At 36.0% G+C, this 106,677-nt stretch overlaps 7 protein-coding genes across 10 annotated transcripts; 4 read left to right on the top strand and 3 right to left on the bottom strand.

Moving 5' to 3' along the window:
• The first annotated feature begins 6,064 nt into the window (after positions 1 to 6,064).
• On the top strand, positions 6,065 to 13,328 carry LOC135691441 (uncharacterized). The gene has a single exon (XM_065209683.2). It carries the CDS (start codon positions 6,072 to 6,074, stop codon positions 10,431 to 10,433), a length of 4,362 nt encoding a protein of 1,453 aa, XP_065065755.2. The 5' UTR covers positions 6,065 to 6,071; the 3' UTR covers positions 10,434 to 13,328.
• A 3-nt stretch (positions 13,329 to 13,331) lies between these two features.
• On the top strand, positions 13,332 to 16,618 carry LOC148957210 (uncharacterized). The gene has a single exon (XM_089115735.1). The coding sequence runs from the start codon at positions 14,838 to 14,840 to the stop codon at positions 15,213 to 15,215; it is 378 nt and encodes a 125-aa protein (XP_088971861.1). The 5' UTR covers positions 13,332 to 14,837; the 3' UTR covers positions 15,216 to 16,618.
• An 890-nt stretch (positions 16,619 to 17,508) lies between these two features.
• LOC135687987 (uncharacterized) lies at positions 17,509 to 47,004 on the top strand. Its single transcript, XM_065204652.2, has 3 exons — positions 17,509 to 17,775; positions 35,140 to 35,277; positions 46,745 to 47,004. Exons 1-3 carry the CDS (start codon positions 17,580 to 17,582, stop codon positions 46,906 to 46,908), a joined length of 498 nt encoding a protein of 165 aa, XP_065060724.2. The 5' UTR covers positions 17,509 to 17,579; the 3' UTR covers positions 46,909 to 47,004.
• A 798-nt stretch (positions 47,005 to 47,802) lies between these two features.
• LOC135687985 (uncharacterized) lies at positions 47,803 to 69,585 on the bottom strand. Its single transcript, XM_065204650.2, has 23 exons — positions 69,393 to 69,585; positions 67,507 to 67,583; positions 66,891 to 66,931; positions 66,529 to 66,604; positions 65,854 to 65,907; positions 64,605 to 64,697; positions 63,507 to 63,586; positions 62,835 to 62,905; positions 61,612 to 61,764; positions 60,846 to 60,952; positions 60,094 to 60,495; positions 59,496 to 59,523; positions 59,027 to 59,055; positions 56,061 to 56,105; positions 55,448 to 55,550; positions 55,072 to 55,108; positions 53,633 to 53,718; positions 51,134 to 51,246; positions 50,304 to 50,383; positions 49,925 to 49,976; positions 48,998 to 49,084; positions 48,682 to 48,765; positions 47,803 to 48,261 (listed from the first exon to the last, which is right to left on the bottom strand). Exons 1-23 carry the CDS (start codon positions 69,442 to 69,444, stop codon positions 48,148 to 48,150), a joined length of 2,064 nt encoding a protein of 687 aa, XP_065060722.2. The 5' UTR covers positions 69,445 to 69,585; the 3' UTR covers positions 47,803 to 48,147.
• Positions 69,586 to 70,903: 1,318 nt separating this feature from the next.
• On the top strand, positions 70,904 to 83,408 carry LOC135688106 (phospholipase B1, membrane-associated). The gene is made up of 5 exons (XM_065204815.2): positions 70,904 to 71,636; positions 73,730 to 73,932; positions 79,470 to 79,666; positions 81,482 to 81,682; positions 82,377 to 83,408. The coding sequence occupies exons 1-5, from the start codon at positions 71,048 to 71,050 to the stop codon at positions 82,696 to 82,698; spliced, it is 1,512 nt and encodes a 503-aa protein (XP_065060887.2). The 5' UTR covers positions 70,904 to 71,047; the 3' UTR covers positions 82,699 to 83,408.
• Positions 76,268 to 90,260, bottom strand: LOC135688108 (profilin). 4 transcript variants are annotated; one of them, XM_089115737.1, is made up of 3 exons: positions 89,429 to 90,260; positions 78,311 to 78,411; positions 76,268 to 76,855 (listed from the first exon to the last, which is right to left on the bottom strand). In XM_089115737.1, exons 2-3 carry the CDS (start codon positions 78,408 to 78,410, stop codon positions 76,533 to 76,535), a joined length of 423 nt encoding a protein of 140 aa, XP_088971863.1. In that variant the 5' UTR covers position 78,411; positions 89,429 to 90,260; the 3' UTR covers positions 76,268 to 76,532. The 4 variants fall into 4 exon arrangements, with proteins under 4 accessions (XP_088971863.1, XP_088971862.1, XP_065060889.2 ...); XM_089115736.1 differs by lacking the exon at positions 89,429 to 90,260 and adding an exon at positions 78,913 to 79,437; XM_065204817.2 differs by lacking the exon at positions 89,429 to 90,260 and having other exon boundaries at positions 78,311 to 79,440.
• Positions 90,261 to 91,508: 1,248 nt separating this feature from the next.
• Positions 91,509 to 97,843, bottom strand: LOC135688107 (myeloid leukemia factor 1). The gene is made up of 7 exons (XM_065204816.2): positions 97,683 to 97,843; positions 95,172 to 95,421; positions 94,400 to 94,528; positions 93,864 to 93,936; positions 93,495 to 93,581; positions 91,942 to 92,073; positions 91,509 to 91,765 (listed from the first exon to the last, which is right to left on the bottom strand). The coding sequence occupies exons 1-7, from the start codon at positions 97,730 to 97,732 to the stop codon at positions 91,749 to 91,751; spliced, it is 738 nt and encodes a 245-aa protein (XP_065060888.2). The 5' UTR covers positions 97,733 to 97,843; the 3' UTR covers positions 91,509 to 91,748.
• Between the last annotated feature and the right edge of the window lie 8,834 nt (positions 97,844 to 106,677).

The following is a 106,677-nucleotide window of genomic DNA, read 5'->3' on the forward strand; positions in this document are numbered from 1 at the left end:
TGGTTAAAACTGCACTTTGACATTCCAAGTGTTAGACCGCAGTCATCAAGGCGCTGTAATACTTGCATAAGTGCTCGATCATGTTCTTTCTGAGATTTTCCAAACACGATAATGTCATCATAGATGTTTTCAACATGTTCAATATCCACCAGCGTTTGACGAATTTCCTCATTGAAAATCTCAGCAGCTGAATTGGTGCCAAAATTTAACCTTTTGAAACGCCTCAGGCCTTGATGGGTGTAGAACGTTGTCATGTATCTGCTTTCTGGGCTCAGCTAGAACTGCTCGGGCTAGCCTTGACGCATGTCTAGTTTTGTGAAATGCTTGGCTCCATTTAATTTGTATCGCAGTTCTTCCAATGTGGGGATGACATGACGTGTGCGCCGGATGGCAGTGTTAGCTGTGGTCATATCAAGGCTCATTCGCAACTGGGATGGATCAGCTTTTGGTGTCAACACAACATTTGAAACCCACTCTGTTGGTCCATACACTGGCTCGATGATGTCTGCATCTTCCAATTCTTTGAGAATGGCTTCAAATTGCTCCCTCTTTGCAAAGGGTATTCGGCGCTGTGGTTGAATTTTTGGAGGTACTGACTTGTCCACGGACAACTTCACAACTCTGTATCGATGTTTGCCAATACCTTCAAACACCCCAGGGTACTGATCAACGATGGCCTTAACTCTGTCTGTTGCATCTTGCTTATGTTTGTAGATATTGTCCAGCTGCTGTTCGAAAGACTTTTTAGAAGTGAGATGCTCTGCCATAGCTGAATATGACATGTGTTGAGTGACGTGAGTGGTGGCCTTGGCACTCTTGTTTCCCTGTTTTCTTTCCTGCAGCACATGGTGCATGTCTTGCATGTCTGCGGTTAATTCTTTCACAGTGATGCTAAGCAGACTCAGATCAAAAGCAGTGTACTTTCCAATGAGGGGTTTTTGTCCTGATCCTGGAACAACATACACGGTTGCAATGGCCTGCTTTCCATTGGCTGTTAGCTGTGTCTGGAAGGATCCTTTTACCGGAATGGGTGGAGAGTTGTACGGCTTGAGCTTGACTTGTGTTTTTCTAAGTTTTGGTTTAGGGTGCAGCTGGTAGTAGAGGCTTTCATCAATGATATTTGCATCTGCACCTGTATCAATTTGCATTCTCAATTGTGTGCCCCCATCAAATTTCACCTGCACCATGGTATCCGGATATCGTTTCTTGCTCTGGATAGCATGAACTGGTGTAGTGACTGCATCCAGCTTGAGAACAGTTGGTCCTTCCACAAAATTGTTGTAGATATAACTGTCTTGCTCTGGATTTTCATAAAATTTTTCTTCTGTGTCAACCGTTTTGACTGGCTTTGTTGATTTTCTTGTTTCACAAACACTAGCAAAATGATTTTTCTTATTGCAGCTCTTACAGGTTGCACCCATGGCCTTGCATTTCCCTTTGTGTGGTGTTCGCTCTCCACAATAGCGGCAGATCTCAATGGTTTTCCCTTTAGACTTGTATAGATGTTCTGCCCTAGGGTGCTTTCCTTGTACAGCATAGACAGGTGTTGGTGAGGCTGTAGCCTCCATATTGTGTTACTTCATGAAGGCAATTCCTCTGTTAGTAAGCTCAATAGAGCGAACAGTAGCTAGGACCTTTATTAAGTCCATATCTTGAGCAATTATCTCCCTTTGTAATTTTTCGGAGTGAGTGTGCAGTGTCATCACCAGTGTGATTGCAGAATTTAAATCCATCTCATTAAATTCACAATCAGCACCTTTGATCCTTAAGCGAGTCGCCCAGTGATCATGAGATTCCTCTGGGGAGGTGGGCTTGGTGCAGAAAAGTTTGTAGCGCTCCGCAGCTAAATTTTTTTTCGCAGTGAAATGTGCAGTGAGAGCAGCTGTGGCGGTTGAATATTTTGCATCCGCAACTGTCAATGTTGCAAAAAGCTCCCGTTATTCAGAGCCACCAACAGCAAGCAATGCAGCCCTTCTCTTTGAAGACCCCTCTGCAGCGTCAGTGATGCCCTCAAAATCCATCACCAGTTCTAGGTTTTCCAACCAGAGTTTCCATCGGCGTTCTTGATTGCTACCAGCATCTTGTTGCACATCTGGATTAGACTCCGCTACGCACGCTTTAAGACCCACTAGTGCAGAGGCCATGCTTGCAAGAATTTTTTTTTTAAGAAAAAAAATTTATAGAAAATAACAAAAAACAGAATAGTGGGATATTCCGGCGTTTGGGTGTGGTAAGTAGAATATACCAAAAACTTTGTAGGCACTAGTGCTGTGGTCCACAAAATACACCTTGTCTATGCGGAATAAGCCTCGTGCGGGCAGACGTCAGGCCTAACTCAAAATGAAAAGCAAATTTAAGTCAACTTAGAGCCAACTTGTGCTTGATGTTTATAAACACTTTCCATTCTCGTCGCCATATGAAGAGTCCACAATTAGACAAAGAGCAACACACATATAAAGACGTGCTTTTGTCACTTCGGTGTTACATCATAATAACCTCATAATCAAACAGCCTCGTTTAGAACATTACACATGATTTGCGGCTCCCCCAGAGCCATGCTTTTTAATGCTTTCATGTTGACAGCTTTGGAAGCATTCCGACTTTGGCTCAAACGTTTAACATTGTCATTTGACAATCGTCTGTCTCCTGTCCTTTTATGATTTCCAGGAGGTGAATTTCGCACCGAATTCGCTACGAGTTTGCTTCAAAAGTTCCTTTTGATTTCCACCAGACTGCGAAATTATATTGTGATTTTCCCCAAAACTAAACATTTTTAGGCGCCTATTGCGATATATTTCGCAGCGGTGAAAATAGAACTCTTTTCGAAGTCAAAAATAAAACTGCCCCCCCCCCCCTCGACATCTTCCCCAGCGACTTTGCTGCGAAATTCGCTTCGTGGCAATTAACCAGTGCAGTGTGTGCTGTATGGGCGGAGAAGTTAAAGAAATGCGGAACTTCCGGGAACTTTTTAATGAAGACTTTTGATTTGGGGTTGTGTAAACGCCTTTTGATATTTTGACTACTTTTTTGTCATGAATTCTATTGCTCTGCAGCTGCACCCTGCTCTGCCAACATTGTCCATTTATTTCTTTCTCCCTTCCCTCTCAAGGCCCCCTAAACCCTGGTCTGAGAAACTCTGTTATCGCATGGAGAGTACTTTTTTGAAGGCTAGATGAGATGTTTTTGCTTCTCTTGTCTGGTCAATTACTTAAAGTGATTTTCGATGCTTGCGTCGATGGTGTTTTTTGTCATTAGTCCGTTAGGATTGGTGTGTGCGTCATCAGTTAAAAGGCATGGATCTGGGTGAGCCGCAAATCATGTACAGTATAATCCGGTTATAACGTACTTTAAGGGACCGGCGGATTTAGTACGTTATATCCGAAGTCCGTTGTAACCGGGGTTTAGAAGAATTTGACTAAAAAACTAAGTTACAAATTAAGTATCTATGGAAACTCGTTTCAAGCGTCCTTCCCGAATGGTATTGCCTTCAGTAATCAAACGCTTAGCAGGTCCTACTACTGGGTCAGAATTTTGTTCTGCTTCCAATTTTTCTTTGAAGTCTTTGGCAGTATGGTTGATTGCATACACCTTATCTTCAAAAATCATATCGAAGTGATCTGTATTAGCTGTAGCTCCAGGTGTCCTTGACAGCGCATCTGCTTTCACATTCAATTTCCCCGGTTGGTATTGGACTGTGTAACTGTATTCTTCGAGTTCTGATAACCATCTTGAAAATTTTCCACGAGGGTCCCTCTGGTTGCGCAGGTGAACTAACGGGTTATGGTCGGAGTTCAAAACAAAATCCGTTCCAGCGAGATAGACATGCCAATTTCGTACACCTGTCAGCAGGGCAAAGGCTTCTTTACTGTGGGTAGACCATTTCTGTTGACATTTTGAAAGCGTGGTGGAAAAATAGGCCACAGGATGGATACTGTTATCATTCTGGACTTGAGAAAGTACGCCTCCTACTGCTACGTCACTTGCATCAACTTCTACAATAAATCGTTCACCACATCGTGGAAAGGCTAGCGTGGGCTCTGAGCATAATTCGTTTTTCAGGGAAATGAAAGCTCTTTCGCAACTCGGGTCCCATTGATACACGACTTGTTTACTGGTGAGTTTATTGAGTGGCTTAGAGATTTCAGCAAAATCTTTTATGAAATTTCGATAGAATCCTGCAAGTCCTAGGAAACGCTTTAAGTCTTTCCTGGTTGTTGGGCGTTCAAAATCACGTATCGCATCGGTGAGACGTTTTTGTGATTTGATACCAGCCATGGACAATTCGTATCCTAAAAATTCCACGCTTTCTTTCGCAAATGCACATTTTGATTGCTTCAATGTGATGCCTGTGTTACGCAATCTGCTGAATACTGCTTCAATGTCCTTTAAATGCTCGTCGAAGGTTCTGCTAAAAATGGCAATATCATCCATGTACGCCAACGTTCGCTCGGCGGGTAGCCCTGAGAGACAAATGTCCATTAATCTTTGATATGATGCTCCTGCATTACATAAACCGTACGGCGTTACATTGAACTCAAACTTTCCTCGTGGAACCGAGAAAGCAGTTTTTTCTTTGTCTTCTTCTTTCAACGCCATAGACCAATAGGCTGATGCTGCATCGAGAGGTTTCCAGTAAACTGCGCCAACCATTTTATCAATAACGTCCCTTATGTGAGGCAAAGGGTATGTGTCTTTTTTTATCACATCATTTAACTTTCGGAAATCGCAAACAAAACGTGTTGAATTATCTTTTTTCTTAACCAAAACGATAGGACTATTCCAGGGTGATTCAGAAGGTCTTATGATGTCAGTGTCCAGCATGTCGTTGATCTGGGAATTGATTTCTGGTTCCCATGCGGTTGGTACACGGCGTGGTTTTTGATAAATGGGCATTGAGTCATCTGTAATGATTTTGTACGGTACTTTATTATTATCATTCGTTATGTTGATTAGTAGTGGACATTTTAGGACAGTTTAGGACAGTAGAGAACTGGGACCGAGTTTCAGTTATTTTGAGTTAGATCTTCGAGAGCACGAGACAAGATGGCGAATCTTAGAGTTTAGCGATTTGTGTGCGGCACATTTCCGTACATACGTGGCGACCCTGCCAGGACACATACCGGGAGAATCATGGCAAATCCATCAACAGAAACAGCAACAGGAGATGGGCAAAATTTAGGCCCAGAGATTGATATCGAGAAGGAAATAGCGAAGTTGAATTATTATACAGAGCAGACAGATGAGCTCATAGAAATTGGAGACACAGTAGAAATGGAGATAGCAACAAATAGGGTGAAGGTAATCCACAATAAGATAATTGATTTGACAGGGAGAATTGAAGAGATGAAATTAGAACAAGGGGAATCATCTAGGTCAGTTAGGCAGTGGAAAAAGGATGTGAAAGATAAATATACAGGAATGTTAGAGCAAAATGAGAAAATGTTGAGAGCTTTAACACAAATAGAAACTCAAACAAGAGAGGAAGGTCTGAGAAGGGAATTTGAAAGGAAGCAAATTGAGCAGCTAAGGGAAGATAAGAGAATGCTAGAAAGACAAAAGCAATTAGCAGACCCTGAAGAGAAAATAAGAAGGGAGAGATACTTACAAGAGAAGTCTTTATGGGAGGAAAGAATGCATGCTGAAATTAAACTTGCAGAGAAAAAGCTAGAAATGGAATGTGGGGCTAAGGCAACCTTTTCAAAACTGCCAGAGCTGAGAGTCACACCATTTAAAGGCACAATAGCTGACTGGATAAGATTTGAAAACATGTTCACAAGTCAAGTTTTAAGTAAGGAGTTTAGTGATGAAGTTAAATTTGGATATTTGTTAGAGATGGTGAATCCTAGAGTAAGGGATAAAATTGCAAATCTGAAACCAATAAAGTTGGGCTTGAAACTGCCTGGGAAAGGCTCAAAAAGGAATATGGGCAAAGGAATGCTGTGATAAACACACACATTGATGAAATTGTGAATCTACCTACCATAAAGGGAGTAAATTATGAGAAAATTCAAGAATTTTATGACAAGCTCACAAAGAATTATGATGCCCTGCTGACACTTGATGAAGAAAACATGTTGAGAGGATTTGTGATGACAACATTAAACAAGCTGCCAAATGTCAAGTCTGATTTGGTAAGGCTGGATGATGATTGGGAAAGCTGGGGGATGTCAAAGCTTATTGATAATTTGCAGAAGTGGTTGAAAAGAAACAAAACAGAGGAAATAGGAAAGCCAGTGGAAAAAAGAGAAAAACACTGGTATACAGGTGAAACAAAGGAGAAACACTCAAGAAAATGTATTTATTGTGATCAAGATCATTGGAGTGATAAGTGCAAAACACAGGAAACTATAGAGAGTAGGAGGAGCTTCTTCAGAGAAAATAAGCTATGCTTCAACTGTGGGAAAAAAGGACACAGGGGGGATAAGTGTCTAAGTAGGGGGTGCTACTTTTGTAAGGCTAAACACCACAGCAGCCTATGTGAAAAGCAGAAAGGTGAAAGTGAAAAAGGTTCAATTTTAACAGGATTCACACCTTCTGTGGAGGAAACACTCCCACCAATTTTGCCTGTAAGAATTTATGGAAAGGTTATTTGGGCATTCCTTGACACAGGTTCAGGAAGGAATTTCATTTCTAAGGATGCGTTAATGATGCTCAAATCAAAACCTGAGAGATATGAAACAAAAGATGTAACAACTATCAATGGAACAGCAAGAAAAGCCATGCCAATCTTTCAGATGACCATAGAATCATTAGACAAGAAAGCCAGAGAACATATTGAGGTTGCAGGGGTAGAAATGCATGATTTCACAACAGTCAAAAGGCCAGATTTAAGGAAATTGAAACAGCAGTTTAGACACACCAAAGACAAAGAATTCTACATAACAGCATCAGGGGAACATAAAATTCACATGATTATTGGAGACAAAACATACAGCAAACTGAGAACAGAGACAGTTTTCAAGGGGAATGATGATGAACCAATTGTAGAAGGCACATCATTTGGTTGGATTATTCATGGAGGAGAATTTTCTAGCACAAATTGCATGTTCACCAGAGAGCTTGGAAATGAATATGAGAGATTATACAGCCTTGACATACTTGGGGTTGAAGGCAGGGGAGAAGATGACCAATTAGATGTTTACAAAGAGTTCAAAGAGAACATTTCCAGACAAAATGATGGAAGGTATGAAGTTAATGTTCCATGGATACCAGGAAGCAATTTGGCAGAAACAAATGAGATGCAGAGCAGAAAGAGATTGAAAAATGTTGAGCGCAAACTGAGGCATGATGAAAAACTGCAGAAAGAATACACAGAAATTGTTGAGAATCAGTTAAGAGAGGGAGTTGTGGAGAGAGTTCCAAGTGAACCATCTGGAACAAGAATATTTTACATGCCTCACAAACCAGTTGTAAGAGAGAGCGCTGCTACCACAAAGGTGAGAATGGTATTTGATGCTAGTGCACGCCCAACGCCAACAACAAACAGCATCAATGATTGCATGTACAAGGGACCTGCGTTGCAGCCAAATATTTGGGACATTATGGTCAGAGCAAGAATGACACCATATCTGCTGCTAGGAGACATACAAAAGGCATTTTTACAAATTGGAATTAAATCAGAGGATAGAGATGCATTCAGATTCTTATTCACACTGAGTGGGAAGGAAGAACACCTAAGATTTCTAAGGGTCCCTTTTGGGGGGGAAGCCAGCCCATTTATGTTGGGGGGAACCTTGCAGCACCATTATGAGAAATTTACTAACACAGAGCTAGCCAGTACCCTAGAAATGCTCAGAGAAAATACATATGTAGACAATCTGATGTGTACAGGAATGAGCATTGAAGAGCTTCAAAGATTTAAAGGAGAGGCATCTGAAATACTAGAGGACGCAAAGTTTCAAATTCATAAATGGGAATCCAACATAGAAAGCCTAGAAAGTGAAAATATGGAGAATCCAAGCAAGGTTTTGGGGCATGTTTGGAACAAGGAAGAAGATACTTTGATGGTACCCATAAACAAAGGGGAAGAGGATAAGGTCTCAAAGAACACTGTATTGAGTCAATTAGCCAGAATTTATGACCCCTTGGGAATCATTTCACCAACCCTAGTAGAAGGAAAGAGAATCTTCAGGGAGGCCTGTGATGAGAACAAGGGAGGGGATGCTGAAGTTTCTGAACCCCTTATGAAAGATTATTTGAGATGGATGAGACAGCTGAGAGAATTAAAGATACCAAGAACTTTAGTAAGAGAAATAAGAGCAGTTGATGCAGTGAATTTACACATATTTGCAGATGCAAGTGAAAAGGCATGCTGTGCTGTGACAATGGCAGTAGTGGAACAAGGATCAAGCAAAGTAAAGGGCTTACTCACTTCAAAGTCAAGAATTTCAAAGAGAAACACTTCGATAGCCAGACTTGAGTTGGTTGGGGGGCAAATGGCAGCAAACATGGCCAAGAACATTTGCAAAGCATTGAAGAATTGGCCAATAACATCAATCAATGTGTGGATGGATAGTATGGTGGCCTTATTTTGGATAAACAATCCAGGGAAACAATGGAAAGCATTTGTAGCGAACAGGGTGAGAAAGATTACAGAGATAGGGAATGAAATTGGTATAGAGTGGAAATACCGCCCATCAAGTGAAAATTTAGCAGACCTAGGCAGTCGGGGTGCGAACATAGAGAAAATGGTAGAAAAGAAGTGGTTTGAAGGGCCAGACTGGCTGCTAAATGAAGAAGAATGGCCAGAACAACCAGTGCTGAAGAGTTCAACAAGAAACTTGGAAGAACAAAGACCAATTAAAGAGGCAATCTTATTCACAAACGAGACAGAGAGTGATGAATGGGATAAGCTTTTAGAGCGTCAAAGCTATTGGAGAACACTTAGAACCACATCATGGTGTTTGAGATTTATCAAAAATTGTCTTGCCAAGAAGAGAAAGGAGAAGGTAACAAGAGGACCTCTGACCACAGAGGAAATTATGAGTGCAAGAGATCATTGGGTAGTAAGAGAACAAAGATACATTATAGAGATGAAAGAAACACCTGGATGGAAATTGATAAGAGACGAGAAAACAGGTATGCTTCGATGCCAGGGAAGGATTCAAGGGTATCAACCAATCTATTTGGAGAAGAGTCTCTTTACTGAGAAACTGATTCGACACACACACAGGAAAGTTATGCATATGGGAGTAGCAAATACAATGGGAGCACTGAGAGAGACATGGCGGATACCAAAGATGAGAACATTGGTCAAGAGAGAAATCAGGAATTGCAATGTGTGCAAAGTATTTTCTGCAAAACCATTTGAAGCACCAGCAACAGCTGCGCTCCCAATGTTTCGTACAGTTCAGAGCCTGCCATTCCAGAACACAGGTGTTGACTTTGCCGGGCCTCTCAAGTGCAGGGGGAGTACAAGCAAAGAAGAGATCAAAGTTTACGTGATTATTTTCACTTGTGCTGTGATGAGAGCAGTTCATTTAGAGGTAACAAGGTCACAAACTGCTGAAGATTTTCAGAGGAAGTTAAATGCGTTCATTACAAGGAAAATGAGACCAGAGGTCATAGTCTCTGACAACGCAAGTGTTTTCAAGACAACAGCTGAGTGGATAAAATTGATACGAAAAAGTGAAAAATTGCAAGACCATTTGGCAACTCTAGGCATCACTTGGAGGTTCAACTTGTCGAAAAGTCCCTGGTGGGGGGCGATGTATGAAAGATTAATTAAGGATTCAAAGAAGACATTGTACAAAACCCTTGGAAAAACGCATTTGCAATTTGAACAACTGGAAGCAGTCATCATGGACATAGAGAGGCATTTGAATAACAGGCCATTGACATATGTAGAAAGTGAAAGTGGGGAGGAGCAAGTGCTAACACTTAACATAATCATGTGGTGGAAGGATTCACATACATTTGAAGATGTGGAGGTAGACGAAGAAAGAGTGACCAAGATGTATAAGAGATTGAAGAATGCGAAAGAGCACGTGTGGTCACGTTGGAACAAAGAGTATATCAACAGTTTAATGGAAGTGCATCGTATTAACAGAAAGAAGAGTGCAGGTCTGCCACGGATCGGAGAAGTAGTACTAGTTGTTGGTGATGAAAGAAATAAAGGGCAGTGGAAGAAAGCGAGAGTAGAAGAGCTTGTGAAAGGAAGAGACGACGTAGTCAGGGGAGTGCTTTTGAGACACAAAGGACATCTCATAGAGCGACCGGTTCAAGCTATCTGCCCATTGGAGATTAGTTGTCAAGCGAAGGAGTCACAGACAGTGGAAACAATCAAAGGAGCAACTGATGACAAAGTCAATGTGATAACAGTTGAAACAATCAACGGAGCAATCGATGCCAAGGCCAATGTGACAACAAGAGAGAAGAGAAGAGCTGCGGTGGATGCAGAAGTGAAGACGAGACTTTGTTTGGAAGAAGATTGAAGAGGACAACTGCGTACCGTAAAGGTTTGATAAAATTTGACTCAGGTATGTTACTTTACTCAAATTTTAGGGGAGTTTGTGTACGGTACTTTATTATTATCATTCGTTATGTTGATTAGTAGTGGATATTTTAGGACAGTTTAGGACAGTAGAGAACTGGGACCGAGTTTCAGTTATTTTGAGTTAGATCTTCGAGAGCACGAGACAAGATGGCGAATCTTAGAGTTTAGCGATTTGTGTGCGGCACATTTCCGTACAATTTTATGCTCTAAGATTTTGTTCCTCTGAGGCTTTTTTGGATTCTGCGCAAATATGTCTTTGTAGTCAGAAGTCAAGGATATTAATGTAGTCTTTAACGAGGGATTATCTTTTACTGGGCCTTGTGTGATACTTCCCGTTGCGGCAGCGTGTAAGGCCTGGTTCAAATGTCGCACTTCTCATGTGCCGAATCTAACTCTGTTTGGAGCGACACTTGAGCATGTTTAGCGCGACTCCCGTTTCAAACGTCGAACTTAATCATGTCGCGCCAAATGGGTTTTAGGATTGTTACATGAAGTATCTTGGTTAAGGCGCGCAATCACAAATATTTGTTTCAAACGCATGCGCCCTCCAAGAAAGAAATGAATTCTGGGAAGGAAAATGAATTAAATATAATTATGCATTGAGTTCGGTACATGACAAGTTCGACGCTTGAAACCGTGCCGTGCTGGAGCCGTGCAGCTCAGCAAGCTCTGCCGATCCAAACTAGTCTGCCGCTCCTAACTAAATCTGCCGTACCAAATTGATTCAAACGTCGCGCCCCTCATGTACTTAATTCTCGAGTTAGGTTCGGCACATGAGAAATGCGACGTTTTAACCAGACCTAATGTTCCCACTGGTTTGCGTGCAGTTAAAATCAGATCTTCAGCAGAAACATTCAACAGGCTGATCGTGAAAACACCCACAGAATTTGGAAACACCCGTGTTCTTGATGCGTAGATACCCATCATCCCTGCTATTGTTGCGGGGTCAAAATCTCCTTCTAAAAATGCCGTTTTGGTATCACATTTGACCTGGATAAATTTTTCGGAACGACCAGGAATGGTGGTTTTTTCAGCTACCCGAACACGTATGGGTATTTTTATCTCAGCCCCCCTAATCCAGGCTGGGCCAAGCCTTACACCGTTATTTGCAAAATCAAATGTCACTTGACCAAATTTCTGCAAAAAGTCTCTGCCTAAAAATATGGTGACTGGCGAATGAGAATCGACAATTTGGAACTTCTGTAGAACTAGCTTCGTTAGGCCAAAAATATTCACGTTTAGAGTTACAAAACCGGTTATTTTCATGTTATTACCTGAGGCATCTGTAAGTGTTTCACTTGAAGCATTTATTTTTACTGCGAGTTTCAAATTTTCAAGAGTTTTCGAGTCAATAATTGATACAGCTGCTCCTGAGTCAAGCAAAACGTTGCTAAAAACTCCTTCCAATTTGGCTTTTAAAACGACGGTTGACGCACCAGTGGTATTGTCCTCTAAATTCAAAATGTCGGGGCCGTCTAGTCATTGGAAATTCGAGCAGTTCTTATCCCAAGCATCATGGCCTCGCGCACCACAGGCCTGGCAAAATCTTGTTGGGCATTTTCGGAACAAATGTTCTTTGCTTTGGCATGTTCTGCATCGCATTTGGCGTGGTTCCATTTTCCCATTTGAAGAAACTGAGCGGCCACGTCCTGGGGCTCTGAAATTACGGGCCCTAAAACCGCGGCCGCGGTTTCTATCAGCAAAATTAACTTCGTTGCGCGGTCCCCCGTCGCCAGGGCTTATTGAAATGCCCTGCAATTCCTCTATCACCTTGTCAGCGATTGAACCAACAATTGAATTTTCCTCATAGGGATTAGCTGCACCAAAGATTCCTTTGTTGCTTGAAGCATCAGACAACAATGAACGAATTCCTGCCAATTCTAAGCGCGTTGTTTCGTCTGCGATGGTTCTGATTTCCGCTTTATCAAACTTTTCAAAGGATTTCAAAGCAACTTGCATATCTGGGTGCAGCCCTTTAACAAAATAGTCTTTAGCAATAGCCTCCAAAGTTTTGTAGTCAAATGAAGGGTATGCCAATTTGACTAATTCCAGCAAATTATATGCATAATTTTGCATAGATTCTCCTACCTTTCTTGGCCTATTCGCCAATTCACTCAGTGCTTCTTCGCGGTTTCGTTTTCCCTTCTCAAATTCCTTTTTAAGTTCAGCTTTTAATTTTTCTGGATCCTTTCTATCATCTGCTGAAAGTCGTAGGTAAACATCGAACGCTGGCCCTTCTAGTTTACTTGCCAACGCTTGAGCCAGCTTTTCTCCTGCGTACCCTTTCAGTGCGACATGTATTTCTACCTTGGTTAAAAAGGCTTGAACATCGCCGTTTCCTGTGAAACACAAAATACTGCTTTTCGATGCATCCATGTTAATTCGGTTACAGTAATGTTGCCTAAAGATTGCTGAAAAGAGAGACTTCTTACTTGGCGACTTTATTAGAGAACTGTAACCGAATAAATGAATAACAGAACACGAGTAAATAAGAATATGTAAAGACGGACTATTTACATAGGCAGGGGGTATACTAGTCCAACAATCGCATTGAGCAAAATAAAGAAAGATCTCTAACAAAGTCAAAAAACGATTGAACTGCTATGGAAGAAATCTTGAAGTTTCAATAGAAACTTTTTTAAAAAACTGGGAGGAGGCAAACAAGGGGCAAAGAAAATTTCTGGGGGCCATGTCCCCCTCCCCCCGTAGAAACGCCACTGGTGATATATCTAACAATGCTTATACATTTAATAACTAGCTATAAGAATTATTTTCATGGATGCTGTCAGCTGTAAAGAGTAACGGTGATAGTAAAGAAGGGACGCAAAGCCTCTAGTCCGGTCGCTTGTGTCACAATTATTGCTCCCGCTCGATTTGCGTGCCAAAATCGATTTTTTTGCATGAATGTATTTGAATATCCATCTAGATTACGAAAATCATAGGTGCCATTTTTTTAGGAAAGCGGAAGGGGTTTAACGGGGGCGTTAATGACGTGCGGTCAATGTCAGTTCCTCTGCGGAGGAGCAAACACTATCAATCGTAATAGATGATAAGAACGAACTTTGAACGAACGAACTTCAACAAATTGCTTCAAAATGCTATCTGGGACATGTCTTTAATCACTTTCTTACTTAGAAATGGAAATTTATAGTCACGTGACTTCTTACCTCCTAAATTGATGTAAGGAGATTTCTAATCCAATTGGTTATAAACTTCATCCTGGATGAAGTTTATGAATGAACGTCATTGATATTGACGTCAAACTCATTTCTATAACTTTTAATATCGAAGCGAAACATCAAGAGGCAGGGCTCCTGGAGCATATTGGGGATGGGGGGGGGGGGGGTAGAAAGATTTAGGGGCCACAAGATGCTGAAAGATAAGAGCAGTATTTACTGTATTGTTTTAAGTACATTATGGGATTTATTGTAGACTAAGCCACATCAGCCCTCTCAGCGATAAAGAGGGGCAAAAAAATCAAGGAATGAAATTAAATGAATGATTGAAGTTTAGAGTCCAAGGAAGTTTAGAGTCCTAACGAGGGTCCATGACCGTTAGCATGACCGCTAGTATGAATAACATCTTTAAGCAAAAAAATTATTAAAACAACAGGGATGATATGACGTGTTAATGCAATTTTTGTTTGAAACCATCCTGTAATACCAACCTCAACCAGATCACACTGGGCCCTCTCACAAAATCTTGTGTCGTTAGGAGAACTGGGATCCAGTTTGTTGTTAGAATAGTGTACCTAGTGTACCCAACTAGATAGGGGTGTGTGTCAGTATAGATATACTATACTGCTACATATAACATATATAAACATGTATATAAGTTGTCTTTTATAATTTCTGAGTCCTTGCTAGTTCATCAGCCAATCCACCAGGTAGAGCATTTCGGGTTTATGATCAGTATGCTCCTTTACACCTGGGTGCCCCCTCACCCCTGCGCCCAGGGATGATGCCAGCAAAGGTGTATCATTGAATCGTAGCGTTGTATAGAAAAGAACGGGATATCCACGTCCATGTGTATCCAGGTTATCCATGTAGCCTCACCATAGAGGTATATCTCATGTTTTCAAAAAGAATATACTACGAGCTCGTAGTGCCAATGGAGGGACAATGGTTAGGCAAAGAAAATGTAATAGTGACATAAATATATGTATATAAAAATACTTGCGTACTCATACGTAAGTACAAGAGCGGTGTGCAAATAGGTATTGGGGTTATTCAGACAGTGTGTATAGATATACATTGAATTTGTGACATCGATACATGTATATACAAATAATCGGGTACCAAAATGTGAGTTTAGGAGAAAATGAGAGTTTAGCAGAAAAAACATGGAACCAGAAAAGTTACCTCCAACTTTAGGAGCATTGATTCCCCACATGCAAAGAGCAAGTTTTATTGCTGGAATTTTAAAGGAATATACAACTGCGATTAATGAAATTCAACCTCTTGTGGGAAACGGTTGGCAAATGGATGAGGGTATGGAAGTACCGATAAAGTGCCTTGAGCTGCCAGCCCCGCAATCAGTTCTTGAACTTGTCAAATGCGGATGCAAGGTTCGGTGCAAGGGACGAGGAAGCTCTTCGTGTTTGAAGAATGGGCTGTCATGGACTGAACTATGCAAATGTGTAGATTGGGAAAATATTAAAGACCACGCCGCAGGTGAAGAGACAGACGCCGATTCTGGAGAGGGAGTGGAAATTCATTAACGTGTTTAAACTGTTCGTTGTTTCTTAAAGCCTGGTTTCCATATGATCGCAAAAAAAGCAACAAATACACTGCGATCCTTGCGATTCCCGCGAATAATGATTCGACTTTGGGCGCGCCCAAAATTCAAATGGCTGGAATCAACCAGCAATGTCTGCTGCAATCGAGCTTGTTTATTATTATTGCATTGTTGAAAAGAGTTAGAGAACGTCGTGCAAGAAAAAAACATAGGTTTTGGGTGAGAAAATTTATTCAGAGAAGAGAAAAACACGGTGCGTTTCACACACTCACAAAGGATCTGAGGATTCACGATCGGGAGTACTTTTTCAGGTAGGCCTAATTTTTCAGGTTGGAATGAATGTAACCTCGGTGCCTGTTAGTTTTTACCTCTTCAGGCAGTTTTTTGAACTTTTTCTTAAAGGCCCGGCTTTTCTTATTATAAAGGCAGTCGTACTGTTGTATTTTTTCTATTAAAGCAAGGTCTTCTTCTGTTGCAAAAGCCATCTTGAAATTTCGATAAAAATAAATGGATGCGAGGCTTGGTAGAGCATCCCGGAGGATAAACTGACGCAAGGATCGCCAAGTTGTTCACAAGCGGTTTCCATTAAAAAAACCATCGACGCAAAGATTGCAAGAATCGCAGAGATAGAAAATTTTCTATCTCAAACGCAAGAATCGCAAAAATCGCAACAATTGCAACAGACGGAATAGAGCAGTTTCCATTAATACGCAAGGATCGCAGGATCGCAAGGATCGCAAGTCACAAATTTAAGCGATTCTTGCGTCTCTTGCGTTTTTTGCGATCATATGGAAACCAGGCTTAATACACCTATATTCTCAGCAGCTTTTCCATGTTATCCACTAAAGCTGATGTTTAAAATGTTTTGTAGAAATTTCTGCTTTTAGCAATTTAGGGACACCACCTTCAACGGGCCATTAATGGCATCCCCCTGAAATGAGGCCCCTCTCTTCCGATGTTTAAAAGTTGCAAAAATGACTCTGACGCGATTAAAAATTGTTTTCTTCAGAATATCTCATTGTAGAAACCAAAAAAGTATTAATTTCCATATATGGAAATAGGGGCAGAAAGTCACGTGATTAACCATATTAAGTCCTAAAACCAGGACCCAGTATTTATAGATTTCCCCAGTTAACATTTGAAAACAATTTAAAGTTAATTTAAAGTTAGTTTTAATCATCTATTGTGATTGGGACATTTTTCTCCTCCGCAGAGACACTTGCTTTGACCGGTCGTGATTTGCACCCCAGTAAGACCCACTTCCGCTGACCCAAAAAAATGGCACCTATGATTTTTATATTATTGATAGATATTTGTAGGCATTCATGCAAAAAAATCAATTTTGGCACGCAAATCGAGCGGAATTACACAAGGATCCCGACTACTCAGAAAAATACTAAGATTCGCTGAGATTCGCCCAAAATATAAGAACAACATAAGAAACAGGAAGCCTTCTTATAAAAAGCGTGTAATGTAATGCAATTTCGCTTTGATCTTTTGGAAATGTTATTCATGTTTTGCAAGCCTATCTTAGTTGAAACACCTACAGCGCCCCCCTTTTCCGCATCTGGCACCAATCAAATTTTCGATGCAACGACGTGGAAGTTACCCCCTGGAATGCCGCGTTTGGAAGAAAGTTCGGCGACACCACTCATTGATGTGTCATATTGCTGAGGATGGTGCTGTTGTTGTTTCAGTGACGGGGAACCGCTGAGCTGAGAAACATAAGAGGATTTTTAATTGAATATAGCCCCCCGTGAAGGTAAATTATAACAAACTATAAACCATATTAATGGTCTTATCAAGAGCTATCGTTTGATATATAGTATTAATGTATATAATGTAAGGTTACTGAGAGGCGCGAAACTGCAATAGCGCCGCTTCTGTTCCCAGTTTCTATTCACACAAGAAAAGAGCAAGCCAGACGCAACATTTTCTTCAAACGTCAGTTTTCTGGAAAATGGGAAGAGTTCACTGAGGCCCATCGAGATTTCAAAACATGCTTCTGAGAAAACATTCCTTGCGGAAGTCATGTCAGCCCCCCTGTTCTCGAAGGGCCATTCACTCTTGCAAATAGCGTACGAGATTTTGTCTAAAACAAAAGGATTTCTGGAGATTTTCAGATAAAAGAAAAGGGTTTTCACAAAAGGTGTACGAGATTTTCTTAGAGTGATTTGCCCCTCGCCTGTTCTGGGTACAAAAGAATTTCGTATGAAATCCGTTGACCATATTTGGGCTTTGCACCGTTGTGATGCGTCATAAATTTCGGACATCTCTCCATCAACTCACAATTTTGAAGCATCCGTAGAGGTAACAGCGCTGCCGATCCTTAGAATTCATTAGAATAATGATTTTGCTTGAAATTATTGGTCTTGTTCTTCTTTCAATTACTGCCGTCTTGCAGATTGCAGCATTAGCAACAGTGAAATGGTTGACATTTAGTATTGGCATGCAAACCTGGAGCTACGGACTTTTCAAATTGTGCTTGGAAATAAAGTCTGCCAGCAGATGCGAACATGGCAATTGGTATCCCGACAGACAAGGTAAGCCTATGTAGAAAGTAAGAAACACCCTCAAGCGCCGAGATAAAAAATAATGAACAAAGACAAATCAATAGTGACGTTTTGCAAATAAAACGTCATTTCAAAAGCCAAAGTTTGAGGAGCAATTGTGTACAAGTAAAATTGCTTAAATTTCTTTTTCTAGGTTTTATGCATTCTCAGAACAACCATAATCTTGAATTCCGTCAATATTGCACTTTGAAGATTTTTTCTCGTCAACGAGTATTTGCTGTTCTGCTGTCACTGATTATTTCTTTTTGTGCACTCTAGTTTCGCTATGTACAACGCTCTCCAGTTTTGATTTTCGATTTCGAAAAGAGTTCTAATTTTACCGGCGAAATATTAAAAGAAGCCGATGCGTGGGAGGGGAATGTGCTACCATTTGCACTGCGTTTCTTACTCAACGCACTTGCACTGAGTATTACTTTAAATGTTGAAAACAGTTTTCTTACTCAAAAAAAATTAATTGTGAAATAAGAGAAACATTTTCTCATTTCTAAGATCCTGTTCCAAGTGGTCGTATTCACCAAACGCATATCTTTTTTGGTGGACTTCCCGTACCGAAAACCTTGGCGCAGATCGCAAACGGCACTTCTAGCAAAATAATATTTTCCTTCTAAGTCTTCTCAAAAGCAGAGGTTTAATAAGTTGTTCTTGTAAGACGCCCTCCATAGCTACAAGATTCAAATAAAATGTGATTTCTGACATTTCCATACTTAATTCTATCTCAAGTGGAAACAAAATCGGTACTGGTACGGTCGATGAAAGATATCAATGGTCAAAACCATCTAATCTTTTTGGCCCATTTACAATATTCGCTCGCTGAAGCAACAGACTGAGAATATTCATTTGCGTTACCAACGGAATTCTGAGTCAGCGACAGCAACAGCAATATTGATTTATATAGGCCTGACGATTCGCGAAAACTAAATCTATAGGACCGATTCGATTTTCAAACATCACAAATACCATGGTTTTATTGTTTTTTTTCATATTTTTGTAGTTAAATAAAAATTCCAGGTTTGAAAATTAAATGATGAAAGTCTCCGAAACTTTGGCAAAAATTTGCAATTTGTGAAAACAGCCCTCTGGTTTTCGTTTAATAACTTTTCGCAGAAAAATGGTAAAAATACCATTTAAAATTTCATCGATAGAGCATAGTTTGTTTCACTTTTTCTTTTAATAGTTTGCAAGAGGTAAATGTTGTTTCAAGAACATTTTCAGCCCCAATATGTTGGCAGAGTTCGCACTTCGCGAAAAATTCCCCTACTTTCGACGCAATATAAAAACATAACAGAGTGCAAAACCGACCGCAGATTATGAAAAAACAGCGTAGTAAGTATCAAAAAAGTGATTTAACGTCTGTTTGGACAAAAGATCGGAGATTCATCAAAGGAAAGTTATTAAAGGAAAACTGAAGAGCGGTTATGGGAAAAAAGAGATTTTGCCAACATTCGGGGGCGAAAAATGTTCTTGAAACGACTTTTACTTCTTGCAGTTGCAGACTATAAAAAAACAGTGTAGCAAACTGTGTTCTCTCGATTAAACTTTAAATGGTATTTTTACAATTTTTCTGCGAAAAGTTATTAAATGAAAACCAGAGGGCTGTTTTCACAAATTGGAAATTTTTGTCTAAGTTTCGGTTTCGGAGAATTTTATCAAAGTACGAAAATATGAAAAAACAGCAAAACCATGAGTATTTGTGATGTTTAAAAATTCAATCAGTCCTATAGATTTAGTTAGTCAAAAGTTGTTGAAGGAAAATTGGAGGGAAGTTTGCATGCCTAATATAAATCAATAACAGCAAATGGTGCAATGCTGTTATACAACCAGTTTTGCCTGTTTTGTTTGTAGTAAACTAATCGTGTTGTGTTCCAGTGTTTGCGTCAGTACTGTTTGTCTGTTGCCATGCCATTAACATTCTATCATAGAATAGAAATTATGTTATTGCACCATCCCATCTATTCTGTGATCCCATCGCCATTATTGTTGTCAGCAGTCCCTTTGTTTAATGTCATTATCGTGTTTATGTACTTAGGGTGTCTTTGTCATTTGGTATCCTTGCTGTATCCCGCTGTACCCTTGTTTGAAAATTCAGTCGAGTTAAAAACTCATTGCTAACAATGAGCCATTGCGCCACGCAAGCATCCCATAATGCATTTTCAGACAGTCTGAAATCAATTATGGTTAATCCGTAGAAGTTTACTGCCATTGTTTGGATTGTCGCCTGGATAATTTGCCACCCTCGTAAAGGCTCATTGTTAGCAATGAGTCTTTAAAGTTGTCGTTACGTTGAGTCGTGTTGGTTTTAACAGATTGTCATTTTTGTCACAGTTTATTGCCGTCGTTTTGAAAGATTTTCAAGTATAGTTGTATCACCAGGAAGAAAATATTTAATCACTGAACAAATCAAAGAAGATTGTGACATGTTTGGCTTTTCGTCTGTCCGTCCTACCCTACCCTGTAAAAAACCTCGTAGAAATGAAAAAAAATCATGTAGTTATAACGCGAAAGCTGACTCCATTACAGACCTAAAGGGGCCTGTCTGAAGCCAATAGTGTAGCGAGGGGGGCAAGGCACCCCCCCCCCAATGCTCAGAAAGTTGGTATCTGAGAAAACTGCTAATCAGAGTGGGGTGAGGGTGGTTTATATTTCAGAAAAAAGTAAAATTCTTCAAACAAATGTAAGGAAAATACTGATAGAAATATTCATGATGGTATTTTAAGCTTATCGAAAGGGCGTGCTTGCAAAAATTTTCTAGCTTCCTTTTCTTCTCGGGAGGGGAGCCTCGGATGTTATTAGGAATGTCTTTCAATTTCCTGTTCATTTTTACATAAGGGGTTTTTTAGAAAAGCTCTTCACGTTTTCTAGACATTCCCGTTAAAATAGACACTAAAATTCTAAATTCCTTAAAAACTAGATACTGAATGTCTTTCCAAGAATTTTGCTCCTAGGAGAATGGGCTTAGTTTGAAACTTTTCATTATTGTTTATCATTTTTGGATATTTGCTAACAATTTAAAAAATTAGTTTCTACACGTAGAGCTTCCTCACCCGACAGGATCAGCAACAAAAAGCTACATATAACTGTTATTATGTTTGATTATTCATGGCTTTTTTCAAACACATTTTAAAAATTAAACGTTGTCCGACATTCTTAATATTCATCTTTGCCCCTCCAATCATCCAACCAAGGCTACCAAAGAGCGAGATTCAACTTTTTGTTTGGGGGGCAAGCCCTGATAAATAAGTGTAAAAACAGCCATAATTTACCAAATAAAAGTACTTTACTTATACTACTTTACTTATACTACTATCAAGGCCCCCCGGCCCCCCACGCCCCCGGTATTTCAGTCCTTGCTGACTATGCCATACCCTGGGTACCAGACTCACTATATAAAATAATAGAGAGTCTGGTCTAGTGCGCCCTTTTCTAGTTCTGGTGAACTTACTTAAAAGAACTGAAGTCTATTTAACAGACTAGGCCTGTGAAACAAGACTGTCGGATAAATAACAAAGATACTCAGTAGTCAGAGGAGTTTTGGGAAATCTTAAAGCAAATGTGTTTTATTTTTTTCTTTAACGTCGACATTTTTAATACAGTGGTAATAGACTTTTCTGCCTCAAGATAACAATCAAATCAGGTTTAAAACGCCATTTGGCAGCAAAAAAAATGTGCAAAGCATGAAATTAAAGTTAGCACAATGCAGTTATTAAATGTTAATCATTATTAAACTTCGTGTACAATTTAAAAGAATTCTTTTGTGTTTTTCTCATAAGTAGTGTGTACTTTCAAAGTCTACTCCCTCACTGTGAAGGCAACGCGCTTGGACACAGCGGCGGTTAGAATCATCACGTTGGAAGTTCATCCCACCAAATATGGCCAATACGACAAGCGAAGCCCCGTATGCTGGGCAAAATATTAGCCATAACTGATTTACTTTTATTTGTTGTTGTTTGTTCTCGGCACCTTGCGGTGTTTCTTATTTACTGCATTTCACTACAAGGCCTAATTTCTTTGCAATGAGAGGCACTGCCTGAAATATCAGAGACTTTCCAAAGCCAGTTGGCAATATGGCGAAGGTGTCTCTTCTCTCTACAAACAAGGCTTTCAATGCTGTTCTGTGTTAAGTTCCACAACATGCAGAAATTATTCTTTGAGTACAGTTTTAACAGCATCTTCAAACTCAATCGTTATGGTCGCTAGCATTTATTTATGTTGTGTTCTGTTCAGTGTTTTACACCAGAGCTAAGTTTATTGTTTCGCTGTGACCTTTGAACGTACAGAAATCTGTACACTCACTTCTGATTTGTTAATATCAGCACACCAGAACGAGAATGGGGCGCACTAGACCAGACTCTTTATTTATTTTCATTTATAGTGAGTCTGGTACCCAAGGTAGCTATGCCAGTCCCTGAAGCATGTTTCTTGTTTGCTGCCAAATCATTTGCCTGCGCAATCTGCTTTCACAGACTATGATCACCATATGGTGGATTTTCATTTGACCTTACCATTTCAAAACGAAACAAAACTGATTCAGACCGAGATATTTAATCCCGACCGAGATATTTAATCCCGACCGAGAAATCTAATCCCGACAACGGTTCTCATATCCGAACTGTCCAGGTGGTTTTGACCGTTGATATCTATCACCAGTCACGCTATTTCACACTGTCAAGTTATCTTGAATTTAGACCACGAGTTAATTCTAAATTCAACTCAGAATTATCTCACGTTAGCTCATAGTGGAAACCAAGCTTAATGAGCTTGAAATCAAAAAATTTTGTTTCCAAGCTCATGAGATCACGTGAGTTAAGTGAGTTAACACGAGTTAATTTTCATGAGATTATTTCTAATGACCGTTTCCACTATGATATAATTGTTAAACCATGTCAGATCACGAAATTATCTCAAATTAACTCACGTTAACTCATAGTGGAAATCAAGAGGGTGTAGAAGGGTTTTGACTGGGTGACTAATGGCTAAATTTGAGTAAATCCCAAAACTAATGACCAACCATATTTTTTTATTCGACTTACGACTAAAGCCTGGTTTTCATATATCGTAAATCGTCGGGGATGTCCCCCGATGGCCGGAGATGATCCCCGATGCTAAAACAGTATTTGAGCGCCATAACTATAGTTCCGTAAAAATTTTGGTAATATGGCTGCTGAAAAGGCCAGTTAGAAATCCAAGGTCAACTTTTGATGCTAATCGCTCTTTTGGGAAAGAAAAGCGGTAGCGGCTAAAATTGGTCCTGATGGACTCGTACCTTCTCTTTACCACATCGATACTTTCACCTATGTATTCTGCCACGACCTTCAACTATTGGCCTTTTTGTTTCGATCCTTGAAGTCTTTTGATGCGCGATTGTAAATTGTAGGAAATTCACGTATGATATCCATGAAAACAGCATCGTCTTCTTTAGATTGAAGAGGATTAGGCAAATGTTACGAATCCATGATGCCCAAGTTGTCAAAGCTGTGATTTTTTGTTCCAAAGAGGCAGAAAAGTGCAAACAGCCTTTTCTTAACAAACTACTGTCTAGACAAATGCCGCATGTCAAGCACCAATTCTATAAATCATTACATTGACAATTTCGGGATATTTTCCAAATGGAAATGCTGTTAAAAATAAAATGCGCTTAATGTTTAATCCAAGGTGAAGAACTACTCGATAAACAACTCCGGTGTAGGTTTGTAGGCTCTCATCAGATTTCTTAGGCTCAAATTCCACTCGAAAACAAGCTATATACATGCAATGATTATATTATGTACAAGTAGAGGACTGTATGTATTCTCTCCAACGAAGAATTGTTATAAAGGCTCGAACTTCGTAAGATTTATCGATCAAACTCTCAACTTTAAATAGCGTGTTCCTTCCCTTCTAGGCTCGAAAGGTTCTCCCCAATATCCCACAGAGCTCTACCTACAATCCTCTGCACGAAAGCAAATATTCGTATTTACATAAATAAATGTTAACCCGGGGATCATAACAATTAACAGATTTATCTCACACTCCCTCCTTGATCAATCTGGGTGTGATTGATCAACTACAGTAAGTTTACGTAATAAGTCCGCATTCTGCGCTGCTATTCTTCTAGGAGGCCTATCAGGCTTCTCTACAGTTTTTACTTTATCGTTCTCATCATCAACTGGTAAGGATTGAATGTTCTTATCTTGCTCCTTGCAATTTACCTAAATTGGGAACAATGACTGTATCAGTCTTCTCAGTCTTGTCAGTGTCCCTTTTCTGTTTACAATTCTGACCTTTGCACCTCTGATTTCTCTGTCTTCACTGGGAATCAACTCCTCTACAACTGCTATTTTCCACTCTCCTCTGTGAAGATTTTCATCTTTAACAATAACAATGTATCCGGACACAATGTTTCTTTCTTTTTCATTAGTCTCTCTCGAATGGTGTTCTCTTAAACTCTGCAGATATTCGTGATTCCAGCGGCGCCAGAAATGTCCCAGAAGTGTGCGTAAATAGGGAGCACGCTTCTCCACGGTACTTGAGTCATATTCTTAATCTTCATCAAACTCTTCTTGACTTGGTTGTGTAAGAATGCGTCTCCCCATTATAAGATGAGCCGGAGTTAAGGGTTCCTTAAAATCCTCAGGGTTGAGATATGCTAATAGTCTTGAATTCATTGTCCCTTCCACTTCTGCAATAACTGTGGTCAACTCTTCCAAATCCAATTTTGCCTTTCCAAGAATCTTCCTTAGCAGCCGCTTCATCAACTGTACCATGCGTTCGTAATACCCACCAAACCACGGTGCCTTTTCTAAAATGAACCTCCATGCAATCTTCGTATGTGCAACGAACCTCTGAACTTCTGGTGCTTCTAAAATTTTGCTGATTCCCTTCTTTGCATTTTTGAAGGTCTTTGCGTTATCTGATATAACTCTTCATGGTAAACCAATTCTTGCTATAAATCTTCGTGGACATCGAATGAAGGCTGGTGTTCATAAATTTGGTACCACCTCTAAATGAACTACACGGCTTAATGAGCTGGTAAACAAACAAACGTAAGCTTTTTGCATTCCTGCCGTCATTTTGATAAACAATGGTCCCGCAAAATCAATCCTGATGTCACAGAATGCCTTTGAGCCTTTCACTCTTCCCTCTGGCAAATCAGCAGGCTTTGGTACTCTATAAGACTTCCCTTGCAAGACCTTACAAATCAAACAACCATGAATCAATTTCCGCACTAATTGTCTTCCTTCAGGTACCCAATAATTGGCTCTAAGTTCCGTAAGGGTGTCCTTGTCTCCACTATAAAACACGTTGAGATGACTATGCTTAACAATCAGCTTAGTGATGTAATGATCCCTTGGTAACAGTGCTGGGACCCTCAATGTAAACGGTAGACTAGATCTGCTAATTCTTCCTTTGAATCTAACAATACCACTATCTGCAAACAATCCCAACTGACCTTCTAACTTCTGGTAGTAATCCTTCTTCTCCTTCAAATCTTCCTGCACATCCTTGATTCATAACTCCTCAGCTTGAATAATATCTTCTTCAACAATCATTGAGGTAACAGCCGATTTCTTCAACAGCATAATAAATTTCAGCGTCAATGCAGTAATTCTAAGCAGTCTCTTCCAACTACTAAATCTTGTGCAATCAATAACTCTTGATGTACGACAGTTGCTTTCTTCTGGCACGGTTAGCAGGGATATAACTTTCTTTGACTGCAATCTAACTTCCTTCTGGCATTCTTCCAACATCTCTTCTTCTTCAATCATGTTTTCTGTCAAAGGATAACACTCTGGAGGTCCTCTAAGCCAATTAGGACCATCCCACCACAACAAATTATCCACTATTTGCGATGCAAAACAACCCCTTGAACCAAGGTCTGCAGGCTTCTTGTCCCAGAGCAGTGTCTCCACTAATCCATATTTGTTAATTCCACAATCTCCATTCTTCTATTATATACAAACTGTTTGTACCCTTTATCCGACTTAATCCAATACAGTACACACTTGCTGTCAGTCTAACAATGAACTCCATTTATGCAAAATACAGGCTGCAGTGCTTCTTTAACAGCAGATAACAAACGTGCAGAAATTAAGGCAGCTAATAATTCCAATCTTGGAATAGACATCTCTGGAATAGATAATGGTGCAAGCCTTACTTTTGAAGCTACCTAAACTGATCTTCATCCAGCTTTCAATTTGAAACACAAATATACTGCTGCGCAATAGGCCTTCTTTGAAGCATCTCCAAAAACATGCAAGTAACTTGATTCAATTTCTTCATTGATCGGAACATAACATCTCTTGACTGCAATACTGACATTTTCCAAATCTTTCAACCATTTTACGATGAACTCTTGCTCTCCCTCTGAAAGTGGTGCATCCCAGTCATATTTCCTTCTGCACAACAATGTTGTGTAACTATTTTGTATCAAATCCATCAGTATTTTATTTTACATTTTCGCCGATCACAATCCTTATTTCAACTCTACTCCAACCAACTAACTAACTTATTTCGAGTTACAACATACATATTCACGTTCACTGAGACTTGTCGATTGACATTTTCCATACGTTTGTCCTTATTAGGTATTGAGAATCAAAAAATGTTATTTACCACTGCTTTAAATCAAATATCAAATCAACATTATAACTAGAACTCTACATGCCGCCGTGTATCTCGGCACGTATTACAATACCGAATGTAACTGTGTGGGGTCATACGAAGATACCAAGGAGGGTCTGGGCCCCAACAATCAATAACGGCTTAGTTGCTATAGTTGGTAACGACAATTGTTCTTTGGTGTTCTCGCAAATAAACTTCTTTGACTTCCCGAATCGAATATAACACGTACACGAACTTTTTCCTTTCCATCGCGACTAATAAAAGCTTGAGCTGTTTGTAGCAGGATGTTGTCTTGCGAGCTGACATGGAGAGCACTTGATTCCATTCACCTCGAGTCCGGCTTTTTCTTCAATGCCACTGTTGCAAACGATGACATGTTGTTGTCACAAAGGTTTACATGATGACGTCTGCCACACTAAAAACACTTTCCCTTTGACTCACATTTTACTGCAACATGATTCTTTCGTAAACATACAAAACAACGGCCTTGTTTTTGCAATATATCCTTTCTTGCTCTCTTATCAGTGATGATGTTACATTGAGAAGATGAGTGATCTTGTCGACAATAAGTGCAGTTTGCAACCTTAGATTTTCTTTCCTCTGAATATAAAACAGCAGCTGTACTTGGAGATCTTTTATCAGGCGAATTATTATGAGACTTTGTAACAAACGATGGCAAATCAGCTTGAATATTACCACATCTTTCTCGGTTTTTGATTTCTTCGCGTAACAAGTCAAGTAAGCGATCAAGATCCCAGCTTCCATCCTTTACTTGGCGTCCAATTAACAAACGAACATCGTGTGGAATTTTCTTTAGTAACACTTGAACAAGTAGACTTCCGTATGATTTTGTTGGCACCTTTAAAGATTTTAACCCGCGAACATGTACTTCCACCTTGTTATACAAATTTCTCAGCTCTGTTACGTCTCTTGATGAAAAAACTGGTGGAATATGCAGTAAGGCATCATGATGACCACTTACTATGACTTGATAAGTTCCAAATCTTCGAATAAGCTTCTCAATTGCTTCTTCATAATTCGCTTCCGTTGTCTCCAACCCTGCAATGGCTGCTGCAGCTTTTCCTTCAAGTAAATCTCTCAAATAGCTCAATCCCTGTCAAAAGTCTTGGTACACCAAGCTAAAGTTTCACATAACCTCAGTAGCATCCCCCTCTCCCCTTGAAACAATGTTGAATAACAATAGTTTCAAACTTGAAATTCGTCCAATATCACTTTATCAGCTAGGGTAAGTAATAGGCTTTACAGGCAACATTGTTTTTGAGGGGAGGGGGATATTTCTGTATCTTACAGCCGGAAACCTTTATTTCTTCAAAATCTTCATTGGTCGCAGGGTGTTCCAAGGACTTTTGTCAAGGATTGCAGCTGAATTTAGTGATTGCGTTTAAACCTGGTCGTCGTGGATAATACTCTTTTAGATATCCCAGAATGTCAACCATTGTGTCACCTCTCCATTGAACTTTATCAACTTTGGTGATTTTGACGATGATGAGGTTTCTCAGGCCTAATTTTAACGTTTGAAGGAATTTCTACGATGGCCCACAAGGGACATGCAGCATGTACTAAGTTTTGCACGCACACAAAAGCAAAGGCGGTTGCAAAATGAATTTCACATGCACAAATTCATTACATGATCACAAAATATAACTGCAGCACACTAAGTAAACGTTGCAGCATTCACTAAGGTCTGACATGCAGCATACACTAAGTCTGACATGCAGCATACACTAAGTCTGACCTGCAGCATGCACTAAATCTGACCTGCGGCATACACTAAGTCTGACCTGCAGCATACACTAAGTCTGACCTGCAGCATACACTAAATCTGACCTGCAGCATACACTAAGTCTGACCTGCAGCATACACTAAGTCTGACCTGCAGCATGCACTAAATCTGACCTGCGGCATACACTAAGTCTGACCTGCAGCATACACTAAGTCTGACCTGCAGCATACACTAAGTCTGACCTGCAGCATACACTAAGTCTGACCTGCAGCATGCACTAAATCTGACCTGCGGCATACACTAAGTCTGACCTGCAGCATACACTAAGTCTGACCTGCAGCATACACTAAGTCTGACCTGCAGCATGCACTAAATCTGACCTGCGGCATACACTAAGTCTGACCTGCAGCATACACTAAGTCTGACCTGCAGCATACACTAAATCTGACCTGCAGCATACACTAAGTCTGACCTGCAGCATACACTAAGTCTGACCTGCAGCATGCACTAAATCTGACCTGCGGCATACACTAAGTCTGACCTGCAGCATACACTAAGTCTGACAGGCAGCATACACTAAGTCTGACCTGCAGCATACACTAAGTCTGACCTGCAGCATGCACTAAATCTGACCTGCGGCATACACTAAGTCTGACCTGCAGCATACACTAAGTCTGACCTGCAGCATACACTAAATCTGACCTGCAGCATACACTAAGTCTGACCTGCAGCATACACTAAGTCTGACCTGCAGCATGCACTAAATCTGACCTGCGGCATACACTAGTCTGACCTGCAGCATACACTAAGTCTGACCTGCAGCATACACTAAGTCTGACCTGCAGCATACACTAAGTCTGACCTGCAGCATACACTAAGTCTGACCTGCAGCATGCACTAAATCTGACCTGCGGCATACACTAAGTCTGACCTGCAGCATACACTAAGTCTGACCTGCAGCATACACTAAATCTGACCTGCAGCATACACTAAGTTTGACCTGTTTATATAGGCCTGACGATTCGCTTTGACGATTTGCACGCAAACTACCTTCCAGTTTTCCTTCGATAACTTTTAACTAACTAAATCTGTAGGACTAATTTAATTCTTAATCATCACAAATACCATAGTTTTACTATTTTTTCATATTTCCGTAGTTAAATAAAAATTCCAGTTAATATGAAAGTCTCCGAAACTTTGACAAAAACGTGCAATTTGTGAAAACAGCCCTCTGATTTCCTTTAATAACTTTTCGCAGAAAAATAATAAAAAGACCATTTAAAGTTTAATCGATATTGCTCTGCTTACACCCTATCAATTTAACAACAAATCAAGAACAATTCAGCCTCGTATTTTCGAAAAATTAAGAACAAACAGCCTGAACCTAAAATTACTGGTTCTTATGAATAAAGAGTGTATATGGATAATGCATACAAGTACTCTTTGGGAAATAATTTTTTTTTAAAATCCTACCTCTTGAATGTCATCGTCTTCCTCGTTCCCGGAGGGGGGGGGGGGGGGAATGGGGTGGGCTGAACCTCAAACATGTCTGACGTTTTAGTCAAATAAAATTAAATTCTGGAATATGGTTTTCCCAGCTCATTTTTGTACTTTTTTAAAATGAATTGTCCTGTGCTGCCAGTTAAATTGTTCACCTCCGTTCTATCTGGATAAACAAGAGTTACCATATCATGGGTCACGAATACATTTTGGTTGAAACTGACAATTTTCTGGAGTCCTTTTGCCAGCAGCTCTTCAGCACCTACGCTTGGGCTAATCTTGAGGGGCAAGCCAATGGGCCAAAGTCCATCTTTTTTCTGCATAATTCCGATCTGAGCATTGAATCAGATGGTTGCTGTGACTTGCTTTTTTGTGTTTTCTTGGCTTTGAAACCAGCAGCCCTTCTTTTCCTCTTCGCCTCCATGAACGCCTCAAGTGACACTTCGCAGCCAGCAGTTGTCGAGATCTTTTTGCCTCGATTACTTTTTGATCACTGTAATTGATTCATTTGATTGATTTCTGTGACAATCACACCGACCACTTGAATCCAGTGATCGTTTCCTCGTCGATCCACATTGATGGCAATAATTTGCATCTGATGGGAGATGCGCCCCACAATTTTGGCAGAACAATGTTGCCCAATCGTAGCAGCGATGCAAAAGGCGGGAACAAGGTAGCAACATCAACAACACTTTGTATGCTGCAGGTCAAACTTAGTGTATGCTGCAGGTCAAACTTAGTGTATGCTGCAGGTCAAACTTAGTGTATGCTGCAGGTCAGACTTAGTGTATGCTGCATGTCAGACTTAGTGTATGCTGCAGGTCAGACTTAATGTATGCTGCAGGTCAGACACGAAAGCAAATATCCGTATTTACGTAAATAAATGTATTTACGTAAATAAATGTATCCGGGTTTACATTTAAATAAATTTATTTCGTGACATTGGATTCTCGTCGTCGTATTGCTTTGTTCCTGTATATCTTTAAAATCTCATTGAAAGATTCACAGAATCCGGCGGACAGCCTATCCTGCGGTTCTTCCTTCTCACACAATAAATGTAAACCGGGTGTCATAACAATTAACGAATTTATCTCGCAAATTCATTACAAAAAAACAAGAAACTTCACCCTGCACCCCTCAGAAAAAGATTGCTTTAGAAGAGGTCAGTATTGCCACAATCAAAATAAAGAAAGGGGAGGCAAATGCAAGTCTGATTTTCCTGGGAAAGTTTTGTTTAGTGGATTATATCATGATTATGGCTTAACTGATAATTCACCACAAAAAGTGAGAAACTTAGACTAGGTATTATAGCACCACCCTTTCTGGGCCTTTTTGTTTCCTGTACTGTTGAAAGCATTCCAGTTTTTCCGCGAAACAGTTACCCTCGCTTTAGTAAAAATGACCTCACTTTAGACATAACATTCCTGATCCAATGATACATAAGCGACGAAGTCTAACTCTATTGTTCTCAAGTGAGGCAAAATCACTCATGCGCTAAAAGGGCAAAAAGACGATTCTGCATAAGGGCTCAGTATGGGAAATTCCGAAGCTGGCAAACAAAACCAAAAATTTTAGAAAATCTATTTAATTTAGGAAGGTAACATATATTTTGTCAGCTTACCGTATGCATTTAGAAGGTTTTAAGCCATAATTTTTGTTTGTACACGGGTTTTGAGATTTTGTTTTAAAAATATTTTATAAATATTTTACACAAATAATACACAAATATTTTAAAAATCTTGAAACCCTATTTAACAACACAATTTATGGCTTAAAACTTTTGAAATTAATACGGCAAGCTAGCAAAGTATAACTAACCTTTCAAAATTATGCTAATTTTCGATAACCTTGGTTTTTCTTCGTCAAACTTGCAATGTCCCGTACTGAGCCCTTATGCGGAATCGTCTTTTGCCCTTTTACCGCTGAAGTGATTTTGCCTCACCAGTTCAATGGGCAATTATGCCCAGTTAGACATCTAGCGCCTTCGGCGCTTCTATATCATTGTCCTGATCTATTGTTCTCTTTGCTATCGTTCGTCGAGAAGTGTCGGGAAAGTCAAATTATTTTGACTTTTGCGATGATCGGGGATGATCGCCGATGGTTCCCGATGACCCGGTTTTCATATGTCATAAATCATCGCAGACTGTCATAGACCATCGGGAAGCTGAGTCGGGGATCATCGCCGACGAATTGTGATATATGAAAAGCAGCCTCAATGCGAATTATCTTCGGTGTCACACATATTCAGACTTTCTGAACGCGTGTACTTTAGCTGAGAGAGAATCACTTGGCAAAGAAGTTTATCTTGTGGTGATGTAAAAGAGCGAAAATGAGCTTGTGTTTTTCCAAAATAAAATCCAAGAGCGGAGAAAAATCAACTCCATTTGCTTCCCAATCAGAATGTTTGTAAGGGAGCTGTCATAAAGTATTGAACAGACCGGGCGGAAGGGATTCAGTAGCGTCATCAAAACTTTTGAGTGCGAAACGTTGGGCTAACAAATTATTTCAAACAATAATCATGGCCCGTGAAATTGTATATTTAGAATATCTAAAAAAAGTTAGTCACTATGCATCATCACGGTTACTGCTCTCTTCAGTCTTTACCACTGGGCCACTTTTTCTTTTCTTCTGTTACGGGTGTTAAATTTTCCCTCGGCCCCCCCCCCCACTTTTCAACCTTTGTCGGAGCCCATGTACCATAGTGGTATCTTCTGGCATTTTCATTGCTGCCTTCTGAAAACATTGTGTGATTGTACTGTTTTTTGGCTTCTTCATTCTTCTAGCCTTTTCAATTTGTTGGCTTCTGTTGTTACTGCCAGCTGATCTTGAAGATACTTGCAGAACCTTTCTGCCATCTTGCTGCTACCATCCCAATCTGTAAAAATACCTTTCTCAATTAGATGTTCCAAGCCCCGCAAATGTAACTTTGACTTTAGAGCATCCATGGGATTTGAGTTGATAGAAGCTTCCTCAATCTGAAAATCAAACCTTCCCTAAGCAGCGTATACACAGAATAACTCATCATGTGTTATTACACCCAAAACTGCTCCGCAGCTTTTGTGTAGCCTCGTTTTCTTCCTCTCTTCACTCTTCTTATCATTTTCCAGTTTCCTCTTTCTTTTCATCTTATTCTTCTGTTTCCACAAAACATTTTTTCCCAGGAAATAAAGCTGGCTCAGTTCTGGCACTTCAGAGAGTGATGTATTTTTAATCTTTGTTGTGTAAAGAAAATCAGTGCTGTTTTCTATGATTCTTCATCAGAAAATTTTTTTACGATAGATGAGCATCGATACAGTTATTGAGTAGGTTTTGGCTCCATTTCGACAACCTTATTGGAAAACAGATTATGACTCCTTTAGAAATCTTTCATAACAAGATTTGCAAGAATATCGTATTATTCAACGCGTTTGAGGCCCTTCCTCCGTCTTGCAGGACCCAGTGTGTGGCGAGCCAACATATCATATAATGGTAGCGATAAATATATTGACAGGATTTTTATTTTCTGGAAACCTAAAATACTTTTATTATTTTGTTAAAAACGGCTGCTGTTAGACTAATTTATCAGCACCCCCCCCCCCCCCCCCCAAAGTTAATTTCGGTCTTTGATCCAGGTTAACTTCAAATACGCAGTAAAAATTTCGAATTTAAGTCACTCATTTTCGTTTTTTTTTATTCAATCACATGAAAAATTTTCAGGGGTTAAGAACCTGGTACAATCGAGTCGCTATTTGCAGGAAAACAACTTATAAAAATGCTGCACTCCTATAACTCGGGTGAACCGATGAGTTTGCAAACCCAAAATAAAATAACGTTTATGATTTATATGGATGTAGAAATAATCTATAGAAGTAATAATATATCGAATTTATTCGAAAAAGAAGCTAGATTCATGATAAAATGAAAAGATTCTTACATTCGTCCACATGATCGATTTCAGAATTGAGAATTTCTTCGAGCAGCTAAAAATGCCTATTCCTTCCAAACTTAAATTCCCTCCCAATATAACGCTGTACCAGCCAGCACATATCCTTCGTTCATTTCATTAGCCTCGAATTTTCATGTACCTTGGATCGAAGGCTACGTAGACCTCCTCGAATAGTAACTGAACAAGATGAACTGAACTGTCCAGTCCGTGCGTGATTTCCATTCAAGGAATAAAAACATGGTGTTTGTGACGTCACACGCACTGGGTCACATGAAATGCCGACAATGGTCGAACACTCAACGATAATTTCATGACATTTAGAGCGGAATTGCGTCAAAACGGACAATAATAATTAACCGAAAACCTGAAATTAAGATTCCATGCATTGTTTTCTACATTATATCAAAAAATAGTTTTGCGTGTCAATTCACCTTTAAGAACGCTACGTAATATCCGCCCTTGTATATAATTCTGTTTTGTTGTGTTTTGGTTATTCTGTGATAGATCTCATACAAGTAACCACTAGATGTATTCTCTTATTGAGTTTCGACTCTGGCTACATTTCTATTTCAAAATAACTCTCAGCCATATTCAAAATGGAAAACAAAATAAAAAGCTTCAACGGCCAAGGGAACGGAATTTGTGACAAAGGTGGAGCTACATTCATCCCTGAAAGGATTTACAGGAGAGAAAAAAGCTCAGAATTTGGCAAGCAGATTAGAGGGGCCTGCCTTCGATGTTTACCTTCGTTTATCTGCAGAAGAACGAAAAGATTTCGATCAAATAAAGGGGGAGCTTCTCAAAGAATTTGAGAAAGGCCAATTAAATTGTGAAGAAGCAATCTTTGAACTGTCTAATAGAAATCGTCTACAAGGTGAGTCTGCTCTTACATACTCATACAAAATAATGGAATTGATTAAACTGGCCGCGTAATTCTAGCTAAGGATGATTTTGTTCGTGGTCTTCACCCTGACATGCATTCTGCTTTGAAGGCCATGGAAAAATTCCAATCATGTGATGTTCTAGCAGCGGAAACCGTGCGCTTAGAGTTTAAAAATTAAACAAAACTTTGGTGCAGTTTGATGTAGATTTTTTTCCATACCTAGAACCAAACGACGTGAGATTTATACGAACAACGCGTGGAGTTCGACCTGATTTAAAGACATACCAGTGGAGCCTGCCAGTCCTGCAAGAAGAAACTGATGAAAAGAAAAACTGGGATTATTATTTAATACAAGGGAGGGTGGGCGTAGTATGAAGGAGCTCAACAATTACAATATTCAATTGAATGCTGCTTGAAAAATTTCTCAAAAATGACCGTGACAATGAGAATGTAGGAAATTCTAAACACGTCATCGAGAAGCCTCTGCTTCAGAACTTTTAGGCAATCGGTCACATACGAAGCTGCTTCGGAACGTGACCTACCAATCTCATCCCTTCTTTTCGTTTCTCTCCTGCAAAGCAGCATCTGATTTCAATAGTGACCTTTTGTATCTTGTTATATGTGTATACGCTAAATCAGTCTAAAAATAAAGACTCCACTAATTAACATCTGTTTAAACTCCAGGTGAGCTGTATGCAGTCTGTGCAATGGCTATAATTGCATTCCTCCTGGTGGCGGAAATGATATTGACGTTCCTCATTTGCAAGTTTGCTACGAAGAAGAAACCAACAATCCCCTTAGTTATAAGTGGAGTTGTCGCAGGTAAGAGATTTCTTCATATTGATTGTCATTATTACTATCAGTCGAAATCAATCAATCAACATCAATCAGTCATGATCAATCAGTCATAATCCATTACTCAAAATTAATCAGTTAAAAAAAAATAGTCATAATCATTCAGTCACAATCAATCAGTCACAATCAATCAGTTATAATAAATTAGTCATGATGAACTCATTATGATCAATTCATCAAAATCAATCAATCACAATCAATCAGTCACAATCAATCAGTCAAAATCAATCAGTTATAATAAATTAGTCATGATGAACTAATTATAATCAATCCATCAAAATCAATCAGTCACAATCAATCAGTCATAATCAATCAGTCTTAATCAATCAGTTATAATAAATTAGTCATGATGAACTAATTATAATCAATCCATCAAAATAAATCAGTCACAATCAATCAGTCATAGTCTTAATCAATCAGGCTTAATCAATCAGTTATATAAAATTAGTCATGATGAACTAATTATAATCAATCCATCAAAACAAATCAGTCACAATCAATCAGTCACAATCAATCAGTTATAATAAATTAGTCATAATGAACTAATTATAATCAATGCTTCAAAATCAATCAGTCACAATCAATCAGTCACAATCAATCAGTTATAATAAATTAGTCATGATGAACTAATTATAATCAATCCATCAAAATCAATCAGTCACAATCAATCAGTCATAATCAATCAGTCTTAATCAATCAGTTATAATAAATTAGTCATGATGAACTAATTATAATCAATCCATCAAAATAAATCAGTCACAATAAATCAGTCATAGTCTTAATCAATCAGGCTTAATCAATCAGTTATATAAAATTAGTCATGATGAACTAATTATAATCAATCCATCAAAACAAATCAGTCACAATCAATCAGTCACAATCAATCAGTTATAATAAATTAGTCATAATGAACTAATTATAATCAATGCTTCAAAATCAATCAGTCACAATCAATCAGTCATAATCAATCAGTCTTAATCAATCAGTTATAATAAATTAGTCATGATGAACTAATTATAATCAATCCATCAAAATCAATCAGTCACAATCAATCAGTCACAATCAATCAGTCTTAATCAATCAGTTATAATAAATTAGTCATGATGAACTAATTATAATCAATCAGTCACAATCAATCAGTCATAGTCTTAAACAATCAGTCTTAATCAATCAGTTCTAATAAATTAGTCATGATGAACTAATTATAATCAATCAGTCACAATCAATCAGTCATAGTCTTAAACAATCAGTCTTAATCAATCAGTTCTAATAAATTAGTCATGATGAACTAATTATAATCAATCCATCAAAATCAATCAGTCACAATCAATCAGTCATAATCAATCAGTCTTAATCAATCAGTTCTAATAAATTAGTCATGATGAACTAATTATAATCAATCTTTCAAAATCAATCAGTCACAATCAATCAGTCATAGTCTTAAACAATCAGTCTTAATCAATCAGTTATAATAAATTAGTCATGATGAACTAATTATAATCAATCCATCAAAATAAATCAGTCACAATAAATCAGTCATAGTCTTAATCAATCAGGCTTAATCAATCAGTTATATAAAATTAGTCATGATGAACTAATTATAATCAATCCATCAAAACAAATCAGTCACAATCAATCAGTCACAATCAATCAGTTATAATAAATTAGTCATAATGAACTAATTATAATCAATGCTTCAAAATCAATCAGTCACAATCAATCAGTCATAATCAATCAGTCTTAATCAATCAGTTATAATAAATTAGTCATGATGAACTAATTATAATCAATCCATCAAAATCAATCAGTCACAATCAATCAGTCACAATCAATCAGTCTTAATCAATCAGTTATAATAAATTAGTCATGATGAACTAATTATAATCAATCAGTCACAATCAATCAGTCATAGTCTTAAACAATCAGTCTTAATCAATCAGTTCTAATAAATTAGTCATGATGAACTAATTATAATCAATCAGTCACAATCAATCAGTCATAGTCTTAAACAATCAGTCTTAATCAATCAGTTCTAATAAATTAGTCATGATGAACTAATTATAATCAATCCATCAAAATCAATCAGTCACAATCAATCAGTCATAATCAATCAGTCTTAATCAATCAGTTCTAATAAATTAGTCATGATGAACTAATTATAATCAATCTTTCAAAATCAATCAGTCACAATCAATCAGTCATAGTCTTAAACAATCAGTCTTAATCAATCAGTTCTAATAAATTAGTCATGATGAACTAATTATAATCAATCCATCAAAATCAATCAGTCACAATCAATCAGTCATAATCAATCAGTCTTAATCAATCAGTTATAATAAATTAGTCATGATGAACTAATTATAATCAATCCTTCAAAATCAATCAGTCACAATCAATCAGTCATAGTCTTAAACAATCAGTCTTAATCAATCAGTTCTAATAAATTAGTCATGATGAACTAATTATAATCAATCCATCAAAACAAATCAGTCACAATCAATCAGTCATAGTCTTAATCAATCAGTCTTAATCAATCAGTTCTAATAAATTAGTCATGATGAACTAATTATGATCAATCCATCAAAATCAATCAGTCACAATCAATCAGTCATAATCAATCAATCTTAATCAATCAGTTATAATAAATTAGTCATGATGAACTAATTATAATTAATCCATCAAAATCAATCAGTCACAATCAATCAGTTCTAATAAATTAGTCATGATGAACTCATTATGATCAATCCATCAAAATCAATCAATCACAATCAATCAGTCATAATCAATCAGTCTTAATCAATCAGTTATAATAACTTAGTCATGATGAACTAATTATAATTAATCCATCAAAATCAATCAGTCACAATCAATCAGTTCTAATAAATTAGTCATGATGAACTCATTATGATCAATCCATCAAAATCAATCAATCACAATCAATCAGTCATAATCAATCAGTCTTAATCAATCAGTTATAATAACTTAGTCATGATGAACTAATTATAATCAATCCATCAAAATCAATCAGTCACAATCAATCAGTCAAAATCAATCAGTCACAATCAATCAGTTCTAATAAATTAGTCATGATGAACTCATTATGATCAATCCATCAAAATCAATCAATCACAATCAATCAGTCATAATCAATCAGTCTTAATCAATCAGTTATAATAACTTAGTCATGATGAACTAATTATAATCAATCCATCAAAATCAATCAGTCACAATCAATCAGTCAAAATCAATCAGTCACAATCAATCAGTCATAATCAATCAGTTATAATAAATTAGTCATGATGAACTCATTATGATCAATCCATCAAAATCAATCCATCAAAATCAATCAGTCATAATCAATCAGTCATAGTCTTAAACAATTAGTCTTAATCAATCAGTTCTAATAAATAAGTCATGATGAACTAATTATAATCAATCCATCAAAATCAATCAGTCACAATCAATCAGTCATAATCAATCAGTCTTAATCAATCAGTTATAATAAATTAGTCATGATGAACTAATTATAATCAATCCTTCAAAATCAATCAGTCACAATCAATCAGTCATAGTCTTAAACAATCAGTCTTAATCAATCAGTTCTAATAAATTAGTCATGATGAACTAATTATAATCAATCCATCAAAATCAATCATTCACAATCAATCAGTCATAATCAATCAGTCTTAATCAATCAGTTCTAATAAATTAGTCATGATGAACTAATTATAATCAATCCTTCAAAATCAATCAGTCACAATCAATCAGTCATAGTCTTAAACAATCAGTCTTAATCAATCAGTTCTAATAAATTAGTCATGATGAACTAATTATAATCAATCAGTCACAATCAATCAGTCATATTCTTAAACAATCAGTCTTAATCAATCAGTTATAATAAATTAGTCATGATGAACTAATTATAATCAATCAGTCACAATCAATCAGTCATAGTCTTAAACAATCAGTCTTAATCAATCAGTTATAATAAATTAGTCATGATGAACTAATTATAATCAATCCATCAAAATCAATCAGTCACAATCAATCAGTCATAATCAATCAGTCTTAATCAATCAGTTATAATAAATTAGTCATGATGAACTAATTATAATCAATCCTTCAAAATCAATCAGTCACAATCAATCAGTCATAGTCTTAAACAATCAGTCTTAATCAATCAGTTCTAATAAATTAGTCATGATGAACTAATTATAATCAATCCTTCAAAATCAATCAGTCACAATCAATCAGTCATAGTCTTAATCAATCAGTCTTAATCAATCAGTTCTAATAAATTAGTCATGATGAACTAATTATGATCAATCCATCAAAATCAATCAGTCACAATCAATCAGTCATAATCAATCAATCTTAATCAATCAGTTATAATAAATTAGTCATGATGAACTAATTATAATTAATCCATCAAAATCAATCAGTCACAATCAATCAGTTCTAATAAATTAGTCATGATGAACTCATTATGATCAATCCATCAAAATCAATCAATCACAATCAATCAGTCATAATCAATCAGTCTTAATCAATCAGTTATAATAACTTAGTCATGATGAACTAATTATAATTAATCCATCAAAATCAATCAGTCACAATCAATCAGTTCTAATAAATTAGTCATGATGAACTCATTATGATCAATCCATCAAAATCAATCAATCACAATCAATCAGTCATAATCAATCAGTCTTAATCAATCAGTTATAATAACTTAGTCATGATGAACTAATTATAATTAATCCATCAAAATCAATCAGTCACAATCAATCAGTCATAATCAATCAAGTCACGATCAATAAGTCTTAATCAATCAGTTATAATAAATTAGTCATGATGAACTAATTATAATCAATCTTTCAAAATCAATCAGTCACAATCAATCAGTCATAGTCTTAAACAATCAGTCTTAATCAATCAGTTCTAATAAATTAGTCATGATGAACTAATTATAATCAATCCATCAAAATCAATCAGTCACAATCAATCAGTCATAGTCTTAAACAACCAGTCTTAATCAATCAGTTCTAATAAATAAGTCATGATGAACTAATTATAATCAATCCATCAAAATCAATCAGTCACAATCAATCAGTCATAATCAATCAGTCTTAATCAATCAGTTATAATAAATTAGTCATGATGAACTAATTATAATCAATCCTTCAAAATCAATCAGTCACAATCAATCAGTCATAGTCTTAAACAATCAGTCTTAATCAATCAGTTCTAATAAATTAGTCATGATGAACTAATTATAATCAATCCATCAAAATCAATCAGTCACAATCAATCAGTCATAATCAATCAGTCTTAATCAATCAGTTCTAATAAATTAGTCATGATGAACTAATTATAATCAATCCTTCAAAATCAATCAGTCACAATCAATCAGTCATAGTCTTAAACAATCAGTCTTAATCAATCAGTTCTAATAAATTAGTCATGATGAACTAATTATAATCAATCCATCAAAATCAATCAGTCACAATCAATCAGTCATAATCAATCAGTCTTAATCAATCAGTTATAATAAATTAGTCGTGATGAACTAATTATAATCAATCCATCAAAATCAATCAGTCACAATCAATCAGTCACAATCAATCAGTCTTAATCAATCAGTTATAATAAATTAGTCATGATGAACTAATTATAATCAATCAGTCACAATCAATCAGTCATAGTCTTAAACAATCAGTCTTAATCAATCAGTTCTAATAAATTAGTCATGATGAACTAATTATAATCAATCCATCAAAATCAATCAGTCACAATCAATCAGTCACAATCAATCAGTCATAATCAATCAATCTTAATCAATCAGTTATAATAAATTAGTCATGATGAACTAATTATAATTAATCCATCAAAATCAATCAGTCACAATCAATCAGTTCTAATAAATTAGTCATGATGAACTCATTATGATCAATCCATCAAAATCAATCAATCACAATCAATCAGTCATAATCAATCAGTCTTAATCAATCAGTTATAATAACTTAGTCATGATGAACTAATTATAATTAATCCATCAAAATCAATCAGTCACAATCAATCAGTTCTAATAAATTAGTCATGATGAACTCATTATGATCAATCCATCAAAATCAATCAATCACAATCAATCAGTCATAATCAATCAGTCTTAATCAATCAGTTATAATAACTTAGTCATGATGAACTAATTATAATCAATCCATCAAAATCAATCAGTCACAATCAATCAGTCAAAATCAATCAGTCACAATCAATCAGTTCTAATAAATTAGTCATGATGAACTCATTATGATCAATCCATCAAAATCAATCAATCACAATCAATCAGTCATAATCAATCAGTCTTAATCAATCAGTTATAATAACTTAGTCATGATGAACTAATTATAATCAATCCATCAAAATCAATCAGTCACAATCAATCAGTCAAAATCAATCAGTCACAATCAATCAGTCATAATCAATCAGTTATAATAAATTAGTCATGATGAACTCATTATGATCAATCCATCAAAATCAATCCATCAAAATCAATCAGTCATAATCAATCAGTCATAGTCTTAAACAATCAGTCTTAATCAATCAGTTCTAATAAATAAGTCATGATGAACTAATTATAATCAATCCATCAAAATCAATCAGTCACAATCAATCAGTCATAATCAATCAGTCTTAATCAATCAGTTATAATAAATTAGTCATGATGAACTAATTATAATCAATCCTTCAAAATCAATCAGTCACAATCAATCAGTCATAGTCTTAAACAATCAGTCTTAATCAATCAGTTCTAATAAATTAGTCATGATGAACTAATTATAATCAATCCATCAAAATCAATCAGTCACAATCAATCAGTCATAATCAATCAGTCTTAATCAATCAGTTCTAATAAATTAGTCATGATGAACTAATTATAATCAATCCTTCAAAATCAATCAGTCACAATCAATCAGTCATAGTCTTAAACAATCAGTCTTAATCAATCAGTTCTAATAAATTAGTCATGATGAACTAATTATAATCAATCAGTCACAATCAATCAGTCATATTCTTAAACAATCAGTCTTAATCAATCAGTTATAATAAATTAGTCATGATGAACTAATTATAATCAATCAGTCACAATCAATCAGTCATAGTCTTAAACAATCAGTCTTAATCAATCAGTTATAATAAATTAGTCATGATGAACTAATTATAATCAATCCATCAAAATCAATCAGTCACAATCAATCAGTCATAATCAATCAGTCTTAATCAATCAGTTATAATAAATTAGTCATGATGAACTAATTATAATCAATCCTTCAAAATCAATCAGTCACAATCAATCAGTCATAGTCTTAAACAATCAGTCTTAATCAATCAGTTCTAATAAATTAGTCATGATGAACTAATTATAATCAATCCATCAAAACAAATCAGTCACAATCAATCAGTCATAGTCTTAATCAATCAGTCTTAATCAATCAGTTCTAATAAATTAGTCATGATGAACTAATTATGATCAATCCATCAAAATCAATCAGTCACAATCAATCAGTCATAATCAATCAATCTTAATCAATCAGTTATAATAAATTAGTCATGATGAACTAATTATAATTAATCCATCAAAATCAATCAGTCACAATCAATCAGTTCTAATAAATTAGTCATGATGAACTCATTATGATCAATCCATCAAAATCAATCAATCACAATCAATCAGTCATAATCAATCAGTCTTAATCAATCAGTTATAATAACTTAGTCATGATGAACTAATTATAATTAATCCATCAAAATCAATCAGTCACAATCAATCAGTTCTAATAAATTAGTCATGATGAACTCATTATGATCAATCCATCAAAATCAATCAATCACAATCAATCAGTCATAATCAATCAGTCTTAATCAATCAGTTATAATAACTTAGTCATGATGAACTAATTATAATTAATCCATCAAAATCAATCAGTCACAATCAATCAGTCATAATCAATCAAGTCACGATCAATAAGTCTTAATCAATCAGTTATAATAAATTAGTCATGATGAACTAATTATAATCAATCTTTCAAAATCAATCAGTCACAATCAATCAGTCATAGTCTTAAACAATCAGTCTTAATCAATCAGTTCTAATAAATTAGTCATGATGAACTAATTATAATCAATCCATCAAAATCAATCAGTCACAATCAATCAGTCATAGTCTTAAACAATCAGTCTTAATCAATCAGTTCTAATAAATTAGTCATGATGAACTAATTATAATCAATCCATCAAAATCAATCAATCACAATCAATCAGTCATAATCAATCAGTCTTAATCAATCAGTTATAATAACTTAGTCATGATGAACTAATTATAATTAATCCATCAAAATCAATCAGTCATAATCAATCAAGTCACAATCAATTAGTCTTAATCAATCAGTTATAATAAATTAGTCATGATGAACTAATTATAATCAATCCTTCAAAATCAATCAGTCACAATCAATCAGTCATAGTCTTAATCAATCAGGCTTAATCAATCAGTTATATAAAATTAGTCATGATGAACTAATTATAATCAATCCATCAAAACAAATCAGTCACAATCAATCAGTCACAATCAATCAGTCATAATCAATCAGTTATAATAAATTAGTCATGATGAACTAATTATAATCAATCCATCAAAATCAATCAGTCACAATCAATCAGTCACAATCAATCAGTTTTAATCAATCAGTTATAATAAATTAGTCATGATGAACTAATTATAATCAATCAGTCACAATCAATCAGTCATAGTCTTAAACAATCAGTCTTAATCAATCAGTTCTAATAAATTAGTCATGATGAACTAATTATAATCAATCCATCAAAATCAATCAGTCACAATCAATCAGTCATAATCAATCAGTCTTAATCAATCAGTTCTAATAAATTAGTCATGATGAACTAATTATAATCAATCCTTCAAAATCAATCAGTCACAATCAATCAGTCATAGTCTTAAACAATCAGTCTTAATCAATCAGTTCTAATAAATTAGTCATGATGAACTAATTATAATCAATCCATCAAAATCAATCAGTCACAATCAATCAGTCATAATCAATCAGTCTTAATCAATCAGTTATAATAAATTAGTGATGATGAACTAATTATAATCAATCCATCAAAATCAATCAGTCACAATCAATCAGTCACAATCAATCAGTCTTAATCAATCAGTTCTAATAAATTAGTCATGATGAACTAATTATAATCAATCAGTCACAATCAATCAGTCATATTCTTAAACAATCAGTCTTAATCAATCAGTTATAATAAATTAGTCATGATGAACTAATTATAATCAATCAGTCACAATCAATCAGTCATAGTCTTAAACAATCAGTCTTAATCAATCAGTTATAATAAATTAGTCATGATGAACTAATTATAATCAATCCATCAAAACAAATCAGTCACAATCAATCAGTCATAGTCTTAATCAATCAGTCTTAATCAATCAGTTCTAATAAATTAGTCATGATGAACTAATTATAATCAATCAGTCACAATCAATCAGTCATAGTCTTAAACAATCAGTCTTAATCAATCAGTTCTAATAAATTAGTCATGATGAACTAATTATAATCAATCCATCAAAATCAATCAGTCACAATCAATCAGTCATAATCAATCAGTCTTAATCAATCAGTTCTAATAAATTAGTCATGATGAACTAATTATAATCAATCCTTCAAAATCAATCAGTCACAATCAATCAGTCATAGTCTTAAACAATCAGTCTTAATCAATCAGTTCTAATAAATTAGTCATGATGAACTAATTATAATCAATCCATCAAAATCAATCAGTCACAATCAATCAGTCATAATCAATCAGTCTTAATCAATCAGTTATAATAAATTAGTGATGATGAACTAATTATAATCAATCCATCAAAATCAATCAGTCACAATCAATCAGTCACAATCAATCAGTCTTAATCAATCAGTTCTAATAAATTAGTCATGATGAACTAATTATAATCAATCAGTCACAATCAATCAGTCATATTCTTAAACAATCAGTCTTAATCAATCAGTTATAATAAATTAGTCATGATGAACTAATTATAATCAATCAGTCACAATCAATCAGTCATAGTCTTAAACAATCAGTCTTAATCAATCAGTTATAATAAATTAGTCATGATGAACTAATTATAATCAATCCATCAAAACAAATCAGTCACAATCAATCAGTCATAGTCTTAATCAATCAGTCTTAATCAATCAGTTCTAATAAATTAGTCATGATGAACTAATTATAATCAATCCTTCAAAATCAATCAGTCACAATCAATCAGTCATAGTCTTAAACAATCAGTCTTAATCAATCAGTTCTAATAAATTAGTCATGATGAACTAATTATAATCAATCCTTCAAAATCAATCAGTCACAATCAATCAGTCATAGTCTTAAACAATCAGTCTTAATCAATCAGTTCTAATAAATTAGTCTTGATGAACAAATTATAATCAATCCATCAAAACAAATCAGTCACAATCAATCAGTCATAGTCTTAATCAATCAGTCTTAATCAATCAGTTATAATAAATTAGTCTTGATGAACTAATTATAATCAATCCATCAAAACAAATCAGTCACAATCAATCAGTCATAGTCATAATCAATCAGTCTTAATCAATCAGTTCTAATAAATTAGTCTTGATGAACTAATTATAATCAATCCATCAAAACAAATCAGTCACAATCAATCAGTCATAGTCATAATCAATCAGTCACAATCAATCAGTCACAATCAATCAGTCATAATCAATCAGTCATAATCAATCAGTCTTAATCAATCAGTTATAATAAATTAGTCATGATGAACCATTCATAATCAATCAGTCATAACCAATCAAGTCACAATCAATTAGTCTTAATCAATCAGTTATAATAAATTAGTCATGATGAACCAATCATAATCAATCAGTCAAAATCAGTCTAAATTAATCAGTTACAATCAATTGGTCATAAAAAATTAGTCGTAATTATTCATAATTATCCTCCTACCTAGTCTTCGTGCAGACTCGAATCAGAGACAAATTTATCCAAATGAAAAAATTGGCCTGACTACTGCAATTGCCCTTTCTCCTACCAAATTTGTATTCATTTGAAAACATATTTAATGTTTTAGCAAAACTTCATTTCTTGCACTAGAAAAATTTTCAGCCAAATTGCAAAATTTATACGATTTTCGGGAGTAAGATTTTACAAGATAACCTTATTAAAACGAGAGCCTTATTAAAAAATTTCGTATAATAAAAGCGTTAGAAGAAAGCCCAAAATCTTGTTTGGACTCTACTTCGTCAATAAACACCATCGCTTTCAAATATGCTTCAATAATAATACATATTGCTTGTTTTGGTAGGTCTATTTCAAATCATCGCAGTCGCTGTCTTTGCTGCTAGATTGAAGCCAGAAGGCAATGAGCTTTTAAAATTCGGTGCTTCGTTTTATGTCGCTTGTGTGGCAATTGTCACAATCATAGCAGGCACTGTCTTCGCTGGCATTGGAACAAAGAGAAGTGATTAACTTTATCACCCAGTGGAGACATTTCTATTAAAATTTGACTGAGCATATCTTTTTGTATTTTCTCTTTAATGAGTCATATAATCCGGAATGATCAAATGTGACTATTGATGATTCCTTTCTCGTTAAGTCATTTCCCAAGAACTGGCAGTTTAGGAGATGTATTGGTATTTGAACTGTATTGTTGGGAAGACGAGTCTCGATTCCATTTGTTAAAGGGTATTGTTTTATCCATTTGTACGAACCAATGAGAAAAATGCATCATATGCCAATGCGTGTAGGGTCCAAGGTTTCAGAACCAATTACTTTCTCATAGCGCTTCAAAGCGTTTCATCACAACTTTAATATATCATCATATATAAACCAGAGTTTCATTCTCGCTTTTCTCATGAAACCCTTTTTTATCTTTGATTCAAGACTTGCCTTATCCCATTAGAGCCACGAATGTTCCTGCTACAGAATACATAATGCAGCTTGCTTTAAATTATTTAAATGATATGAATGCGAATGCACATACGATGCAAAAGTTTTAAAGCCAACGGACCTTCGAACAAATGTCTTATCGTCTTTCCAATGTCTATGTAATGCTTGTAGCAAACTGAAATTGATCAAGCCTTTGTTGCACGTTGTGCATCACAATCAACTACACAAATTTAGTATTTCAACTTTGAAAGTTCATTGTCATAAATTTATGAAAGCAATAAGATTACAAGGCTTGTCCCGTAACATTTTTGAATGATGGTCTTTATTGAGATTATTTATTCGGTCAAGTAGTAGCTGGACGATCTAATCAAGTTGCATCTGCAGAAAATACAAAGGAGAATACAAAGGAGAGCAAAGGCAACTAACTTTAGTTGATGTAGCAGATAAAATAGCAGAAAGGGGCACGTGACGATGTACTTTTATTAGATTCAACATATTCAACAAAAGTTACCTCCAAAGATGTGACAACCGTCAAAATTTGAAATCTTTAAGTTTATTAATCTTTAAGTTATTAAACACTGACGCTCCGAAAACAAAGGAACAATCAGTCCTTAGTGCGTTGTCAGCTAAAATCTTAGAACTGTAATCATCCTTTTGCTAGGTGTGGTTGAAATGGTTTGCACGGGAAAAAACATTGCAATTAACAGTAGCAATTACACAAACACATCCTGTTCGGGTGGCACACGTGTAAGAACTGACTTATATGGTGCAGGTTAATTTTTCTTATACACATCGCAGCAAATCAAGCAGCCGTAAATTCTAGACTTCCATGTTCTCCTCCTGGTTCTTTCTTCTGAACTGTAGACGAAGGCACTTTGAGCAGCTCCTATCCTTTCTGCACTTCTTATGATAAACAGACTGACAGCGATGACACTAGAACGACAGAAGGCAGCTTAAACAACGATAGAAAGATTTTATTAAGAAACAATTTCGTCAACGGGTTAAGGGAGGGGGGGGGAGGTGGATTTTTCTGCGCGAATTTTGAATGTTTTCCCAGAAATGTACTCTATTCCAATTCTAATCAAACATTAACATTCAAGAAGAGAGAATTAAACTATTTGACGCTCTAACAGTAAAGTAGATTAACAGATATAACTTAAACTTTCTGACTTATTAAAAAGAAATTAAGGAATTTTTTGAGTGAGAATTGGGCTAAAGATCTACAAACTCCAACAACGTAGAAACATTTTCAAAACTTCCCGACAAATTTGGTGCTTAAGGAGTTAACTAAATTGATAGTCTATGAAAATAGGTTCCAAGGGGAAAAAGTTCAGCAAGAAGAAAAGTACTTACCTGAACAGTTGTAAGAACTTCAAACGGATAAATGATCTTGTCACTACTGCAGAGCTCGCATATGAATCCTTTTTGACTACAAAGCTAGAAAAAACAACATTTTTAACTTTTTTTCTATTATAGGACAGTACAGAACTTCAATAAGTAAAAAGAAAATTTGCAATAGCAACCATTAATTTATTTATCATAAAGGCTGTCACATAAGGGATCTTTTCTGTTGTCTCAACGGGTGGGTGAATCTTTTGCTCTAATGACCAACTGACTGCAAAATACAACCAATATAGAAAAATATCACCAAAAAAAAATTTCTTCTTACCGTGCACTTGTACACATGCTTCGTGAAAAAGGATATAATTTTTCGTAGATGGTTGGTAAGTTGCCCAGTGTGAACTTGAACCAAGTCCTGGAAGAAAACGTTTGAAAAAAATAAAGAAGAAATAGGATTGTGTGTGTTCATGATGGCTAAGAGAGGTGTAAGGAAGGAAAATTAAAGTTGAAGTATAAAATAGCTACAACCTTTAAGTAGCCAAAGCATGGTTTTCAAGCAAATAAACTTGAAGCACATGGCCTCAAAATTTTTACGAAAGAAAGAGAAGGTTATAGAAACAAGGCCTTTGCTTTTCAAAGAAATTGACATCGAAAATGCATCCTTTTCTCTCGCTTTTATTGGGAACAGTTTTCTCTACTACTAAGTCTTACATAAGGCCCACCGAGAGAAGTAGAAGTTACACTCTTTCGATGGTCACAGCGAAATACTAAGCAGGGGGGTAGCAAGTAGGGCGCCAAGGAGCCGGTGCACCCAGTAACAACCTGAGCTATGCCAAAATATTCGGGTTTCACCGTAAAGCCCAATCTCCAGTGAGAAAAAAAACTGCGAAATGCGAAAAAGTTCGCGCGAAATACGTCTTAGGCATGCGCAGTAATCTTTTGCTGGGATTTCTCGCGAAGAATTTCTCTGCGAAAAAAAGTTAAAATGAGTTTAACTTTTTCGCTTTTCGCTTGCGAAATCCTTCAACAGCCAATCATATTCCGTGTTCTTTTGTCACGCTTCCAAACTTTACATTCCAATGTCGTGAGGTCATTAAAAGCATTCAAAGGAATTTTTCGCAGCGAAATTTCGCAAGATTTTTTCTCACTGGAGATTGGGCTTAACAAAAATTTAACTGTACCACTTCCTTCTAATGAAAAATTCAAATGTAAGTCAAGGGTGGTGAGGATGTTTTAATAATTAGTAAGCAATTACCAATGCCGAGTATTGATGAATATCATCGCACAAGTATTCTCTTGGCCATAATCTGAAAAAAGATGAGGTTGAAGCATCAAATGGTTTCTTCTATGATTTATTCCACTGTTATTGTGAGATTACTGGTTGTTGGTTACTGGTTATTGCGACCTCATACGGCAGTGTACCGTGTTTTCTAACATTCTGCAACAGGATTCAAGGTATTGAAAACCTAATCAGTTTTCCTTTGACTTCTTTTACGTACTGCAATTCTGTTATAATATTGACTATTTGAAGAATCTATTAAGAACAACAGATGTATCTTTGAATTGATAAAAGATGCCCTAAGCTCTACATCGATTTATCGATTGTGTTTCACTGTAAAATAAGTTATACCCACCGTTTTCGAAAATCTTCAGCTACATCATTCTTGCATGTTAGGATGAAACCCTTCAAATGCTGCAACTGGATTCTTAAAATCTGCGAAAAAAATTAGCTGCTATCATTTATATTAGATGGCTGTAATTCATAAAAAATACCAATACACAAAAACCAAGACACAACTTTTTGTTTGGGGGGGGGAGGGGCAGCCCTGATAAATAAGTATCACAACAGCAACATATCCAATTTCCATATTTTACTTGCGCAATTTAAGTTTTTCGAGAGTCCCCCACTATCTCGGTCCTTGCATAGAAGGTCTTAACCCAAAGTGAGCATTTAATCCTTCCAAATGTCCTTCCAAATGTTGAAATTTCAAAGATTTAAATTTGAGTCTGTTGTGATTTCTCGTTCTGTAAGTACTGGGCTCTATAAATGCTTTTTCTGAACAATTTCTTGTATTCGCAAAAATCTTGCCCTAAGAGAAGAAATTTTTGGGTAGTAAAAAGAAGGAGAGCAAAAGAACATGCCCTTAGAATAGCTTGGGAAAGACAAATTCTAAAAAAGGGTATTAAAATGTGGCTGTGCAAATTTGTACTTATTGCATTGCAGGGGAGCCAACTTGTGAATACAAGCCTGCAAACTGAATGTTTAATAGCATTAAATGCATAAAATATAGGAATAAAGCACTGTCTTATTTAACGTAGAGGACAGAAGACAACGGTGAAAGAAAATACCTCTTCAGGGAACCTTTCCGCACTCTCTTTCTCCCAACTTCCTAGTAGTTCATTTAGAAGTTACAAACGAAATCATTTGAATCATAGTCTCTAAAAACTACTGCTGCACACAAACCTTGACCTCATTCAGGTTTGGAACAGCATTGTACAGCGTGGGGTTGACTTCATCGATGTGAAACAAAGGTTCTTCTTCAATCTTCATCAAGAATGATTTAGTAACCTTGGTTACTGGAATCAAAGAGATAAGTATTCAACATCTCTATTGAATTCAATGTGTCTTCTAGTGAGGGAAGTTGACCAAATTACTTCCTGTTAGTTATAGGAAATAATTTTGTGGCAGGAAAAAGCTCCTTAGTTTCGTGGGAAAACTAACCAATATGATTCAGGGGGAGATCAATGCGGAAAAGTTGAAGCGCTGCAGGATTGATTTGATATGTTCTTAATTCCCGATAAGAAGAAAGTTGAGAAAAATTATGTTTTTAGTTTAAAAGCATCAATCTTACACTCTTTTCTTTTTATAAGAATAATTTTATCAGAACACGAGCCTCGAAATTGGTCAAAAGTTAAGAATAAATTAAGAACAAGCTGGGGCTGAGCTACTGTAAAATTTTGAACAACGTTTTATCTAAAAAAAAAAGAGTTTTAGCTATGTGTGGGTGTTTTTCCGGTGAATATTCAAACTTTGGCAAATGAAGGTTGTCTCACTCACTTTGTTGGCAAATGAGGCTTGAAAACCTTCCTAAAGCGAAAAAGCTAGCAATCGCACTGCTTACAACCTATCAATTTAAGAAAAAATTAAAAACAATCCAGCCTCGGGTTTTCGAAAGAATTAAGAACAGTCTGCCTGAACTTTAATTCACTGGTTCTTATAAAAAGAAAGAATGAAGTTGAAATAAAATACAATCCAACAAATTCTTTGGTTTGTTGACAAATATCTTTCCAAAGCCTCTCACAATTGTTGACAACAATTTTTGGCAAAAAGGTCACTGTTTTGAAATGCAAATAACACATCAAAAGCTTGACAACATAATATCCAGCTTTTTCCAATATCTTTGACCCAGGCAAGAAAATACTATCTACATCTAAGAAGTAAAAAGGAAGTTGAGTATTGCTTAGCCGCCTATCCAGCGATCTCAATACCCAAAGCGTCAGCTGATACTTTTTCAGATAATTGTAAAATTCAAAATGTAGCTGTAAAATCGTCCATTACGTGCCAAGAAAATAGTAAGTGGCTTGTATCACCCATTATTCTGCAGAGATCGATGTAAAATGGTAGATACATTACACCATTACACCCTTTGCATTTGACAAACCTTTGCAAAAGCTACTAAAGTACTTCTTAGTGAGTTTTATGAAACGAAAATCTGATTTCGCCTAATATGCTGCCCCAGACGCTTACCTTCATCCAGCCATCTTTTAACGAACAGTTAAATAAAACAAACAAATTTGTAGCTCAAACTGAATCCTGAATGCAATCATCAAGAGAAAAAGCAGAACTGGTAGCTATTGGTAAAGAACTTTCGTTGATAAAATTAAACAAAATGAGGAATCCCTTTTTTATGTTACCGCTGCAGAAGTAGGAGAGCAAGAACAACAAAGGTTATACAAGAGGTCAAAAAAGAGCAAATAAGAGGGTAGTTATAAAATCGCATTTTGTAGAACCTCATACAAGAAAACTTTTGAATATCGAGTGATTCGCTGCTTAAAGAATGCTCAGGGATGCCAAATCATATTTTCCAAACGCGGCTGATTGACTTCAAGACCCTGGTATGGCTGGCGAACGCTGCATTTTTAACAGAATCGACAAGTTCTCTGGATGTTTAGTGGGCAGAGTAGGATAATTCAATTTGGCAGGAAGCGAAAGAGAACGGCAGTACTCGTCGTATTTCCATGATATGACAAAATTATATTGCATCTAGTTTGAGGCAACTTACACGATTTTAACATTAAAAGAAACCGAGCTCGACGCCTAGTTGGTGAAGTTTCTTATTTTTGGATCTCATTTGATTGAATTGTGGTGTTAAAAGTTCATTAATAGTTCCTTAATCTAACTGCAAATTTGGTGCCTTGAAAATTGCACAAAGTACAGTGAAATTCTGGATTAGTGTCCCTAGATTCTCTAGCTAGAAAACAAGGTGAAAAGCAAAAAGCTTTTTAGTTTACCTCAATCGTAGTTGAAAACAAAATACCAAAACACCAAATGTTTAACAGCATAACATCAAGCATTTATGTTCTTCGTTTCTTTTTTTCCTGTCTCCTTCTCTCATTTAACCGCTCTATCCTTTCAACTTTTTCTTTTCTTTTTGTCCTTCGTTTTGCTTTTCTCCTTATTTCTTAAAAAGACATTCAATCTACTCCTGGCCAGCACAGCCACCAGCTCAATGACGATACATGGGAAATAACATCAAACCTATATATTATTCGAAAGGAACATCGAGGCTGCAGAAATAAGGTAGAAAATTGGGAGATCACAGTAAGAAATGGGTACACCAAGACAGACACAGAGCAAAAGTTCAGAGAACAAGTCATTAGCCACTGCAAGAATCTACATACGCAGTCAACTATAATGTATTTTATCAGTAAACGATGGAATGAAATTGGAACAAAACCGTACCTTTGTAAGACTTGAAATCCCAGTTGTGTATTATTTTGGCAGGAATAATGTGCTCTTCGTCTCCATGACATTCTATACAATAATAGCTACAAAGTAAACGGGCCTTCGTGACATAATTGAGTGTAAGTAACAGAAAAGCGTTTCGTCAAGACTGATTGCCTGTTTAGATTAGTAAAAACGCAGTTTTACCAAGCTCGGTTTGCTTTAACTTTCTCTGAGTTCAAATTTGGAAAATTTCCGAAATTTCCAAAAATAATCAAGGCAGATTGCTTTGAAGACCAATTTCTGATTAAATTTTAACCTTCATAAAGTTAAAACAGTTTAAAGCATATCAATACCACTAGCACGCAAGCAAAATCTTGGATTCCAATCCATAACAGAGTTCAGATTATAGTTGAATTGACAGAAACACAAGGACGATGAAAGAAACACAAGGCCAGCTTCTTTGAAGCAAAAAATCTTCCACAAGAAGTTAAAGATGGGCGCGGCGAAAATAGCGAACCCAAACAGGGATCATATTTTGCTTAATTCCATATTCTTAGGAGAGCGTTCCTTGACCCCAGGTGACCTTTGATTCTTTTATACAATAAAAAAACTCCTAGGCGTGTATGACACAAGGTTTAATTGGGTTATCCCATCCGGATTCCCTAGTTTTGCCAATGTGCCCTACGGCTTGCCCTCAAAAAATTGATATTTATTTATGCTCTTTTGAAACACTTCGATTTTTGAGACTCGAGGAAAGTTTCCGCTTTCAAATAAAAAAGATAAAATATTTCATCTTGATATAATTTTAGCTCTTTGAGAATATGTTCAGGATATATTGAAGAAACTGTGCATTCAAAAATCGAAATTTAGTATAAATTTTTCCAAGTAATTGTGTATTCGAAATCCTGTTGCCTTAGCAATGAGCATTGAATGTAAAACGATTGCATCGCAGACTACCTTCTCCCAATATAAATTGATATATTCCGAACATCCCGCACATCCCGCGCATCCCGCACATCCCGCGCATCCCGCACATTCCATAGGACTCGCTTCCTCAAATATGGTCAGCAAAGGATCTGAGCTTTGCCACGGGGCAACGGATTACAATTGTTTGGGCCTGGTTGATAAGATTCAGAACCATGGCCAAATTACAATGGTTTGATAAGAAAAAGGTTGATCTTGCACATTAAGAGCCATTTTATCGTTTCCTAAAGGGTTATAGGCTCAATAAGAGTTTTCTGCTAAAATAATCTGAATTGTTTGTAAAGATAGAATCCTTTACCTCGATCAATAAAGGATAAATGAATAGATTAAATTATAAAAAAAACAATATTTCCTAAGAACTGTTGTAACGATAGATATAAATGACTAAATGTCAAAGTCTTTATGACGCTGTAACTATTCAAAATATTTCGCTCAACATTTTCAATTTGGAGTGATTATAAATGACCTACCCGCCATCGTAATAGCAGACTCTGTATGGTCCATAAACTGGAAAGAGATTGATCGAATCAATTGGTTATTTGTTTACAAAAGCTATAAACATGTGAGGAATATGACGAGCAATTAATGAAATATGTCACATTTTAATCTACTGGGCGAAATAAGAATAACTTGCTGCATTTAATCAGTGGTAAATTCGATAAGATGGCTGTTTGGTAAGAAGATATCCCAAAGTCCTTCCCACAACCACCTCAGCAGATAACACAACGTCTTTACAATGTACAATGTTAGCTTCTTGTCCAGTCTAAACGCATAGAGGAGCTGGTATTCCCACAACGCTGAAGTACAACGTCAGTTTCGCAACAGTTTAACGAGCAATAAACTCACTTAGCCCAATTGGTCTTCCACAGCCAGCGCATTGAAAACTCTGTTTGTCAAGCCCTCTTTCTAAACCAATAACAGTAACGTGGTCCAGAAGGCATTGTGTTCTCTGTCAAGGAAAAATAGGTAGTAGTTGTCAATTTGGGATTAGGCATTATTACTGTATTGATTCGAATGCGATTGCGACAATCTCGCAATCAAAAACCGGTGTATTGGCTGAAAACCAGGAGGAGCATGAGAGCTGTGACAATGAACAAGTAAGTTTCAACACGACCAATATGAATGTCATTTTACAATGATCCTCGCAATACATGATCTGTTTCTTTACAATCACCCTTCTCTCGGCAGAGAGCACCTCCCTTTTTGCACACTGGGTGTTAACGTATGCAATCTATATAATAATATGTATGCAATGTGTTAATGTATGCAATCTATATCATATAATGTATGCAATGTGTTAATGACTTTTAAAACCATCCCTGGAGATCTCCCCGTAGCCAGAGCAGTTGTTTTATATGTTTCCAGGTAAACTGGAAAATCAATTTTAACAAACTGCAAATTTTACGTAATCACAACTGCGGTTTTACGTAGACATGATACAAAGTTGATAAAATACTACCTCGTCATTGTGCTCAGATTTGAGTGATGAGCTTGGAGGCACAACCTGGAACGCAAAAGTGAGAGTGGACAAGACTTTAATAACTCAAAAAGCAACTCTTAAAGAAGAACACCAAAAACATATTGCTATTGAAAAAGGATAAAAAGACTGAAAATTGTGAAATTTAACAGAGATTTTCTGCACATTGTCTACTAGTAGAAATCAGCAACCTTTCAATAATTGTTTGTTAAAGAAAAATAAATTGATACCCTGACTTGAAAATCACCTTGCACTTAAAAATTCAACAGCATGTAACTATTTTAATAGTTATTTAATCATTATTTCAATGCAGAAAATATCATAAAACTTGAATTTTATTTTAATTTTTCATCAATTTTTTTAATTAAACAGACAGTGTATAGCAAATTATGTCTCTTTCAGTGTTAGGTGTTAAGATTCTGATGACTGAACCAGAGCTGCAAAATATATTTTCTTTCTGGGAACCTGGGAAACAGGACACAAATTTTCTGTTTGTGAAATTATTGTGTACTATAGCTCTACCAATAGTATGCACACATTTTTACGCAAGGGCTTCTAATTCATTGGTTCTAGAGAAAATTTCCAATAAAATATCTAATTCAGTTGTTTGCATATTATTTTGTTTTTGTCGAATATTGACCATGAGAAAAAATAAACCAAAACCAAATGAACCAAATGAACCAAAACCAAATGGGGATATGTTTACTGACTGGCAGAAAACTTCAACATAGATGGTGCTCTCCACAAATTCCTGGTGTTTGGGAAAGGTAATAGATGCCAGCTTTAGGGAAGATGCATCTGGTTACCTGTCTATACATGTCAGCCAGCTTTTTTAGCCTTTCATTTCATATGATTGGTACACATGTCAGCAAGATATTTTACATTAATAAATGATAACATCTCAATATTCAAAGGACAAATATGGTCTTGAAAAAACCAATGGTGTAATTTAGTATCAATAAAAAACTTTTCCAAGTCTGCTAAGAACTCAATCAAGTCTCAACACTTTGCCAAATCTATCAAGTCCTCAGTCAAGACTCAAGTCAAGTATTGTATTGCTAGCAGAAAGAAAACTTGTGTAATTTTGTAATTTTCATAGCTTTTGATCTGAAAAAATCCAAAATCGTAGCCTGATATAAGGCAACTGAAACAGCACTTTTCAAGGCACATAGATTGCCTTCCTCAGGTCTGCAGCTTTATCTGTTATAAAAGTCCTGGACAAGGAAGCTGAAGGTTGCTTCCAAGTTTTACGATTTTTTTATGATATTTGACAAAGGAGTAATAATTTTTACAAAAGTTTCAAAAATAAATGTATAAAATTTTATATAAAATTTTTATTTGTATATATAGACTTTGATTTGTTGTGAAAAAAATCAAGAAAATTTTTTTATTAATGCAAAAGACAGCTGTTTTTATCAAGTTTTGCTGAAAATTGTCTGCCAAGTCAAAAAATTTTCTGGGAATCTAGTTCCCAGGTTCCGATACTTTTGCAGCTCTGGACTCCAAGGCCAAGTTTCTCCTTGAAATGTTATTGGTGTTCTTTTTTCTGTTTTTTTTCGCAATTAAAAGAGATCTAGAGACCTTACCAGTTTATTTATTAATCTATATTATTAAATTATAACTTACCCTGATTTCTATGAAGTCAAACTTTCGATAAATCGTTAGTTTAGTATTATTGTTGGCAATTACAACTTTTCTTAATTGTTTTGGAAAACAGGAGAAGCTAAATAAATTGATTGCAAATTTTAAACTTTGTCTCACAAAAATTTTCCCATAAGTTTCTTCTTGGTGATGATTTTGATTTTGCCTGTATTTTCATATGAAATTGAAATCTATGATAATTAATAAAGCCTTGCGTCTTGAAGCATACTAGAAAACTTCAAAACAAAACTTGGAATGTTACAGGGATAAAAATTTGGCAAGAATAATTTTTCAATATCGACATATAAGTCACAAAATCGCCCAGTAAGCATAAATGCATTTTAATGTGAATGTTTGTCAATTCGCAATCAAATGTTTTTATCTTAGTACTGATGAATGTGATACGTAAACTGGTTCCTGGAAATATTGACAACTCCATCATCAGGATATATGGTCTCAAAAGGCAGCTGACACAACCGCCACCAAGACCTTGACTGGAATTTGAATTTTATTTGCCAACAAACAGCAAAAGATGGAATTGAAATAACAGGCACCTAAATGTATGGTACCTTGAAACTAACTGCAGAAGTTAAAAGTATTTATAAAACGCTACAAAAACTTAAATAACTAGGAGTTTAAGTAAAATTATATAAGGAAAAAACAACTTTTTACTAACGATGTATAGAGCATTGCCCGTTATCAAGTGAGGTGTAAAAACTCAGTTTGTCAAGTATGAACTTGCTTTCATTTCCAGAATATATTTGCGATTACGTCGGAGCCAGTTTTGATATAAAGCTGGGCAAAGATTATTCATATTTTAAACAATCTTTTGGCGGTACAAAACTTGTAAATGGCTTTGAAAAAAGCAAACATTTAGTAAACTAAAGGTTTTCGTCTGACACTCTTCAGAGTTTAAAACGTCAGAACATGGATCGAAAACTCTACGCTAAGAAATATATATACCAAGTTGTGGATCGAAATAGGCCAATCAGAAACACGAGCACACGACCTATTCATATTTTCTTTAATACCAATATGCTAAAGAAAAATAATAGCTGGTTCTGGTAAATGAATTTATCATCAAAAAGCCATTTTCAGTTGCGTTTGCGTTTCCCTTGTCTATCTTCTTTTTAAATACATTAGATTAAAAATAGTTTGTCGAAAGGCCTATTCGCAACTTTCTGTCGGCAAATGCTCGGTTTAATCTTCCGTTCACCAGCCTGTCGTATTTTTAAATTCACACGGCATAATTTCTTTCTAACTTTTTTCATTACAAAGATTTTGAAAAATAGATAAAGATTACATACCTCATAATTCATGTCATGGATATTAGAATCTAAAAAGAAAATAAATTAAAGAACGTAAAACTGATAAATATCAGTAACAAGGCTAAAATCATCGTTTATTTTTGGCTTGAAATAATTTTTCAATAAACAATTGTTTTTCTGAATTCCTATCTTGGTTCATTACACGAGTTAAGTGATATTATTCAAATGATATTGTTAGTATCATTTTACGGCCTTTATACATTATTACATACATCATATTAATGATATCATTACAATCATTACACGAGCTAAATGACATAATTTAAAAAAATATTGTTTAATGAGCTTAATCATCATACTTTTACGATATAAAGGAAATTATTACACGAGTTTATGATATTATAAAAATGATATCAATGATAGCGTTAGAAAAAAGTTAGTGATATTATATGCATGATATTAATATAATTTTTTACAATTTAATGCACATGAAAAGTGAAAAACGTACCTTCTGAAGGAGATAATGGACATGGTTGCTGGAAGAAGAAAAAGTAAATGTAAAGAAAAATTCAGGAAGATAAAGGTGAAATGCTTTGAGGGATATCTCATTTGAGTCAATATTGCTACAGTCGTTACTGGTGTACCTTGAGATGGGCCTAGCCAAGACGGGCATGAACACAAGTATGGAAATTCTCAATAAGGCAGTCTCAATTGTAGTATACTTTATTTTTATTTACCAAGTAAGACTAAGAGTGTGACTTGACATAACTACCCGAAAGGCCAAGAGCACGACGAAAAACTGACCTTCAAACATCTGTTCCTTTTCGACAAGAGTTGGTCTGACTTTAGGCTTGATAGCCACAACCCCATCCCTGCCACAAAATTTTATCGGTGGGCGATGGAAGGGTGACAAGATACTCCGTAGATACTATTTGCTAGCTTTTTGTGAATATTATAGCAAAAAGCAATGTGAATTCAGGGGAAAAGATATAAAATACTCCCTCTCTGTTTCCGATATGGCATGTAAAATATTACTCTCTGACTCTATGCAATGGTTGCTTTGAAAACACGACAGTGCTAGCATGTAAAATTGACAACTGTGTTACCTTCACATCTATAGGGGAAGAAATTGAGAAATCCATCTTTTTCTCGTACAGCAACGGGGTCTGGGCCATTAACGGTGTTGGAGCACCATATGTCTGCAGCAATGAATTGAAACTGGGCTGGTCTGGCATGGCATCAGTTGAGGACAAGCCATCAGTCAGTGAGTTAAAAGTGTCGGTATTGTCATTCTTTGGCGTCTCCGGTGCTTCGCCTGGCTCTGACTCAAAAGTTGATGACCAACCGCTCCACGTGTCTTCACCAAGTGACAGCCTGTTACCCACGGTCTGCACAATACTACTTGATTGCTCATAAGAGGACGAGGAAAGTGTGCTTATACCAGTGTTTGTATCCCCAGAGGTGGCAGATTCTAGTGATTCCGTAGTGGTAATCGAGTTTGAGGGTGGCTGTATAGCAATCAGATGAAAGATAAAACATCTTAAGATCCTAAAATGGGACCTCTTGATAGAAATTTCAGGCACAGCAAATTTAAACGGAATATAACAAGTAAACAGAGTATGCCTAACTCAAGGCTTTCCTATACTTGCTAATAGTAAACTTTTTCGAAATAATAGTGATAATGATCTCTAATAAAAGGATAGTGAAGGGTTATTGAAATAGAATTTCAAATTCGCTACCTACGGCGTTGATACCTACAACGCAGGTACGGTGTATAAATATTGATGAATTTCTATACATCGCCTGGAAACATAATGCGCTGTGAAAGGTGGTTAGGAAAGTTATAACAAAAACTCACTCTGCCAGGTTCGCTTTTGGTGTCTACATCTGAAGAGGACCTGCTCCGATTTGGGGATTGCTCCGAATATGTAAATGAGCCTGACTGCAAACGACTCTCCAGCAGACCTTAAAACACATACATTATCGTTTATATAGTCGCTATTTCTCTTAAAACCTTGGTATCAATGCAAGGGGGATGTAGCGTAATCTATTCAGCGTTGGATCGGCGAAAGATCGCCATTGAGTAAATTTTGATGAAAACACGTTGTTGCTGATAGCTCTCAAATTTTTTGGTATGTCCAATGGCTGACGCATTGCAATGTCGTCTTTTCTTATGTTATATAAAAACCAAGCAAGATAGAAAAATGGAATGGTGTTGCATGGATAGAACGTGTCTAGGACACAAACGCCAAAGGGTAACGGCACTACCGACAAACTCTCTTGCCTTGAGATTGATATTACCGAAGTTACTTTTTTCGACGAGCCTGAATATTATAAAGCTCTGCAATTTCTTACTAATTATAACCTCTTTATTAACTGACTTGTTATATAGAATTCTAGTGGGAAAAAACAGCGACTAGGCCTAAAATACCACGCCACAACCTCGTCTTGAATTCATTGTTTTACTAAAAGGTTTTTAGAGCTTAAGGGCACTGTCCAGAGAAAAAGGGAGACTATACTGGACCCTACCAGACGCTTCCATGCAGCTGAACCACAGGTTTACCTAATAAAATTCAAAATTCACATGGCGTGAACTAGACTTTAGGAATTTCCACTGCTCTTACCTTGGAACGGCCTATCCATGGAGCCACTTGAGTTACTTTCCGCAGTATCTCTGCGTTTTCCCACGATAATACCCGCGAGTCTTAGAGAGTCCTCAGACCACTCATCTAGCTTTGAAGAGTTGTAATTAAGCTGAAACCGGAATTCCATCAGCCCTGCAAGTAAAAGCAAAAATGAATAAAAATGAAAGGAAACCTTTCATTTTTTTTATCCAATTAGATGAGCCAATACTTAAAGTGTTGAAAATTCAACTTTGCACTTTTCTAAATACAGATCTGTAAAAACATGCATTTGTATATACCTTCTATATAAAAAATACAACTTGCTCCCTTTTTGGATCATTGTTTCCAGGGTTTAGTTTGAATGTAATCTTTGGACAGAAACAAAGAAAAATTTCTTTATTCCTTGATGATTACCTAAAATTAAATATTTGAGAACACGCCGAGCTGCGACCTGATGTTGTAAATGTGTTTCTTTAGTGGCTTTGACCTTGTTTAAATTCATCGCGATGAACAACTTTACTCAAACATGCCGAAAGAACAACTCAACTTCAGTTTATTCCAACGATGCAACAGAGATTCGTTGGCTTGAATAGCTTTTTGATTCAAGTGCTCTTGGACGACAAATGCCCTGCAGAACGTCCATGTTTTTTTATTCACGGCATGTGATTCTCCTTTTTTCATGACGTGTTATATAGGGGTCGGAGATATATCGGGTTATAGGAAATCGCAGTATGGGATATGATGATGTTGACAGTTCGGCCTGAGCTACACAAGCTTTAGTAACACATGCTACAGATAGTAATGGGGAAGCCGAGCTGTTGAAAAAATCTTAATACTGCCTCAAAAACATTAGCCGGGGTACCAGAGAAGAAAATAATGCTGTTTTCTCCATTCACAACAGAAATACCTGCGTCATGGAAACTAAACAGCAGTTTTCCAATGAGATAAAACAATGTCACTATGAAACTGAGCGAATAATAGCGAAATCACATTGGATTCAAACAATTTATTGTAATAACGATCTCTTGCAACGCTAGGACTTAAGAAACATTTCAACAATTTTAAGCTCTCAAGGAGATTCCTAATCTTTTAATGGCATCAAATGTTCTACATCATATTTAATATATGAAAACTAGCGTTCTACTTTAAATCTCTGTCGAATTAGCCTGTTTGGGCCAACAGAGCTAAACAAAGAATCAAATTGGAGAATTAGAAATTTGCACCTTGCAAAAGTTCGATTGCTATTGGCAGAGCTTCAGTGTCCATAAGAAATGCATTTGAACTGTAGTATAGTCTGTAAGTCAATAGAATAACAAAGATCACAAATTACAGACTGCATAACTAACATAAGCGACAAGGTATGGAGCAACAAGGAAAATTGAAAAAAAAACGTAAAGGCTTCATATATTTAGAACTGGCAATCTTTTTAAAAAAAACTCTTGCGATGAGAAATTCATAGAATGAACAAAAACAGTCACTGAATAATCCACATGCAGACAATAATTTAGGACAAATTCCCCAAGCTTCAAAGATGATCACTTTTAATTTGTTTACAAAATTTCCGGTCTTTCATTAAAGCCAACTAAGCCTCGTAGCTTTCTATGATTGAAGAAGTTTATCACAGTTTATTTATCCAAAGACACATTTCTAAAAATTATGTTTAAATTCATCCACAACATCATTTATGGAATTGTGAGATTGCAAATTGACATTACGACAGTCCTATTCTTGTTTTACATACGGAATCAAACTTTATATAGTTTTTTCTTACTTAATAAAAAACATGAATATTGCTATGGTATTATGTCATGAACCTCATTAGGCACCACTGAGAATAGCCCAGACAATTGACAGTTATAAGGGAACATATATTTGCAAGGCAACCCCATCCTCACCTCATGTTTTCTCTGTTTCTATTCACAGCATCTAGATAGCTTTCAATTAGACCATCGTTTAAAGCAAGTCGAATCCAAGCCTTTGGAATTGAATATTGGAAGTTTACAATTTGAAAACTGACTATTCTAGAATCAAGAATGTTGTATTTCGATCTTTGAGGTACTATAGGAAATTCAGTGACCTATCATATGTCAGCCAAGATTCAATGCTTTTGTCCGACATTGCACCAAACACTTACACATCAATTTTTTCAACCATTAAGTGCACAAATAGGGAGGTATTCAAACGACGCAGCATTATGCTCATCCCCATAATGTCTATCTCTTGACTGTGCTTCATCGCTACTTTCTTCTCTCACTTCTATCAGAATCAAGATGACAAGATGGCCTAGCGCATTCTGCCGTCAACGTGGATTTATTAGTTTAGTTCCTTTCTTCAACATAATTTTTAACTAACTTCTATTCCAGCAAGATAAAACGACAATCAAGTTATCGAAATAAATCCATATTCTTACTCTGTTCAATCCCTTTTAATGTTTTGCTACTTAAACTAATATTGAGAAGTACAGATTAAATTTCAATTTTGTTCTGGACAAACAACAAACAGCGAAAAATGAAAAGAAGGCGCTGAAACAGTGCTATATACGAGATACGCACGCACACCCCCCAGCATGTTGGTTGATGTTTTAAACAACCCAACATTTCATTTAAAACCCAACATTTTTAATCTAGATCAAACATCACACAACATCAGAAATTTTGGGTCCTTTAAGTCATGACGGGGGCTTCTCATTACTGATGAAGGTGCTAGCATTGTCAAAATAATACGCATTTATAAAGGAGCATATAGTATACGATTTGTACCATTAATTTCTACTGTAATTCCTTCCGATCCATATGTAAAATGTGGATCAATATTGGAATTATCAGAGCCAAATAATAACACAAATAATGGCATTTTCCTAGATACAAAAGGTCAATACTTCATCAATATTGAAATGATCAGAGCCACCTAATAGCAAGAATAATGGCATGGTCCTAGATAAAAATAGGTCAATTCTTCATCAAAAGCCTAAAAAGTGATGAAAAAATCCATACCCTGCACATTCCGACCCTTGAGCTCACCACTAAATTGTTGATTTCTGATATGACGTCACTATGTGTTATTTCATTTATGATATCCCAAAAAGACTGGAATAGACAGAAAAATAGGTTTATCAATTATTTAACAATAAAAAACGATCTACATGTTTAACTTCAAGGATATATAATAAGCAAATTAAAACGGCAAGGACTGGAGATTATCAATGTTTCCATTGCAAAATTTTGAAGCCATTATAGAATTTCGCACTAGGCATTTTGCACTTAGACAAAGTTACTGCTTGCAGTCTTTAGATAGTAGAGAGGAAGGGATAGGATCCTGCATGCAGACCAATTCTTTGAATGCACATATAGGTTTGACGATTTTATTATATAGTACTTTTAGTCTGAACGTTGAGTAAAAACAAGAAGGTTTTTATCAAGAAGTCAAAGTTTTTATCAAGAAGGTATGACATATTTTCAAACTAAAGCCGTCAATTAAATGGTTTTTATCGTGACCTTTGTACTTTCAAAACGTATTGATGGAACAGATACGGATATGTGATGGAAAGTCAATTAGACAATGAACAAGATAAACATCTTCTTGTAAAGTGTCTAGAAATAAACTCAAAGAAGCAAATTTTGACCATAAAATTCTGAAGCTTCCCTTGGAAATGAATAACACCTTCTTTATCGGTTATATTTCGTAAAATAAAAATAGTTATAAAGCTCAGTATTGCTATTCTACTGTAATGTAGGCAATTATATTATCGATACTAATAGCCTTAGATAACACTTCTTCCCCTCAGTTTGAGCCACCCCTACAAAAAGCTTCACCCTAAAGGGAAAATTCTTAACCAGTTCAGCCCTAGAATGAGCATGAGTTCCAGAATCTGAAAACATTGAGAAATGCGGACTATTCAAAAACCACACTAAGAAAGAGTAAAGTCTGCGTTCAATATAAAGTTCAAAGTTACAATATGAGGTTTCAGTTTTGATATTAGATGCTTGGTATTTTGCTACCGTTATATATAAACAGCTCTAAAACGATATTTTTAGGCAGCAGCCTCCATTAATCTTTATTACTACTGTATAAGCACAAATGTAAAATGTTATAAAATTAAAAAAGCTCCTGAAAACAAATTCAGAAGATGAATTTTTTCTGACTTTAGAGTTTTCCTTATTAGGAAATGTGGACATCCACGATTATTCAAACTATTCTGAGATGGGAAAAACTTTGGCCTTCTTTTTAATTTATAATACGTACAATTGTTTTAATGTCCTCCACTCCAGATGCGGTGTGTAAAACGCCTCTCAACCCCTGAAATGAAAATTTTTAACCATAACAAAAAAGAGGAATTTTATCAAATACATAGAAAAATTCTAATTGGAAAATGGTCAAAAGTACAGATGTAGTCAATTGACAGCAACAAGACTTGAATTGACAGCAACATTAAAAACAAGTGGCAAAAAGATCAAGCACAACAAAATTGAATCATAAGGATTTTTACCAGGTAGCTTACAATAGACTATGAAATGTTATTTAAAGTTGCATGGCCTATCCTATGCAGAAAGCAAATCACATAATACAAAACCAATTAATAGCACAAGAGATGCCTAAAACAGATTATGCTAGCCAGGAATTTTAAAATGTGTTAACGACATATCTCATTGTTTCTTTACAATATGCTTGTGTTACCTAACATTGTCTATTGTAGAACCAAGCCATCCAAAACTGCAGTCAGTTGAACTCTAAAGTATTCTATAGCTGGTAGACCCATTATCAGAATATTTAAAGCAAACTTTTGGAATGTTAAGAAAGGGATACCAAAATACATAATAAGAATGAAATGCTGTTTTACAGTTCTGAAACTTTCTTTGATAACACAATAACAATAAAAGTTTTATCCTAATAACAAAACAGCATATATTTAACTCTTACAGTAGTTTTATCTTTGTATCCATGCAAAAACATTCCTTCAAGAATGGAGCAAACAAAGACTGCATCTTCTTCATTCCTGTAAATTTAAGATATGATTCCCCTATTTAGGTAAGAAGGAAGAAATGCAGGATAGGCTGTCTACTGGATTCTGGGAATCTTGAAAAGAATAATTATATGGTACAAGGTAATAGTCAGGAACTTTGCAAAACAATGAAAATAATCCTTTTTTATATAAATAGAATTTTAAAATGAATTTGATATACTATTTACTCCTTCATAACAAAAGGCAGACAGAGAAATAATATTAAATAAAAAAAGTCTGACATATATAGATAGCAATTTGAAAAACAATTGTAACTGACCTGTCAATTACATGATCTTTGTTTATATGAGTTCTTTGTAGCTAGAATAGAACAATCTGAGAATAAAATTTTGATTTGAAATTTATCTTTTGCAAATATGACTACAAATTGACAAAGTACAATATATTTGCAGACAGATAATTGATCTGACTTGTCACTTTTAAGGCTTAAAGTGCCAGAATTAAATCAAGAATGGTTAAATGTTTTGAAGAAAAATAGCAAAGAAAACACAATATGCAAATTTGCATACATCAAACCAGGTTTAGCTAAATCTTCTTTACAATTTCCCTAATTCTGTTACAACACTAAAACATGAATGTATAAATGAAAACTTAATTTGCTGAATAAAGCTCTAGAAAGGTTAGTTAAAAATCAAAGTCATACTCCAGGTTAGAATCATATAAATGTTTAGTACATAGCTCCAGGCAATTTTGCTTTCTGGCCTGCTTGTCCTGAAAATTGTTTAAATTAGGAAATTAATAAAAAGACAATTAAACCATCTCTTTCCTTAACAAGTCAATGATCATTTCTTTAAAAAGGTCCTCTAAAGTTTATGCAATCAAACTGTTACCTACTGTGCTTGAATATTTTAGAAACATATAAATTTTATACTGACTCGTTTTATTGTAGCAGCCAGTTCTTCTTTCAATAATTTCTTCGTGTGCTCATCTCTAACAAGATTATCTCTATCAACTGAAAAAAATTGAAAGAATTGAAGTTGCAAAAACACTGAAAAATAATTTATGTTTTGTTAGAAATAAACAAACCATGTATGAAAATTAATTTGTCCTTCTGAGTCGTTCCATAGAAAAATTGACACATGCAAAGAACCTCAACCTTTTAGGTTTTCTTGTTATTTAGCTAAATTATAGGTATCATTAAGATAAAGCATGGTGCTAAGTTTTATGCTAACATGGGCTTCCTTTCAAACCTCTGTATTGTTACCCCTAGAAGAGTGTAATAATAATGGTATCTTTATCAAAAATACTTTTTGACATTTCCATTTTCAGTCCATGCAGTCTTTTGAAAACTTCCACACAAAGTGGTACTGCTTTTTAGTCATACAAAATCTGTTCTTTAAGAAAGTTGGGAGGAAAAATTCAGTGTTGATTTAAACGGGGTGAACATAGATGCATAAATTGTTACCTTACACAATCAAAAGCTAAAATGTTTAGTAGGACTGACTGACTATTTACTATAGTTCTTTTTTCATTTCAAGCTTTTGTTTTAAGTAGATCTTCTGTTTGAATTTGACCTCCTTTTTTTGTTATTTCCAGCAATTTTTTACATGCTCCGAAAAATTATTATTATGGTTGATTATGGTTGACATTTTACAACACCACAAAATTGAAATCATAACATCACAAATTAGATTTACAATACCACAAAACTGCTACAAAATCATGTTAGGATAACCCCTGCCAAGACCCCATAACTTCTATCTTTTACCTGGACCATTTTTATACATAGAATACCCTAAATACTCGAATAAACCCACAGGGGCTTATTTGCAAAAATGAATTTTTGGGTGGGGTTTATTCGAGGGGGGGGGCTTATTCGAGGTGGGCTTATTCAATGGGAGGCTTATTCCCAAGTTTAGTATTTTCCTCAAAGGTCAACATAAACATGACATAATTTTCTCAATGAAATAAATTGAAAAATTACAAAAAGGCTTTTTTGCAAAGGAAGCTTAACAGTCAATAATGATTTCCTCATCCTCATCATTATAATTATCAAAAATATTGTATAGCTATTGTCCTGTGGAGGCTTTCTTGAAATAAGATATTTTTCTGCAATTATATTTCCCTCGAATAAGCCCCAATGGAATTTTTAGGTGGGGGCTTATTTGAGGGGGGGGGGGCTTATTTGCAAAAATTATTTTTTTAGGTGAGGGCTTATTCGAGGGGGAGGCTTATTCGAGCGTGGGGACTTATTTGAGGATTCACGGTTTACATAGATAAGAATCAACTAAATATAAGCATTTGATGAAAAGTGCTTTAAGTTTACTTTGACTAAAGTCATCTGCCTTATGTTAAATATTTTTTTTATTTTAATTTTTGCTGAGCCTCAGTATTCCAAGATTTTGTTTTTTTGAGCCCAAGATATTTCTTAAACTACTATTGAGTGAAACAAGGTGTCCATTTTTCTGAAGATCAAAGAAAAAAATTCAAATGTTTGTTGATGTGTTTTTTCATGATACTGACACCAGGACCAGATAAGTGCATTTCAAACATATAGCGTGAATGTCGCACCTGTTTTGCTTTCAGAAGAAATTTCAATTAAATATGGGAAGGTTTGATACCTGACTTGTCTCAGCTACCATACAATTTTGTCTAAAACTTATCATATTGAAGATGTCAACAGGATTTACAAAAAGTTAATAAAAGCAAAAGTTTCGGGGTTAAGTAAATGCTCGTGCAAATCAAAGCCAAATGTGGCGAGATGGCTGATCAATAAATTGAATATGCGTTTTACGCCCCAGAAGGGTAAAACTCAACTTACAATCAGGAGATGGAGTTCTCCCAACGACAGCCTTTCTCAGCAAATTAAACATCGTCTTCTAGCAGTTTAAAAGCAAACAGGTCTTGAATTATTTGAAATCAAGCTAGCATATATCTATTTTCAGCGAATGTGAGCATAACATTTTAAAAACATTACTATCGAAATAATCACGAAAATTTTAAGAAAGCCACAACAACAAGCACAGCAGCAACAACAGATTCTCACGCAACCAGCCGGATCATGACGTCACAAATAAAATGAATTAGAACTTTTGTACCAGAAACTTCCAAGTTCTTCCAAGTCAGTAGAACACTACTGCACATCAAATTTGGGAATGAAAATTCTTCTTCCAATATACAAAATTACAAAATCATTTAGCATAATTTTTGTAAATCTTGCGTAATTTTATGACAATTTTGGCATAATCCCGAAATTGTTTATTGTAGGTGTAATCTCGTGATATGTTAGCAAATTTTGTTAAATCAATAATCAACTGAATGTTGGTATGACAGACAGGCTTGTAAAACTACTGCATTGTGTTAAAAGATATGTACAAAGTACATTCCATCTATGCGGTACAAGAAAGGGTATTCCCGCAGCAGGTCGCGTGAAGGATTGTAAGGGTATTCACGCAGCAGATCGAGTGACGGACAACGCCTTTTGAGCATTCTTTTTCGTGAACTAGAGTTCAAAGATAATATAAGGAATAATTTCGTGGAGCATAATTTGATTTCAGTAAAAGTTTGAGTTAAAGGTTGAATAAGTCAGAATTTCTCGTTGACAAATCTACCATCGAGGGGGTATTCAAGGATTTTAAATTCGGAAGTAGTTTTGATACATTGGGAATTTTATATTGCATGTATCAACAAGCAGACTAACTTCTGTAAGATCAATAAAAATTTTAACACCAAAGCATTATAGTGTTACCCCGACCAACGCATTGCATATTGCAAATACATCAATTACAGAATAATGCAAATTGTCAATACTATCCCCCACCCCTTTAAACTATCGGATGGACCTCTCTGTGCTAATGCAGACGTGAAAATTAAGGGGGGTTTGGCCAGCCCCCTAGTTTTTGCTGAAGTGTCAGTTAAAACACAGTTTTAGCGCTTTGGTGGTAATTTTTTCTCAATTGCCGACAAATTGTGTTGTTTTTGGAGGTTCTATCCCCTCCTACCAAGTGAATTTCCGCATCTGTGCAAATGGTTACTGTATAACTCTCTTAATAACGCATACGCCAGAGGGCAGCGGGGGCAGTGGCCACCCTTGCCCTTGCGAAATTGGGGATTGTTTATCATTTTACTATTGTTTTGCAATTTTTCTTGGCGCTTTGCCCCCATTTGCCCTCTTTGAGTGCAGATTTCCCTGAACCCCCTTCCCAAAGCCCTAGAAGGGCCTTTAGATAACAACATTGCTTGTCCCTTAGGTTATCCCCTTTTCACGACTAACAAAGAACACGTTGATCCGCAACACGATACTCAACTGTATAAACGTTCATTGAACTGAATCCTGTAAAACATGTGACCCTCTGGAAACTCACTTCGGTCTTGTGAGAAGTTAGATTATTGCAGACAGACTTGACAACTTCTTTGGTGCAGACGTACCAGGAAGTTCTCATAACAGATTATCCTTACTGTGTGCAAGTATTTATCATGATGCACCTTACAAAAGCCAGTCGTTGGAAAACAGTTGCTTGCCTGTTCGCCACACTGGCCTATATTATTGCTACAAATGGAAAAGTTGAAACAAAAATTTCATTCCATGAAAAACTTGAAGAGTTATGGGAAAATCGACAGGACAAGAATTTGAACTTTTATGACTTCATTGCGAGGGAAGTGTTTCCTGCCAAGAAGACGCTATTCCAAGATGTAGATACTGCAATTCCTGCTGAATTTACCAGTTCAAGTGGCAACGGAATCGAGTTCAAATGTCCGCTTTTCCACAATCATACCAATCCGAAATCGGTGCATCGGCTCAAGCCGAGCGATATTGATTACGTAGCAGCAATGGGCGACTCGATAACAGCTGCTTTTGGAGCTGATTCCAAGAACTTACTTGAAATTTTTATAGAATATCGTGGGATTTCCTGGAGCATAGGAGGTGACAAGTCACTCAAGGAAGTTGTGACCCTGCCAAATATAATTAAGGAATATTACAGTGGTGTGAACGGATTTTCAGTAAAAACAACCCCAGTAAAAATTCGTGTACCTTGGCGAGCGCACATGAATTTTGCAGTTTCCGGTAAGACTCTTTGAACTGCATATTAGATTCGGTATTACACTATTTTCTATAAGAACCAGATTTATAAAAACTCTATTTAATACGAATGCTATAAACTTTTGAGCCTAAATATATTCTTAAAGTATTCTTTTTCAAGAGGATCATCGCTCGCCCTCCAATATAAACACGCTGTTTAAAAATTAGAAATGTCAGTTCTGCGATTTCCATTGTTCCAAGCAATATGCTTATACCATTCTAAAGATTGGCTAAATCTGAGCCTGAATATTCTTAGAAACAATTTTCTTATGAGGAAGAGTGTTTGAGGGAATGCGAGGTTCCGGTGTTCTGTATGTTGTTATAAGCTTAACACTGCTTTTTCTACAACAACAATCAATGAATTTATCTTAGAACGCTAAATTGGTTCAATGATAAAATCTTCTCTGTAATGTTAACATGAGGATAAATTTTTATAGAACACATGTAGTATTGATTCTTCCACTTTTTCATCTGATGCTGAGCATGATCTTACCCTGCTCCTATTTTTTGGCAAATCGGGCGTAAGTGTTCTTGTAAAGGCTGTTCTCGTGTGGATGTAAAATAGAGTACCGAAGTGTGACGTCAAAAAAAATCTATTTTTAGAATTTCTAAAATTTGGCCGCATAATCTGAAAGAACGGCATAAAATATATCTTATTGTGCAAAATTAGTTGGATATGTTCAAAACTGGGCGAGATATGGCCAATGAAAGATTTCAAGTTTGCTAACGGATCACTGTTATTCTGGCCTGTTTCATAAAGTTATGAACCAAGACCAAATTACAAAGGTTTGATGAGACAAGAGCATGTCCTTATGTGGCCATATCTAAGCCAATTCGTGATGCCGTCAACTAAGTTTGCATACTAAGAGGAATTTCATGATGCTCTTTTAAGTTCCGGGATCAAAATTCAGAAATTCTAAAAATAGATTTGTATGACATCATCACTTCGGTACTCTATTGTGTGCGTTTAATATGTCACATGCTTTTACGGTTATAAAAAATCTTGGCAGGTACATGACGCTTTGTTTATTTTGTTGTGAAATGGATTTGAAGTGAAATGGCAAATGCACCACCCAATATTAAGAACAGAATATTGTTCTTCTCCCCCTAGAAGTGTACTGGTCGTTGATGATTGTCAGCCTAATGTAATAATCATAGCCATCTTCACGTGATCATTATGATTATTATGATTATGATCATGGTGCTTAGTCCATCATTATCCAAGTCACATTTTGGAGGGATTCTTACAATGGTCTGGATTTTACTTTTGTTTGTTCTGTACTTTTCGCAGGAGAATCACAAGATTTAAATAATTCTACGTCATGATCACTTGTACGAGCATGCCATTCGCTCGTTGAACCAGGACATCGAGATAACTGTTACCTCGCTCAACTCATTTGCCATTTTGCCCTAAACTTTCCCATGCTTGAGCACATCCACGGACTGACTCAGAGAGAAAGGAAGCAAGGGTTATAATTCTAGCATACCGATAATAATTTCCACTCAAGTTCCATTTAATTTGCATCGGAATTGTGCCATCATCCAAAGACAAAATTATATGAAATTTCTTGCAATATCTTTATTTTGAGGTCTTTGGACGCTTTGAAGCTTTGGGCGATACTAAGAAGAATTATCAGGGTTTTTTAGTGTAGAAAACAGCTTCCCCTCTCCCACAAATACTGGTGTTTGAAAAGCCTAGATCACAACTTCTGTAAATGACCGATAAAGCGTCTAGAACTCGAATAAGCCCCCAATTCGAATAAGCGCCAATCCAACAGTTTTAAAACTGAATAAGCGCCCAGAGCGCTAAATCGTATACTGAAAGTAGTTGAACAGTGGCGTACCGCAACATTGAAGCTCTGAAAGGAATTGGAGTAAAACTAATCATCTATAACAACAAAGAAGGAATAATATTCAAAAGAATTTGACTTTAAGACCAAATGCCGTGTGTTAATCGTGTCCTAGTATGACGTAATTGGGTAGTGGCTATTAACGGGCATTATCCACCTTTTTCATATTGAGTCTCATGTGCCTACCCAGCTGACCAATACCAATAGACATTTCTGCATACTTTTTAGGTGCCATATCTATAGATCTACCTGGCCAGGCCGAGAAGCTTATAGCAGACTTGAAATCAAAGAAAGACTTTGAAGACAGCTGGAAGTTACTGACTATATGGATAGGAGGCAATGATCTGTGCGCAATCTGCAAGAATGACAAGCATACACTTGAAAAATACGTTGGAGGCATCAGGGACGCTTTGGACATGTTCCACGCAGAGGTTAGTGTCAAGCGATTGTTTCTTTGCTTGCACTTGATTTTTTTAATGATATTTAGATTTTGTTTGTAGGCAACAAATGACCAGACTCGACGGCAGCATTCACATCGCCATTAACGATTCAAAAACACTGAATGTAAAACCTTTGACACTTTTTTATTATTGATATTCCGAAGTTTTTGTTTTCCTGATATTAGAAGTTCGCATTTCTGTATAGAGTGTGTCCAAAGTCCAGATAATATTGCAGTTCTACGGCTGTGAGCCGGAGGAAGGTTATCCAACAATGCAGTTGTTTGAGAAAGGTCAATGCATAGCTTTGCAAGAGTATAAAAAGTGAGAGAAATTTAACGTTGTGCTAGAACTTCTGACAAGGCGCTAAGACAACGCCATAGATGATTTTGTTTCAATTTCATTTCTAAGAGACTTCTTTTCAAAAGATACAAGGAAAGTTTTGAGGAAGCCGAATAGGGAAAAATTTTATCCGGTGATGTTGAGGATGTTTCAGAGCAGTAGTGTAGTGCAAAAAATGTAGAGAGGGGGTAGGACATCGAGCTTTTGTAGTAACAATGTTTTGATTTTTATCGAGTTCTGTTTGCTTTAATTCAAGATTCTATTACTAACTTACTCTATGATTATTTATACCTTAACTCTAAAAATAAATCTGCTGACGAAGGATGTGTGAGTATGATGTAATAATGATGTCATGGAGATGGAAAGTTCTAGATTGAGAAACGAGAGAGGCTGAGTAAGCATGACGCAATGTAGCAATGTAAAGCTGAGAGAACCAGTTTAAATTAACAGCACTATAAAATGAGTAAATACTTAATCGCTACATTTTTTCTTATTTCATACGAAATGAACGTTTCAGTTTTTTTCGTTTGCTTGGCTTCTCAATCTCAATTTCTTTACCTTTCCGTTTTTTCCTAAATCATCTTCCAACGTCTACCTGTTACCTGAGTAAAAAATCTTCAAAGTAAAGAAATAAAAGTAGTAAACTTTTGCCAGCATTTATTGAGATTTCAGTTGTAAAGCAGGCTATTGACGTCAAACATGAATGCAAATGTCAACATTTAATATCGGTTCAATCAAAGATTTGATCCTGGCAAAAATTAGATATGATATTTTAGAATTACCCAGAAAAAAGCCCCCCTTCGAAAGGTTGTGGTCAATTCCCACCTTAATTCCTGATAGCGTCTTAAATTAGTGAAGCAAGCAAAGTGGATAGGCAATGTGGCATTCGCTCTTCCTATCAACATACCGTAATTGATCTTATGTGAAAAATTTACCCGTAAAAAACTTAAACAACAGAAATTATTGTGTAAATATCATTATGTTTCAGCCAATTTTTAAAGGATTTAACTTATTTCAAAGTTAGAATCAGTTGATTCTTAGAAACATATAATTCTGACAATTTAACTTCACTACTTTCATGCTTTCCGTTAATTTGATTCAAAAGCCTGGAGAGCAACTATATTAAAAGCCAAAATTTTGGACGAAAACATTTCTGAAAAAATTTGTTCGACTTTCTTTCACGAATTTTCGAACGATTTTAGACAAAAGGTGACAAAAGCGAAAGCACTCTTAGGACATTTCAAAAGGCATATTGCACCTTATAAATGTTACTAAAAACCATAAGGGTATTATTGCACTTCAATATACAAATTCATAAATATTCGAAGGGTTATGCACTCCATTTCAAAAGCTGTCACAATCATTCCACCATTGTTTTGCTTGTGATCGTTAAACCTAATCAGCCAATGGTGGCTGACCACCTTCCACCGGAAATTTCGCACTTTGTTTGGTATATCATCAGTTATAGAGTTACAGCTACTGCTAAGGCGCATTCAGAATATCGTTGGACCGTCCGCCTTGACACCATTACGTAGACTGGAAATAATTCTAGCTGCAAAGTTCATCATGGCAGTTGAAAAACGAAGCTATTTTGCCCTTCTTACTTCATTTGTTAAAGGAAAGTAAAAAGTGGACGAATATATCGATGTTAACTACGATAAAAGTACGACAAATGATGATAGAATAACTGTTGAGGATGATTAGGATGTTCTTTGATTGCTAAATGAGTTTAGTTGACAATATATGATACTGTTTCTCTTTGCAACTTGCTCGTACAACAAGTTTCCTTTATATGCTAAATGTTTGTGACCTTAGATTTTCAAATAGCAAAAATCTATCCTGTGACTATCCTGTAGTGCAAAGAATTTAGACGGTAATAAAAATCCGAAGATATTAACGTCCGAAACTTTTGGGTTTTTTTTGTCGCATAAACACCCACATTAGACCACCTTTCTTTGTGGATATGATTTCCTGACATTTATGTCGCAGCTAAAAGCAATCCTAGAACAAAAATCATTATCAGTGACAATTCAGAAAGCTAGAGAGCAGCTTAGAAATTACATTGTGAATGTGGCCTAAGTTAAATTTTGCCAGGATGGAAAGTATGATTGCAAATACGATAATATTTCTTTATAAATCTTCAAGGATAATTGCATTTTTAGCAGATATAGACTATCACATCTTGCAAAGATTCTATCACAGGCATGGCAAAATAATTGACACTGTTTCTGATGATGCCAATACATAATCAATCAGCAGTTAGATCGTTCGAGATAATCCACAATTTTTGCCACTCCATTGTTACACTGTCCGTGCTGAGCACCTTCTGGGCAGTGAGCTACCACTATAGCTGATCGCGAGCACTGTATTGTAATGGCACCACTGCCTATTCTTCTCCCAATTACTAGTTTAGCATCCCCATCAAACTTTAAATACTGATACTTTAGGCCCTCCAGCCGTATGCCACTATAAAAGTTATGTCCCTGCTCTCCGGCATTCATGTTTCTGGCGATCGTAGAACATTCTGCTTGTGAGAGATTAAGGTTGGCCTGATGGGATTTAGTCGTCCACATACCTACGAAAACGATTGTTCCAAGTATTATCTGATAAGAAAATATTAAGGGAAAGCCAACGACACTTTCTCTTATTTATTGATGCTTCATCCGTTTTTCTACAACCTACTTATTTTTAAATTGTTGGTTTCTTTGTATATTTCTTACTTCTACACTTAGTGAGCAAAAGTATTGAACAGGCTGAAACAGAAATGGCCCCACCGCAGCGAACAAATTTAGCGAACCAAAATTCAAGTGGCCATAGCAAGTTTCATAAAAGTTATAAGGTGACTTTTTAACTGGAATATGTTGGAAAATTTATCATGGTTTGATTGGGAAAATAGTAAATGCAAGAATATTCTTGATTTTTGCCTATTTCTAAACAATATCGACATGTCGCAAAAGCACAAAAATATGAACCATAATGATTGAAGTACCTGTGAAAGATTTGCAGTAAAAACGTTTATCTCAACTCATGGATACTTACTTTATGTCTCCGTGTCTAGAACTACTCATTTTCCTTACTTTTGTTGGAGAATATGCTAAATGTTTTGGCCAGAAAGTTTTGGAGCCGCAATGGGCCTAATCGCAGCTTCCGCGTCGTGATATATTGCAGCAAAAATCAATCGATAAAATATGTCACAAATCGTGAAGTCCATCTTTTCCAACCGATTTCCATTTTGTAATGGGAACAAATAATGCTGCAAATTGCGTAAAACAACATTTCGTCCTCTTATTTAATGAAAATACCAAAATTCCCGCGATAAACAGGTTCACTCGATTGCCTTAATAGCCGTAAATAAGTAGGCATAATGAAATGGCTTAGTATATGCCACTTTCCACCAAATACAAGGCCATTTATGCTCAACTTGGTACTTCAACATCTAAATGTGATCTTACAAATGTTCTTCTGAACTTATCATGTCGCGATTAACAGAACCTGTTACTAAACTTTTGATAAAGTTTTAGCAAGTCTCGCAAGGGTTAGGGAGACTGTCCAATAAAAAGTTGAAATTTCTTATTTTTTAAAAGTAATTTTTTTCAATTTTTAAATTAAAAGTTTTGGCAATGGTTTGAAGTTTGGTTTGATTAGACTTTACCCATAACAAGACGCTTAATGGCTTCACAAAAGTGGTTTGAATGTCGATCCCTTTGTTGTTGAAAACGCGGTCGCCATTACTGATTTGTCAAACCTGTGCTCACTAAGTTTATTAACGATATGATATGTCTGACTCACTTTTGAAAACTTCCTTGTAGTCCCCCTCCGCAGGCATCATTTATATCGCCTAGTTCAACTGTTATGCGGAACATTGGAAAATTTGTTAGTTGTCCAAAAAACCTGTTTTATTCACTTACCGTGCTGTTAAAGGAGATATGCTATCGAGATTATGTCATGTGACCTAACTGTTACATTAGGGACACGTTGTTGTTATCTCTAAAGCTTTGTTTAAAACTGGCCGTCAGAGCCGGAAAATTACCTCCATCCATTCCTATTATGCAGGCCTTGTCGATGTGTGAGTTTCCATTCAGGTCACGTGAAAATGCAATCAGACTGTCTATGTAAGAATCCCAACTCATCCTGGCAGACAAAAAGAGGTAGTTTTGACGATTTCAATACTTTGTTTAGACAAGTAGGCAAAAATCGTGGATTTTACGCCAAATATTGAAAGCAATTTTAAGCAATTATCTTTATCTTCTGAAACGTCTGTGAAATGATCGAAAAGATCGCGTGCCAACGTGTCAGAGCCTGAACTTGGGCTATAAACTTCGAAGTGAAATAAATAATGATATTATTATTTCAATATTTTGATTATATAGGTTATTCTATCACCGTCACTACCTTGGGAAATGTTGTCTTGCACTTCTATTGTATATATTGCTACATAAGGATCTATTTGATCGCTCAGCGGTTAGAGAATATATTACGATGCATTTATTTCTGATTTAATACGATCATCTTTGCCTGATAGTGTTATAAATCAGAGTGGTAAATCGCCGCAAATCACCGCTATATGATGTGAATGTAACATTGAATGAAGTATAGCTAAATTTGACTAGGGAATGCAGAAGATAAACATACCTGTCTTTACTATGTTTTCCTTTACACTTGTATTTCTTCAGCCAATTTTCAATTAAATCATTGACAACGAAACCTTATAATTCCTTACTTGCTGGGTTGAGGATAAAAGCTGATGATCATGAATAATTAATTGTTTGAAGGTGATATAAAACGCTTAGAGTCTCTTTGATAGAAAAACTCTTCGTTAATTGAATAGGATTTCTTCGTCTCTAAAATTTTCCTGTAGTCTTTTAATTCTGTCTGAAAGAAATGCCTTTGTATGTATAGCTCTTGAAGGGTAGTGATTAAAAAGCATTCAGAACCATCGAAAATGTATTTCATTAAGTGAAAATCTTAAATCTTGAAAACTGTTTACAGCAACTGTCAATTTGCAGTATTATAGAAGACAGGAAAGAGTCCTTAATAGGTTAATTTTCTTCGCAAAGTGGAATTTTTGATTTGTTCTTGCCCATCAAAGAGCAGCAGGACTACACCTTTCAACGTATTCTTTTAGCATTTAGAAATCAACACATTGCCTTCATTTGTTTTACAATTTAAAACTTCATTCTTTCCTTTAGGTACCTAAGATGTTTGTAAACCTCGTGCAAATCATTGATGTCACTGAACTTGCTTTGATCGAAAAGCCATATTGCAAAGTGCTGCACAAGGTTCTTTGCAAATGCGGTACATCTGCAGGCGAGGAAGTTAAGAAGGAAGTGAGGCAGAGAGCTGTTGACTATCGAAAAGGCGTCGATGAATTGATAAACACGGGAAGGTAATAATCTTGAGGCCTTTTCCTCATTTGCGAAACAAGAACAAGCAGAAACAGGAAGCACAAGCTTATCAGTTCAGTTCAGTTCAGTTCATTTATTTAAAATTCCACTAATACAACACTACTACCTCTACATACCAGCTATCTTATTTGCAATAACAAATTGAAGTTAAATACAACACATAACAATTGAAGAAAACAAAGGACAGGATGATATACTTCAAGCTAAATATTGACAGAGTGAATAGGTGAAGCGCTGCAGTGAGATCAGAGGAGTTGCTTAAAGTAGGAACTCCCCCAATAGGCAAGCTAATCGAGGAGGGAGCACCCCCTACCTAAAGAAAGAGTTGACTTATTCAGACGTTATCAGAATAGGTGCAGAAAGACGGTGCTATAAATTAAAGCATAGTATATATAAAGAATAATATGTGAATTGCTGAGTGTAATTATTGCACAGAAAGTAGATCTTTATCTTACTTTTAAAGGAAGCCTTCAAGTGAGAGTTTCTTAATTCAACTGGAACTTCATTCCAAAGCTTAGCTCCTTGATATCGAATAGAATTGAGCGCATATTGCAAAGTGTTTTTTTGTGCAAGAAACAAATCACCTTTACTAGCCTGTCTAGTGTTATACTCAAGCACCGATGAGTTCAATAAAAAAAGTCATGAAAGCAGCTTGGTGATATTCTATATACAATTTCAAATACGAAAGTGAGAAGTTTAAGTTGAAAGACATCAGATAGTCTGAGAAGTTCTAAAGACTTAAATATAGGAGCAAAAGGAGAACGAGCAGGCTGAAAAGGGATTATTCGAACTATTTTCTTCTGAAGTTTGTAGACAGGGTCTGTATAAGATGCGGAAGTATTTCCCTTTACAATGAATTATATAAGCAGAGTAACACATCTGGAGACAATAAACTCTTAACTTTTGAGATAGTATCACAGGTTCTAGCAAGTCTCTTAGACAACTCCTTCAGATGGAACTTCCAACGAAGATTTTCATCTAAGAGTAGCCCTAAAAATTTGACAAATTTAGCTTTTTTAATTGTCTTCTTTCCAATCTTAATAATTTGAGGTTTATCTATTCTATTGTTTTTTAATAGAAAATAATGAAATTTGAGATAATTTATTGGCATCAAGCCACTTTTTAAAATATCTGAGTTCAATATTTACAGTTTTTACTAACTTATTTAGATTGTCACTCTCATATTATATGTTAGTAAACAGGAAGAGTTTAAGCTTATACACTTGTGGAGATGAAGTAGACATAAGTATCTGGCTAAGTTTCATTTTCTAGATAACTTGCGCATGTGCTGCGAATGTCCTCACTGAAGAAAACAGCAAAATAGGGCTCAAGCATATGAGTAAGAAGAATGCACGGTTTTGGTGTCAAGCCCGTCCTTATTGTCTTTGCCTTGATAGTGTGTACCAAGCTTACATTAAAGCTTATTCAGTTAGTCGCGAAGTTGAAGCACCTGGTTAAAACCATAACTAGACAGGCACAATGTTGCGTTTTGCTGACAATCACTTTCGTGAATAGGAAAAGACAGAGACCCAATCGTGCTGCAAATGCTGGACCGTCGGACGTAGCTTGTTTGCAACTTAACACATGTTTCGGTTTTTTGCTCTGTGAATGTAGGAGACGAATTCAAAGCAATTTTACGGTGCTGTATATTCAGTTGAGGTTGAATAGAGGATGGTTTAGGAAGTACAAGCACATTACATAATATATCTTTATCAGCTTCTAGGTCCAAAGCTTCAGAAGTTCGTTAACTTCTAAATTTTTGCTAAATATTTAATATTTTGATATTCTATTTTCAGGTACGATACACGTAACGACTTCACGGTCGTTGTTCAACCGTTCTTCGTTAACACCAAGGCTCCTCGCATGCCGGACAACAAAACAATAGACATGAGCTTCTTTGCACCAGACTGCTTCCATTTCTCGGAAAAGGGGCACAGAGCAGCAGCACTAGCTTTGTGGAATAACATGATCGAGCCGGTTGGAAAGAAGAGAACTGAGTAAGTTTTGCAAGCATTCTTGAAATCGATTCTAGCAAATACGTTGTATCGTTCTGTAACAGATGCGTCCAAGAATTACCAGTATCAAGATTTTGTTGTTTATGAGGGGGTCATGTGATTTCACAACACACTAGATTGATGTCCATGCGTTTCTGTCAGTGGAAATGCTTCTCACCGACATTCCCCCGTATTATAATTTGCCCGTTTATTTCTTACAAGAAAATTTACTTGTTGCCACTTTAGGGCTAGCCTGCGCTCCTTCGCAAAGGAAACAAAGTTTGCACGCAGGCTACTTTAGGGTAAGCAAACAACCTAAATTGCGATCAAACCTTTGCGCGTAGAAGGATGAAGAAAAATTGTATCCATGAAAGCAAGTATGGTTTACCTTCAACTTTTGAAAACCTTAAGTGTATTTTCATTGACATCATAGTTTGGGTGACCATACGAAGTGGGGTATTGTGTCATCCAGTCATAGTGGTCTAGAACCTATTATGTAGAGGAAATTTTCAGATTTAGCACAAACTCAGGGAAAGCTTACGGGGTTTCTGTTTATGAGTCTCTGTCTACAAAATTACCTAAATAGAGCAATCTTTGGCATAAATTCCCAAGCGTAAAAGGAATAAAATTACTCTCGACTGGCAATGCTTCACATAAAGAAATAACAAAGAATATTGCCTATTTTATTTCTTTCTAGGTGGACGGAAGGTGAACAGTTTGAATGTCCAAACAAAAAATTTCCGTATTTCTTTACCAAGAAAAATAGTAAAGAATTCCTTGAAAATTCATTTGAAGAGGAAAACAAAAGATTACTTTTTAAGGAAATTGAAGATTTTGGATCCGACAAACAAATAGTCAACAAATCACAAAGTAGTGATGCTGCTTCTGCATGCTTGATTGCTGGTGGGCTCCTGGTGGTCTTGGCTGTGCTTGCTGTAATCACAGTCAAAAAGAGGCGACGCTCCTACCAGAAACTGGTTAATGACACCAACCAAACACAGTATAATTCAATCTACTGAAATAACTTTTGATGGTATTTTTGATAAATTGTTAAGAAATTATTGTCAAGTTAATGTCTCATCTACGATGTAGCTTTGTGTGCCATGAATAAAATTTAGATCTCGGTACATTTATTCTTAGAAAATTGCTTCATAATTGACAAAAAGCTATTCACCAGTTCTAGAAGAATACGTTTAAAAATCCTGTTATTTTTACCTTAATAATTGATATCTCTACAAACAATAAAACGATGTATGTGAATAAAGAAATTTGACAATATCGCTATTCCTTGGCTCAAAGCTATACCGAAGAGTCATAAAAATGAAATTGATTTGTAAGAAACCGCTTCAAATGAAAATTGTTTGTCAATATTTTATCAATATTTTAAAGTGTATTGATTTTTGTAGAAGTAGAAAAAAAGTACAAAGGGAAATATAACCAATCCGGGAAGACAAATTAAATGGTTTAGAGTTCCACCTGAGCTTTTCAGGTCTAGATGCAATCTTTTATAAGATTTTGCATTTAGCGTTTTCAATTTGTTCGTTGCTAGGACCAGCTATTGGTAGTAGTGTTCATGTGATGTACACTAAAATTTGTAGGATCAACATATTAAAAATTATATTTGAACTGAAATAAAACGAAATTTTTATTATTAATATTGTTGTTGCTATTTTTGTTATCTTTGTCTTAATTGTTTGATAATTTTTAATTAAAAAGACGTCTTGACTCACTTCAAGTTTCGTAGAGAAAAGTCTACTTTGTATTGGGAATGCACTCTCAGTTACTCAGTCAAAAGCTCATTAAATCGCTTATTCGCTCACCCCCTCAATCACTCAATAATTCAATTATTACTCAATCATAGAGCCACACATTACTGTCAGTGTTGTTAAAAACAAAATTAAAAATAATAGCAGGTGTGCCGTCTTAAAAAGCTAGGGGCTGCTGTGTTGAAGGCAATCTCTAGAAGACAGATCCTTGAAAACACCCATGACAGCACCAGATATGCTTGTATTGATGTTAAGGATTATCTTTTGTGTATATGAAACAATTCAGAAAATTCATCGACTCAAAAAGTCTGATAGAATTAACGGGGTATCTAAAGTATACTAAGACTAATAATAATATTTCTCACCAAATCTCCGTTTCGGAGCAAGTACTATAGCACAAACACAGATTTGTCAGGAAAGACGTCATGTACCAGAGGCTAGTTTCCACTTAGTTTTGAGAAAGTTCAACCAATCTCCCAAGCCTTTTACGTTGCTTTTTCGAATTCGTTCCATTCCTGAAAGGTGCCTTTTGAATTTTTCGCATTGCCATAAATGTTCTAAGTATTCTTTTTGTGATCCACACCTTCTGCAACTTATATTATCATATTTTCTTTGTAATTAACTTTTGAATCAGTTTCAATTTCAGTGACGTTGGTCCCTTTTATGTTTCATACATTCTTTTATTCCAAAATTGCCTTTTTTAATGAACCTCGTCTTTGTTTTATCGCTCTTCTTAACTTGCTGCTCTGTCCTCTTTAAGATTTTGCTTTTTACTTTTTTTTCCAATCTTTCCTTGATAGATCTTAAATTTGTTTTTCTAAGTATTGTTTATTTAGTTCAATTGAGTCGTTTATTATTTCATCATCCCAGCAATTTCTTAGGTTAAGGTGCTTTTGTTCTTGGTATACTTGTTTTGTTAAACGTATTTCTTTAATGTTTATTAGCTTATATAGTACAAAAGTCTTCTTAGTTTTATTCAATAAACCATTGATATCAGTCCACATTAAATAGTAAGTCTTAGTAAGGTGTTGATTTTGATAGGGTGTTGATTTTGATAGCGTGTTGATTTTGATAGGGTGTTGACTTTGATAGGGTGTTGACTTTGATAGAGTGTTGACTTTGATAGGGTGTTGACTTTGATAGGGTATTGACTTTGATAGGGTGTTGATTTTGAAAGGGGGTTGATTTGGATAGCGTGTTGATTTTGAAAGGGGGTTCTTTTGGATAGCGTGTTGATTTTGATAGGGTGTTGATTTTGATAGCGTGTTGATTTTGATAGGGTGTTGACTTTGCTAGGGTGTTGATTTTGATAGCATGTTGATTTTGATAGGGTGTTGATTTTGATAGCGTGTTGATTTTGATAGGGTGTTGATTTTGATAGCGTGTTGATTTTGATAGGGTGTTGATTTTGATAGCGTGTTGATTTTGATAGGGTGTTGATTTTGATAGCGTGTTGATTTTGATAGGGTGTTGATTTTGATAGCGTGTTGATTTTGATAGGGTGTTGATTTTGATAGGGTGTTGATTTTGATAGCATGTTGATTTTGATAGGGTGTTGATTTTGATAGGGTGTTGATTTTGATAGCGTGTTGATTTTGATAGGGTGTTGATTTTGATAGCATGTTGATTTTGATAGGGTGTTGATTTTGATAGCGTGTTGATTTTGATAGGGTGTTGATTTTGATAGCGTGTTGATTTTGATAGGGTGTTGATTTTGATAGCGTGTTGATTTTGATAGGGTGTTGATTTTGATAGGGTGTTGATTTTGATAGGGTGTTGATTTTGATAGCGTGTTGATTTTGATAGGGTGTTGATTTTGATAGCGTGTTGATTTTGATAGGGTGTTGATTTTGATAGAGTGTTGATTTTGAAAGGGTGTTGATTTTGATAAGGTGTTGATTTTGATAGGGTGTTGATTCGATAGGGTGTTGATTTTGATAGTGTGTTGATTTTGATAAGGTGTTGATTTTGATAGGGTGCTGATTTTGATAGCGTGTTGATTTTGACAGGGTGTTGATTTTGATAGCGTGTTGATTTTGATAGGGTGTTGATTTTGATAGCGTGTTGATTTTGATAGCGTGTTGATTTTGATAGGGTGTTGATTTTGATAGCGTGTTGATTTTGATAGGGTGTTGATTTTGATAGCGTGTTGATTTTGAAAGGGTGTTGATTTTGATAGGGTGTTGATTTTGATAGGGTGTTGATTCGATAGGGTGTTGATTTTGATAGTGTGTTGATTTTGATAAGGTGTTGATTTTGATAGGGTGCTGATTTTGATAGCGTGTTGATTTTGATAGGGTGTTGATTTTGATAGCGTGTTGATTTTGATAGGGTGTTGATTTTGATAGGGTGTTGATTTTGATAGCGTGTTGATTTTGATAGCGTGTTGATTTTGATAGGGTGTTGATTTTGATAGGGTGATGATTTTGATAGGGTGTTGACTTTGATAGGGTGTTGACTTTCATAGAGTGTTGATTTTGATAGGGTGTTGACTTTGATAGAGTGTTGATTTTGATAGGGTGTTGATTTTGATAGGGTGTTGATTTTGAAAGGGGGTTGATTTGGATAGCGTGTTGATTTTGAAAGGGGGTTGTTTTGGATAGCGTGTTGATTTTGATAGGGTGTTGATTCGATATGGTGTTGATTTTGATAGGGTGTTGACTTTGATAGGGTGTTGACTTTGATAGGGTGTTGACTTTCATAGAGTGTTGATTTTGATAGGGTGTTGACTTTGATAGAGTGTTGATTTTGATAGGGTGTTGATTTTGATAGGGTGTTGATTTTGAAAGGGGGTTGATTTGGATAGCGTGTTGATTTTGAAAGGGGGTTGTTTTGGATAGCGTGTTGATTTTGATAGGGTGTTGATTTTGATAGCGTGTTGATTTTGATAGGGTGTTGATTTTGATAGGGTGTTGATTTTGATAGCATGTTGATTTTGATAGGGTGTTGATTTTGATAGGGTGTTGATTTTGATAGGGTGTTGATTTTGATAGCGTGTTGATTTTGATAGGGTGTTGATTTTGATAGCGTGTTGATTTTGATAGCGTGTTGATTTTGATAGGGTGTTGATTTTGATAGGGTGTTGATTTTGATAGCGTGTTGATTTTGATAGGGTGTTGATTTTGATAGGGTGTTGATTTTGATAGGGTGTTGATTTTGATAGGGTGTTGATTTTGATAGGGTGTTGATTTTGATAGGGTGTTGATTTTGATAGGGTGTTGATTTTGATAGGGTGTTGATTTTGATAGCGTGTTGATTTTGATAGGGTGTTGATTTTGATAGGGTGTTGATTTTGATAGGGTGTTGATTTTGATAGGGTGTTGATTTTGATAGCGTGTTGATTTTGATAGCGTGTTGATTTTGATAGGGTGTTGATTTTGATAGGGTGTTGATTTTGATAGCGTGTTGATTTTGATAGGGTGTTGATTTTGATAGGGTGTTGATTTTGATAGGGTGTTGATTTTGATAGGGTGTTGATTTTGATAGCGTGTTGATTTTGATAGCGTGTTGATTTTGATAGGGTGTTGATTTTGATAGGGTGTTGATTTTGATAGGGTGTTGATTTTGATAGCGTGTTGATTTTGATAGGGTGTTGATTTTGATAGGGTGTTGATTTTGATAGCGTGTTGATTTTGATAGGGTGTTGATTTTGATAGGGTGTTGATTTTGATAGGGTGTTGATTTTGATAGGGTGTTGATTTTGATAGGGTGTTGATTTTGATAGCGTGTTGATTTTGATAGGGTGTTGATTTTGATAGGGTGTTGATTTTGATAGGGTGTTGATTTTGATAGGGTGTTGATTTTGATAGGGTGTTGATTTTGATAGGGTGTTGATTTTGATACGGTGTTGATTTTGATAGGGTGTTGATTTTGATAGGGTGTTGATTTTGATAGGGTGTTGATTTTGATAGGGTGTTGATTTTGATAGGGTGTTGATTTTGATAGCGTGTTGATTTTGATAGGGTGTTGATTTTGATAGGGTGTTGATTTTGATAGCGTGTTGATTTTGATAGGGTGTTGATTTTGATAGGGTGTTGATTTTGATAGGGTGTTGATTTTGATAGGGTGTTGATTTTGATAGCGTGTTGATTTTGATAGCATGTTGATTTTGATAGGGTGTTGATTTTGATAGGGTGTTGATTTTGATAGGGTGTTGATTTTGATAGCGTGTTGATTTTGATAGGGTGTTGATTTTGATAGCGTGTTGATTTTGATAGCGTGTTGATTTTGATAGGGTGTTGATTTTGATAGGGTGTTGATTTTGATAGCGTGTTGATTTTGATAGGGTGTTGATTTTGATAGGGTGTTGATTTTGATAGGGTGTTGATTTTGATAGGGTGTTGATTTTGATAGCGTGTTGATTTTGATAGCATGTTGATTTTGATAGGGTGTTGATTTTGATAGGGTGTTGATTTTGATAGGGTGTTGATTTTGATAGCGTGTTGATTTTGATAGGGTGTTGATTTTGATAGCGTGTTGATTTTGATAGCGTGTTGATTTTGATAGGGTGTTGATTTTGATAGGGTGTTGATTTTGATAGCGTGTTGATTTTGATAGGGTGTTGATTTTGATAGCGTGTTGATTTTGATAGCGTGTTGATTTTGATAGCATGTTGATTTTGATAGGGTGTTGATTTTGATAGGGTGTTGATTTTGATAGGGTGTTGATTTTGATAGGGTGTTGATTTTGATAGCGTGTTGATTTTGATAGGGTGTTGATTTTGATAGCGTGTTGATTTTGATAGGGTGTTAATTTTGACAGGGTGTTGATTTTGATAGGGTGTCTGTATTGATAGGGTGTTGATTTTGATAGGGTGTTGATTTTGATAGGGTGTCTGTTTTGATAGGGTGTTGATTTTGATAGGGTGTCTGTTTTGATAGGGTGTTGATTTTGATAGGGTGTCTGTATTGATAGGGTGTTGATTTTGATAGGGTGTCTGTTTTGATAGGGTGTTGATTTTGATAGGGTGTTAATTTTGAAAGCGTGTTGATTTTGGGAGCTAAAGATCGTTTGGTGGTTTCTATCTGCACGAAACATGAAAAATTATATTGCATAAGTGACAACATTTCTGCTTTATTGGGAGTTTAAGACGATATTGGTAAAATCGGTGCTTCAACTTTAATGGCATGTAGCTTCTATCGTTCTCCATACAAAGAACATCAGCTTCCGCTGAAATAAATGAAGCAAATCGAATAATTCACCCCTGCTTATCATAATCCTTAAACAGTAAGTTATACATGCTAGTTCTAGCGTGATCTTTCTCCTGCAGACAGAATTTTCTTCTCTCAGAATCATTTTACATAATCATTTGACCATTATTTTGATAAGTATTTTACTGAAAATGCTAATTTGTGCAATGTGTGAGATTTTGTGATAAAAATACCAATTATTTGAAAGAGGTGATAAAAATGATAAAAATGATAAAAAGTGTCAGAGAATGTTTTGCCAAAAACACGACATTGCATGTAAACATCTTTTCAACAACTCAAATCTACGTTGTAATGTTTTTAGGATTAAATTGGTGCCTATTCTCTCATCAAGGCTTTCTCTAAACAGTCATCTATAATTCATCAATCTTCTTTGCCATTTAGTTAAAAATAGATATTTTACTTTTTATACAAACGCTTATGATTTGTAGGTCATACACCGTTCACCTCATGCCCCAAAAAGCACGGCTGCCATAATGAACAAATTTCATTTTAAGACTTTTAAGCCACTGAAATCTGAACGATAACTCTCGATAAAGTAGGTCCATGTTCGTTTTGAAACTTGTAAACAACGGTTTAGATATTAGTAGCATTGAATGTTTATTGAATATATTAGCAATTTGAAACGCTATTTATTAACACGAGAACTTTCTTGAAACTTCGATATTGACAAACATTCGTGTGATTATGTTGGAACTTCAATTTATGTCCATATCAAAGTTGATAAAAAATTGAAGTATGGATCGACACATAGTCAATATATAGGAGGTACTCACACATAGTTGACTTTCTGAAGACAGTCCTTATTTCAATAAATGAGAGTATGGGAACTCCTGGAATTGCAGTTAATGACAACCACTCTAGCCAGTACCAGTCCCCATAAGATTCTGTTCAGTTTCAGTAAACATGACTTTTGGCAAAACATGTGGCTTTGGACAGCCCACATCCACAAGATTCGTTAATAACATCAACATTCAAAGTTAAATTTGCACGTGATAGGGTCGAGAATCCTGCTACGTACAGTTAGTCTAATTCCATTGAGAAACGAGCAGTCCCTTAATTTTCTATCACTTGCTAAAATATTTAAGACAATAGAAGACAACAGAAAAAACCTGAAGCTTGAATTCTTGCTAATAAACGGTGTTATTTCCTTTGTGGTGTCAGTATGGGTCTTTTGAAGTCTTGTCTCACAGGTAAATTCCACCCAGCTATCGATGAATGCACCATTCTTGCAGCTAGTGGCGTAACGCAGTATAGGCCACCTAAGTTCAAGTAATAAAGCCCCCCGACCAAAGGGGGCCCTCAACAGCTTTTTGTATCGTGTGCATTTGAGCCAACTAGACTCTTCTGTTTCCTTTATTTTAAACCTTATATTTTGCCTCAAAACTTTATTTCCAAAACGTAATTGCTAAAATATCAATTTAAAATCGTTTTGAATAATGGTCAGTGCAAAAACGTCAACATATTTGATCGAAAATTGTAAGCTAGGAAATAAGTAATATCCAAGTGTGGATCATTTTTCTCAGATGTCATGTAATTCCATTCTAAAGATTAATAGTTTGTTATGCAAAATTGTACTTTGAAACCAATTTGTTAAGAATACCAGTTTACTGTTGGTTTTTTCTATTCGAAGATTATCTTTTTCACCAAACGTGCATTTCTCGAGGTTTTAAAAAAGCGCTCTCTTCGATTAAGCGCCTCCCTGGAGCCTCAAAAACTAAATAAGCGTCCGGACGCTTATTCGAGGCATAACGGTATTGCAAATTAGACAACGATAATCGGCTTAACAGGCCAAGCGATTTTCAGACCTCAACTTAAAGCTTTGATAAAGAAATTATGGAAACCTTCGTTTACATGGGATTTCTTAAATTTTTCAAGATTTCTGTTAGTTTCAATTTTGGTATCATTGTGTGCCTTGAAAGTTCAGCTACTTGAATGTGAAATAATCGAAAAAATTGATGTTTTCATCCAGAAGACGTTTACCGTAACCTTAACGAATATTTTGCTAAAAGTATCGTCGACTTGGAAAATGCTTTGGGGAATTGGAATTACATCCAAGCGTTCACAGCTTATGTAAGGAAGTATTTACAGTTTGCCATTATGTGACAAGCATGGCTCTGTACAATCAGCATTGTAAATTGCATGCTGGTACGAGAAACAGGTACGCCTAAGCATTAGCATATACACTCCTTATTTTATAAGAAACAGGTTATAAGAAACGGTAGGCTCAATTTTTCGAAAGTTAAGAAATAACCCTACCCAAATTGAAAAAGCTACTTCAATACTGAAACTTTTATAATTTGCAGTCTTAACTTTCCAAGTTGACACTCAAAACAGTCTTGACATTGAACATCACTATATATTGCAACACAACACTTGACATGCAGTTTGCATTCATTCTTATTAAATTGCACACTCAAGAAGTTTCAATTTGTTTGGACTTCAACTTGACATTGATGAAGTTCAATGAGCTTAACTGTTTACAGATCTCGACAGAGTTAGTCATTCTAGGAAAACTAAATTTCTTGATCACTTTGTTAGTTCATCTCTGAATGTGAGTGAACTATTTACTTTACCTTAGAAGTACGTTTAAAAAATTCGTCAGCTAAGAAATTTAAGAAACATGTAAGAAACTTTTGACAGCAAAATGGCAAAAAATTTAAGAAACTGCCTACCAGCACCGGACCTTGGTTTCTTGCGAAAAAATGAATGTATACGATTTCACGGACCAATTTAATCAATCTAACTTTACACACCTCTAAAGTGCTTAGTCTTGCTTGCCAATTAGACTAGGTCAGCAAAGCAAAGCAACTTTTCAAACAGTATAAAGAACCACATCTAGAAATGAAGCATCAGTGTATATACGTAATTTAGTTTATTATAAGCAAGTATACATATCTCTATCTTTACACACATTTTAAATAATAATACGGAAAAAACAAAACTTTGCATGTAGTTTGTCACACAGTAGTTTTCCTGAATGTATCACCAACTGGTTCCAATGTTTCCCTTTGCTTTATTTGGCACAGCAGTGGGCCCATTATCCACACAATTTTAAATTAGATACCCAAATAACAGATCCAAAATTAAGCCAACTTAGGCTTTGTCATGACCTGTAAAAGAAAATGAATGAAATTAACAGTAATCAGTCAATTTCAATTTCACTCCATCGTCTAGACATATAGTACTTTCGAGTATTTAATACGTTACGAAAACTTGTATGACCCCACATTACACCAAACAGCAAATCATATGGGCAATGCTAAACAGTAAAAAGATAAAAACATACCCTTAATCGCACGGCTGCGGTGACTTTTATGCTTTCCATTGTGACGTTCATTTCTATGTCCTTGGTAACCAATGGCTGTGTTGTGCTGCCTCGTAGCGTCTCTCCATTGCCGATTGAAATGCGATGCATCCTCTGCAGACAATAAGAAAGAAAGTTGAAGAAAGAATTAATAAAGTCAAAGATCCAAAAGTCAATTAAACATTTCAGAAAAACCGAAATCAAATCTTGAAACAGTCTTTTTACCAGATACCTCGATTGAATTGCGATAAATTACCACTAAGCCAAATTAATAAATAATGGTTTTAGATTTTTACATAGACCAACTTTTACCTCCTTACATTTCTTTTGCATTGTCAAAATCGCACTCATTTTCAACCTTTTTATCACCCTACATTTCTGTTAGATCGGTGACACAAAATCTTATGAGAGCTCAAGTCTGCATATTTATCAAATCTCTCAATAACAATTGAATGATATCAATCTCAAGAAATGCTTACAAATCTTAGAAAACTAAGGCCTCCCTATGGCGAAATCTACAACAGCTGTGTTAATACCAGTTTTAGGGAAGCACTCATTGTCTGATATTTAAATCTTCTTACGGTTTTCAAGGCAGCAATGAAAATTTGAAAAAAATTGTTCGGTACAGAACTTGAAAATTTCTTTGAAAAAGCAAACATTTTACAGCATACTGAAAGCTTTTCCGTCTGACACTAGGGATGGAAAATTTATACCCAGTTGTGAAACGAAAGCACATGAATACTATTTTTCGAATAGTATATTTGTCGAATCAGCTAAAAATGTTTGATGCAGTGAAATTGAGGAATGTGTTGTTTTAGCATATTTCCAAACCTTATCGACAAAGCAACAAAGATATATCAATTGATAAAAGTAAACAACAAACATTAAAGCAATCCAAAGAAAAACAAATCGTTAAACAAAAAATTATACAAATTCAAAGCCCCGGTCAGACGAACTGGACATTTCACTGAGCAACGCACAAAATGCCCGCTTAGCGGAAAGTTAAGTTTGTTCGACCACTTGCTCAGCTCTGCTCAGCCCTTCTCAGTTCTCAGTCCTGCTCAGTTCTCAGTCCTGCTCAGCGATGTTTCATGGTGATCAAAAATGTTAAGAGGTTTATTTTGTTCGAGGTGTTGTTGAACGATGCTCCGTTCGTTTGACCACCCAAATCAACTTTGCTCAACTTACGCATGCCTAACTGGCCCAGTGCATTCAAGTTTCGCGCCAAGAATACTTTAAGATTTTTTTGACATTGCGCTCACTAAAACCATTTAATTGCATCATGAAGCTTGCTATTTAGACAACAATAAAGAAGCCTTTTGATTTGAAATGTTTTAGCTTGAAATTTCTTATTACAGAGACACTCGCATTAATGATTGTTCGTTCAAAGAGATCATCCATCATAAAGTGACTATCTTTTTCTTATTTCAAATGAATTTTACTGTAAGCTAGCAAAATAATCAAGAAACTTCTCAATAAATAGAAATTGAAAATCTTATAATCGTAGTAAAAACACCTTTTCCCAAGCTACTAACCTTCATCCATATTCACAAAATTCCGCACCTCTTCCTCTTCGCCCGTCCTCCTGTTTCTTGACCGTTGGTACTCGTGTCCTCTATCACCTATCATCAGATCAGAATGAGAAATACATTTCAAATTCAAAATAACATTTAGCTAGCAAAAGCTTAGCTAGAAGTATTTCAAAATCAGAGAGCCTAGACAGGAGTCCTCGCTGTGGGTGTGAAGTGAGCATACTATAGATGTGGAAAGGTTATTTTATTTTTTCTTGCAGTAGAAAGGGTTTTGCAGTTGCCACAACATGCTCACTCTTGGCTGAAAAAATTTCTTTATCTAAATGAAAACTAAAAGGGAAATAAAAGTTTTAAAAAGTTTAAAGAACTTACCAATATGCTGCCCAAGGGCCATTTTTTCTACACCAGACTGAGAATCTCGAACTGACTTTTGTGTTTCCCTAACCTTAGAAATTAAAAAAAACAGTAAAGTTTAGTCGAAAGCATGAAATACTTCACCATAAACGGACAAACGAATGCTATACCAGTCATCCAACATTAAATTAATCACGGGTTAAGTTAGGCATCATGACCTATTGCTACATTACTTCTACCTTGAATGACAAACATTTTGTCATCTAGTCGACAGATTGCCAGGGGGAATTTAAATTAACCAAACATTGAATTGCATGGATAGTCTGTGTCATGAAAGCGGTGAATGATCTTGCTGTAATGCAACATCCAAAGACTTTTAATCGCCCCTAAACAACTCAGCCATTTAGTTTTTTGCCAGTTTGTTCTTGCTAAACAGTTGCATAATTGCATAATGCTTTACTTGGCTTTCATTTTAGCAAGAGGTAACACTTGCCATTATATTTACACTGGTTCAACTTCAGGAATTATCCATCGAAAGCACAAATCTTACTCACCCCTCCAGGGCCTCGACGTTCTGCTGAAGAAGCTTGGTAGTACTGGGGTTCACCCCTTCCATCATTACTATATGTCATCACAGATGAGGAAGAATATGAGTATGAGTTTGGATCACTTGCCATCATCTCCTGAAATGGTTATTATAATAATAATAATAGTTTAAGCTTCTAAACAACAACATAAAGAGATAACAGCGCACCCTATGCAACAAAAAGAAAATTTATCGCTTAAACAATGAACTTCAGAACTTCAAATTCTTAAAAAATGAACTTCAGAAAATAACAAAGAGGTTTTCATAGCCATTTATATATTATTCAATGATAAAAACAACAACAGAGTACTGCTTGACCTATTGAAAGATCAGTACTTAGGCAAATTAACGGGATATTTATTGTCTGGTCAGATACTCGAGGCAAAAAATCATATATTCCAAGAAACAAAAGTAAAAAATTTAAAATGTTACAATATTATTTCTTATGGTATTCAAGAAAAGTAATGACACAGGCTGGCAAAATTATTTGCATTTTTACCTGCAGTTTGTAACAGTGTAAGTTCATGTTAATCAAGGAAATGCTACTGCACTTATAGACTAGCATTTACCCAGGCAACCCTTTTGATAAATGCGAGTTTGGGTGCCCCTTGCTCAAGTGGCAATGGAATATCCAGGATGCGAAAAAATAATTAAAATATCTTTGTAATCACATAGATGGAACATAAATCAAGGTCTTAGCAAATCTGTTTCAACCTAAACAAAACCTTTGAAAGCCATACCATATTACTATGCATGTTCCTGAACATTGAATCCATCTGTGAGAACATATTCATTGGGTCCATCATGCCACCCATTAAGTGAGAGTGGGGCATTAAAGCTTGCGTCTGTCTCTGGGGATGTCTTTGGGGATGTCTTTGGTGCCCACCCTCTCTGCCTCTAAATTCATCTGGAACATTAAGGGCTCTGTGACCCATGCCAAATGGATCACCAAAATCCCTCATCATATTATTCATCATGCTTCTGTGATTGCTGCAAATGAAAGTTGATATCTCTCAATTTTATTCAGAACTCACACACATCTTGATTTTGTGAATATAGAATTTCAATCATTTTCTCGATGTTCACTAAATGCACGAGGGCAGTTAAGATATGGGTGTTTGATGATGTTCTATGATATCAGCTCTGCATGAAAAGGCAGTATTAGCTAGAAGTTTATCCACAGAGTTTTTAGAATATTGCTTTTGTTTTTTATACAGCACTGTGTTGTAATTCATATAGCACTCCAAAATACACATGAATAACTCAATGTGCATGATTTGCAATATGCCTATCTATATTTTCTTACACAGTTGAAACACTGTACATAACATAGTTGTAAACTTAAAATTTATATCTTAACCTTTCTGTAATGAACACAAGTAGCCATTTACAGAAAAGCACTGTTCTCGATAAAATAGATATTGCCCATGACATTTTCCAATTTCTTTTCATCCCAATGGGTTTTACAGAATTTATGGACAAACCCAAACTCCTTTAGATAAACCTCTGTGAATTTAGCTTGTCTCTAATTTTCAACCTTCTTAGAATCTGAGAACTTTACAAAAAAGATTTCAATAGCAAATATTGCTTTGTTAAAGTGTTTATGATGATGTAATTTTAATATTGAGTAACTTGCTTTTCTAAAGGCTTTACATTCATGTAAGAAAGTCTAGGGCCAGACTTTTGGCTTAAATAAACCCTTTACTGGACTCAACTCATATTGAACTCATATTCTTACAAGTTTTCATTTACTGGGAGGTAGTTGTGCTTCCAGCAGTTGCTTTGCTGCTTTCCCTTACCCTTTCAGGTTGAAGCAGAACATGTATGACAAATGACTGGTTTTCAACTGTTTGCAATCATGCATCTTTGGCTACATATGGAGAGTATTTTGTTTGTTCTGGTGTTTTCAGTGTATTTATATTTTCTTACGCACTCTACAAGTAACCTGTGGAAATACAATGGCAGAGCCATGTTTAACAATGGTTTTACCATGGTCATGGCCACTGAAATGACCATGGCATAACCACAGTACACCATGAATGTTAAATGAAACCTATTGCCCAAAACCATGGTCTTATCACTGAAAAAATTGAATATATTAATCATAACCTTGCAATTATGGTCTTTATTGACATAGAACTAAGATTTTTAATGGTGGGGCCAGGTCAAAATTTTGTTCTTACAACATTTGAACCATGTTCTCACCATAAATGAACCATGGTTGATAAAAACCATGGCATACCATGATTGGACCAGTTCCTTCTATTTCTTTTACATTTCAAATTCCAGTTCCTCATGTGTCTGAACCTTTTAGTCTTATTAATCAATTTGATCAATAATTCATATCAGCCTGGCAGTGGAATTTTGATTCAAAAAAATGGTTCAACAGCTGCCTGCTAACCATGAGATACCGAGATGCCATGGTATACCATGAGATACCATGGTATACCATGATATACCATGGTTCGACCATTTCCCTTTGGTCTTAATTAATTCCTTCAACAAGGGGATTCAAGCTAAATTAATTACAATAAATCAAGATGATGTGTATCATTTAAGGGTGCAGTTACAGAATACCTGACATTGCAAAATTATGATTCAACAATGGCCAAGTGACAAAGGTATAACATGGTTCAGCCATGGTCCAATGACCATGGTATACCATTGCTCAACCATTTCTTACATCAAAAACTTTGGACCGAAGGTTTTGGGAAAACAACTTTACACAACTTTACATAAATAACTAACAGTCGAACTGTTATTTTATGATAAATAATCTTGTGCAACTCAAAATATTTTATAGGGGTAGTTAGTTTAGCAGCTGATAGAATAAAACAATGTTCGTACGTACTTTTGAACCCCTTGCTAATTTCACTTTTAAACCTTTAACCAGTGATAATGTGCACTGCATGTTGTGTAATCATTCGTGTTTAAGACCATTTGCTTGGCTTTATTTCAAAAAATTCAATAAGAACAAATTTCCAACAAAATAACAAAAGAACGGAAGAATTTTTAATTTAATCTTCCTTTCAAGGTGGCTTTTAGGACGACAAAGTGAAACAGCTGTTGCTGATCCAAAAAAATTCAAACACGAACATTTTTTTCAAAAAAAATCTACCAGAAAAAAGGCCTAAATAAATCAAAAAATAAAGTGAATCGGCGAAGTAGCCTAGCTAGTGGGCTTTGGTGTTTACCGTCCAAATACGTATTTTTAACATATACATAAAGCTATGTTGTACTATAATACATACCTGAAGAAAGGGTCTTCGTCAAACATGCCGTGAAAATCTCTCCCAAACATAACTCACAAACTTTAAAAACCTGTTTCGAAAACTAATCAAACGGCAGAGTGAAATAATTTATGATCGTCAGTGGAGCACAGTCCAACAAGCCAGATATTTCTCGATAAAATCGACCTCTCTTTCAGACAAGCCTCTTTCGCATTAGAAAATAAAGCTCGAAAATTCTAAATTTTCCCTGTCTTCAGGGGTTCAATTTTGTCATATATCTAGGACAAAGAGAATATAAAAAAGGGTGTATGATTTGGGAATTGTAATATATATTCTAGTTTTTATCTATTTGGCCTTATTTCAACTTTAACTACTTATTTCAGGGAAAGGGTATGAATTTTCTTCGGTTTCAAAAAAAGAGGAATAAAATTGGAATCAAATATCATATTGAATATCAAATTGGAATCAAATATCAAATATAAGAGTCAGTTTGATTTCGATTTGATTTAATTTTGACTAAACAAGAAAGTTTGCAAAGCTCACTGACTTTCGAATAGTTTTTAGAAGATAATTTTTCAAATATTTTTTGAATAAGAATTTAGAAGAGGTAGCTCTTATTTTTACAGGTAGATTGTTCCTTAATTTAACCCCCATATATTCAGTTAATTTCAAGCCGTATTGTGAAGTATTTGTCATAGTCAGGAAGAGATCACAAAGTGTTGATTGCCTTGTGCCGTGACAATGAGTAGATGTATTAGGAAAAAATGAGTTATAGAAATACAATGCCTGCCAAAAGTACTTGGAACACCCAGCAATTTACGCTGCATTTGATATCTTTCATTCCTTTCATGAAAAAAAATTGCTACTTCCGCCCCTTCCCCCTAAAACAATGTTGATGATTTAGAGAAATATCATAAAAGAAGCGCAAAAGAAAGTGCTTCCTAAAATCCTAATCCGTTTGATAGTAAACCAACATTGTTCCGTGGGGGAGAGGGGGATGATTGGTTTTGACCTTGGAAATTGATGTCAGTGTTCCAAGACTTTTGGCAGGCATTGTACATTGGAGTTAGCTTATTGATTGATTCATAAACAAAAGATAATAGTTTCAGTTTAAAAAACACCTAAGATTCTAGATAATTTTAAGTTTTTAAAAATAGGAAGAGAATGAGCAAAGAATTCTTGTTGTGATATAGCTCTAGAAGCTCTTTTTTGTAATTTGAATAATGGCTCAATATGTGAATCAAACGTTTGTCCCCAAACAATAATACCATATTGTAAGAAGGACATAAACAAAGCATTATAAATTGGTATTTATGTAACTGTTGGAAGGAGGTTCCTAATCCTGAAAAGAATGCAACAGGTTCTTGCCAGTTTTTTTGAGAGTTAAGCAAGATTATATTTCTGATGAAGGTGTTCATCCAAGAGAAGCCCTAAGAATTTGATGAATTTACCTTGAAAATGTGGTTTTTACCGACTTTGATTATAATGTCTAGTGGTAATGAGGCTGAGGAAGAATGAAAAATTATAAAGTAAGTTTTACTTATATTCAAACAGAGTTTATTAGCATCAAGCCAAGATTTTGACATATTTTAGTTCTTTGTTAGCCTTTTTAGTGAGCTTTTCAAGTATTTCTGATTCAAAGTAGATATCTGTGTTTTTTATTTCCGCAATTAGAACATTAAGGCTAGGCAATAACTACTTCATATGGTGCCATTCATGAAGGGAAAAGACACAAGGTCGTCGAGTTACCTTTATAAATGGCACTTACAATATATTTAACTATGATGACACATGTGTCATCAGCAAAGAGGAAGAATTTTAAATGTTTTGAAACTCTTGGTAAATCGTTGATCTATAAAAGAAAGGTCAAGGGTCCTAGCACTGATCCCTGGGGAACACCATATGTAATCTTCAGTGGTCTGTCTGTCAAACAAACTGTGCTCTGTCTGTAAGATACGATTTGAACCGCCCAAATGCATTCCCTCTAATTTCATAGTGTTCGATTTTGGAAAGCAAAATGTTATGATTTACAGTATCAAAGGCCTTTTGCAAGTCAATAAATATACCACACCCATATCTTTTGTTGCCAACGCTACTTCTAATAGTTTCTGTCATACTAATTAATGCATGATCAATCGAATGATTTCCTTGAAAGCCAAAATGTAAAGGATATATGATTTTGCTATGAGTAACAAAAGAGTGGAGCCTTTTGTGCATTACTTATTCATACAATTTACTAAAAATTGGCAACAAGGAGATCGGCCTATAGTTTGACCTAACTCCAGGGTTCCCCTTATAAAAAAGAGGGGCTACTGTAGCCAACTTTAATTTCCGTGGGAAAATTCCGTTAAGAAAAGATTGATTAACGAGCTCATCCAGTGGACGGGAGGAGATGTGTTGTTTAAGAATTTTTATTAAATTTATTGGAACACTGTGAGGAGTCATCTTCAAGTTCTAGATGAGTGACTGGAGAGAGAGACAAAGAATTTGCAATTCTGCCATAAAGATGTTGAAGGGGAGACTTGGGTGCTTTTGAGATGTTTTTAGTTATATTTTCTGCGACATTAACAAAATATTCATTAAGTATATTCGACATTTGGGTAGGGTAGGGTCAGATATTGAGTTTCCGTATTCAACTTTAATTTGAGAAATATTTGACTTAACAGAACCTTTATGTGAAATTATTGACTTAATTCCATTACAAATCTTCTTCATATCCCTACAATTTGTTGCAAAGAAGTCTTGAAAGTAGTTAACTTTACTTTTCTTCGGTTCACTTGCTACGCGATTTGGAAATTTTTTATAAAATTTTACATTGTTCTCTGAGCTATGTTTTTTTTAAATTCCTTAGAAGTCGATCTTGAATTTTCATCATTTTTTGTAATCTGTTGTTGATCCCAGGTTTTTCCTAACCTTTTTTATTCTTTGTGGTGAATCCTAGACATTAGGTAATCACTAAAAGAACATTATTTCCTCAAGTATAATATTAGACATTACACACGCTGTCGTCAAACAGTGCTTTCTTTGTTTTGTATCCAACGCGACTAATTGCTTGTCTGACGCATTATAAATAACTTTGTTATGATTGTACGTTGTTTAACCTAGTTTTAGAAAATCACGTAATTTTTGTTGATGTTTTGACCTGGTTTCTATGACCAGGGTAATTAAAAAATTTGCTTAAATAGAGTGCAACTCTCAGTAAATTTCAGATAGGATTTGAGGTTGCCTCACATACGAATGTATTTTCTGTGAGCATAATCATCATAATCAGGACTATTTCTCGTGATATATTTAGTGTCACTGGGAGTTACTACGCAAAAACAGGGCTTAGTACGAGACTACAGGAAATTCCCCACACTAAAAGTGGCGACCCTGCCAGGACAAGCAATGGAAAAATACAAACAAGAACTCAAAACTGGAAAATTCATGCTGGAGGATTGCGAAGAGGTCTTCGAATTTGGAGACAAAGAAGACATCGAGCTGGCATATGAGAAGATCTGTCGAATCCTAAAACAACTGGACAAGTCAAAGGATGACGTCACAGAAAACATGTTGGGAAGGGAGGATACTATCGACATAGTGCGCCAATGGAACCAAGTGCAGAAAGAAGAAATCAGACCGATTCGTGAAATGCGCAAGAGATTGAAGGAAAAACTGGACTGGTATAGCGATCAAGACTCCCGACAGAAGCAGGAAAGGGAAATCGAGCTGCAAAGGCAAATCATGGAGGAACAGACCCGAATAACCCTGCGGAAAGAGAAGGAGATGGAAGAAATAAAGATCAGACAGCAGGAACGTGAGGAAGAATGGTGTCGAAAGAAATTGGAGTTGGAAACAGAAGCTGCTGCAAAACGCTGCCAAGAAGAAAAAGGAAAGGTTCAATCAGTAAAACTGCAGAAATACACGATCACACCGTTTAAAGGAGAGTACAAAGATTGGTTGCGATTCTGGAATCAGTTCATGGTTGAAGTCGATGGGTCGGGAATCTCAGAAATCAGCAAATTCAGCTACCTTTTGGAATTGGTAACGGGAAAGCCTAGAGAAGATATTCTTGGATTACCCCACACAAGAGATGGTTATGAAGAGGCCAAGCGGATACTGGAACAAACCTATGGCAGAGATATCAAGATTCACAAGACTCTGATCAAAGAATTGGAGAATTTGCCCCACATCACAAGTGTTCAGAAGCTGACAGAGATTCACAACTTTTACAACCATCTCGCAAGGATCATCCGAAGACTGGTCACCATGAAGAAACTGGAGACTGCCCAGAGCTTCGTCTATTCCCTGATGGATAAGTTGGGTCCTGTGAAAGAAGCCTTGGTGCGGAAAGATGACGAATGGGAAGAATAGAAGCTAGAAGAGTTGGTTGAGAACCTCCGCAAATACATCGATAGAAATCCACTGCCAGAAACAGACACGGGAGCCTCGCCATACCCAAGCCTGGTAAATAAAAGAAATGAATTTCAAGACTGGAGAAACAAGCGGGATAAGATGCTACTTGCGAGTGTTGAGAAACCACAAAGGAGAACTCCTGGTTGTGTATACTGCGGATTGCCAAACCATAGAAGTGTCGATTGCTTGAAGGTTTTGGACGTTGCAGCCAGAAAGGATATCCTGAAGAAGAGTAGACTGTGTTTTAATTGCACCGGATTTGGACACATGGCTACTAAATGCAATTCCAGAGGATGCGTAACCGAAAACACCACACATCTATCTGCGATGTCACAACAGTGACAAGTTCTCCAGCTCCGAGCGCTCCAAGCCCAGATATAGAGCAAGGAAAACGTGCGGTGAACAAGAACACAGCGATCCATGCAACTGTGGTAGCGAAGGTAAATGGAATAACTGCTCGTATAATGATAGATTCTGGTTCTGGAAGCTCTTACGTTTGTACCAGTCTGTTGACACAATTGAAGCTCAAGCCATCAAAAATCGAGAAAAGAATCATAGAACAAATGTATGGAACAGTGACTAGGAGAGTCGAGATTTACAAAGTGAAAATAACATCTGACATGGTAGATGACTTTGAGATGGAATTGACTTGTATCAATGGAGAAAAAGAAATACTAACTTTCTTACCGAATCCAAGAATCAAGTCCCTGAAGAAGAAATACAATCGTTTCAGATGCCTCAGTTTCAGTGATGAAGATGCAATGGATGATATGTTGCCAGTCCATTTGATATTGGGAACCTCTGACTTTCAAAGAATCAGAACAACTGAGCCATTGGTATTAGGCCCCAACCCTGACCGTGATCCTGGAGCAGAGTTCACAATGCTTGGCTGGACATTGAGTGGAAAAACGGTTGGCAGTGAAGTTGGAGCAGAAAAGGGTTTCTTCATGAATTCAACCAAAGATGAATTTGAACAAATGTGTTCGTTGGAAGTTCTTGGATTGTCTGATGAACTTGGAAATGAGGAAGATTTTCATGAAAACTTCAAGAAAAACATCAAACGTATGGACGATGGAAGTTATCAAACAAGATTGCCATGGAAACCAGATCACTGTGCAGTACCAACCAACCAAGATCTTGCAATGGCTAGACTACACAGCAACGCACCCGTTGAAGTTGATGCTACCAGAAGCGAAACAGAAGTTGAAGATCCTACATACGCCAAAGTGATCGTTGGGACTCAATCAAGTGAGACAAAGATCCTTGGAATTCCATGGAACACGGAGAAGGATGAATTCAGGATCAGTTTTGCGAAGTGCATAGAGAATGGGAATGGAGGAGCAGTTACCAAGAGGAAAATGCTTTCCATCATCAATGGCGTGTTTGATCTTTTAGGCTTTGTATCCCCTGTGATTATTACTGGCAAGATCTTGTACAGCAAAGTGTGCCTGAAGAAAATATCTTGGGATGAAGAATTAACCAGCGAGATCGCAGAACCTTGGCACAAATGGATCAAATGCTTGGCTAGAACACCCTCTGTATCCATACCCAGAAGTGTAATCAGTGGTGAAATGGTGAAAATGGTACTACATGGCTTCGCAGACGCAAGCAAATTGGCTGTTTCAGCAGCAATTTACATCGTGGCATATTACTCAAATTCAGATGTGAGCCAACGTTTATTGGTTTCAAAGTCTCGAATTGCCCCTAAGAAGAGTATTCCTCGCCTGGAACTTGTTGGCGCTCATACTTTGTGTAAGCTGGTCAATCATGTGAAGAAAACATTGGTTGAATATCCGATAGAAGAGTTCCATGGATGGTTAGACAGCACAACAGTATTGCACTGGTTAGAAGGCAATGGTACATGGACTCAGTTTGTAAGAAACAGAGCAACAGCAATCAGAGAAAGCAACCTAACTAAATGGCACTATGTACCTACTGAAGAAAACCCGAGTGATAAAGGCACAAGAGGAGTTGCCCCGGAAAAACTTGGAAGATTGTGGTTCCACGGTCCAGATTGGCTGCATAATAAAGATGAGTGGCCTAGTCAACCAGATATCGTGGAGACACCTGACACACTGTGTGAAAGTTTGCCCAGGAAAGAAAGGCAATTGTTTGCCAAGGAACAGATAAGGAAGCCAGATCACTTAGGTACATTGTTGGAGAAATTTTCTTACTGGAAGACATTACGAATTACGGCCTTTGTGATGAGATTCATAGCAAAATGCAGAGGCAGAAGAATTCAAGAGCCGATGTTGACAGCAGAAGAGATCAATTCAGCAGATACATATTGGATGAAAAGGTCTCAGGCATCTGAAGAACTCAAGTCTGACATTGCTCTGGAAATTGATGAAAGTGGGGTGTGGAGATGCAATGGAAGAATTCCAGGATACAATCCGATATTCTTGCCCAAAAATAACAGATTGGTAGCCTCACTTATACAGCAAAGCCACGAAAAGACGCTTCATGGGGGAGTTTCAATGACGTTGAGTGACATGAGGAAAAGATACTGGGTTCCTAAACTCCGATCACAAGTGAAGAAGATTGTACATCAATGCAACCGCTGCAAGAGACACAGAGTTAAGCCCTTGCCAAGTCCAGGAAAATCCATGTTGCCAGAGTTTAGAGCCCAACTCAGTCAGCCTTTTGCATTCACGGGAGTGGACTTCGCTGGACCGATCATATACAAGATCAAGAAGTCAACATTTGGGAAGTCATATGTAGCCTTGTTCACGTGTGCAAGTACAAGAGCCGTGCATCTGAAGCTTTGTAAAGATATGTCCGCACTAGAATTCAAGAGAACGATGAAAGAGTTTGTTGCTAGAAGAGGACTTCCACAAGTAATGGTGAGTGACAATGGAAGAACATTCGTTGCAACAAATAAATGGTTGAAGACATTGGTGAAAAATGAAGATCTGATGAATTTTTTGGCAGTTCGAAGGATCAAGTGGAAGTTCAACCTTTCTCGTGCAGCCTGGTGGGGAGGTTTTTTCGAACGACTGGTAGGAATTATGAAAAGAAGCCTCTCGAAAACAATTGGCAGGAAACTCCTCACCTTTCCCGAGCTGGAAGAAGTCTTACTTGATGTCGAGTGCACAATGAACAACCGACCATTATGTTATCAGGGAGAAGAGTTTGAGCATCAAGTTATCACACCGAATATTCTACTGAGAGGAAAACCTGAAGTGCTCTTGGAAGAAGACTTAGACAAACTGGCCCAAGGAACCCAGTTGACAAAACGAATCATATTTACAAGGAAAAGCAAAGAGCAACTACGAAAGAGATGGATCAGTGAGTATCTCTATGCCCTAGAAGAGAGAAAACGGCGATTCGGAGGAGGCGCAGATATTATTCCCAAAACAGGAGCAGTCGTTTTGTTGAAAGAAGACTGAACAATCAAACCTTAGTATATTTTAGTATAATATTAAAACTGTAGTCACATTTTAATAGGGGGAGGGTGTGGTGAATCCTAGACATTAGGTAATCACTAAAAGAACATTATTTCCTCAAGTATAATATTAGACATTACACACGCTGTCGTCAAACAGTGCTTTCTTTGTTTTGTATCCAACGCGACTAATTGCTTGTCTGACGCATTATAAATAACTTTGTTATGATTGTACGTTGTTTAACCTAGTTTTAGAAAATCACGTAATTTTTGTTGATGTTTTGACCTGGTTTCTATGACCAGGGTAATTAAAAAATTTGCTTAAATAGAGTGCAACTCTCAGTAAATTTCAGATAGGATTTGAGGTTGCCTCACATACGAATGTATTTTCTGTGAGCATAATCATCATAATCAGGACTATTTCTCGTGATATATTTAGTGTCACTGGGAGTTACTACGCAAAAACAGGGCTTAGTACGAGACTACAGGAAATTCCCCACACTTTGTCAGTGCACTTTATAATAGGAACATGCTTCTCGGCTAGTAAAGTAACGTCATTGAGAAATTGATCATAAACCTTATAAATATCAGAGACAGAATTAAGATAGTTCAGATCAAGTCCGATTAAATCATTTATAAAATCTCTCTCATTAAAAGATGAATAGTCATGTTTTGAAATTTCGTCCATTTATTTGGAAGTTTTTACATTTTGTACTATTATTACCTGAGGGAAATGATCCGATATATGTGTCAAAATATTTCCACTAGTGATTTGAGCATTAGTTAAGTTTGTAAAAATATTATTAATGTTTGTCGATGAAAGATTGGAAATTCTGGTTGGCTGATTTATGCAAGGTAAAAATTTATTTGAGAAGAAAGTCTAAATGAAGTCAAACGTAGGTGTATGCGAGTCATAATTTAGTAGAAAAACATTGAAATTACCTATTATGAAAACTTTTTTATTAATTAGTTTTCTAGACCCTCAGACACGGCTGCTTACACTTGATAGTGTGAGATGACCCACTGGTTCAGTGGCCAAGGAGTGGCAAGGGAGATCATAGAAATTTAATCAGTTCTATGATTGAAAAGGTATGAAAATTGTAAGAAATTTTATTAAAGAGAGTAAATAACTGATAAGGAAATTATCGCTTAAAACTTTCGGAAATATGGCCAGCATAGCTTAGAATGTTTTCCTGCTTAATTTACAGCATAGCTTAGAATGTTTTCTTGCTTAAT

This window comes from Rhopilema esculentum, unplaced genomic scaffold (assembly GCF_057945365.1).
Source record: "Rhopilema esculentum isolate cy_ngs unplaced genomic scaffold, ASM5794536v1 HiC_scaffold_36, whole genome shotgun sequence".
Classification (NCBI taxonomy): domain Eukaryota; kingdom Metazoa; phylum Cnidaria; class Scyphozoa; order Rhizostomeae; family Rhizostomatidae; genus Rhopilema; species Rhopilema esculentum.

Excerpts from the sequence above, each read along its gene's own strand:
- LOC135691441 (XM_065209683.2), top strand. The coding sequence starts at position 6,072 with ATGTTGAGAGGATTTGTGATGACAACATTAAACAAGCTGCCAAATGTC.
- LOC148957210 (XM_089115735.1), top strand. The coding sequence starts at position 14,838 with ATGGAACCAGAAAAGTTACCTCCAACTTTAGGAGCATTGATTCCCCAC.
- LOC135687987 (XM_065204652.2), top strand. The coding sequence starts at position 17,580 with ATGATTTTGCTTGAAATTATTGGTCTTGTTCTTCTTTCAATTACTGCC. Across the intron at positions 17,776-35,139 it reads TTGGTATCCCGACAGACAAG|GTGAGCTGTATGCAGTCTGT; the intron begins GTAAGCCTATGT and ends TTTAAACTCCAG. Across the intron at positions 35,278-46,744 it reads TATAAGTGGAGTTGTCGCAG|GTCTATTTCAAATCATCGCA; the intron begins GTAAGAGATTTC and ends TTGTTTTGGTAG.
- LOC135687985 (XM_065204650.2), bottom strand. The coding sequence starts at position 69,444 with ATGTTTAATTTGCTGAGAAAGGCTGTCGTTGGGAGAACTCCATCTCCT. Across the intron at positions 66,605-66,890 it reads AAAGATCATGTAATTGACAG|GAATGAAGAAGATGCAGTCT; the intron begins GTCAGTTACAAT and ends TTAAATTTACAG. Across the intron at positions 49,085-49,924 it reads TTCATCAATACTCGGCATTG|GACTTGGTTCAAGTTCACAC; the intron begins GTAATTGCTTAC and ends GTTTTCTTCCAG.
- LOC135688106 (XM_065204815.2), top strand. The coding sequence starts at position 71,048 with ATGATGCACCTTACAAAAGCCAGTCGTTGGAAAACAGTTGCTTGCCTG. Across the intron at positions 73,933-79,469 it reads TGGACATGTTCCACGCAGAG|GTACCTAAGATGTTTGTAAA; the intron begins GTTAGTGTCAAG and ends TCTTTCCTTTAG. Across the intron at positions 79,667-81,481 it reads GAATTGATAAACACGGGAAG|GTACGATACACGTAACGACT; the intron begins GTAATAATCTTG and ends TTCTATTTTCAG.
- LOC135688108 (XM_089115737.1), bottom strand. The coding sequence starts at position 78,410 with ATGAGTTGGGATTCTTACATAGACAGTCTGATTGCATTTTCACGTGAC. Across the intron at positions 76,856-78,310 it reads CATAATAGGAATGGATGGAG|GTATGTGGACGACTAAATCC; the intron begins GTAATTTTCCGG and ends TCGTTTTCGTAG.
- LOC135688107 (XM_065204816.2), bottom strand. The coding sequence starts at position 97,732 with ATGTTTGGGAGAGATTTTCACGGCATGTTTGACGAAGACCCTTTCTTC. Across the intron at positions 94,529-95,171 it reads GGAACATGCATAGTAATATG|GAGATGATGGCAAGTGATCC; the intron begins GTATGGCTTTCA and ends TAACCATTTCAG. Across the intron at positions 93,937-94,399 it reads AACGTCGAGGCCCTGGAGGG|GTTAGGGAAACACAAAAGTC; the intron begins GTGAGTAAGATT and ends TTAATTTCTAAG.